The sequence below is a fragment of the Maylandia zebra genome, linkage group LG7 (assembly GCF_041146795.1).
Source record: "Maylandia zebra isolate NMK-2024a linkage group LG7, Mzebra_GT3a, whole genome shotgun sequence".
Lineage (NCBI taxonomy): Eukaryota > Metazoa > Chordata > Actinopteri > Cichliformes > Cichlidae > Maylandia > Maylandia zebra.
The window spans coordinates 42,694,540-42,816,435 of record NC_135173.1 but is presented as its reverse complement, the minus strand read 5'-3'; the positions used below and the strand labels follow the sequence as shown (position 1 = coordinate 42,816,435).

The following is a 121,896-nucleotide window of genomic DNA, read 5'->3' as shown; positions in this document are numbered from 1 at the left end:
TTTGCAACAAAATTTACCTTTTTCCCCTAGTTTTCCTGAATTGTTTTAAATTAATGCAAAAATCTAGAGAGCATTTTATACCAAATGCAGAGCAAGCAAGATCTGTTACAATAATATACAGTATGTACTGTGGAGACAGTGCAGGAAGCTCAATGATTTAAAGATAATGGCTATCAGATGCAAAACCACATTGACACAAAGGACGTGTAATGAGAGTGGCTTGGCTGTAGTGTCCTGGTAGCCATCACAGCCATCCTAAATATAATAGTCTTATTATGTTAGACCTCTAAATAAAATGTGCCCATCATTAAAGAGCCAAGGCCAGTTTATTTTACTAGGTCCAACTCTCCAGTACACCACAAGATGGTGCCACTAGGTCATAAAGCAGTTGAGGCAGAAACGACCAGGAACCGTGAATGTTATATTTAAAACTCGTGAAATAAAAGAAGGCAAAAGGGCATCGTAGCCTTCAGCGGAAGTAGCTTAGGTTGTTTGTTAGCATATAAAAGCGTTGCGTTAAATGCCTGCAGTTATCATTTCCTCCATGTGAAGCACGGGACCTGCGTGCTCAGCTGGATTGGTCCGTCAAAACATCGGTTCTCAGTCTGTTACAGTCTCCGTTTCTCAAACAGCTAGCTAGCTGTCGCAGGGCAGAAGCTACTCACACAGCAGACGAGGAAGGAGGGGGAGTCTTACATTTCTCACTTGTAGGCCTAAATAACACGCCAAGGTAAGGTTTTTGTTTGTTAAATCACACAGTATATATACAATTTTCTTTTTCTTTTTTTAAACGATTGCTTCCTGCATCTTTGCCAGCGGCTGTAGCATGAACGTTACTGGGACGTACTAGCATCACTGACTCCTTCATCCACAACATCTGTATCTTGCCAGATGAGGCAGCTGCTAACGTTAGCTGAGCTGGTTGGCTTAGAAGCTCAGAGCTAAGTTAGCTTAGACTTGAGACGGCGGTGACTTTGTGAACGCCCAAACAACACCGGAGCAGCTTAACCGCTTTGACATTTACAGTCGATGTAGCAGCTCTTATCTGTGGGTGTAAGTAACACGAAATCCGGTGGTGCCAGTTGCATGTGTTATTGTTTGTCGGTTATCTCAAAGATTGCTTGTGTGTTTGTGAAATTGCAGAGTCTCGGTTTAGTCTCAAATCTTCATGTTGGGCTCTGGTAACATCTAATGTTACCATTTTGGGAAGTTGCGCTGACATATTCTTGAGGAGAGAAAGCCTCTGATGGCACAGAGTCCCCGATGTTTTTTATTTTAGTTATCATTATGTTATTTTTTGTTTTGGAAAACCATTTAAAGTATATATATTTGACACATTTAACTCCTGGCATCACTCTACAGGAATAAATTGAACTTTAACTTTGATATAGTAGGTTTAGTGGTTATTTTATAAGGTTAGCCTTAACCTTTCAGTAGATACAGAGTAGAAATGTGTCGAAACACATTTAATGTGCTGGACCTTCATTCTGGAAAATGCCCTTTAAATTTACTTGTACCATATTATTTTTATAATTATAATTATAATAATAATAATTATTATTATTGAAATTCTTTGTTTTCATTCAGCAATTTATGTTTTGAAGCCTGGTAACAGAACTAGTACAATATGTGTACAAATTAAGTTTGTCCAATAGAGAGGTGAAGAGAGATAAGGTGCACACTTTAAATAATACACAAATAAATAAGTTAGAGTAAAAACAAAACAATAAGAAAATTAAAATCCAATTTAATAGGTTTAACATATTTTACCCATTAATTAATCCCATTAACCTGTTAATCCCAGTTTTCTTAATCCTTTAAATATCCCTTACTATCTCTGTCCCCTCTGTGGCGGGGGCCTCTTGTGTCATATCATTAAAACCGTTTAACACAGGGGTGGGCAACTCCAGGCCTCGAGGGCTGGTGTCCTGCAGGTTTTAGATGTGTCCTTGATCCAACACAGCTGATTCAAATGGCTGATATTTGATTTGTGCCATTGTAACGTAGGGCATGACTGATACATATTATCACAGAGTCTTTGTGGAGTTTGCATTGCTGCCCCTCCATGAATCCACTGGAGGGCTGTTAAAAGGTAGATCTTTTTCTCCACCATTGTCAAGTGCTTTCGTATCGAGGACCCTCAGATTGGTGGGTTTCTCTCTGTTGGATTGTCTTTATCTTGCAATAAAATGCAGCTTGCTATATAAATAAAATTGAAATAAATAAATTCAATTTAATGTCTGGGTCACCAAATGAGTTTTTCGGATTCTCCCTAAATTGTGCTGTGATTATGTGGCAACACTGCAGCTAAGTTGATCAAGGACAATAATTCCTCCATTTACAGGAGCTTATCTCTTGCACGGTGCCGGACATCGCTGACAGTGTAACCCTGTTGATCTTTTAATGAAGCTGGGGATCCTCCTCTGCTCCAGATGGCCCTGTGTTGTACTGGTATTTCCATAACACAGTGCCTGTGTTGTTATTAATGCTCTACATGGCTTGGACCCCCTGCAAGTTGTGATAAGTCCTCTCTTCCCCTCCCATCCTCTCCCGCTTAGATAGTGACAGGCAGGTCACATGATTTTTGTTATGATAAAAGGCACGGTATGGCATCTGGAGCTAGGCAGCATCTGTTGGTGTTTCTCGAGGCTCAAATCTGACTCCTTGTTCTTCGTCGTGCTGCTGTGATCCGCAGGGATCAGGGAAGTTTTGGGCTTTAGCCAGCAGTTCAGTCATTAATGATGCACAGTGTTTTTGTACAAAAATGAAATTGAAGTCTGTGCAGTTCTCTTGTGTCACAGAAACTTGGTGACCTTTGAGGTAGCGTATTTATCTTTAGTGCGAGGGAATTGGGAGTTTGCAGTTTCAAAAATGACTTTAGCAAATAGTGGATGCAAAATATTGTATCAAACCGAATCATCGTGATTTCAGCATTCAAGTACATCTCCTGCTGAAAACCCAGCCCTTCTAGGTAGGAAATGAGATTTGCAGTAATATTGTCTTGTCTGACTAACAGTTACAATGTCACGTTAGGAGTTTATGCCATCATCAACTGATGATACTGCATAAACACCCTTTTCTTTTTATGGAAACAGGCCTTGTTTTGTGTCATCTGTGTATCTGTAGGTCAAACTGGGTAAGTTAACACTCACTTCTAGTCGGAATACTTTTGTTTTAATGAATTAAAACCAACCAAAAAGTATCTGCTTTTAATAACATGTCAGAAGTTTTCAGAGGTCATGAAAGCCAGAGGTGTTAAATTGACTTGAGAAAGACGCAAATAAGCAACATTTATCCTCTACAGCAAAATTGAAATGAAAATGTTTCTGGTTTTGAAAATGTTTTAACATAACAGTTAAAAAAACATTTAAAAAAATCACAAGGGGGTAATTTAAGTGGCTAAATAGACTTGGCAGTTAAAACACCCAGCAATTTCAGTTCCTTCTTATTAAACTGTTATTCTGTAATGTGCAGCATTTCTTTTCCTCTTTTGTCAGTTTACATTACAATAGTACTGTATATATAGGTTGGCAGTGAAAGAAGAGAGCCCACCTGGAGTGGGTGTTTCTTCCCACACATGGTTCTCGCTCTTAGCTTGGCTGGATCTCCCACTGTCTTGCTTGCCTTATGGCTTCCCTTTGTTGTTTTTTTTCTCTGTATCTGTGAGGTTTACTCAGCTCCCACACACCGACAGTGCCACAATCCTGTCAAAACCATGACAGAAAATATAGGGGATCTGTCTGTTTCTTTTTCCTCTTCTCTTTTCTCCTGTCTCCATTTCTCTGTCACGTAATAGGCAAATAATAAACTGAGTGGATTTCAAGATGGAAATTAGCCTCTTTTAATTATGCAAGAAATGGTTTTGGTTAGATGCTTCACAGATAAAAATTAACCACCACGCTACTGTGTGCCCAACATCAAAAGCAGACTGCACCCATGCGTTTATAGATGCATTGTATCTGTAGTTTGCGATACTAGACGCGTTTGCCTGAATTAATTATCACCTAACAGAACGTGTGGGAAAATTTCTGCACCATGGATGTTTCTTATGGAAGCAGCCCTATCTGCTTATGTTTCAGAGCCAGTGAACAGCATCCCTGATTGTTTATCCCACACGTTTTCATTACACCCACAAGTTGGGTCGTGCTGCTCAGGCTCTGTGGATAATTGAACCTTACATGTAAATTTTACCATACTTTGTCACAGGATTTATGCCAGCCCTAAATTATTCTTGGCTGAAAAGAAACAGTCAACCTCTGTTTTTCTTAATTTCGGCTCCCAGTTCACAGTTTAAAGTTGTATGGCACCAGTTCAAAAACAGGGGAAGTATGCACCTTTTCAGTGAAGTTGGCTTACTGTGCATCAAGCTAAAATTATTAATAGTGGAACTGAAGTTTAGTAGTTTGTTTAATCTGGCTTCACCCAAATCACAGGTGAAGTGTAAGAGTAATGTCTAGTAGTCCAGGTGACTGTGCAGATGTTACTAGGAGAACTCTGGCAAAAGGGACTGTGTGAATAGGAAATTGCATCTTTTACAAACACATTATATTGCTATTGCTTTAATTAATATTTGCTGATGATGAGATAATGTGTAGATGTATTGCTTTGCACCTCAATAAAGATAATAAGGATATTTGTGTACTATGTGTTATTAGGTTGTATTCATTTTTTAATATATTTATTCCCCTAAATCCAAATCCAATTTATTGAATATATATATTTATTAGAGATGGACCGATCCGATATTACGTATCGGTATTGGTCCGATACTGATCTAAATTACTGGATGGGATATCGGAGAGAAATAAAAAATGTAATCTGATCCATTAAATATCACAAAGCACCTCACAAAACTAGTGACATAGTGTAACCTAGCTCATAACCTTAGCACGTTGGAGCAGTGTGCATCTCGTGATAGAGCGGCTGTGGCGTGCGAGACTTGTCCGGGGTCTGGTTGAGCATCTGGAGCCTCGCTACGTGCTCATAAACCAGCATTTCATCTCGGAGAAAGCTATCCTAGAGAAGTAAAGCAAGTGTGTAAGTTCATCTCTGAATGTTCGTAAAGCATTCCCACGTTAAGCTTAACAACCAATATATGGAGCGACTGCCTCTTCTCTCCCTCCCTCTCCTGTTGCTACTTCAATCATGAAACTGATCAATGATCAGCTGATCAGCTTTTCTGTCACGACTACCGTCTCTCTTGTTTGTTTATCGCCCACTTTGCGCCAGAAAGAGGAAACCAGCGGATAAACAACAGCAGCACGTTTAAGCTTGATAATCTGTTGTTAGAATTTATTTAATATTACTTTCTACACCAGGATCTTTTTCTATGTAGCTGACGGCTGGTAAGTGTGCAGGGGCGGATCTAGCAAAGCTTAGCCAGCGGGGCCGATAGGGCATGAACAGGGAAAAGGGGGCACAAAGACATACTTTTCCTTCTAATTGTCATTTCTAGCTTTTAATAAATAATTATCTGAATCTTACAGTCAAAGTTTTCGTCTGATGTAAAATGTATAGAAATCCATTATTGTATATAGTAACTATTAAGTCAAATTTATAACCTAGAAAGCTGCAGTACTTTTTTATTTGCAATTCTGTTGAATAAAGATGTTGAATCTATTTAATTATTGTAGAAAAATTATTGACTTATGTGCATTTTAAAAATTTTTTATTTTCTTTTACACGTGCTTTAAATTAAAGTCCATTACGTCAGTTAAGCATTATGAGGGTGGGGGGTGGTTCCCTATTTTTATTTTTTATTTTTTTGCTGGGAGTTGGCAACCCTATTAGTTAGGTTGTTTAATATTTCCACTAAGCACTCTTTAAAATACCAGAATAGGGAGGATGGTGTAGGTTTAACTTTATTAGATTGATCAGTATTGCTGAACTATGAAATATTTTGGGTGCAGTGTATTTTTTTGCATATAGGTAAAAAAAAAATAGCTTTAGTGTTTTGGGTTTTTTTTAAACTTGAGTATGAACTTATACAAAATGCAGCAAAATATTTAAAAAAACATTTTATTGATTATGAAATACCCTATATTGGATTTATATCGGTATCGGCAGATATCCAAATTTATGATATCAGTATTGGTATCAGACATAATAATACTAAGTGCAATAATCCTTTCTGTCATCGTTGTATTTTTACTCAGTTGTATATAGTATTTGTATTTGTATTCTATTTTTATCTTATTGTATATTTATTTTATTTTATTCTACTGTATATAGTATTTTATTTTATTCTATTCTGTACAGTTGTGTACTGTATTTATTCTTATTGTATTCTAATTTTTGCCTCATAACTTTTGCACTGTCCACTCCTGCTGTGACAAAACTAATTTCCCACGTGTGGGACTAATAAAGGTTATCTTATCTTATCTTATCTTACATAAAAAAGTGGTATCGTGCCATCTCTAATATTTATATAAATAAATATAAATATACTTGAACGTAGTGAAAATATCTTGAAAGTTGAGTGGTTTTGAATCTTAACAAGCAATCACCGTGAATCATTTGCATGATTGCAGACATAATTATAGATTAAAGGTTACAAGGTTCAGAGTACAACCTCTGGGATAGTGTAAGAACGGACTATCTGCAGCATACTCTAGGAGATGGTCATAATAAAAAAGAAAATAACACAGAAGTTGTAAGGGTGTGAAGTATTAATCACATGCACTTTCTCATTTTTTAGTTTGCTGTCATAGATTAAGAGACATTCCCCATACGTTCCCATCTGATGGAGCACTGGTTGGCAGTCTTTGTGAAGAGGCACCATGTTTCCTTGTCATGTAACCCCTTGGCCATCTGCTGAGCCTCCAGCCTCTTGCAGCAGTCATGCAAATCCAATGCAACCCTCTCAGCCCTTGCCTGATCTACTGTGCAGCTGTCCTGCCCCACCTTTAAACACCCACTCTGAGACACCCTCGCCGGATCCAATGGAGTCCCTAATTGTCGTAACAGAGTATGAACCCAGCCGACCGCCTGGAGAGGCTGGGGAGGAAGAGGTAAGAGCAACAAAGGCAAGGGTTCATGCTAGAGATGTTGATGTCTACTGTATGAAGTGTAAGGTTTAGCAGGATTTTACATATAACAATCTTTGTCTAGTAGAACCGTAAGTACATCAAGGTGCAGGTGAATAGAGGATATGAAGTGGATGATTAGTAAGTAAGAGAAGTATAAACCATTCAAATCCATCTCATGTCAGGTAGAAGAAATGGACAGTTCAGAGACGCCGGAGCCAGCTTCCTCTGTGGCAGCACCTTTCCGGACTCCATCCTGTGACCTTCTGTCTCATACAGTTGGTCGGCCAGAAGCTCTACTACCCGGAAGCCAAGAGCAAAGGGGAAGGTTAAACTTTTCAGACAGGAAACTCTCTCTGCAGGAGCGCTCACAAACAGCAACCTCACCCTGTAGCTCACCAGGACTTAATGGGCGCTATATTTATCCATCGTTACCGTACTCCCCCATCACGTCACCTCATTCTTCTCCACGCCTGCCCCGCCGGCCCACTGTGGAGTCCCACAGTGTTTCCATCACAGACCTCCAGGTATGATTAAGCATTAAAGCTAATTTAGTTTCAGTTTTAATGGTATAAGGATTTTGTAGCTTGCAATGTGTTTCAGCCTGCGTTAAATGGAGAAAATATAGCTAAATCAAATTAATCGTGCTATATAATAAGTGTTAGCCATATTGGTAGCAGTAGTTTAATATCTACCACAAGTGCTAAGTCAGTATGAGTTATAATGAGGTTGCAGCATATGCCATAATATTTTGGTTATTATGTAATTTTTGCACCATGTGACTCATTGTATTCCCTTCAGCATTGTGTATTGCATAAACCATTACACATGGATAACCTAACTAATGACACAGAGCGAGGCACTAAAGTGCCCCACACATGTTAGTGTGTCATAAGTAATACCACAGCTGTCTGACAGTAAGAACTACATGTGCATTTGTCTTAAAATCAGCAGCAAAGTGATAAAGAGCAAGCTTTGTGGACACAAAGGTAAGGTTTTATAGTCCAAGTAGATGTAGCTGTGTAGCTGTTACATGTAGTTGTAGTTAGGATTTTTCAGAGCAGCAGGCTGAAGAGACATTTTGCTTTCTCAGAATTACATATTGATAGTGATAAAGGTTAATTAGGTGAAATATTTAGAGATATCCTGCAGATATGTCTTGCAGTCTAGAGAGGAGCAGTCAAATAAATGACATTTAGAAATGTGTTTTAATGATGTGTGGGACAGCCTTTGGAATGGGAGCCAAGACTGTAATATCAATAAGCTCCAACTTTATTAGCTCTGCCCTTCATACTGAAGAAAATCTATTGAATTTTTCCCTATTCTTACTCCTTTTCTCTCTCTCACAGGCTTTGTACTGCTAAGCTGTCTTTTTGACGCTCTTCAAAATATCCTAGCACAAACACACACACCAAGCTCTTAATGACAATGGCGAAGAGAAGTATCAGGAAGAGTAGTACAACTGCCTAAATCTTGACGATATCTACATGAGATCTACATGATGTTAGATTAACCCTTTCACTTATCATTCTACTTTAACAATGCATTTGACTGAAAAGCCTTCACACATCTGTCAGCTCCTCTCTGTTGTTCAAAACAAAAAAATGGAAAAATGTTTAGATTAGCAGCTCTACCATAATTTACTGTGATTCTGTCATTGTGTACTGGTACTTTAAGGTGTCCTTGGGAGTTTTGAAAAGATAGTTTTCAAATATATATACATTTTTCTTTGTGATTTATCCATTCTTGTCTTTGATGAGTCCTGTTGATTACAGTTGAATTTATTATTGATTAGAAGTGAAATTTGATTTAAACTGGATTGCATAAAAAATGAGTAATTGTCCTGATTTAGAGGGCAGCAAATCAGTGGCTGGTATGAAGAAATGTATTAAAAAATGTTAATGGAGAGAAAGTGTTAAAGGCAAATTTGAGGTTCAAGACAACATTCAGGCAGATTTTGTAGGAATACTCATGATGATGTGACGATTGTTTTCTTTTTTCCCCTCTCTCGCTCCCTCTTAAAGGACTGTGTTCAACTCAACCAGTACAAGCTGAAAGATGAGATTGGAAAGGTACCATGAGAGACAGCTCACTGATTGCTCCCTTTCACTGACTCTTCCATTTTCTCCTCCCGTCCGCCTACTGCATGTCTGTCAAGTAGCACACATCATCAAGGACAGTCTCTGATATCCTCCTTCCCGGCTGTCCTCATTTCCCAAACTCTGTGTAAACCACGAGGCCATGGGAGAGTTGGAAGATGGATGAGAGGCTGGTAAAAATAGCACTCTCTAAGGGTTGTGCAAGGCTTGGAGAGTGTGTGTGTGTATGAGTGAGTGGGTGGGTGTGCCTATATGAATGTTTTAGATTGTGGGCATCGTTAAGGCAGAATGTGTGTGTATTTCCGTATGTAGGTAGACCTTTTAATGTGTGCGCTTTTGAGCACAGTGGAGACAGTTAAAGCCTCTTTGAATTGTTGGAGAAACTTGTGTTATCAGTTTATCTCCGGGACTGTAGGATGAGCTGTGTGCTGTCTCTCCAATCTGCAATCTGCTCCCCCAGCAGGAACCGACACTGCCCTCTCTCTCTCTCTCTGTTTGTTTTTGTTCGTACACACAGGCTTGTAATTAGGCCTACTTTTTATCCTGAATTTCCTGTGTGTGGGCGGGGAAGCTTGATAGCATAAACCAGATCCAGTTTCCTTAATTAGCCTGAAATCAAAAATGAAAGAGAGAGAGGAGCGATGATTTGAAATTTCTCTGTTCTCATTTTGAAGCAGCCCACTCAATTCCCTTGTGTGTTTGTGTATTTATTCCTGTGTGTATCTATGTATTCCTTTGCATTTGCGTTACACTTTTAGTGTCACATTAAGAACTAACTGCTTAATATATATATATTAGTGCTGTCAGCGTTAATCTCGTTAAAATGACGGGGCGATCCGCGCTAACTCGCTAATGGAGATTTGCCGCATTAATGTGGTTATGGGGTTAACGTCATTTTAACGAGAGTAACGCTGACAGCACATATATATATTTATTTATTCAGATTTTTCCCTCATGTTTTCTTTTTTGCTTGTTTCCGGACAGGGCTCCTATGGTGTTGTCAAGTTGGCTTACAATGAGGATGACAACACATACTATGTGAGTTTGTAATGCACATGCGAGTCCAGATGTGATTTATTTCCTTATCACAGGTCAGGCGACCGCTGGTTAACTTTGCAATAATCAACCCCTCTTGTAATATTTACTGGTGTGATTTGATGTGGAGCCTCTGCATGTGAACATGTCTCCAGATAATTGAGCTCATCGACTAATGTAATAACACATCATTTCAGGCTTTTGTGTTTTTGCCGTTCTTGATTATTGCTGCAGTTCACATTAAGCTGCATGATAGCGATTGACAACGACAAAGGGATTATTTTAATATTCCTCCCGAGTGACAAAGGCCCCGTGTCGCATTCAGTGATTATATCATTGACATAATAACTGAGGGCATTTAAGTTATTAAAGAATAGGGAAATATTCACCAAACAATGCCGCTGTTACACACCATGCTTTCTCTTCAAGTCTGATACAAATTCCTGTCAACCTTGGCAGTTTTTGAAGACATAATCTGGTGGAGAGAGAGACATTGGTCAGAAAGATCTGTCTAGACCAGGGATAGATACAGTTGTGTCAGTGTCTGCACAGTCAAGAACTGGCTCTCAAATAAAAGAAAAAGAAAGTACAATTCAACAGTATGTCAACAATGTTTACGCAAGGGAAATCACAAGAAACTGTTGGTCCACTTCCACACATCTTGGAATGCAGACATGGATAAGAGCTCCCAAAGCTCACAGGTGGGAGACTTGCGTGTATCCGCATCGCAGGGCATCTCTCAGCTGTTGTGCTCTTATCGTCTGCCCAACTTGTAGTCAGCTTTCTTCCTTTCCTCTGGGTCAGAGAGGTTGCGCTCTCAATCGCTATCGGGTCAGCTGAGGCACATGACTCCACCCTGCCACCCAGACTTCTCGTTAACCCCTGTCGGCACCTCCAGACGAAATTTGATGTTTGAAAACACTGTGTAGTGAATGGAGTTGGGCTTTCTTTATGACATGTAACCACTTAAATACCAAACTTGATAGACGGTGTAGTGCAGTTGAAATGCTGTTTAATGTAAATGTGCAGAAAATGTGTCTGTTACGGCTCAGATTTCAATCATTTCACACCACGATTGAGGAAAGCTGTCTACAGTGACAGCAGTGACAAACACACCAAGCATTTTCAAGCTACAGAATTTCTAGGTTTAGGGTGCAAGTGTAAGAAACCTGTAAGCATGCTGCTGTTTATCTTTTCTTTGGCTTTCTTGGCTGCTGGACTCTTTCTGTTTCTCTTAACCTGTTGCAACCCAACTAAGTTTCCCTCTCTGTGCTGTAGGCGATGAAGGTGCTTTCCAAGAAGAGGCTGATGAGGCAGGCAGGTTTCCCACGTAAGTAAGGGCCATATTTCTGTGTAAGGTCTCAGTCATCCAGTTCATGGTAATCTAAAGAGCTTGGAAAGAAAAGCGACTGGACTTCTTTAAGTTTCTTGAAGACACTTCTCATCTGAGGAGCTTCTTCAGTTCTCAAAACCAATGGTGGAGCGTCCCAGGTATTTAAACCCGAGTGGAAGTTCTCCCTTAAGAGGGTTGTTGACCTGCTGTTGATCATGTGTCTCATCACATGGCCAAGGTGTTAAAAAGCTTCTCGGATGAGAGATGAAACATCTTCAAAAAGTCAGCTTCTTTCCAAGTTTCTTAGATTCAGGGCCAGAGCAGAGCATCTGTAATGTCTGTAATGATAATGTTAATGTTAACAGAACATACCAATACTTAGGATTTGACTCTATCTTTATCCTGTCCCTCTACCCTTCCCATATTGTCCCCTGTTTCCTCCATCAGGGAGACCTCCTCCTCGTGGGGCAAGAGCCGCTCCCGAGGGGCCTGCCCAACCTAAAGGGCCGCTGGAGCGAGTCTATCAAGAGATTGCCATCCTTAAAAAGCTTGACCACCCTAATGTAGTCAAACTAGTAGAAGTGAGTAATCTTGTAAAACATGTGGATATTTTCATTTGATCTCTTAAGGATTACTTATTGGTATTACGCTAATTTTAAACAAGTTAAGAAAGGAAAGGAAACAGCAATGGCATTTTGAAGAACCTTAAAATGTACATAAATTGTGTTAGACTGTAAAGCTATCTTTCTACTCTATGTATTCTTATTAGAAATTCCACCGAAGGTATATTTAACTTTGCCTGGTACAAAAGATCAAAAGATGATCTGTTGTGTATCTGTGTTCACACATTTCCATTCCTCTTCAATGTGGTGCCAGGTTTTGGATGACCCCGGTGAGGACCATCTGTACATGGGTATGTTGTGGCCAGACAACAACACATCACAGCAAGCATAAAACAAAGTCAATTTTAACCTCATCTTTAAAAGATGTGTTTTGTTTTTTTTTAGTTTGCTTGTCCTCACTAACCTCCTTTGTTTTCTGTTACAGTGTTTGAGCTGGTGAAGCAAGGGTAAGCTAAGCCTCTTATATGATTGTGACACTGGAATGAGCCCAGTCTCATTAGTTATGATTGGTAATTGAGTGTGTTTGTGTGTGTACCTGTTGATGTTGTACCGTGTGTATCTAGGGCTGTGATGGAGGTGCCGACTGATAAGCCTTTCAGCGAGGACCAGGCACGTTTTTACTTCCAGGATCTTCTCAGGGGAATCGAGTACTGTGAGTTTTCAAAACCTCCTGCTACTCTTCCACCTACCCTGTGACTACATTAGTGTTTATTACGCATGTGTAGATAGATTTAATCTGACTTGCAAAGTGAATTAATTTTACTCAACAGATTTTATGTTGTTAACCCACCAAGATGGCCAGCACTGTGTACAACATCAAAATGGCTCATTAAACAAGTTTACCTTGGTCACGCCGACTGTGACAGTTGTTCTAGTCTTGAAATGTTGTTTTTTTCAGTTTGTACAAAATAAAGCACTCAGTGGACACTTTATTAGGTACACCTTACTAATACTTGGTTGGACCCCTTCATGCCTTCAGAACTAATCTTATTCTTCATGACATAGATTCAACAAGGCGATTAATAAAGGTGTGTGGAAGAAATCCAAGTAGATCATTGGTTTCTGAAATATTTAGACCAGCCCATCTGGCACCAACGACCAGGCCACGTTTAAACTCACTCAGATCACTTTTCGTCTCCGGACTCCATTCTTCGGTTGGACCTTCAGCGGGTCTTCTTGACCATGTCTACATTGCTAAACAGTACTGGGTTGCTGCCATCGGCTGATTAAATGTTTGTGTTAACGAGCAGGTTATCAGGTGTACCTAACAAAGTGGTTGGTGAGTGTATACTTGTCAGATTTAGAGGCACTAATTTCAAAAGCTGAATATCTTTTTCATTATTGTTTGGACAAAATTCTGAGATTCAGTTTTTCATTTTATTTTTTCCTTGCTCATATAACTTTGTATATATTCATATGACATCACCTTTGCATTCTGGTAGCCCAGGTTTTTCTGACCAGGTGAACTAATAATAGCACAAATACAGCTTAGACCATAGATCTGAAATTGTGTTGCGTCATTTCTTTAATTCAGTCTTCTCTTTGGAGAAAAATATCAGCCAGAGATGTTTTTCCCATACTAATAGTTTTGTTTAAAAATTAGCTCATTACAGTGATGTTGCATAGTATCAGCATGTCCTTATAGAGATAAAAGTCTGCTAATGCTTTCCATTAGAATTATGATTGTGGTAAGAAGATGAAGCTCTGATTGTACAATCAAGTGCTGTCCTCCTACAGCTCTTCCCTGCCATTTACACAAGGCCTTTGTCTGAGCTGCTCTTGACTCTAGCAACACTCCACAAAGTTCATTTCACATAATTTCAGCGGCTCTTAATGCATATCAGTGCAAGCAGGGATGGACACAAAAACAGTCTGGAGTCATTTGGAAAGGAAAGTAGGCTTGTTTTAGTCATGGTGCAGGTAGATTAGTTAAAAACAGTTTAAATAATTAAGGCACACTTAACTCTCATTTTCACATCTTAACCAGGTAGTGTGGACATAATTTATCATCATTTACCAAACGTCTTGCTGGCTGTCTAACTACACTACCAGAGATTTTTCTTCACGAGTCCAAGCCATTAAAAAAAATGGTCAAGCCGTTTTTCACCATTAGAACATCTTAATTCTGCCATAAAGTGAATACTACGAATGTGACCCGATTGCGATAATAAAGTTTGTTCGTTTTTTCTGTTAATAGTACATTACCAGAGGATCATCCACAGAGACGTCAAACCGTCGAATCTGCTGGTGGGAGAAGATGGACACATCAAGATTGCAGACTTTGGAGTTAGTAACCAGTTTGAGGGAGCTGACGCCCTGTTGACCAGCACAGTTGGAACTCCTGCTTTTCTTGCTCCTGAAACGCTCTCTGAGACCAGAAAGAACTTCTCTGGAAAGGTGAAGCAGTATTCGGCTAACTAGTGCCCTCTTGGGATGACTTTCAGAAATGCAAGAACTTTTGTTTTTGATTTTCTTTTTCCATTAAAATGTTCCTGCTTTCCAAACATTTATGAAATTTTGAATCTCAGCTACCCAACAATCATTTTCACATCAAATTAAACCTGTTTTGCTTTTCTGCTAAGGCTTTGGATGTTTGGGCCATGGGAGTGACACTGTATTGCTTTGTCTTTGGAGAGGTGAGTTGGGGAAAAAACATTAACATTTTTTTGGTACTAGTGATCTGCTAAAATCGACACACTTTTTTTGTATTCACAGTGTCCATTTATGGATGAGCGCATTCTCAGTCTTCATCAAAAAATCAAGACACAACCCGTGGTGTTACCAGAACAGTAAGTTCTGCCTTGCTCTTTTAACAGATGGCTGTTCCCAGTGTTTATTGTATAAATAGCATATTTATTAAATTAAATACACAATTTTGGCACTTTCTCAATAACATATTTACTCAGTTGTCTAATTAGTTTTTGTTACAACAGTGCCGACATATCAGATGATCTCAAGGATTTGTTATTGAAAATGCTGGACAAGAATCCAGAGACCAGGATAACGATCCCACAGATTAAGGTAAACACACGGGTAGCTGCCGGTGGCCGTGTGTCATGTTTAAATATCACACACACACAAAATGTCAAAAGGATTATTGTTCTTTTGTTTGGACATTACAGTCTTTTATGTCATTAAATTCATAAATCAACTGTTTGTGAAGTATAATCTATAGCAGTTTACATATATTTATAGATATGAATGAATAGCTTACGTTGATCTAACAAGTATAATTTTGCACTTAGATTCAGCCTGAGTAAATTTTTACTGTTGTGCCTCCAAAGACACTGTCTAAGTTTATATGTGTGGCACATAATCTGATTACTCAAAGAACTCCTTTGTTTGCCTTGTGCTTGTGTCCAGGTACACCCATGGGTGACAAGGCATGGTGCTGAGCCACTTCCCCCTGAGGACGATAACTGCTGTATGCTTATTGAAGTAACCGAGGAGGAAGTGGAGAATTCTGTTAAACACATCCCCAGCCTGGCAACAGTGGTGAGTTTGTGAACAATGTTTGTCTCACAAAAGCATTAAAAACATTACAGTCACTTCAGACCCTAATTTGCTTTTCTCTTGGTGTCATAACAGGAAATATCACATTTGGGTATCATTTATGGGCAACTCGGCTACAATGAAAGAGTAATAAAAAGTACCAGAGAGAACGAATGCTCCATCAGGAGCAAAAGATTATTTCTTAGCAAATTTGCATTAGTATAAATTAGCTTAATTACTTAGTACAACAGAGTGTTTTAGCAACTTATGAAATGGAACCCAGCAAAGTTGCAAAGAGTAGAGGTAGTGAAGGTAGATAAGTTTAAATACTTGGGGTCAACCATCTAAAGTGCAGGCGAAGAAGACCGTGCAGGCAGGGTGATGTGGGAGATAAATATCATGGGTGATTTGTGACAGAAGGATAGCAGCAGGAGGGAAAGGGCAGGTTTATAAGACGCTAGTGAGACCTGCTATGATGTATGGTTTGCAGAGTTAATTTCGAGATTTTCCCTAGGAGAGACCGGGAATAGGAATAAGCACATCAGAGGCAGAGCTCAGGTTGAGTGGTTTGGAGACAGAGTTAGAGAGGAAAGGCTGGGATGGTTTGGACACGTGCAGAGGGGGATAGTGAATATATTGGACGAAGGATGTTAAAGATGGAGCTGCCAGGCAGGAGGAAAAGCGGAAGACCTCAGGGAAGGTTTATGGATGTAATGTAGGAGGACATGTTGAGCGTTGGTGTGACAGAAGAGGAAGCTAGGGATAGGGTGAGATGGAGGCAGATGATCCGCTGTGGCGACCCCTAAGGGGAGCAGCCGAAAGACGAAAAAGAATTTCAGTCACATTGCACCATCCCACAGCTGAGGCACTGCACCTACTCAGTTCCTCTTTCAACACTTTGAGCTACAGCAGATGCATGACTCATTTTTTCAAAAAAAAGATTTTCTTTAGCTGCATTAATTAATGTTGTTTAACATTTTTGTTTGACTTTTAACTTAAAAAAAGTTAAAAGTCACAAATGGAAAATACATCTGACTTCCAAATTCATCAGATCTACCACGACATTGCCATCTGTTATCACAGCAGAAACATTTTCTTAAATATGAATTACATATTAATGATATAGTGGTTTTTGATGAGTACTGCATACTGTTTTGTAGGACAATAACATCTAGGAGAAATCAGTTCTTTAGCTGTGTTCTCATTGATAGGGCTCTAAAATGAAGGACATTTTTAAAATGTATAAAATTGAAGCTTTTCATCTTTACATTATTAAGTACTGTTTACTTTTTTGAAGATCCTGGTAAGAACTATGCTCAGGAAGCGATCCTTCGGAAACCCCTTTGACTGGGGCCGGAAGGAGGACCGCAGCAGTTTGTGTCCTCCAGGGCAAACCCTCACGTAAGCACTGTTTACAAAAACACTACAGTTTCTAAACTCTAAAGAAAAAGGCAGCAGCAGAGCCAGCCGAGGCTTGCCGAGTAGTTTGTCTGAAAGACTGTTGGTGTTATTTCTCTCCCCCTTCTCCTGCCCTGTAGGAAAGGCAGAGCAGGCAGTGTGAGATACTGCTACATTCATTGTAACCAAAAAAGGTAAATAATGCTGGCATAGTTCTTGCCTGCTGTAATGCTGTTTAAGTGGTCACGAGAATATTTTAAGACCCGCTGGCATGATATAAGCAGCTGTCTCCCAGTATGGTGGTGATGGTCAAATACTCCTGTGCATCACATTTGTTAACTAACCTCTGGTGGTTTGGGGATGTCTGGAGAAGCCTTGTTAGGGAATGTTGAGCTTCACTTAAGAACCTTCAGTACCTGCAATCCAATTTCCTGTCGTTATCTGTGTCTGAGGGTGCTTTTGGTGTAGTATGAACTGTGTAGCGGGGAAATACTGTAAATATGTCATTCAATTAGGCATTCATATAATGGAAGATAAATTAGGACGCACATAAGCTACTGAGTGTAAACAAAACTACGCGAACAGCGGGTGACCAGCTGATACACAGAACGATGTCCTTTATCACAGAGGGTTCATTAGGTTATTAGGTTTTTTTCTGGGTTGACCCACAAAACAAAACAAATTAAAGAAGCATTTTAAAAGTCAAGTCATAATAAAAAGCATTTTTGTCCACACTCAGTTCATCATGGGCCAAGAGCATCCATTTATCTTCATGTGTTTTTACTTTCCCTTGCATGAAGCAGTCTTGACATTTAATGAAAGGACATGTCTGTAAATTAATGCCATCTTTACTTTTTTAAGATATTGTTTCCCCGCTTTCACCAGTTTTTGTTTTTTCAACCTTTCCTGGGGCTCTCCTTCACCGTATCTGCTGTAGAAATGAACTCGGTGTACTCTGCCATGTAACAGCTAAATGGTTGCTTTGACTTAGTAAACAGGGCTTAATAGTATCTGATTATTTTCTCTGTTCAGTGAAATAGGAATGACAGCGAGCCTACAGCACTGCTATAACTAACGCTGCCTCTCTGCTGTGTTACTTAGGAAACAGGAAAGCGGTGACGGGATGAGAAGTATGAACCTGCCCTACGTGGGAGAGGATGAGACTCTTTCCTGATGCGGGAGGTTTAATATGCACGCTGGCATCTGGCTGCCTGCAATCACACAGCACAAAACCCCTTTACTCACAGTTTTATACTTGCAGCCCACACATCATTTCTTGGGAGGTGGTCGAGTGTGGCAGACACTAACAAAAGGGAGGAAATAATGCTCTAAGGCACTTTGATGATCACTTTCTAAGCTTTTATTCTGTCCTGTCCTCTTACACAGTTTAATTTAAGGTTATGGGACTTAAACTGTAACATGGAAACCATCCAAGGGTGGAGCATCCTCCTTTACTTTCAACCTTCGCCCCCTTCTGCCTGGCCCACTCCTTCTCCTACCCTGCATGCTCTTATAGTCCTAGCATGCTTTGTCTCAGGCTTCAGCTGTACAGTTTCGGGTTTTATCATAGTCTAGCCACTTGTGTTTCAGGTATACGGGACGAAGGAATATTTGGAGGGGGGTTTTGGGTGGGGGGCAGGATGGTTGTCTTCACCATCACCACCAACAATTAAATAAGCAGTTTTCTTAAAAACGATTGTCTGGTTCACTCTGCTTCGTGGTAGCAGTGCCCAGTTTGGTAACACATTTTAGAGTGAAGTATCTATAGAATTTACCCAAAATGGGGAAAAAAAGGAGAGTGAAAAAATGTTTACTTCACCGAATGCATGTGTTTACTTTCCCAATGCAAACACTGTATAAGCTATTTCTAAACAGTTACATTGTTGTACAGCCATTACTTTTGTTTTTTTTCTCATTTACTACAATCAATAGCTTTCAGAAAGCTTTAATACAGTTGATATAGTGCTTTGTGAATAATAACATTCATTGCTGCATACAAGAGGGCATAAAAAAGTCATCCTTCCTCTTTCCTTGTTTTAAAGATCTAGTGCTTCTGGTGAATCTTTTTAAGATGTACAATTATGTGATTTTTAGGTGTTTGCTATAAATCCTGCGTGAAGGTGAAGGTGAGCTACTACCTGATGTGTTTGGGGGAAAACACAACGTGTTAGTTCTAAATGATTCTGTAGGTTAAACGTGTTGTTGAAGCTGTAAATCGGTCTGTTTAGACAAAAACGGGCTTTGTGGTCGGATCCTGAGCGTCACATGATTTCACTGTGTTCACGTATTTGTTTCACTTCTCCAAGTTGAGGTCTGTATGCAGACAAATTAAACAGAAAATCACAATTGAACCTCAAGCTTAAAACAACAACAACAAAAAACTTGTGAATGTTTTTACTAGTTTTGTTTGTTTTTGTATTGTAGGAGGTACCGATATTATGTTAAAACTGCACATTTCAAAGTCATTTTGTAAACTATGATAAATTGAAATAAATAAATAAATAATGCTGATCTATTAGAGATGGCTGCTGAAGTGAGTCTAAAATGGAAGCATAGTGCAAGTGCAGACTTTTTGTACAAATCTATGCATGGCATATTGTCGAAGTGTTGAACTTAGAAACATTTCTCATGTTTGGTCTGGGCTGTAGACAACTCTGCAAATATTTCAACTTTTAAAGTAGGTTTGTTTTTGTTTTGTTTTTTTTATTAACGAGCTTCATTTTCAGTCCTAAAGCATTAAGTTATTTATGCCTCAGCAGTAAAAGGCTGATGGGGGTTGTCGTCACCCTGCCAGGACGCTCAAGTTTATTAATGCGATAACTTGAGAATGAAGCGACGTAGGAGTTTCAGATTGTAGCTACTAAAAATCTCTGACGGGTTTAAATCTCAGTGATCTTGACCTCAAGGTCAGAGGTCAAGTTTTCTGAAATGTAAATGTGATAACTCGAGAACAAGATGACGTAGGATTTTGAAATTCAGACCACAGGTGCATCTAGTAGGAGGCTGAGGGGTACCACTGGCCACTGCCAGTATTTCTTTTTCCTCCCACACTTTTGTACATTTTGTTGAGCCATCATTGTTTCCCTCATCAGTGTGTCTTTAGTTAACTTAGCGTATTAGCACGATATTGAAAGTAGTTATTACATTCAATGCTTCCACACACTAATTACTTCAGCACTAACGTGTTGAATGTATGAGAAAGGGACTGGAATCTTTTTGTATGTACTTCTTCTTGCATGTCACTCTGAACTGTACTGTATGTCTGTTTTTTAAGACGAGTACTATGCACATGGTGTAACTTTATGGTGCAACGGTACGCCCTGTCAGATACCTGTCATGTACACCGTCCACACCCACCGAGTTGAATCGAGAGGGCTGTATGTGGTTAATTAGTTTTGCTCATGTATCTTTTTTTTTCCCCCCAAAAAAGATATCCACCTTAGAGCGTAGGGACATGCACTTTGGTTTTAGACTTCCAATAAGGTTAAAATTAGTTTTGAAGTGTAATTTCGGTGAAGATATCCAACAAATAATAACGTTTATCTTCAGTTTGCTCTGGATTGTGGACTGTTACCACATAGTTGTAACATAGTGCACCTACTGTAAGTTGCTGTTAACTGTCAGATTAATTTGTTGTCATGAACATAAGAAGACAGATGCATTTCCTTTGGTGTGAATATTTTCCATAACCAACAAGAGTAAAGTGAGCTACTGTTTGAGTGTGAATGTGGGGTGCAAGTCACAAAAACAACTGTATGATAAATATTTTATACAGTATTTAAACTTGTAGCTGGTTTCATTAGACCTGCCCATTGTTGCCAGAATGGTCAGGCTAAGTGATTAACCTTTATTGTTCACACAATTTTGCATTCTGTAGTGTAATTAATTTTATTAAGAGCTTTTGGGGGGGGTGGGCTCTTTTCCTCCTAAATGCATGCTAACTACTGAACACATACCACTGTATTGTCATAGCATGAGAGGTCCTTTACATCAAATGGGACCTTTAAAGTAAATATTCTCTACATACCTGTACCTTGTTCATAATTTGAATAAAGTATAATTGCCTTTCTGTGATGTTGTGGATTGAGTTATTGATGCAGTTGCGGAGGTAGACCACTAGTCTGTGCTGTGCACCAGAACATACTGTGATTCTTGAGAGGCTTACGGTAATATCACATTGTGCTCTTTGTATGTGTGTAATGCACAGCGGGAGCAACATTTCTGCATCTACCATATCCTTACAAACACTTAAACACTGTCGTGCTTTAATTCAGCAATTCACGTATACACATTTCATGTGCTCAGCACGCTCGTGGACGGTTATTTTTCAAAAATGGGGTTTAGTTAATAGGAAATCTGCATGTGAATCCTGAAAGTAATTTGTCCTGCTTTATTTGTCAAAAAAAGACTAAAGATAAAACAACACAAATCTGACCTCGTAAAGAACATGTCAACAAGAAATGCTAAATGATCAAATGGCACTTCTTCAGGAATTCTATGCAGGATTTACGGTTTAAAAGTGTCCAAGACCGTTTACAAAACATTTTCATTGACCGTAATGCTAGATGACAGACGAAGAAGTCACTTTGATAAGTGATTTTCTCTGTACACCGCCACCAAAGCATATTTCAGATCAAAAAATCAAGATGTGAACGTTAATTTGAGGCATTAAATTAAAGATTAGATTAATGGCCTGGCGAAGCCAGCTGCCTTGATATTTCATGACAAATTAAGAGGATAAAAGACCTGCAGTTGATTCCAAGTATTGAACTTCCCTTTCTGTCTATGGTAACTCTTTATGTGAGGTCCGATTAGAGTCAGTGCACGTGAAGGGATTGTTTTCCACTAGTGTTTATTGATGATGTGAATGTTGATAGAAGTAACAGGATGAACTGTGAAGTGTACAGAGCTATACTCTCTGCTCAGATTCAGTCACTTGCTGCAAAACTGATCTGACAGTGGAATGGATAATGACCCAAAGCAAACTGCAAAAGAGTGTCTAAAGGCAAAGGAAATGGAACATTTTTCAACAGACAAATCAGTCACCTGATCGAGCCCACAAACAATCAGCAACCAAGTATATGTTAACCAACTATAACCAAGTAACCAACTATACTTATATTTAAAACGATGTTTGTTAGCCTCTAAAAATTGGGAGTCTTTGTATAGAAATGGATACAATTCCTCAACAGTGAATGCTTTTGTTCAGTCTGATTTACAATCCTCTGTAGTTGTTCACAGTGGTAAAATTAGCTGCTGGACTTAACCATGCTTGGAGACCAGCGTCCATTTAGAAAATGTCCAGTGATTTGATATCTTTTACAGAGTTAGAGATGCATCATTCATATGATTAATGAATAACTCTGATTTCAGAATTCATATATGCCCAAACCTGCAGTTTTTGTGAAACTTTTTTAGTTATGTTTCCATTACAGATCATAAACCTGACATCGACTTAGTTGTTGTTACTGACCCTTGTTTCACTATCGTGTAAACTCACCTTCAGAATCTAAACTCCAGTGGAGGCTTTAAAACATTTAGGGAAATAAAGTGTCACACTGACCTCTTGTGTGAATTTAATTGTATTGCAGTTGCCCACGTGAAAAGACAAACTTTATTTTGGAAAGTTGTTTGTCACGACTGAGGTGGTGGTGAAAATTCATTCACGAGGGAGGTTTCTATTTAAACGCTCATCTCTGATTTTGTTGATGTTTACACTCGGATCAATGTTAGCTAAAAGTCTCAATTTAACATTAAAAATACAAAATATTAAACTAGAACAACAGAAGAATCAATTGTTTCTGCTTATACTATGATTAGAAAACATTTTACTGTTGATATCAAAAGAAGAAAGAAATGTGAAACTTCGACCGTTCTACAAGCAGTCGTGAACTTCAAAACATAAATGCATAAGTATCCAAAGGGCAGTTTTGAAATGGATCACAAATTCGCTGCAGCACAGTATAATGCTTGCTGTATGACAAACTGTGTAAATGCAGCTTAGAGGCTTTTGCAGGTCTTGAACTGGTTGGTGTGTTGCACTCCCCACGGGGCACATAAGGAAGCCTAAAACGCCTATATCAGCAAATGAGAAGTGCTGAATGAGACAGAATCTGGGCCTTCGCTTTACTCTGAGTAGCACTCTATTAATTGTTAACATGCTGGAGGTAAAAGAAAAACACCAACGAACAAAACACTCAATACAATAAAGGCATTCATAAGAGACCTACTTCTCCATGAGAGATGTTTGTTCCCAACCTCTTTGTTCACTTTCTTTAGTTTCCTAAATTGAGGCTGGTTGCAATCTCTGCATCTCTGGCACACCAACTGAATTGAACTTGCAGCCAGAGCAACTCTTGGAAAGATTAAAGGACTGTTTGAATCGTGCCATAAAACACTGTTTCTCAAAGTGATGTCAGGGGTTCCCTAGGGTTCCACGACCCATATCTAAGTGGTCCAAAGAAAAATGTGCTATAAATTATAGAATTGTGCTGCAATATTAAAAGGTGCATGTCTGAAGATTACAACAACACAAAAATACTGTGCTACATTATCTTTGGGGCAATACAAATGTATATGATCATGAGACATCTGCGTTATGCTTTTTTGAATAAACTGACCGTAATTTTTGCATGAAACTTAAAGGTAAAAGGGAAATATGTGAAAGGCAGTGCTGGCCTGGGAAAGAAGTGGACTTTTAGACTGGTGCTACATAGGTTGTTGTTGAGTATTAGTTGTCTGTGATGTTTGCAAACCCTGTTTTGCATATCAAACTCAATGCAAATGCTCCACTCAAGCTCAAAGAGTGCGAAGAAAAAGAGAGATAGAAGTGGAAAAGCAGTGTACAGAAGGCAGATTGTGTTAAAGGCAAGATTAGGGACCCGAGGTGTTTCAGGAACAGGGAGATAAACTACCTTAAAACTTCTTTTTGAGAGTGAGGAATACCTTATCTGCAATTTTGTGCGTGTTGTGATAATGTGTAGGCAAAATAATTCAGCTTTTGCGGTATGTAACAAAATTTCTTTTTCCACTTCAAAGCACATACTAATCAGGCACTGACGCTGAAGTGATAGCAAGGCTTGTTTGGGAGCTACGGTTAGAACAGCAGGGCTTTTTTATGGCATACCTTTTGGACAGCAAACTTGATTGACTGAGTTTTAACTTTCAAAGCTACTCAGACTTTGACTTTTGTTTTCTCTTCCCCATTTGCCACCAATTAGTTTTCACTTTTGATGCCTTGATTTTGCTGTTGGATTCTTCTTTTGTAGTCTGAAGTGCAAAGACAAGAGCTACTGCTTTTACAGTTAGCCTTTAGTTCCTTATATATTTTGTACTTCGACAGTGGCTTGCTTTTTCAGGCCAGGAAACTCCTCCTGCTTCCCTCTAAGTACTCTGGTTCATTGATTTAATTGGTGGAAGTTAGTCGATGATACAGCGATAGACTGATGGTTCATCTAATCACCTGTCAGTGCTCTGTTTTTGCCAAGGAATTTCCAAATGGAGATTTCCTGGCACTCCCATGTAACAACCCATCTGCATGTCATGCAAGGCCGTATGTCATTTTTTTCTCTATTATACTTGGATTTTCCATTAATCAGTCTACAGCATAGAAAGAAAAGTGACTCCATTTGGGCTGAGTGTTGTATATTAATCTTGGTCTCGAGGCATTTCACTGAGACTTTTTCCCACATAATCCTACTTTATCTCCTATGAAGTTAACTTCTAATCTTCTTCTTTCAGCTACTTCCCTCAGGGTTCGTCGCAGCATCCCCTCATCTGTCTCCATCTCAGCCTATCCCTAGCATCCTCGCCCTGTCACAATAACAGCTCTGCATGTCTTCCTTCACTCCATCCATGAACCTCCTCTGTGATCTTTTTATCTTTAACATCTGTTGCCAGTATATCCACTATCCCTCCTCTGCACATGGTCAAACAATCTGAGCCTTGCCTCTCAACCTTTGTCTCGCTAAAACTAACCTGACCATTCATTCACACTCATTTCCAACCTGAAAATCTGATCATCTTCAACTCTGATAACTCCAGCCTCCTTTTGTTTTCAGAGCCATGATTTCCAAAACATACATCATTGCAAGTCTGTCATCTTTTAAACCTTCCTTTTCACTCTTACTGTCCCTCTGTCATAAATCACCCCCAACACTCATCTCCATCTCCTCCGCCATGCCTGCACTCTAATTTTCACCTCTCGTGCACTGTCCATTGCTTTAGATGATTGACCCCAGTTATATAAACTTGTCCACGAGCACTACTTCTGCTCCTTCTGTCCAGCTGTCCATGTCTCATTCACACTTTCATTCCTCTTCTTTCCAGAACATACCGCCACCTCTCCAGGCTCTCTTCCATTCGCCCCCTGCTCTCACTCATCACAATGTCTTCTGCAAATGTGATAGTCCAGTGACGTTGACACTGTGAAGTTTAAGGATTATAAATGGGAATGAAATGCTGGATTGTGTTTGTGAGACACCATCACAAGAAACATGGCTGTATTGTTTGTTTTAGGTTTAGGAGCCTTTAAATAACTATCGAATATCTTTCTGCCGAAGTATCTATCAAAAAAGGCAAACAGTGCATCACAAGTAGACACATTTGCATCTTTAATTAGATTTCTGGTGAAATGTTAGTTTTTGTTCATTTATTTATTTGTTTGAAAGCAGAGGAAAGTGCTCTCAAACTCCTGAGTCAGAGTTCAGTGAATTCAGAATATTTTAAATTATAGTGATATTTTTCTTTTTTGCTTTGGTGTTTTTGAATTCACCCATCAAATAATATTCCATTAAACCCTAGAGCTGTTTAGGACAACTTCTCCAAGAATTTGGCAGCGTAATGCTTTTGCTGGAATTAAAAATGGCTCAGGAAAATGACAGGTTGCATAAGTGTGGAATTTTATATCTGTAGTGAAAACATGTACTGCGTGACTCAGGCTGAGAGAGCACTTGTCTGTGCCAGACAAACTGTAGGCCAGCATTTCGAAGTCAGAGAGGGCAAATGCAAATAAAAACCAATGTTAAGCCTGTAAAAAGCACTCCAGTGAGATTGGTTGAGTTTAACACACACAAAAAAAAAAAAAAAAGTTCTGCTCACAATGCTCAAATATTAACGCAAATAAATGACAAATGGAAAAGTATTTACCACACACTGATGTAGAAAAGCTTTGCCTGGCGTGTGTTTATTTGCATGTGTCTGTGTTACGCAGGGCTAGGACCACTTGACCACTCTAAGCCGAAGGGTTTCACCGTGCTGACTGCAGTTTTTCTGCACCTACACTCAGCAACCAGTCTTGAAGTTCCACTGTTTGGATCACTTTGAATTCTCGCCGTACTGGAGCTGAACGACGACCTGTGACTTGACGGCACATCGTGTAGCACCTTCGAGATCGTGAACACATTCGCAACAATCGCTTCCTCTGATGCAGCACTCAGGAAGCACAAAACCTCAATATTCTGAGCCTTTTGCAAAATCTACCTGCTTTAAATGGCAAAAAATAAAAATAAAAATTGGGAATTGAGATTTTTGTGCTTTGCAAGAGTTGCTGCTTTTTATTATGTAAAGCTGCTATGGGAAACGTAGATTTTAGGGACTTGGGCACTTAACAGACTGAGATTAAATCAGCTGTTTTTAATACATTTTTAAAGTCTGTCAACCTTTGGAATGACCACGACTTCTGAACTGATTACTTCAAACATGTGTTTGATCTTCATTCATGCCCAAACACCCTGAATCCTACACTTCCCCTAATGCAGCTTTCCTCTCTATACAAACTCCCACAGCCCTCAAACACAGCAGCACCAGTTTGTAATGCAAGCTCTCTCATATAAGCTTCTTTCTAAAAATGTTCCCCCTGAGCCACAGAAGACATTATAAAATATTTTCACAGGAGCACTCCTCCTCATTACGAGCGAGCTGACCTTCAGATGTGGTACTGTATCTGTGAAATGGCTTTTTAACTTAGTCCTGATTTAATGGTTTCTTAAACTACTGTCCCAGCCCTAGCATTTGTGTGTGTGTGTGTGTGTGTGTGTACTGTATTTTTGTGTGAGTGCTTTGACCCTCCTTAATCTGTTTGAGACTGCTCAGGTCACTTGGGCCAGCCTTAGAAACTCACTGGCACCTGGAAGGAGAAGCAAATAGATGTTAACAATTTAAACTCCTGGCAAATTCGGGAAAGCTCCGGTCCTCGGACTGGATCACAGCCCAGCGAAGCGAGAGGCAGCGGAAGCCTGGTTGGCTGCCATTAAGAGAAGCCAAGTGTGTTTGGCAGATAGCGAGTGCAGCCAGCACTGTTGACAAGGGCCCGCTAAGTGGCCCGGACCTTCTGCAAATGAGCAGGAAGGATCAATAGGAAAACTCCTACACTACAGCGGTAGGAGCACTTGCATGGCTCTTACATCCCTCTTGACATCATGAAGGATACTAGACTGTCTTTGTGTTTGGATGTATGTGACAGAAAGATAATTGAGGGAATGATATTTTTTCCTTTACCGGATGAACAGTAAGAGAAAATACACACATCTGCATGTTTTTTTGTTTTGTTTTGTTGTTTTTTTTGTTTTACAAGGAAAACACCCACACACCCACACGATGTTCGAACATTGTACTTTCCCCCCAATGAGAATAGTTCCTCAAACCAAAGACGCATCTCTGGAGAGATAATACATTCATTCCAAGCAATGGCGATGAAGATTACAATATCTTGATAGACAAACAGGTTAATTACTTCATGGCTAAAACCTGAGTTATTCCAAAGTATTTCCATATGAAATTGCACAACAATGCACATCAAAAATAAATGATGCATTATTTCTCTTGTAATAGAGTAATTTGCATGACTGAAGCTATGCTAATATATTAATGTGATATATACACACATCAACGTATGGTTTATTTAGTATTTTACTCTGGGGTCTGAGATTATTTGGGAGGTCCAGTCAAAACACAGAACCACAGTATGACAGAATGAATTTCAGGAAGTTTTCTGACGCGCATCATCAGCTTCAAAAATGAAGTCCTTGCAACAGAGGAGTGTGACTCTAATGGTATTTCTTTTGTACACATTTGACATATGGATTTTGCTTTCAAACTCAAGAGGCAGACAGATTTGTTTGCCATGATGCAAACAAATCCAGCTCTCTCTCGCTCCCCCCCCCCCCCCTTTTATGTTGATTTGGCCTTTTTTTCCCTGTTAGTCGGTGACCTTTCTTTTTGAAAACGAGGAAGAGCGGAGGCACAGCATAATTTAATTCATCTTCAGCCCCTTGGTCTACTATTGCCTTCCCTCTTCTCCCAGCCTCTCAAGGGTGAACGCGGGTATGACTGTTTGTGTCGAGTCGGCGGGCCGAGCACTACAGCTGAGCAATGTTCAAATGCTGGATCAGTTTTAACAGGTTCCTCGTGGCACTGGAGGGCTCCGCTGCACCATTGATCCAGATGTCTTTGTCACAAAAAATCCTCATAGTCCAACAGCTTGGAGTGTTGCCTCGTCTTCCAAAGGCGGTAGAGGCGGAAGTCAAAGTACGCCTCGATCATCTCTTTGCCTGAGTAGATAGGATAGGATCATTAAAACAAAGACATGAAGTTTAACATACTATAAGAAAGATATCTGTTTTGGGGTTAGAAAACTGGGTGCCAGGTATCTTTATGGGGTCCATCTGGATAGAATAAGGTTTGGGTTTCCTATGAAAATAGGAAATAGGTGGATTGCGTGTTTCTCTAGCCAGGTATGCTTTGACAGTATCTGCAGTGTGTGCGGGGCCACGGTCATGCTGAGAAAGGAAGCTGCTGCCGTTCATACCCTTTCTACAAATGCTACCTTTTTCCATTCATAATTCTATCAATTATGACAAAATCCCCAACAGCAGTGGCTGAAAAGTCAGTTCAAACCATGACGGTGCCTCCACCGTGTTTTTATAGATAGCTGTAGACGCTCACTGTTGTACCTCGTCTAACCTCCTCTTTACTGTTAATGACAATCTGAAACAAAAATTTCACATTTGGATTCATCACTCCACTGACTTTTCGATCCAGTGCTTGTGTAATTTTGCATACTTCAATCTTTTGTATTGTTCCTCCTTCTTTAAGTATGGCTTCTTGGCAGTCTCACTTCCATTAAGCCACTTCTAATAAGGTTTTTGCAAATAGTAGGAATAACTGAAGAGCCAGAGATGTCTCTCGAGAATTATTGCTCAGGGCCACTTTAAAAATGACAAGAAAGTCTGGCTCCTTGGAAGTAAAATAGGAGGAAATGAGGGAAAGCTCACGACTTCTACACAGCATTATACTACCGGTACTATAAAAATGAACCTTAGTCAGAAAAGCAAATCCTGTTTGATAAATGAGAGGTGTGGATTTTCAGAGCAGTGGGCTTTAAGGAGGCAGGAGAAGTGTAATGACAGATGCTTTCATTGTTTTTGATTTGTTTAGATAAAGAGAATCTATATCTCAGCCTTTGTTTGTTGCTGATTTTCTTGCTATCAGTAATTGTGGTAAACAACAATCTGAAAAGAATTTGCTGCTCTTAGACATTAAAACTTGGAGTTTAAGAGTTTGCTAATAATCAAAATGCAATCAAGGACACAACTTTGATTTCTGCTGTAGAACCATTTCTTTGTCTTTGCTTTAGGGTACTCTACATTTGTATATGCCGATGCTGATGCCTTTTTAGAACAAATGTAAAGGAAATCTGGAACTGGGTGTAAGTAAAACGCTCTAAATGTTCCTGGAGATGAGAACAGGCTTGTTTTTAATACTGATTGTGATACTGAATACTGTACATCCGTACTCCCACATGAGGCTAGAAAGGAGATGTGCAGGTCTCCAAGTGCTCAGTAACAGCACTGGACTGGGTGCTGTGCAAAGTTTGGAATAGGAAATCTAAAAAAATGAGTTGCATTAAACATCACTTTAACACCAAAACATCAAGAAGCCACCCTAACAGAAGAGGAAGATTATAAATAAAACGCAAGTGATTATTAAAGAAGAAATTAAACAAAAAGGAGATGACTGTGAAAATAAATCAGATTTTTAAAATGAGGGAACAGCTGTTTGAGTAAATTCCTTGTGCAGTTGTTAAAGCAGGACAGATGGCACGTGTCCGTATCATTTCATATTTACCAGACGTATCGCACACTTCTGTGTGTGCGCAAGTCCCTCTACAGCACACGTTTGAGTGCGTTGGGATGTTTGTGTGGACCTACCCTGTGCAGACAGCTCCAGCGGTGACTCGAACTCAACAGAATAAGGCCTCATCAGATTCTTCAGCTTCTGGAACAGCTGTTGAGTTGAGATAAGAGAGCAAACACCAATTAATCGCATTTCACTTGACTACACTTGCAGAGGGGTCGTCTGCATCGCCTGACAAGCTCACAAACACAGAAAAACAACAGGAGGATTGCAATAAATTCAGCTTCATATGGCCAAAGACACAAATGCACACTCAGAAAGACAAACATCAATTCCCAGCTTTAAATTTACACGAGATTTTTGAATTTTTGATCACAACTGATGGATTACTGAACAAGAAAACAATCACTAGTCGCCACCTTAATTACCTTATAGCACCAATGTGCTGCTGTCTGTTTCAGAAAAAGAGAATCTCTCTTTTTCTAACACGGGAGATCCTTCATGACCAAATTCAGGCAAGAAACTTAAAGAGCAAGAAAAGCATTTCTTTTCCACTTTATGATGTGTTATCACTTTATCATGTGATTTTGTCGTGCAAATCCTGTGTTGTGGCTAACTGAAGCCATGCGGTGTATTTATGTGTTACAAATACTTCTGTTTTTTTCTAAGTGTTTGCGTTGTGCAGTCTGGAGTGAAGCATCTAGGAAAATATGTAGCTGTTTACAAAGGGACTGAAACGGGAGCCAAGATAATTCCATTAAAACTTTGGATAAACAGGCAGCATGGATGATGTGCTGTTCAGTGGCTACAGAACAGAAAACAGTAAATGAGATGTTAATTCTGATTTGCCAAACATATGAACAGTTTTGTGTGGAAAAACCTGACCACCTTCCCATCAACCATCATCACTGCCCAGCCTCATCAATGTTTTTGTGTCAGCAAATCCATGCTGCTAGGTTGGAGGCTCTCATAGCATCATAGAGCATAATGAATAAAAGTGTTCAACTGATGTTGGCAGTGTTTAAACAGAGAAACACTGAGACAGGAAGCAAATGCAGATCTCAAAACTATACCAAACCCCTGGAAAAAAGGACTTTGTGTTGTTTTGAATTCACACACTGGTGAAAGCAATGTTCATATTTGTCTGTTTGTTTGTCAGGGTGTATATTTCACCGCTGTGCAGACTGTCCAACACTGGAGAGATCCACTAAGCATTTTGGCAGACATGACTGGAACAGACAGTTAGGTCAGACTAACACCGCTGGTTAGAGTTTATATCTGTGTCTGCATCTGTGCATGCCATCATGTTTGTATTTGTGTATGTGTGTGTGTCTATTTGTGTGTGTGTGTGTGTAAATAATTATTTATGTGATTATTTATTAGGGAGGAGGAGATATGTGTGTATATGGCTGGCTTTGTGTCTTAGTTGTTCACATCAGCTAGAGGGGTGCGGTATCATTCAGCATTTGTGTTATTCAGCTCTATCCATTAACATTACTCAGAATGAGATAATAGCTGCACAGGTGGAAGAGGAGATGAGGAGAAAACAAGAAAGCCAGCGGGGCTGCACACTGATCAGACAAAGAGGCATATAAACAGACACAAGGAGCAGATATGAAAGCAGTGGGCGGCAAACAGAAAATGAGTACAGAGAGAGGGAGAAGAGAGAAGATTGGGCAGGAGTGACTGTAATGGTAAGAAACAAACCATCCCAAGTTATGAAATCAGTGCTATTTATATATAGAACTCATTTATATATATAACTATGATCGGTTCTACTTTAACACGATGTGCCTGGGATTTACTGATGAGCACTGCATCTTACGCATTTCTTTTCACCAAAATTCACACCAACAGAAGCGTTGTGCATTATCACATCATTCGTATATTGATAACATTAATAGCTTGATAGCTATATATAACAGAGCTGACTGATATATCGTCCGATATTTGCTGTTTGCCGATTTTTACTGATGTTGCAATCATGCGATGAGTGTCGTTGTTGCATAGTTTTTATCTTATACCTGAAGGAATTCTGCAACATCCTTGATGTCGACAAGTGGTGATTGGGCTGAACTAGTTCTTAGAACTTTCAATTTATCTTCACAGACTCCTTCAATACTCTTGGCATGTATTTAAATACACAAAAGGACTAGACCTCACATATTAGTGACTAAGTAATGTTATGTTTTTTAAGGTGCTTTTTGTACAACTAACTGTTTGATCACATTAGACATTAGTTACTAAGCTAACAACCCATGTGCTTTAAGGAGCAAGAATTTCACGTTATTTCAGTAAAACTTTAAGCTGACTAGTAAGACTACCGGTACTAACTACCTGCTACTAGCAAGACTATTCACTCAATAAGTAACAATGTGAAATATTAATTTATTCAACATTCTTATCTACTATCTACTGTCTGTAAATCATAAAGAAAACCACCTGACCAAAGTTCAATAAAAGTTAATGTTGCTGGAGAGCTGATGGACTTCCTCCAATAGCGTCTCCAATCCTCTGTTCTTCTAAAAATCAGCATTGTCAGTGGAGATTGCTATCGCTCAATAGTAAAATTTTACATATTCAAATAAATGTAATTTACATTTACATTCACATAAATTTAAATGATACATTTGTAAGAGCTGTTGTGATGGATTCCAATACAAATGATTAAAACTGTGACTGAGTATTAGATGAATATTTGGGCGTTTCTACAGTATTCTAGCCTATACGAGTAAACCTGCTAATTAGAAGTGAGGAAAGCATGGATAATATTGATTTGTTTCTACAATTACTGCACTCATTTTGCTGTGAGTTTGTGTAGTAGTGATCTAAATACCTTCTCGCCATTGGGGTTACCCAGGACATAGCATCCCATTATGTGGATCAGGTTTGGTTCTGGATTGACTTTACTCATGAAGCGACTGAGTCTCCTCCAGAATCTGAACAAATTCAAAGAGTACAGTTACATGGGATAATGCTTTAATAAAGAACACAGACAGGCTGAAAAATGCAAAGTAAAATGGGCAAGCATTTAAAATCAAATGCAACATTCAGACAAGCCAGATTCAAGACATGATTTGTATAACAAACAAATGTGATCAAGTCAAAATGTTCCCCTGTACAAGAAGAATAACAATAGATGGTGCACATAAATGCAAAAAATTGTAGAGATAGTGCTGCATGGTCCCAGAGGAACATCGCTGATTTGGTCAAGTGGGAGAGCATTCAAAGAAAGAGTATTAAAAGAGCATTTACATATACTTGTTATATGAACCTTAAACACACAATGAAAGTTATTAACTTATCATGAGCTCTATGTGCTTTTTTCATTTGCATTGCTTAAGAGCAATGGCAATGGTTAGCTGTTTGTCATGTTTTCTGTATTTATGTAAGTGCAGTTAGGCCCATCATTTGTTGGAACAGTCATTATAGTTTTGCCACTGTATTCAGTGGAGTACAATTTTAAATCAAACAGTCAATGTAATTGAAGTACAAACTTTACAGCTTTAATTTAAGGGTTTTTACAAATGTATTGCATTAACTATTTAGAAATTACAGTCATTTTTATACACAGTGCCTCCATTTTCAGAGGCTCAACATTAATTGGAAAATTAATTGACAACCAGTTTCATAGCCAGCACTTGTCACTGCCTTCATGAATGGAAATACAGAGGGTTTACAACAAGGTGTCAACTACTGGTTACATTCAAGAGCTGGTTTTGGCCAGAAACCTCTGGAAAGAGCTCGCACAGTGGTGAAAAAATTCTTTGGACGGATTAAAAACAAGATTAACTTCTAGCAGAATGATGGGAAGTGAAAAGTATGTAGAAGCAAGGAATAACTTATGATCCAGAGCATACCACATTATCTGTCAAACATGGAGGAGGCAATTATATGGCATATATGGCTGCCAGTGGAGCCGGGCCAATAGTGTTTATTGATGATGTGACTGCTGACAGAAGCAGCGGGATAAATTCTGAAGTATACAGGCCTATACTCTCTGCTCAGATTCAGCCAAATGCTGCAAAACTGATCAGATGGTGCTTCACATTGCAAATGGATAATGACCCAAAATATACTGCAAAGGCAACGCAAAAGTTTCCCAAAGCTATCAGATATTCTTCAATGGCCAAATCAGTCACCTGATCTCTACTCAATAGCAGGTTTTCAGTTATAAGATACAAACCTGAAGGCAAAGAGACCCACAAACATGCAACAAGTAACAGAACAAATCGAAGTGAGGAAACAGTATTTGGTGATGTCCTGTACACTGTCTGAGAGACAATCAATGACTTCCCGTCAAAGTACTGAAAACAATCCTTATATTAGAACTTATGTTGGTTTGTCCCGTTAATTTTGATCCTCTGAAAACGGAGAACAAATTCCTAAAAAATTTAATACGTTTTTTGGGTAAAAACTCCTGAATTAAAACTGATAGTCTGCACTTAATTGTTGTCGTGTACAGAGGCAAAACTAAAGAAACTGTTCCTTTGTTCAACAATTTATGGAGATAAAATGTATTTAACCATTAAATAAAGGTTAAAAGAAAAAAGCATGCACTGGCTTATGGCCATGCTTTATAAGATGTGGTAAATAAATAGGAATTGTTGCACTATTCTACATTACTGTGGCATAAACTAATATTCATTAAGGAGAGATGGACCCTAATGTCCAGAACTAGCTTACTGGCTCATGTCCTCCTCTTTTTCCACCTTAGCAAACGTTGCCACTTTATTCTTCAGTAAATACAGATGACCAGGGCCTCCCTGCAAAAAAAGTATACAGTATGTTATAGATCCTCAAACCGAAGCCAAGCTAAACCAAATACATGCATATTATTCATCGTCCCTTTACTATCCATGAAATTCATTTTCAGAAATAATTTCATTCAAAAAGGGATATCGTTGTGGAAAAATACACTATGTACAATACATAAATGCGTGCTTTAGGGTAGGACAGTTAATAAGTAAAATATTCAATTTTAATAGGAATAAAATTCTTGTTCCTCACTTGACAAAAGATGAGCATCCTCCAGAACTTGCTTCCTCTCCTGTAAGCTGTGAGCTTCTTGTCTATTTCCTCTGTGAGCAAGAGGGGGAAAGGGAGGGATTGATGTGAATGACAGGGACCGAGAGAGGGAGAGAAAAAAGAAAAGCGAAGCGACGTGTAAGAATGTAGGAAGAGAGGAAGAACACAAAGAAAATCCCAGGAGGGTGAGTTCAACTACAGGTGTAGTAATAGACAGCGGAGACACAAACAGAAGATGTAATTTAAATTGAACTCAACACTGTGTTCTTCAGGCGTCAGAAAGTGTCATCGTAAAATAAAACAGCTCGATGAATTTCAAATGAAAATCTGTATGTATCTGTAAAAACATCCATGGGCATCCTTGTACCTTCTATATGAGAGCTCTAATCAATGCAGAGATCATTATTACATTAGGAAACTCTGGAGAATGTGACTGTAAATGCCTCAGTGTTCAGAGGGGAGAAATCCATTGCAGCACTAAACAGTTTCTAAATAAATAAGCCACATTAGCCAAATCTAAGTTAATTTCTAGAGATTTGAAAGCAAGTAAGGTTTATCCACAAGATATTTGTGTGACCTTTAACTCCACAGGCAACACTATAAAGTAAAGATGCCTGTTTTCTATTTCACAGGAAGGAATTGACCTCATGTTTTATTCTGTTTATTCTGACAGGATGTTATGTAAGTCTTTTGTATCTATACAAATTTCATTATTCATCATGTCACTTGTTAAACATTTACTTTCAGGCTCAAAAATGTTTGGCAGTAGATGTATTTCATACACATAGTTTTATATTCCATTAGTGAAGTTTTGATTGTAGAAAGAAAGTGAGAATTAAAAAATAATAAAGAAGAAATAGTGAAGGTGAAAATGGCAGAGAAGAACACGCACCCCACAGAAATACTCACCCAAAATATCATCAAAAGTTGCATGTTCATGGTCCTGAAGAAAATGAAAATTACACAAAACATCTTAGCAAAGGCAGTTTGCATGGTTGATATATGTGTATATTTTAGTGTGACTTTCTGTAGTTCTTGTCTACTGTATGTTTCGGTGCATTCCACTCACATAGAGGATGGGAATGATGGAGGGGTCGTCCCTACGGATTATGGTGGGAATGTACTCGGCCTTGGGGACCTTAGAAGAGATCAGCTAAACATGAAGCAGAAACAGCAGAGGAGCGGAAACTTGTTAGTTTCGATGTAAGATGGAAAAGTACAAGAATTAATACAAAGAGAAAAGAGGAAAAGGCAGAATTTCTTATCGTACGCTTATATTTTATTACAACTATGCCCTAGGTAATATTCTACAGATGTAATAAAGATGTAGATTTTGTATATGTCTTAATTACTAGAGAATAAAAACAAAACAAGAATGATTATAATAATTTTAATGTACACTCACTGGCTACTTTGTATTCCTCTTCAATTGTTTCTAATCAGCCAATCACAAGGCAGGCCAATCAGCCTATCCGATTATTGTTGCTGACCATAGCCATCACTTTATGACCAAGGCGTACTCATGTTGATGATGGCTACAGCTCAAATCATCTCAAGCTGGTTTCTTGAACAGGGCAGTGACTTCATTTCACTCAAATGGCCTCCACAGCCAAAAATCATCAACCCAAATAAGCACATTTGGGATGTGGTGGCGATATGGGAGATTTGCATCAAAGATGTGCAGCCATTCAATCTACAGCAACATTGTGATGTGATCATGTCAACACTGATCAAGCTATCAAAGAAAAGTTTCAAACGGCTTGTTGTTTCAGTACCAATAAGCATGTAGGCAGTTACATGGTTAAAATAACTAATTCAGTTCCTTGTGAACAAAACCAACAGGACAGAAAACAATAACCAAGGATGATGCACCCATATAACGTTCCCTTATGGATCTCTTACCATGATTTTGGGAGGTATAAAGTCATCTCCCTCACATGCCAGCCTCTCCATCTCCCTTTCCTCCTCCCAGTCTATATTGTCGTCAAGACCTCCTTCATCCAGAGTGCCACAAGAGGTCTGCAGGTCTCCACCTGCAGAAAATGTAAGATAAAGAAGGTCTGAGATAATAGAGTGTAAGCAAGTTGTTGGAAGTTGGGTGAGAGGCAAGAAAGGTGACAGAGAAAGAGAAACTCGGGGAATGAAGGATGGATGTGTCCAGGAAGTGAAGCAAGGTGAGTGCGGGGGAGAGAGAAAGGATGGAGCTGTTAATGATGGCAATGGCATACAAAAATGACAGGTGGAATAGGAAAAAGCAGAGAGTAGCAAAAACAATGGGGAAAAAAAAGAAAATGACTGATGGGAAGCATAGCAGCAAGATTTCAGGTGTCAACTACAAAAAATGGGCTAGAAAAATCGAACTTAGTCTGGAGACCGGTTATTGTAAAGCAGGGACATGTTACAGGACACATATCGAGTACAATAATTATCCATATGTTTAATTAGTTCTAAAATTGTTGACTAAATATCCACGTACAAATGTTTGGTGGCCAGTGCTGTTACATGTCTCTTCTGATCAATGTCCAAAAATGGGCATATTAACCTTTCATTCTATTAAATTCTATATTGGACCTGTGTTACCACTGAAATGTGAAACACAGTATTGAATAATGCAATGCTGTAATGTTTGTTGGCCAAATAATTACCTGCCTGTTCACAAACAGAGGGATTTATTTATGTGATTTCAGATTATACTATAGTAACAAGGGGTTAATAGTTAATAACTGTAATGATGCTCACTCACATCTTTTCTCGGAAGGTTAAAATCTTCCATATTTATTAATACAGAAACACTTAGGCTCGTTCACACTGATCCACCCATGTTGTGGCTGAAACCTTTGTAGGTCCCAATATTTGGCTTGGTTTATTACATCTGAGATTTTTGTACCAGTGGACATTTGTTGGACATCAAGTCAGGCTTGTGTGTGTTTTGTCTATGTTGCTTGTTGTTTTGTTGACATGGTTTGATGTGAAATTTACGTTAACTGCACTAATGAGAGACACGAATATGCTCGCTCCTGAGCCGTGTTTCTTTGATGTGTGACCAGTTGGTATGGTATGAGACTATTGAAATGAAACAGCGTGAAAACTGAGGAAATGATAAACAAGACTGACATCAAAGTCTCCAGGAAACCGCCTGTGATTTAACACCACTCTTCCCCACAACAAAAAAAAAGCGAAAAATATGGGCTCAACCACACTTTTAAGCTGCAATAAACAACTCGTTAATCTTTCATTAGACTATGGAAGACAGAAAGACGATGAATGCAGTTTAGAATGATTCAAAGCCTTCCAGAAACACTGAGACACATACGCCTACAACAGTTGTAGGCGTATGACAGCTGACAGGGCTTGACTTAAGACACACACCATTTTTGAGGACGTACTCACAGAAAGAGAGAGCATCACAAAGTTGAAAAAGACCCACGGTCATACACAGACAGATGAACAGGGTCAGAGTCGACAGCAGAGACAGTCAGTTTGTACGTGTGAACGTGCGATTCTACGAGTGTCCACAGATTTGATTTTCCTGTGTTAGTTGGCCTTGAACTGCCAAAATCAGGAAGTGAGCTGTAAGACTGCAGCAACAAAATGTCATCTTATTTCAAGGGAGAGAGAGAGAGCGCGACAGCACTGTGACACGTACTGTCCATGAAATGTGACTTTCATTTTCAACTGACTACAAACAATGAAACAATGATAACCTTATGTGGATCTTATTAGGTCGCTTTTCAGTTCTGAATACTGGAAATCTTGAGATGATTGTGGTAAAAATGATTATTTGGGGATTTTTATAAAGACTTTAATACTGTAATATCATTTAGTAGGGTCTTATTTGTTTATTTCTCTACATTTTATTGCAAATGCAAAGTCTCTGACTGCATTCTTAAGGATTTGGTGGGTTGGCCATCACTGACCACTCAAAGAAAGCAGCGCTAGTTTATTTTCTGTTAAAGCTGTTTTAGTTCTATATCGGTGTGTCAAACATAAGGCAAAGGGCCTAGAATTGGCCCAGCAAAAGCTCCAATTTGGCCCATCGCATGGACTTACAATTGTATTTTCTTTGTTTTTACAGCTTTTACAACATTCATACTACATCAAAGTAACTGAGTAAAGGAAAAACTGTTTTTTTTTTTTACCTTTCTTTCTTCTGTTTTATAATTACACCCCTCAAATTTACACATTTATTTTCTTTACAACTTAAGCCCAAAGAGTAGTGCTGATGGATTACTTTGATTTATTCTGATTTACTCTTTCCTATACAGCACTTCTTTATCATGTAGAGAAACTGAGACATACTGTTGAAAATTCATTTTAATATCCAGGGATTAAATGTGTAGTCACACTCGACAGAAAGAGAACTTTCACTGCTATTAAATCGCAGCTACTCTCCTTTAGATGCTTGCTTTTTGATGAGATCTGGCAGATCTGGGAAAACAGCGTTTCGTTCCTATGCACCTTGTACAGGGAATACTTTACAGAAAGACCTCCATTTAACATGCCACTACCTATTGATGCATTCAAAAACATAATAAGGAAAGCAGTGAAGAAGACTTGTGGGCGTTTCTTTTGAGAAGCCATTTAATGTTTTATGTTATGGGTATTTTGACATTATGGACAATGTTGTGGATTTATATTTTATGTTTTATTTGTAGAATTATTATTTAGATGTTTTGGGTTGAGAGATTGTGATCTCAATGCGACTTCCTAATAAAATACAAGTAACACAAGGATACGTCTGATTTAGCCTCAGTCAACTCATACTCTTAAGTCAAAGTGTTGAATAGCAGACCTTTAGTGTTTCATGAGAAATGCTAAGTGGCTTTCAACTTCTTGTGAGTCACCTGAGTGTGGAAATTCATTAATGACAGGGCACGAAGCCAACTCAAGCTGTAATCAATCTGACAGTCAAAATGTGATTGCTCAAAGGGACGCATGGATGATTTCTGACCGCACACATAATGCACTGACCGAAATTTATTCTCACAATTTTCATTTCTGTTGTCCTGTCAGACTTAATTTGTGGTTAACATCTGTAATAGACACTCTTGCATATGGATGTCAGGTTGATATTTAATTTATGTTGTTGCCAGCTGATGGTGCTGGGAAGCAGCGTGACTTAATTTAAAATATGGACTCTTACAGAACCAGGTCAGGCTTTTTTTGTTTTGTTTTGTAAATGCTAGAAATAGAAACTGACAAAATTTATCAAGCAAAACATTCGCTGCTTGCAAGCATGTGCTAATAATATTTGTCTACGAGGTTTAAAACCTTTTTAAAAGGGAATGTTTTTGTGCTCATCTCACTTTGCTTAAATGCAAAGTTTTATGTCAACGTCCCAACATTCACGACTGCAAATTTTGCTACATACAAATTAAAAGTCACCTATTAGGTTTGTCCTTATTTTTCTTATCCAACTACAAGGTGGATGTCCATATTAAATGTTGCTTAAATGTAGTATATGCAGAAGTAATCTCTGTGACCCAAAGGGTCAGACTTGAAGCTACGCTGAAAGCTTGGTTTGCAAAGGTTCCCCCCCCCCCCCCCATTATCAAGGTGGGGTAAGTAATTTTAGCACAGATTTCCTTATATGTTAAAAAACTTGACTCTGGAAGCCCGATGAGAGAATGTTAAAACCTCCCTATTTAAGTGTTTGTAATCTGGTTAGCTTGAAAAACAACATTTTCTCTCTAACTATTTGCGTTTGCTCCCTGCAGCTGTCAGCAACTCTTTGTTGGTGTCTGTTTGTTTGTCGTTGTGTGCACATGTGTGAGACTGCGTAAACTCACTCTCTCTGGGTTCATGAGGAGAGTCATTCTTGACAGGGGTGGGATCACTCCAGGAACGGCTGAAACTCTTCGATCTACGTTCAGCGAATGCTAGTGCAGGCGGGGAGAGAGAAACCTGCAAACTGGCTGTTTCTGCTATACACTCACCATCTTCAACACATGAAAGCGCAAAGGTGGATGGAGGAAGTGCACAAATGTAGTGTAAATACGATGGCATCTCTCCTCTGCACAAACTGCCTACATGTACAAACGAACAAACACGTACTGTACAGTAGACAAACAGTCATCCTCTCCTCGCTCCAGTTTCTATATCCTACCAGCTTCACTGAGCTACTCTGCGATAAAATCTGTTCTGCTTTGAACAGTAATCACTGTGCTCTTAGAATATTTTTAGACTACTTGAAAGTGTTTGATACAGTTAATCAACAGTGGTCCTCAGGGCATCATATTTTTTGGCTTGTGTGGATTTTCAGGACGATGGGTCCTGACTAGGGATGGGTACCGGTATCGGTTCTGACATAAACGGTAGTAACCAGACCGAAAAGCAGCGCACATTTCAGTGCTTTATTTCGGTGCTTTTCTTTCCTGAGCTGTGATACACTTTAGATTCTCGCCAATCATTTTAGATTTCCGAGGATAGTAGGCGGGCCCAGGTACGTACGTTCTTGTAGAGCAGAGCTACAGATTAAAAATACCCAAGGCGAAGCGGTCAAAAGTCTGGCTGTACTTCACAGCAAAATATGCAAACTCAGCAGCCTGCAACAAGTGCTTTAAGCTGATACTGTGATACTGTGAAACTCTCAAAGGAGGTAACACCTCAAATCCGATGAAAAGCCGAGAAATGTGCCGTATTTGATAGCTTGCTGCAAGACCTCACGCTGTGCACATCTACTGCGGGTGTGGTGCCTCGGACCGGAGTTAGCAACATCCCCCAAAAACTGGAGGAGTAGAGTCCTGGCCCCTAGCCCTGCCAGTGTAGCAGAAATGATGACGGATGATGATGCAGCAGCAGCAGTTCTTCTCTGCGTGAGTAGCTAATTTACGTTGAGTAGGCTAACCACGTTATTACATTAATGCATGTAAGCTGAACTAGCAAACATCATCATAGCTACATGCGGCTGTCCTCTTGTTTGATGGCAGATACTCCCTTCACCCTGGCCAAAAAGGCTAAAATGACCAAAGAAAAAGTGGAAAACAGTTAAACATGAGAGGTGTTTGGCCAAAGTTTGTGGTTTTTCCATTGTTTAAGCACTGCTTCCAGCCAAGAATGATATCATATATGCCCCATAGCTGCAGAAAAGGCTGTGTGTGTTAGAAAAACACACACAGTGGAATAGTATCAGCCCGGATGTCAACGTTATTGAAGCAGTGTGGGATCAACTTGATAGAGAATGGAACAAAAGCAAACCAACATCCAAAGAAAAGCTTTGAATGTCCTTTACGAAAGCTGGAGAACTATTCCTGAAGACTACTTAAAGAAATTACAAGAAAGTTTTCCTAAGCAGCTCACTATGTGTTGAAGAATAAAGGTGGTCACACCAAATACTCTGTTTTTGCCTTATATATAAATGGAAACATATTTGCACATATTTCAATAAATCGTTGCGCCTTTTTCCTATTTTCTGAGCAAAATATAAAGAAATGAGGGATAGCTCAAGACTTTTGCACAGTACTGTAGGAATGTGAGATCACTTTCCCTTACAGACATCAGCATCAAGATTTGGGGATGTCATATATTTCTACAGTGAAAGAATCAGGAGATGGTGTCATGTTTAGGTTTTAGTAATGGCTTCAACAGAGACTTTAAAGATTCTTTGATTTTCATTTAAGAAAGATGGCTGTATTAATTTTGAACGTTCACATGGATTTATGAGTGCTGACAGAAATAAAAAGATCACCATTTTTAGCAGAGCACACTGTACGTGTTTTCTTTGTACTTCCATATTTTCTAAAATCATAAAAGACAATAAAACTCTGGATGAGTCAATCCAATCTATCAAGTTTCTTGAAAGGTTGCAGTCACAGGAGTCTAAGATCTCATTTGTCTCACAGACCCGTCTCAGTGATGCCCCGCTCACTATTTTTAAAAAGAAAAACACACACTTTTCAATCACCGCAACCCATTGCCTCATTTTTTGCCTTTTTAAAAGTATGTAATTTATTTTTGTGTGTGCTTTACGACAAAAACAACCAAAAAAAACAAACATTTAAAGTGCTGCAACTAGAAAGCACGTACTGTGCACAGAGACACACACACACACATAAATACACATGCACAGTCATATCGCTGACTTATCAAACACGCACTGATCAATATATAATCTTCAAAGAGAGACAATATGCTGATTTAAAAAAAAAAAAATCCCAGCAAAGCAGCAGCAGTGCTTGGTGCCACACACACAGGCGAGAACACGCCAAAATAAACAGGAAAACAAAACACTTGTGATGGCGGGGTGAAGAACATCACAGTCAATTTGAGCAAACATATCAACCACACACATCTGACTCACTCTGTGCTTTAAGCCTTCTGCTGCCCACCATCCGAAGATGCTTCCGGAAGTTCCTGTGGGTAGCAAAATCAAAGCGGAGGAGGGATAACAGAGGACAGAGGAAGGACCAAAATGTAAAGAAGAGAAAGGGGAAGCGGTGGGTGGGGAGAAAAAAAGTCAGGCAACACACAAAAACACACACATTAGTGTCACGCATCTATTTATAACAGAGGTTTGAAAAAAGAGCTAATTAGGTAAATATATATTCATTTACTTGTCAGCGTGAGTGGTCAAAACAGTGCTGTGGGAGTAATGTGGGCTACCACATGGTGACAATACCTCTTTTTATGCTTTTTTTTTTTTAGATTGTTGAAACGCACAAGATTATAATGCAACAGCAGCCAGAAGGGAAACCCTGCTCAGCTCTCATCTGAACAAGACATTAAAGCTTCAGAAGTAGCTTTTTTTGGTCAAGTTAGCATAGACCTAGTGAACAATTTATGGAATAATGTCCATGACATATATTGACCATGTCTAAAGTCTTTAGGAAATACTCCTCCTCTGCAACCAGTGTGTGATTGGTGCAAAAATGGTTTTTACTCAGTCCGGTTTATCAATATTAGTGGTGGAGTTTGTTAACAAGTTTAAAGCAAAAAATCAAATAAATAAAAACACAAATCAGACTAAAATTATAGCACATGAAAAGACAAGAAACTCAGATATTTCAGGTAATACTGAACTAAATGGGCAACACACTTGCATAGTACACACAGCAGGGACATTGCTAACCCTAACACTGAAAAGAAAGAAGGATGATAGTTATGCATCTATTTTAAAAGGTTCACCATAAAATGCTTAAAAAGGTACATACTTTCATGAAACTATAGATAAAGGACATAAACGCGTGCTTTATATATTATAAAAACTGTGGTATGAGTCAGAGTGTGGCTTTCAAAGAATTTGCCAAATGAGTTGTCAATCAAATGTCATATTAAATAACCAGAGATACACATATTTGATATTTAAACTGTCTTGTACACTGAAACATAATGTGTGACTGGTGTTGGTTTTGACCCATCTAAAACCAGATCATACACACATAAACGTTCATACTAGCCTATGAGTAAGTAAATATTGGAGATGTTGCATTACCATGCACTGTTTGGAAGCGTTTAATCTTCTTAATAGCAGCAAAGTATTATGGTTTGTGTAGACTTTGTGGGTGACTTGCTGCCTGATCCTGACATAATGTTCTATGCAAGAGTCCCAGATAAACATCCTTTTATCTTTCTGAGCTCCTCCCATGTCCCCTCTACACTCAGTGTTGATTCACTAAGCTACCAGTCAACACTCATTATTAATGGTCTCAGCGTGTGGTTGTGTGTGGGGAAATATATGCGTGATTGTCTGTTGGTAAAGCCTATAAATATAGAAGCAGCAGAAAGGGGAAAGAAGTCTTTAGAGTCTTCTTTCCCTTGATTTACTTCTTTAATAATGTCAGGAGAATAACTTATTCATGGTTTGATTTTGCATGTTTGTACAGCTAACTTCATCATCTAGATCTAGTGTAACATGGTCTAAATTAGAAATTAAATATAGTGCATATACTTATCACAGAAAAACTATTTTGTTTCCTTTAGTCCTAGATTATTAAAATGATATGTGGTTCATTATTGCAGTAGTAAACTGTAAAATTTGCAGACTAAATTGCTGATTAAATGAGCAGAAACATAATCACACCACCTAGTTAAATAAGTGGAAAATGAATAGATGCTATCACACCTGCAGTGTCTTAATTTTGCGCAGACAACAGGGATGAAAATCACAGATATAAAGTGAACACTTTTTTTAGTAATGATTATGGAAAGGACTTCCTGGCTTTGTTTTTCCCTGTGTTTTGGAAGTAACACTAGACTCTTATGGCATTTTTAACGTCTATATATTTTTGATATTTTTGCTATAACACATAATAATGATGCAGTTTTAGTTCAGTTAATAGTGAAAGTGAATGTGGAGAATTTCACGCAATAAAAATCAGATTCGCTGTCTCTTATAAAAAGAAGATGGGTCAGACTGCTCTGCTCAGACACCTGTGGCTGTGTGGCCATGTTATACACATATTCAGAGCTAGTAGTAGAAAGAAAACAGAGCGTTTAGAACCGTCTCAGATGTCTATCTATCGATCTGTCTGCTTAACGAAACAAAAAATATAGAGAAAATAAGGAACGGTATAAAAAAGCCCACGTAAACAAGCCACAAAGCAGCTGTAATAACTCAGAGAATTCAAGAGTGAAAGTAAAAATTGGAGTGATTAGGCATTGAAATGGTTCCTTCACTTTTCCTTGCTTTTGTTTATAGTTTTATCTTCATTATTATTATCTCATAATATAACAAACAAAGTGGAAAAATTTGCATTGAATCCACTGCTTTCACTGGTTTTTAACAGAAACCCTGCGTGAAAATTGCCTTGTTATACGAATAATTCTTTTGTGCTGTGGTAGAGACCAGATTTACCCTAATGTGAATACATTTTTAAATTCTGTTTATATCAGCAGACTGTGATATGGATGATTATTTAGAGTTCACCGTGGGCAAGAAAATACAATAAATCCCATTCTTAAGCCAGCACCACTGCAACATCTCCATACAGAAGCTTTCACTGAGCTGTTTCAGAGTTACAGAAAGGAAATGATGAAGAACAAAGTCAATCACAAAGAGTATTGTGTCATCAAGAGATTTCATGTCTCATTTATAAAATATATAATGTTCCCTGTCCACAAAGCAGGCATTTTCTAATGCATTCACTTTGAGGTTGGTTTTGTTTTTGATCTGTTTCTGTTGTTCAAATACCCAGTTAGAGTGGATAAAAAGCCACAATGGAGAAAGAAAAATAAACATGCATTTTAATATTTTGACAGCCTTAGGGTAAAGAAAGCCTCAATGTGCTAAAATCCATATTTTTAGAATAACACTTTGAGACAGACACAGGATGGATTTTTGTGTGTTTTAGAGGTAAACTGCCCCCAAAAGTTTGTTCTGCAGTTTATTTTCCCTTGTGCTCAAATCACACATTTCGATGAAACAACACGCAGCTTTAATGACATTGGCACTGCAGATGGATAACACTCAGATGTCAAAGGAATGTACTGCCTCGTGTCGCAGACGCCATCTGCCCCTGTGTGACAGAGTATCAGGGCCCGGGTGAAACAGGTTCTGAACTTGCAACTAAAGTCATTTCTCCATGTTGCAGAATCAAAATTTTTGAGGTAAATAAACACATATTTATAAAAACAATATCATCATATTTAAAATGTAGCTCTAATAAAGCAGCCTGTGGTGTACTACAGATTTAAATGCTTAGGTGCTTGCAACTATACAAAATATTTCTCAAATTAATTCAGACAAATTGCATACAACTTATCTACAAAAACAAAAATAAGTTGTCCATGTAGCATATCTTCAATTTTCCAGCCTTACACTGGAATAAAAGTTTGATTCATTCTGGCTTTGAAATTGGGGCATTGTGAGGCGATCCTTTTCTGGTTCTTTTAAAACCTGATGTCCTCACACCTCGTGTGCCATGTTCCAACTATTTGGCTTACACAGATTAGATATGGCTGTAAATAAGCAATAACAGAACCATAGCCAGAAATGAGCGCCAAAAACTGTGCCTGAGGAGGGGGGGGGGGGATGCTTCGTACCTCTGGATGACTTCTGCTGACTCCTGCTCCCTCTCTCTCCTTTTTCTCTGCACAAATCCCCGGAAAGCCCTGCCATGATGTGGCACAGTATTAAAGGGATGAGAGAGGGAGAGTGCTGGCATAGTGAGGGGTAGGACAGTGCAGGGAGGCTGATGCCACGGCTTTGAGCTGCAGGGGTTTTTGGGCTATAAAGAGGATGCTGTTGTAGGTAGACAGCAGATAGCTTTGACTAAAAAGACCAGCAAGGTAAATAACCCCATGTGCCAGTTTGCATCTATAATAATCCATCATCCCATAGAAATGAGTATCTTGTCACCTTAAGTGACTTTTCAAGTGTTACACTTTTCAATTCTTAAAGAAATAGTTTGTTTTGGGGGGAATTTTATACTTTTTTACTTTTTGTACCATCCCAGAATCAGTTCCGCTTTGCTTCTAGTGCACCCTTCTTTGCATTTTAATGTTATGTTGAGTTTGGAGTATACACTATACTTAAATCAGCTCTTGCAGGTATGTGAACTCAAAAAGCAGCTACACTCAAATACATGCACGTTCTTCAGTACTTTGGGTATTTATTCACAACATGAGGTACATCAATTTTTAATGGAAACATTTCTTGACATTAAAACTATCTTCCCCTAGCAAGACCTCTTAGAAAAGAAGGATTTTTCTTTTTGTGGAGGCATGCCATTCGTTCATATGAACTACTGAGAAACTTGAGTGTGTTCTGACTAGCAGAAAGTCATACCACTGGGCTCACACTGGACTTCCATGTGTCAAAGTACAAACGTGGTGTGAAATGTACCACTTTCAATGTGCGATTATGTCTTCAACAGTCTTAATTGTCATTTGAAAGTGTGACCCAACAATTCTGTGAAACTGATTAACATTTGTCCAAATCAGAGTTTTAGCTAGACTACCTTTAACCAGTGATACCCCACTGTGGGCACTTCACATTCTGCTCGAGTAAATAAAAATGAATGAGTAAAATCCCCCTCAAATAACATGCCCATTTAATGAAGAGGTGTGGCTTTACTTTCTATGTTTGGGAAAGAAATCCCATTTTAAGAAAACAAAAAAACAAACCCCAAAACAATATTGTGTTAATCCACTTCCACCAGACTGGCACTTCATGGCACCTCAGCCATAAAACTGGTCAGAAGTATCTCCAATTTTAGCTAGTTTACCTAGTCAAGTATTGATAATACAAAACAACAGAGTTGATCTTGGATATGTTATTTACAGGTTTTTAGAAATAGCACAGAGTCACATGAAAATGAAAGTTTTCAAAGGTCTCTATGCTGCCCTTTTAAAAGCTAAGTACACCCCAATGACTCAAAGGAGTTGTGGAGGAATTTTGGCCCATTCTTCTTTGCGAGGTTGCTTTAGTTCGTTATGGTTACCAGCCATTTGTTTTTGCACAGCTCTCTAAAGTGCTACCACAACATTGCTACTTACTTTGCCTGGGATGATTATCTTGTTGCATGAACTAAATTTGGCTAAGGTTTAGCTCTAGGACACGTGGCCTAACATCTAGAACACTGGTTTACTGATGAGTTCATGGTCAACTCAGTGAGTGCAAGATGCCCAGGTCCTGTTGCAAAAATCATCTTCCCTGCACCACCATGCTTGACAGTTGCTATGAGGTGTTTTTGCTGGTATGTTGTGTTTGGTTTTCACCAACATGTGCCACGTGCCACTGTGCATTATGGCAAAACATCTCAAGAGTCAAACCTAGGCCTGCTGCCATGGCAACTCTTCCAACAAGCCATACTAGTTCAATCTTTTTCTAATTGTACTTTCATGAACTTTGACATGTAACACGCTAACAAGTCTAATTAACTGATTAATCTAATTGTGATTAACAGCACTTTCCTGCTACTTACCTCCTTGATTTCTATGGAAACAGTAAGGGTGTACATAGATTTTCATAGACTACACAGATATCTTTGAAAACTTTCTCTCTCAAATGATGATATATTTAATCATACATACTGTTTAGTACAATCAGTTAATTTGGGGTTTTTATATTTTTATAACAAATACTGACATCAGGACTGAATACCTTTGTGCTTACAACTGAAGAGTGGACTGTTTAATAAAAACCTGACATGTTTTCAGTGTTAAGTAGCAGCTCGGATTAGCTGGGCTTAGTTAGTCACAGTGTGTTGCAGCAGGAAGGGGTATGTAGTATGAAATGTTAAGGTTCTGGCTTGGTTAAGCAGTGTTAATATGTTAGCATTTATCTTATCGCTGAAGCTAGTTAGGAAGCTTTTGCACACAGCACATTTCTTACAGGCTATTTATCTATCAAAGTTTTATGGAACTTACTGAATACAGCCAAAAGTTGCATTTTACTGGAAGACACTTGGATTGAATTTTTGCACTATAAATACTTGTTCTTGTACTTATGAAATCTCTCAGACACATTTAGTTCCAAACATGGCTGAAGTCAGCCAGCACAGATTTAGTGATAATTAGGAAGGCTGTGAAGAAGGATTAGAGCACCAACATAACTAACACAAATATCTTAAATGGCCAAAGTCCCTCTATTGCTGTGACCTAGACGAGTGTGTGCGTGCCAAACTGGTAAAACTGCAGGGCGCATGTGAGCTGCCAGGGTTTAGGTCAGCCAACGCACAGACATTTTCTGTACTTGAGCTTGGCAGGCTTACTCAGCAGCACTGGATTACACCGGACTTCCCTTCTGTCACATTTTTACATGAATTAACATTATTTGTGCTGACTGCGCTTTATAGTTGTTCAGAGAGCTAAACACGCAATATTAAATGTATTTCAGTTTTCATATTATTTGAGAGCACTGCGCTACATCCTGCTTGGTTCTCTCTTGTAATGATTTATTTTCTTTAACTCAGCGCAACAAGCAGCCCGATGATGAAGGTTAAATGATAGCATCTAAGTTAAGGAACAGCAGTTAAGGACGAGGGATTTAGATGAGGAAAAAAGAAATCAGGCAGGGAACAATACTCACGAGATCCTGTTTGATGGTCCCAAGATTAATTAGCATGCAAGAAGAGAAGCAAGAAAGAAGAAGAAACAGTTAAGGCACCAGAGAGCACTGAGTCTCAGAGAGGCAAAGAACAGAATCAGAATGAGACAGAGGAAGTTTATGTTTAATCTCCATGTGTAAAAACGAATAAAGTAAAGCCATATTAGTGCCGTAGGTTTGCATTTAATTATAGAATCAAACAGCTTTTGCGGGATATGTGGTTGAGTGTGACTTTGGGCTCAACAGATGGTGCAACAAGCATCTAATACAAGGTGAAAGGCGAAAACACAAAGTGAATGACTTAAAAAGAGGTAAAATGACAGTGAAGGGGAGAAACAGTTTGCTGGAAACGGTGGGAGATTCTGCATATTTTAATCAGAAGTTGTGACAGTAGAAATATTCTGCAACTGCAGGTGTTTTTGAGAGATAAATTCATGCACTTACACAAATAGGTGCACGCGTTTTTATTCAAACGTGCTGACTAATATTCCAGCTCGAATGCACATGCAGCATTGATTTTACGGCCCTCAAAAGGGGTGTTTTCAGGTTTTCGTGTAGACTAGTAATATGGACAACGATAAATATGATGATGCATATGAGATGAGAGTGATCAGTCTAAGCATTTCTTTTATTCTTCTTTGAAGAAAAACTTGCAGCTGATTACATTTTAACCAAAAGGAAATGTGAGAATTAACAAAATAGTCACTATGATGGATGTCCTCCTTAAGCAAAACTTATAATAGTTTGCAAGTTGATTTTTAAACTTGCTCACGGGGAAGTCAATGGCAGCCTAGAAGATAATAAATCAATTAGAAAATCCTTAATGTTAAGTATGCCAGTAATGGTCTGTTTCTAGGCAGTTGTATAAGACATTGCCACGGTACGTTTACTCTGACCTTTCAAACAGCAGATCTGGCATAATTGTGACTGTGCATGTTTGTGTACGTGTGTGCACAGGAACTGGACACTCACGCCTGCATGGTTGTTGTAGCAGTTTGAAAGGTGAACATATTTTCCTTGGGGAACCAGTTGGTGTCCTCTGCAATTAGAGAGAAAAATGAGGTTTCCGAGTTTAATAGACAGAGAAAAATAGACCATATTGGCAAATGTCGTAGTAAATTTATTGGAAATATGAAATCACAAAACCAGCACCAGCACTTCACAGTCCAGCACTCCACAAATGGAGAGAGGGAGACACAAAGGAAGAGACAGCAGAGGAAAGAGACGGGCAGACGAAGAGTCAAAAATACAGATCACCACGTTACAACATCAAACTCTCGATCCCCTCCAGACCTGAGAAGAAATAGATTTGAAGTAATAAATATAATATTAGCTTATTTTAATGCAGGCATCCGTTATTTTTGTTTTGTTTCCTTAGACTGATAAACACTGATAGCAATAAGTGTTATTTCTTGACATTTTATGAAGGGCTTATTTGTTACTTGTTTTATACTCAGGTATTATAAATAGAGTTTATATGGAATCTTAAGTTTAAAAAAAAGTAATCTGATGGAGAAGATTTTCGTGAAAACTACCAAAGGTGTGTTTTACTAGTGATTTTATAACCTACATTTGCACTATTTTTCATCACTATAACATCCTTCATTCACTCGTCCATTTTCTTAACTATTCATCAAACCACACACCAAGCTGGAATCACCAATTAACTTAACAAGCATGTCTTTGGACTTTGGATACAAACCCATGTAGGCACAGGGGGAACATCAAGTCTCTACATGAAAGGGAAGACAAGAAGCTTCTTACTGTGAGGCCACAGTGCTAACCGCTGCACCACTGTGCCGTCCTTTAAACGTCATGAATTAAAAAGATGAATTTTTGTGGAGAAGTCTCGAGCCAATCCTCATTTTCTTTATGTTTTGCTTCCAAGAATTCATTGTAATTTTTAGAGCGGTCTTGAACAATAGTTCTCTCTTGTTTCAGTCCAGTGCTTATACCTGATCATTTCAGAGGAATGCTTTATTGTTGTTTGTTAAGCCACTTAACATTGATCTATTTATCACCCCAACATTAAAAGGCACCTAAGTAATGAACCAGAGCTGCACATAACAGACAATTTTATTCAGATAACTTTAACTTCAATCTTTAGGCACTTTATTACAAGAAGCCTGCCAAAAAGACCATGTTGGTTTCCATTTCTTTCATTGGATCTACAAATAGTATTTTGTACACCGAGACAAGTGTAATTTGTTGAAAATTTGCAGCGTGTCATTGAAAATTTAAGAAACTGGACAAGTGGAGAACATCATAGGCAATAGGAGGCCTAAAAAAAAAAAAAAGAAAAGCCCTATCTAAATCAGATCAACAGTATTTTAAAGTCATGGAAACAGGCAGGGGAAAAAAGTTAAAATCAGACAGAAGAGGAGTGTCTACAGCCATCTGCAAAACACGGTGGGGGCTCTGTCATGGTTTGGGGCTTCATTTCAGCCAGTGTTGGAGATCTTATCAAAATTGATGGAATTCTGAAATCCAGTCCATTTTTAGCCACAGTGCAATACCATCTGGAAAGCTAATTGGCATTGGCCTCATTGTTCCGCATGACAGTGATCCCAAGCACACTGCCAACACCCTGCAAACTGTATACCTGAATGTCTGGATAGAAAAGCACACAATGAAACACTATCAGTCATGGATTGCCCCCCGGAGCCCGGACCTCAACATTACTGACACACAGTGGGATCATCTTGACAGAGAACGGAACAAAAGGCAGCCGACATCCAAAGAAGAGCTTTGAATGTCTTTCAAGAAACTTGGAGAACTATTCCTGAAGACTGCTTAAAGAATTCAAAGAAGGCTTTCCCAAGAGAGTTCAGGTTACGTTGAAGAATAAAGGCGGTCATATCAAGAATTGTACAAACATTTTTGCCTTATATACCATATTGCCATGTATGTTTGCACATGTTTCTATAACTTGTTGCACCAATTTTATATTTTCCCTAACAAAATATTAAGGAATGAGGAGTGGCTCAAGAGTTTTGCACTGTACTGTAGTTTCTTTTTGCCATTTTCTATTATTTTTTCTGCTTCTTTGTACTAATAAAGAGGCTTTAACTTTCAGCATAAAGTGCCTTGAAGCAACTGTTGTTGTGATTTGGTGCTATACAAATAAAACTGTATTGAATTGAAGTGAATGTTTAAGTAGCTATTCTTATTGGTTTATATACAAAACATCATCACTGTTAAAGTTTACTAAAAATGTAAAATATTAATAATTACCATTATAATTATTTGCTTCACAGAGAAAATATACTCTTCTATTGATTCTGTTAGTTTGACTTAATTATATACATCGTATGTCAAATTTAAAGTGTATTTAATTTATTTAGAAATAACTACATAAAACTGAAAAAAGATCAAAATCTATTTCATCTCTGGTCCCATACCCATTCCAGCCACAGGGCTTTATGGAGAACCTTACACTACCCTCCCCCCCACTTGTTTGTGCCTTTTGAGCCTCTACCTTCCTTTGTGTCCTGAACCCTCTCACCTCTCTCCAGCCCAGTCATCCGGTCCACACTCCACATCCGCTCTAGGCGTCGGTGCTGCTTGCCTGCCTCTCTCGATGCACTCTCCAGGTCCAGGGAACCCTGGCTTCGAGAGGGAGCAGTACTGCACGACTCACAAGCCAACCCGCTACACTCCGCCTCCCCTTTTCCACCTTCGCCCCAGCTACGAATGTTGTGGGCGCTGACCGAGGTCTGCAGTGGAGGCTGAGACAGGTGATGATGATGGTGGGTGTGGTGGTGTGATGCATGATGAGAGTGAGAGCCTGCAGCGGTTAGCTGCGGCTGCTGGTTGCTACTGCTGCTTCCACTTGCCGCGCTACTTCCTCCGCTGCTGGAAGGTGGATTCATGCTCGAGACATTGTGGTGGTGGTGGTTTCCATGATGGTGCATACTATGGTGATGGTTGCTGTGATGGTGGCTGCCACAGCTGCTGGTGCCACGGCCACTGCTTACGCGATGGTACTGGGTTGGAGACGATGAGGCGGAGGAAGGGGAATTGGAAGGCTGGATCGAGCCACCCCTAGATCCTACCCCACTGCTCCCCGACTTCTCCTTTAGGACGTCCAGTTCGAGGCTCTCCTTGCTGCCCTGGCCGGCGCTCATCAGCATACCGTGCTGGGTGGTGATGGTGTACACACGTGAAGGCTGCAGTGTACACTCCACACACTTCTGCTGGTCTTCCTCCACTGAGAAGCTGCGTTCGAGGGACAATCGTGCTGGTGCCTTGTTAGAAAGTGTGATAGAAGATGGGGTTGGCTGGAGTAAGCCCAGTGGCTGTGTCACTAGGCTGGTCTCCTGTTTGTCCTCACAGCCCTTAGTTTCAGAACAGGGATGGAGGTGGTTGTTGTTGTTGGGGCCAAATGTGTCACTTGGCGACTCCGGGTCAGGACCCACCAAGGTTTCACACAGAAGATGAGCTAGAATTTGAAAAACGAAGATGGTTATAAAGACAACTAAAAGTGCTAAAGAATGAGAAATATACCAAGGTGCTAAAGAGCAAGAAAACAGAAAGAGTGGGAAAAAAATGACAAGCTGGCACAGTGGATAATCATCTTTCTTCGGTTATCAGCTGTCATCGTGACACACCAATGAGTGCTTCCTGGCATTTCAGCAGAGGATGAGGTGAGAAAAGAACTAAAAGCATAAAGGAACACACACAGGGGAGATAGAGGGATGGACAAATGACAGGATGGCAGAGACGCTGACCTGATCCGTTTCGGTTTTCAGGGTGTGTGTGGGACAGGTACTCTCCAAATGCTCGCGCTGCTCTGTGGGGACACACACACACACACACACACACATACACGACACACATAAAGACATTAAATCATGGGTGGAAAGGAGGTATGAGTGGGAAAGAAGAGAAAGGGGAGAGAGAGGAGAGAAGGGCAAGGGAATTGTAAATTATAATCCTAATTGCCTTCTTTGTAGGCTTGTGCCACCCACAGATTAAGATGGAGCCGTTTTATCTCCTCGCTCCAGACAACCCCAGCCTGAGGGAGACAGAGTTTGAGACAACAGGAGGCGATAGAGTGAAGGATTGTTTTAGGGCGACTTAATTTCTCAGTGGGTCCTCAGTTTGCATTGATAGGTGTAATTGCAGATGGCAGACTGTGGGTGTGCTGGGATTTTTTTGTTTTGTGGCTGCACTTACTATATCTGTGAATACTTGACCTTGACAGCAACAGACCAAGATTGTTAATGTGCTGGTAGAAACAAAAATAGATGCTAACAGGTTAATCTTTTACTCACAACTCTTTGCAGGTTACAACACTTTACAGATACACATTTAGCCACATATAGCAAAAATTAAATACCAAGGAGGGCTTCTCCTTTAAAAATAATAGTCCCAGATCTCACGGTTGATTGACACTGACCTGCTAATGTTCCTCTAGTGATTCTGTGTAATGGAAAAGGGATGAGAGAGACAAAGATGTTCTTTCAGTGTCAGTATAGGTACTCTGGAGAAATGTACTGCAGTGATAGCTACAAGGAATGACAGAGGAGAGGACATGAGAAGTGAGTTAAACACTGTATGCTTACAATGAGTTACTGTGTAAGAAGAAAATACCACTGTAGTAGTTTTTACCATACAAGCAAACCACCGGCTAAGCTCTTGAAATATGCTGTTTATAGTTTCAACTTTCCAACAGCAAGCTCGATGAAAAAGAAACCACCTACTGCTCTATTAAGGGATCTATAATTCAGCCCATTTTAACACTTAATGTTTTTAATGTATTAATTTTACTTGAACACTGTCAGCTGACTGTATGCAGACTTTAAATGCTGAGTTTATCTCTAAAATGGAAGCATTATGCATATTATATTTATTTTTAATAATAATCTGATGTGTTCACAATATCAATATCAGTTATACTAACATACTAGTTACACTAGTACTAATTGAACACCGCAGCCCAAATGCTCCTAGTGGTTATGCTTTCCCAATACAGCTAACTGCTGACGTATCTGTGCTGAAGAATCCCTTGTATGCAGGAGAATCTGTGGGTGTACACCTCCGCCCGGCACCACCGTCAATTATTAAAGCCTGTCCAGCACAGTAAGCATACACACACATACACAAACTGACTCACACAATCTCCATCACAGAAAGAGCCGGAGTGCAGTGAAAACACTTCTCTCACACAGTTTCTTATTGAGACACAGCTCTGTATTCTTAGTGCACTCTGTGCTCTTTCACCCCTTTAACCCTCAAGGCTCCTCTTGAGACAATGCACAAAAACAAACCTGACTGACAAACCTGACTTTTCCATTTAATGATAAAACCTGACCTGTTTATAGCAGTCCATATAGGCATATTCTACAGCCTGTCATATGTGCCATACTGAAATGTAAGCAATGTAAGTGAAATAACTAGCAGTCCAGTAAGAGAAGTTAATATTCCTGTACATATTCTCACCTCTAGATATCTGTAAACCTTAAAAACTATAAAACAATTTTGTCCTTAAGTTTGACCCGAGCATAGAACCATATAATTGTGATAATATGTGTTCTGATCCACGTCCCTTCAGCCTCCTTCCATTGCTGTGATGTACAAATACTGGAATAAATAAAGAAATATAAAGCGTGGTTGTACAAATTAATGCACATTTTCCACATACAGTGGGTTTTGATAGTACTCTATTATATTGCTAATAGAACCATGCAAAAGAAGAAGATTGTGTCATTAAATGGCCAAACTTCACATGATAGAAGGGAAATACAACATTTGTGTTCATTACCTCATTACTCATTGATCAGCACAAGATTGGGAGCCTCAATTAAAAAACTGGGAGCAGAAAACAACATATAATCCCATCTTTAACCAAAGTGACATAAGTTATCTTCCTAATGGTTATGTTTAGCCCAATCCCCTGTACTGGGATATTGTCTTTCAAATAGATCACTTATCTCCTTGGTCCTTGGGTGCTACGAACTAAATCCTCTTCTGTGTGACATTCAGCCACTAAAGGTGAGCATGGACCAAAAGTAAATGTAAGTAAATTTAATTGAAGTTAATTCAATTCAATTTAATTCAACATCAAGGCACTTTATACTGTTTAGGTCTAACAATCAGACAACCCTCTATGAACAAGCACTTGGTGACAGTTGGAAGGAAAAACTCCCCTTCAACAGGAACAAACCTCGGGCTTCCACACACTGTGGAAGAGAGTCAGAGATTAATAATAACTAACAATTTTAAAATAAAATCAGTTCAGTTTTATTTAAATAATGTCAAATCACAACAGTTGCCTCAAGGTGTCGTATATTGTAAGGTAAAGACCCTACAATAATACAAAGACAACAGAGAAAAGCCCAACAATCATATGACCCCCTGTGACCAAGCACTTTGGCGACAGTGGGAAGGAAAAACTCCCTTTTAACAGGAAGAAACCTCCAGCAGAACCAGGCTCAGGGATGGTGAGGGGAGGAAGACAGGACTAGGTCATGCTGTGGAAGAGAGCCAGAGATGAATAAGAACTCGTTTTAATTTAATGCAGAGTGGTGTATAAACACACAGAGACTGAAAAGAGTTAAGTGAAGAAGAAACAGTCAGCGCATCATGGGTAACCTCCAGCAGCCTAGGCCTATTGCAGCATAACTGAGGGCTGTCTCAGGGTCAGGTAATTTATATGATAAGAGTTTGCAGATGCTGTAGTGCTGATCTTTATCTCAATTAAATTCACACTAGATGTTTTTGTATTGTTCACTGCTAAAAACATTTTGAAGCGTGAACTTTTTCTCAGCTCAATGAGGGCTCAGTAGTATGTGTATGCCTCTGACCCAACCTTTCCACGCTGGGGATTTGCAGAAAGGTGGTGCGGTTGTTAGCACTGTATTTGAATCCAGCTGTTTGTAGTTTCTGTGTTCTCCCTGTGCCACGTGCTGGTCTGCACTATGACAGCTGGGATAAGCTCTAGCACAAACCAAAACCCTGAATTGCATAAATGGAAGAAAATGAATGGATAGATGAACAGACCTCAGTTCAACAAGTTTTTACTGCAAAACAAAAACCTCACACAGAACAAATTAACCGGTAATTTTAAATGTTTCTTGTGTGACCGCAGAGTCTTTTGGCTTCTACACTGTTCACTGTCAATGGTTAAGACTGCAGCTAATGTAAACCAAACCTTTGAGAGTTTGGGGGTGTTGTTGAGGACTAAGGCTCTGCACGTGCTGTGTCACCAACCAGCTCCTTTCACCACATTTCTAAAAATAGCTCACCATGCCGCTGCAGTTCTGCTACAGCAACTTCTTCTCAGAAACCCCCGACTTCTTCAGTTGTAATGGGCATAAAGCTGCGTGTGCATGTGCTTGCATACGGACATGTGAGTCTAATGGTACTTAAGGGCATTAAGAAAAAGAAATGTTTTAGTTTGTGTGTGCCTGCAGTAACAATAATCACAATTAAGGACACTTGTGATAAATGTAGTCTATACTTTAATCAGCAGGTGTCCCTCAGAACCTCTGATACATTTTCATTTGGCCCACCTGTTTTATAATTCAACAGGCTGGGCACTCTGATTAGAATCAGCAAACAATGGTGCAAGAGGCACGCATCCTCCATTATACATGAGAGGAAACAGAGCTGGAAATGGATAGAGCAGAACGTCTCTCAATCATCCACTACACAAAACCTTTCTCTCTACAGTGCCGTCTTATATTCACAGTTTTGCACCAGCTTCATATGTGATACGTGAGCACAGCACGGGGGCAGTGAGGTAGCAACTGATAAATAGTCTCCGGTGAAAAATGATGAAGGGAAGGGAAAGGAAGAGCTTGACAGTTAGATATGAAATTCGTCCTGCGTGCTCTCAGCCATGTGACCGGGGTTTGGGGAAAGAGACAAGTTAGGGAGGGGAGATTCTGAGGAGCAGGGAAGTGATTACAGCTGAGAGGAAGAGCAGTGTAGAAAAATTTGACCATATTAAAAATGAAAGAAGACTAAACCTGAGGAAAGACAGGTGGATAGAAAAAGGACATCAGTGTTTTTTTTAATTTACAATAAAACTCTTTAAATTTCAACAATTGTCATACTAACTAATGTAGTACGCTACTGTTTATTAGTACAGATGCTTAAGGTAAGCGTCAGAGCATCTGTTTTCATTGACTCTGCAGCTTAGGAGACAACAACATGAAAACGGTTGACATCCTGCTATGTTGTTGCCTACTTGGTGAGCTGCAATGCTGAAAAGTAAGCAAAAAGCATCACTTGTGTCCGTTTTCCCTGTTGCATCAACCATGTCTTGCATATTTATGATTGTGCACATCACCGTTTGGTACCTTAAGCTGTGATTATGGTTGATGCACTTGCAATTGTTTGTCCGAATTATCACACCAAGACAACCCTGTAACCATTGACTGGCAACTCAGAGAAAGAAATCATTACTTGGGTGGGAATAGCAAAAATTGAAACAGAAATCAAAGTGATTGCAGAGATTTTCTTCAAAGTTTTCTACTGAATCTCTTATATCTTCAGCCTGTTGCAGTATTCCTCTCAGTACCACCTGCAAATCTCTGTGCTCCTGCACTATTGTATCACCGAAACAGCTACAAAGACTGACCCACTCATACAATCATGTCACCAATCAGGCCGTGTGGCTGCCCCCTCACACCAGGCTAGAGAAATCAAGGGGCACACTGCAAGCCGAAATGACACCAGAAAGCAGCACCCGTCAGTCAGCTATGACTGACTGTCATACACTGAATCTAGATACGTGAAAATGCAGCATCGCCTGGACTAATGGGCCATTCTTTTGTGTCTGTTCAATATTTTCAGCTCTTTAAGTACTTGTTGTCCATGTTGTTTGAAAGATGATGTTGGAAACAGCATTTTCAAAGGTCAAATTATGTTTAATAAGATGATGATGCATCCTTGAACACGACACCAACTCCTGTCTTCAGCTGTCCTCAATTGTAAATGACTAAATCGCCTTGTTTGCACCCCACCAGTACTCTGATCTCATTATTCAATTCTTCTGTTCAGTAGAACAATAAATCTTTTTCATAATGCAACCGCACTAAAAATAAATACTTAGCTTGGATTGTTTAAACATGTTGGTTTGGGTTAAAATTACTACTATGGTGAGAAAAGGGGACATTTGTTGTCATGGTTCCTGTAACATTACGTAGGGAATGAGAGGCAAACAGTAATCTCCTTTGTTAAGGTCTGACTGACATTTTGGTGATCCATTCATCAAAATCTCTTTCATATGCACCCTTAATGACTTAGGGAGGCTGTTGTAAGGACTTTTTGGGGCCATTTTCTGAATTAAAAAAGACACAATTCCAAGAGCAGCTTTATTCCTGTTATGTAAACTTCTGTGGGTACAACATGAAACCTTAAGGTGCTCCATATTATCTGGTCATCTTTTCAATTTCTTCTGAGTGAGCAGGTCAGAGTGAATCTGAGCATTTTTTTTTGTACTTTGTGTCTAGAACTAAGCAGGTCGTGTGTAGTGTACTTATTACACCAGATGAATGAGTCAGACACCACTTACACACACTCCACTTCTTGAATACATTTTGTCAGAAACTCCACTAACCACTTCAGGCACATAAAAGGACTCTCAACAACAGGAAGATACACCTCAGCACTTTTCATGGATCTAGAGAGAACAATGTGTAATCACTTACTAATGGGTGCAGCTGGAGGAGCAGTACTGCCTATATTAGTCCTACGTTATCCACTTGTTGTTTGACTTTTCTTTTCTCGGCTTGTTTCTTTTTGTTCAGGGTGCACTTACACCTACGTGATGAAGGCTGTCAGTCAAATGTTTTCCTGCTTCGGTTCCTCCTGTCAATAGTTAAAATGTCCACTCACTCTTGGATAGGCGCCAAACAAGCAATCCACACTCTTCCAAGTAACTGGCTGTATTTCAGTAATATAATTAAATAAACAGATTGTGTGGAACAGAGAGTTTTTGTCATCTCTAATGTAACACTTGCAAAAACAGTGTTACATTAGAGTGCGGTGCAAAACTCTTGAGTCACCCCTATTTTTCTATATTTTACTAGGAAAATGGGAAAAAGGTGCAGAAATTTGTTAAAACGTGTGCAAGCATACATGGATATACAGTATAGAAGAGACAAATTGAGTCTGTACAGCGCTAATGAGCTTGAAAGTCAATATTTCGTATGACCACCTTTATTCTTCAACACAGCATGAATTTTCTAAGGCAACCTTTCTTCTAATTTCTTCAAGCAATCTTGAAGAATAGTTCTGCAGGCTTCTTGAAGGACATTCCAAACACTTCTTTGGATGTTGGCTGCCTCTTGCTTCGTTATCTTTGAAAATGACGCTACACTGCTTCAATAACGTTCAGGTCTGGGCTCTGGGGAGGCCAATCCATGACTGATAGTGTGTCAATGTGATCATACTGGGTTGGCAGTGTGTCTGGGATCACCGGCATGCAGAAAAAAGTAGCCTTTGGCAATCAGATGCTTTCTAGGAGGTAATTCATGGTGGATCACTTCTTAATTTTGACAATATCCCCGGTATCACTGACTGTTGTACCTCTCTCCTGACGTCCTCTGTACATTTCGATGATAATTTGAATCAGAAATCCCAAATTTGGATTCACTATAACATCTGTTGCCACTGATTTAGTCCAGTTTTTGTGTAACCCAGCATACCTAAGCCTTTCCTCCCTGTTTCCCTTCCTTAAGAATAGCTTCTGGAGAGAGGTATCCTTGCATCTAGACCATTTCTGATGAGGCTTCAATGAACAATATCTGGATTAGCTACAGCGACAGATGTATTACTCAGGTCCAGTGTCAGGTGTTTGGTGGATTGTTTTCTACTTCTTGAGGACATGACTCTCAGATGCTATCACTCGATACAGATGAACAGTGGGTTTTTTTTTTTTTTAGGCCTATCACTTTTTCTTTTATCCAACATTGTTCCAGCTTCCTCAGTTTTGTTGCAGGACACACTGCACACCATGCTGAGAAACACCAAGTTTTCAGCTAAGAGCTCATTGGGAATCACCTTGCTGATTCAAACATATTATTTTATGCCTGTCACATGTGTTATCCTTGCCATTTTTGTGGATTCAGAAAAAGTCTGGCTCCCTGGAAACAAAATATAAAAAAATGAGGGGTGGCCCAGACTTTTGGATATTACTACCATCCTTAGGGAGTTTTTTCCAAATACATGTTCTCAATCAGCCAATTACTCACCTGTGTATACTATCTACACCACAGCTTTGGCCTTACTGTAGTAACTAAGTGTTCTCCAGTTAGCATTCCTCTTGTTTCCGCTTGTTTCTATTTTTTTATTTTTTGCTGACAATTTTTTGTGATCTCAGCTTATATTAAATATTTGGATTTCGACTTTTGGACTTTTACTGTGCGTACTTTGTCATGTGTTTGGGTCCTCTACTTCTGAGTCTTCATATATTTGTTACAAACTGTTTTCAAATGGTCCAATTAATCGTTTAGAAACATAATGCTAGCTTTTTAATGAGATTCATTTAATGCTTTGAAGGATAGAATGAATATTGAGAGATATCTCTAACCTTCTTACACTTCTTATGTGCTTTGTTCTTTAATAAAATGGCTTTTCTCATTTTTCCATCTCGAAATGACATCGATATGAAGGGTTAAATTAATACAACCAACAAAAATCCAAAACAAAGATGATAAATAGAAGAAAATAAATCTATGATCATTAACCGAAACAATTTCCTTCAATTGTGTTCTTTCTCATATTTAAGCTATAAACCTGACCTTTATCTGCAGGGCTATAAAATGGATCCCTAAGGACCTACAAGATTAAAGAACTTGCTTACTGTTCTTTACAGCAATGATGCAGCATTTCATTCATATTATTGACCCATATCTAATGTGCCTCGTTCCTCTGTGGACTCTGATATAATTTAACACAGTGACCATATCCCCTGCCATGGCTGAAAGGTCTCCTCTGGCAGTGTTCCCACTGGTCTGAATATCATCAGAGCTGATGTCTCCTCTGGGTGTCTCTCCATCCACCGTAAGCAATCGGCTGCCAAGGAAACAGATTCCTTAATGCCTCTTAATCATATCCTCCTCTCAGATGCACTAATTGAATTGTTTCACAGAACACACATGCAGGTTAGCGCACACACACACACACACACACACACGCAAACGCACACACACGCACACACACACACACACACACACACACGCACACACACACACACACGAGGTGATGAGAACCTGTTGAGGAACTTGTTGCACATTCCCATGTCCCTATTGAAGGGACATGGGAATGTTAATTGCAGTCTTAAAGGTGCAATGCTTTATGGGACATGTGGGAACCAAGCATTGAGGAGGGATCTGATTAAAATGTCAGTACACTAGAGGCTGAAGCACCACAACCACATACGGTGTTGAATGATGACACTGATTCCCACACAGCAGTGTTTTTCTGCAGCAGCTAACACATATTTAACGCTGATCTTTTTTATAGAGCGGGCACAGAGAGCTTATTCCCACTGTATATTTTCACTTGTGACAGTAGAAAAACCAAGTATAATAATAAAAAGACAAAAAACATCACCAGAAGCTTATGTTATGTTTCGGTATCTCATTTAGCCATGACATTAAAAGGAAACTTGAACGGAAATGGGAAAAAAAACAAGTAAATAAATAATCACAATTCAACTAAAATCATCTTCTGCTAAGCGAAAAAGACAAAATCAGAAGTCTCTTATAAAATAGTCCCAGGATTATCACGTGAACATCAATCATATGATTACCTCCAACAGTGTATTTACATCTTATTCATAACAGACATCGAGCACAGAAAAACCCTTGCTCACGCACGTTCCATTTGTATCTCGTTTATCTGCAATCTATCGATCATAAATAGTTTAATTTGACGGCACCTCTCTTCCAACTTCCACTTACATGAATACATCCAACACCAAACAAGGATTGATCAAGAATAGCTGTGAACCAAAATAAAAATATAAATGTTTTCAAAGAAAGGTTCACCACAGCATGGGATGGATAAGACCGGAGTTCCTCACTCAGTAGTAGTGAAGTAGAGGACCCAAACACATGACAAAGTATGCACAGTAAAAGCTTGAAATCCAAATCTTTAACATAAGCTGCTCTGGAACAGGCAGAGCATTGAGAATGGGGCAAATTTTTCAAAATAAAACTGCATTTTCTTTCACAAAATTTCTGGAAATTCTGTTGAAATCTGTGCTAGATTGCATGACATTAAGCAGGCATACTCAAACACAATTCCCTACTACAATCTATTGGCATACTGAACAATTTTCACTTGAGGTCCATTTACAGTACAAACTTGTTCTGGTGCTATTCCCCTGTAACCTGTAACTTTCATAATAAGCAAATTAAGCTTCCTAATTCATTAAGAAACATTAAATACAGAATGGCAGTCACAGACCAACAATCACACAGCATTGCTGGAGTGTGTATGATTATTCAGACTGTAATGAATAAAATGTGAATCATTTAGCATTTTAAATGAACAAATTACACAAATTGAACAAAGCAGGAGGGAAAGGAGGTTAAGATACAGTAGATATTATAGCGATTTCTTTCACTCAAATGAGAATGAATAAAGTAGTAAGAATACATTTAAAACACGGAGTGCATAATTTATAGCGGATGAGAAAAACATAAGCAAAAGCACGACGAAGCATGATTTTGCCCAAAACACAATCAGATTTATAAAATTTAGGAGGCAGTCTTTCCATGGCGTTTGAATAAATCGAAATTACAAAAAAAAAAAAATTCTAACAGTTATGTAACATCGCTGGCCCCCAATAACAGAGTGACTGCAGGCCACCTGACTGTCCTCCACAAACTAAAACACAATGTTTCATTTGCATCAGTCTGGAAAAAAAAAAAAAGAAAAAAAGTCTTTCATCTTTCAGTCCATTTTCCACACTCTCAGAGCTCTGTGAAAGCTGTTGTCCACTGCCCTTCAGCCGAACCACAGCACAGCCTTCCTCTTAGGCTGATCGACAGATCAAAGCATTTCCTTCCTCGCTCAGTGTCGCAGAATTCTGGTGTATACATAGGAGGTAATCTGTCCCCCTCTCTCTTTCCCTCCTCACTCTCTGTCACTAGCTACCTCACCGAAGCTGCTGGAGAGGAGAGTGTGACCTGTTTCATAACAGAAATCCATAAGCATGCACAAGATGACACAGGCACTGTCGAGCATCGGGTACAAGAAGCCAGTGTCTCTTCAGTAGCATTCAGACCTCTAACGCCTCCTCATATCTCAAGACAAAAGTGATCACTTGAGGAAAATATCTTTGTGCATGCTTTCCAATCAGGCACACCTATTAACAGATTAAAAACTCACCACATTTTTCTTCTTTTTAGCTATGCTAATGGCATGGCTGTGAGGACACGGATGCCAGTCTGTCCACCACTTTGGTACAGACTAAAATGTCTTAACAGCTGTTGCACTGACTGCCAAGAAACACACTGCAAACATCTATTGTTTGTTAAGGATAACTGTAACTGATTTCTGGTGCTATGAGTTTGAAATTTGTAGGTTTTTATCACAATGTGATTCTCCAAAAATCACGAATGAGTTCATAAGTCATAAGGAATGAATAACATGAAAATAACATATGACCTTTAAGCATTACAGCTTTCGCCATAGTTACACATTATCAGCTCCACTTAGGTATCACTGCCAATGGATTCTTTTGTTTTTTATTTTGGATATTGTACATGATTTGTATTGTGGTTCCTTGCAACATTTGTCATCACTCTTTTGTCCTTCTGTTATCACCACGTCACCTTTTAATTTGGCCAGTCCTTTGGAAGGCATTCCTAGTTAAAGGGAACAATGTAAAGCACTAGCAGAGTGACAGGTTTTGCCAAGAAGAAATAATTAAGTTAGAGAAAGATCCTTTTCTTGGTTTTAATAAATGGGGCCGTGGGGAATTGTTTTACTGTCAACCAAGCTCACACTTGTTATTAGTTAACAAGTGTGAGCTTAAAGTTAAAGTCCAGAACTTTCGCTGCTTGTGGCATTTCATATTCTTCCATCACGCTGATGCTGTATGCAAGGAAGGATAAAAAACAATAAATAATTATGTGTATTACAAAAAGTGTGTGAGTTTGCTAGATGTTTAAGTAAGCTTGACATTTATACCTGGCTCTTAAAAGGCCCCTGGAAGTTTCATTTAATGAAGTCAAAATAGACTGACTGGCATCTGGGATGGTTTGGAAATAGTAAAAGGAAAAGTGGGGGATATTTATAATTCAGAAAGATGTGTGGGGGAGTGTATAAGAGTTGGAGAAAGAGTTAAAAATAAGCATATTTAAAGTTACTTTTTCCAATGACTCAGACTTTAGTTTAGATGTATTGCCATTTGCCTATAAGTTTCTGAAAACCATAAAGGATCAGCATCACTTGATTTAAGGTAAAAATAAGAACAGTTAGTGCACCTAGCCCAGGGGTGAGCAACTCCAGGCCTCGAGGGCCGGTGTCCTGCAGGTTTTAGATGTGTCCTTGATCCAACACAGCTGATTTAAAGGGCTAAATGACACCTCAACATGTCTTGAAGTTCTCCAGAGGCCTGGTAATGAACTAATCATTTGATTCAGGTGTGTTGACTCAGGGTGAGATCTAAAACCTGCAGGACACCGGCACTCGAGGCCTGGAGTTGCCCACCCCTGACCTAGCCTCACTACTAGCATCATTTCCAGCATGTAGGAACATAAAGGCATGCCATATGGTTGACTCCAACTCCAGGTTACCGTGTCTGATTTGCTGTAACTTAAAATGTATAAGCAAAGTCTCCTTCCTTCACGTTGCTATAAATTAATAATAAACAGATTTTAGTGGGAGAAAGTATTAAATCCCACTCACGGTTACAAATCTGCATCTCGCTGCTTAACTTTCCCTTATTCTGGCATGGCACATGATACAAGATCAGCACAAAATGCACAAAAGATAACCTTAAAAACAGACAAGCAAACAAACAAAAAAAAAAGAAAAGCTGTATGAAGAGACACACATGGGATCCATGCAACCGTGTGCATGTGCAAGTAGAGAGATGGAAATGGGGCGCTTTTATTAAATTCTTTTAAATTCTCACTTCCTCATGCATGAGGTTATGTGCAGGTGAAAGGCTGATAAATATTGGATGTGAATCAACTCTGTTTCCCATATACTGGAGGCGAGGTGGATTCTTCTATTAGTCAAAATAAATAAATAAGCTCTGAAATTGAGTGTTTGTGCTTATGTGAGTGAAGGAGGAGGGGAGCATGTGTGGTGTGTGTGTGTGTGTGGGGGGGGGGGGGGCTACCAGTTGAGTCAGACATGTAACAGTTTGTGCAGTCCCTTTGTAGATGCAAAGGGGGGAAAGAAAAAGAGTGGCAGCCCTGCGGTGGGCACACAGGGTCTCACAGTGGAACACCTGCTCAGGATCTCCTCTGGGTCCATTTTCTAATCGTGCAGGAGGATCACATTCTCATCTTCGTTTTAGGGCAGCACACAGACACAAAAACACACTGCGCTAAAAGCAACATCGCTAAAAGCATGGTTGTGTAATGTAAAGAAGGCACACACACCCTGAGAGAATGACGTAACAACACATCAGCCCACATCTGTGAACGCTATAGTCTGAACAAGTCAAGGTCATTCACGGACTGAATTAAAAACACTGGGCCCTGCTGTGAGGCACCCTCTGAAGCAGAGAGCTGCTTTGTATTCCGAGCTCATGTGGGACTGTAGCGTCCTGTCTGCGCTTGATGCCTGGACACATGAAACACACAGGCACACGTGCTTTCCAGCGAACTGCAGCCTCGCAGATGTGAGGACGAAGGCAGCATCGTTGATACAGCCTCCTTACTCCCTCTGCGTAGTGCTGCAACAGCTGGATGCGGTTCTGGCTGTTTAAAACACGCACGGCTCTCAGACTGAGTCCCTAATAGGTTTTAACGGGCTGGACTCGTGCCAAACAGTCTGAGTCTTGTTTTTCCAGCCTGCAAAAATTAACGGACGTTTCCCGTGCTGCCCTCTGTGATTGACCCAATGACTGGTCGTGATAGGTGATTAGTGCAACGACAGAATCGATTGCCGTGACTGATTAATCGACAGCTGGCTCATTTGCCCACCCCGGAGTGAAGGCTGCCGTCTCATCGCTGTACTGTTTTCTCGATTCTCTGCGGCCAGACAGAAAAGCAGCTTTTGGTTAAACTGAAATAACAATCAAATAGCAGGATTTTTTATTTTATTTTTTATTTTTTAAATAGCGGCTAATAAGAGGTGGCAAACTGGGAAAATGTATCAGGGACACTCTGAGTCACGGCAGTCCCATTTTGCCTCTGCATGACTTTGGTTATACAATGATGCTTCATTCACAACATCCAGAAACACTCCGACGCGCCAGGAGCAAACATCTTGCAGCAGGTTTACATTACATAAAACACAGATATGGGGAAATTGCATGAAGCCATCCTAATCACGTAATCAATTTCTGATAACAGGTTCAGTTTTGGGAGATCTTTAATCGATATTTGCCCCAGTGCACGTTCCGAGCTAGACGCGGGACAATCAGCAACCACCAAAAGCGCAAAGAGCCTCTCTGCGCATTACAAGGCAGACTGGCTATATCCAGGATAGCGCAGTGGTAATCCATCAAAACGCAAAACTGTCACACATGGGAACTTCGTGTCGCTCGCACCTGAAGGCTAAAACACCTGCCAAGACTTCCTAAGGGTACTATAACACTGAGATATAAGCCGAGAGCTCCGAGTGTCACTCACCTAACTTTTGCTGCCACAGAAGAAATCGCATCGTTTCTTAAATTCTTCCTCTTGGACACAGCAGTTCCCATGCTGGCATGGAAACGATGCAGGCAGGAAAACAGTTCATTCCAAAGGAAGGAGGAATGCGACGATGAAAACAGTATAAAAATCGCAAGAAAAAATAAAAAAGTTGCAGGGAAATCCGGGAGCAGATAGGTCACGCACGCGTCTGCAGAGCAAAAAAGAAGGAAGTCAGTCTTCTCTCTCTCTCTTTCTCTCTCTTACTCTGTCTGTCTCTCTCCGGATATGAGCATGTACGTGGGGTAGCTGCACAGCTGCCAGAGTGAGGCTGAAAATACCCCCCCCCCCCCTCTCTCCCTCCCCCTTTCTCTCTCTCTCTCTCTCTCTCATTGATCAAAAAAATGCAATGGGAGGATTGTTGGGTTGGCGATATCACCATCGTCCTCATCGTGCTCGCAAAGGTGGAGGCGGGGAGCCGTGTATCTGCAACAGTGGTGTCATCCACCTCCACCTCTGCCATTCATCTAATGCTCCTTTTTGGGGACTGTGATCTCTGTATCTTTACTTATTTATTTCCTGGTGTTACATAAACGGTCATTTTGGTGAAAGCCCCATCCACCCCCTCTAACACACACATACACAAACGCTGTAACTGGCTCCTACTCAACCAAAGACAGGATGAGGCACTGCAGCGCTCTGTAAATATTTCTTCAATTAATAATACCACTGGAGCTTTAGCGTGTGCTTTGTTCTATTTCTTCTTATTCTGTTTTTACATTTAGATGATTTTGAAATTCAGCAGTTGAATTGTGTTGACCATTGGACTCGTATATACCCCAAATACTTTATTTATCCCATTTTCGGGAAATTCTTTTGTTACACCAGTTGAAATAATAATAATAGTAAAAATAATAATGATAATATTATCTGCTCCCACGGCAGACAACAGCAAAGTACACTGCACTTGCTACAAGTCCTGAAGTCCTGGGTGACTGAAAATCTCCATCATTTACTGTAGACATTGATGGATGTCAGCTTGCTTTTTTTGCATACACTTCACTTACTGTGTTGGTCTTCCAGTTCAACGTGGATGCCATACTACCTCACCATATCAACATGCTTTCCCAGGATAGCCGTTGTCTTCCTTCTGAAGATGATCACCATGTCTCTGGTCTCGTCTCTGGTCTCATTCACATTCAGAAGCAGATGATTCCTTCCAGACCACCATCCATCACTAATACTGCAGAATATTATCATATTTCTGACCTGGAGTTACACTGAAAGTCTGAGGTGTACAGGGTGTAGCTTCTCTCATGATGAATGGAAATATTAGATATAGAATGTATAGATTTGATAATATACCAGCAATTAAGAATCTTACTTTGTTCATATATACTATTGGCCTTTTTGTCATGGTTCTGGGTCAGTTTGACCCAGCATTTTGAGTTTTTTATGTCTTGGTTTAGTTTTGAATGATAGATTGTTCTTTATGTTTCTCTGGTGCTTTGTTGGGTTTTATGATAAATCTGTGTTTCAGTTATTTTGGTGTGTTTTTGCATTATGGATTGTTTTCTTATTCTCTTGTAGTGCTTGTGGTGATGATGATGATAGATTATTATTAGTTTCTTGTTTCTGTTTATCCGTGTTTAAGGATTTGTTGTTTCATGTATTGTTTGAGTTGCATGTGTTATATTCTGTCTGCCTCTCTGTCTGCGTCTTTGTTTAGTGGTTTCTTATTTCCTGTTTTATTGTGAAGGTCTGTGTCTCATGTGAGTGTGTTCAGTTCTACTGCTCCCCTGTCTCGTTAGTCCAATTTCTCCCAGCTGTGTCTCCCTCCTGTTTCTCATTCCCCGATTACCTCCCTGTGTATATAAGCCCTGTGTGTTCCTGTGCTCTCTGTTGTGTTGTACCATCAGATTGTGCCTGTGTGTTTCTGGTTCTCAGTGTTTGTTGGTCTGTTCATGTTTTGTGCTTTGCCAGCAATAAAGCTGTGGTTTTCTGTTGAAATTTGGCTTCACGAGTCCTGCGTTTGGATCCTCACCTCCGCCTGCCACACACAGAGCCCTGAGACTTTTTGCCCATCTTTAAGAGCTGTCTAAAAAACACAATATTCTACTATTAAATGTTAACCTGTGATATAATGACATGGCAATGAAGTCAAGGTTTAAGATGCAAAGAGAGAGAAACATACAAAAATCTGTGTCTCACTGATATGCAGATCAACTGAAAATAGACTTGAACTTAGTCTAATTTGTAAAGCACATAGACATAGAGTAAGGGTCTCTGGACAACAACCTTTGTGGAAAACAATTGCACAATCCTGATTCCTTTCTGTGAGATGATTGTAGGATGGCAACAGTTCAGTGCAACATAAATAGGATGACAAACAATATAAGACCAACAAGCTGGCATCTCCTCCTGAATGCAATTCTTTTCACAGTAGGTTGCAATATTATATGGGAACCAGGAAATATTTAACAGAGTAGAAAATACCTATCTCACACTATGGCACTGTGAGAGTATTTCTTACAGCAGTTTGTCACAGTGTATGCACACATGCATGCATAGTGTGGCACATGCATACTGTAAATTACGTAAACAGGCAGAGGCACAGGCACAGGCAGCAGATGAATCACCAAGCAGCCTAACAGCCGATTAGCCTTCAAACATCAACTCAATCAATCTTTCAATCCACGGGCCATTTCGCCAGTAGCTCAGATGTACAGGACGTCCTTGGGCTTTTTATCTATTTGTTGTGGACTTGTCCTGCACACAGCACACGCAACCACTCTCGGGAACAGCACACAGTAAGACAAAAGGAATGAAAATCGATAAATAAAGGAAAGCACCTCTGGGCTTGTGTGAGCTGCTGTAGGCCATTAAGCAGTAAATAATTCCAGGCAGCTCTGACTCTTGGAGCTTATGTGGGAAGACTGCAAATGACCATGAGAGAAAGAGGAGTGAATGAATGAAAAAAGAACAAACGTATGAGAAACTCATTTGTTCTTTTGCTCCCTTTTCATTCATTGAGGCATTAAGCAGCAAATAATTCCAGGTAGCTCTAATGACAGGCTTGGAGCTCATGTGGGACGACTGCAAATGACCATGAGAGAAAGATGAGTGGACGAATGAATGAAAAGAGAACAAAGGAACAAAGGAGTTTCTCATACCAATTTGTATGAGAAACTCTTTTTTTTTTCATTCATTCACTCCTCTGTCTCTCATGGTCATTTGCAGTCGTCCCACATAAGCGCCAAGAGTCAGCGCTGCCTGGGATTATTTACTACTTAATGGCCTACAGCACCTCAAGAGGTGCTTTTCTTTATGGTGGCAATCGTGGCTCAAGAGTTGGGCGTTCGCCTTGTAATCGGAAGGTTGCCAGTTCGAGCCCTGGCTTGGGCAGTCTCGGTCGTTGTGTCCTTGGGCAAGACACTTCACCCGTTGCCTACTGGTAGTGGTCAGAGGGCCCGGTGGCGCCTGTGTCCGGCAGCCTCGCCTCTGTCAGTGCGCCCCATGGTGGCTGTGGCTACAATGTAGCTTGCCATCATGAATGGATGGATGACTGGATGTGTAAAGCGCTTTGGGGTCCTTAGGGACCAGTAAAGCGCTATACAAATACAGGCCATTTATTTATCGAAGGAGTGAATGAATGAAAAAAGAACAAACCAGAAAAAAGATGGCAAAGGTGGTAAGAAGACGATGGGAAATGGATGCAGGGATTTTCCAAGGGGTGCAGCTATGAGTCTAACACAGCGGGATACCAAATATGTTGAAAAACAAAAAAGAGAGGGGCGACAAATCAATGATGGGAGGGACACGCAAACCATAAATCCACATCTGTGCAAGATATTAGTGTCTCCTCTGACCCTGACAAGCACTCGCCGTTTGATTGATTGTAAAGCAGATCGATATTTGAGTCTGCAATGTTTACAACAGCAATCAGCCAAGTGGTCCGATAGTCCCTTTGTGTGGGCTGAACGTACGCTCCAGTCTCAAATTAGATTTTTCACAAGTGCACATTTTGTTAAATAGAACAGCCTGGCAATATCAGCCGTTCAGTTCAGTTGACTGAAATAGATCAATGACTATTATATTGATTGACAAGAAATTTTGCACAGGGTCACAGAAGTTGAATCTTAATGACTTTGCTGATTCTCTCCAGCACTTTCATAAAGTTGATAACTGTGATTGATGGTAAAATATATATAACTACATGGTGTGTACCCATGAAAAACAGCACATACAATTCCACAGCCACAATATTAAAAGAATCTCTCTAATATTGTGAATTTCCTCTCGTTGCTTCGAAAACACCTCTAACTCCTCAAGACATCAACCTCATAAGGTGTCCTGTGTGCCTAAAGCTCCTTTAGGTTTGTGTTCTTCTTTTAGATAGGGTGGGGAGTCCATCGATCAAGCTTGTTTTGTTCCACGTACATCCCAAAGATGCTTGATCTTGTCAAGTGAATGTTAACCACCACAGTATGGAGCTGCTAGGATTAGATAGGTGGTAATGTCAAAGGAAAGTCAACAAAGTGTTCCCAAGAAGAACTGCCAAGAGCGTCAAGCTGTTGTCCTTCTCCACCCTTCAAGTGCATTTTGCTGCCATCAGCTAATGATGCACATGCACCTGGCCATGAGATACAAGAAAAAGTGATGCATGTATTTTATGATGAGTCACACTTTGAGGCCATATTTTCCATTTCTTCACAGGCCAGCTCTGACACATGCAACACTGAGTTATAGTAGCTGTGGTGCAACCCATAGGTCAAAAAATACATTTTTAGAATACCTTGTTTTATATTTAAATACCTCCTATATGATGAAATCCCAGTCAGCTTCAGCTGCTCAACTAGCATTGTCAGCTGGATATACTTATGCCCGCTAAAAGTGCTGGGAGTGGCCTCAGAGGGCCATCAGCATTACTGTACGCTCGTTGTCTTGTTACATTCTGGTGGATCACAGAAGCTTTCAAAGGCAATAAAATTCGGTTTCGCTTCATTTTATCATGATCAAAGTTACACAGTCCAAGCGCATTAAACTGTCACATGCTATTAGTCCTTTAACTGAAACTTTATCAGTCCATCTGACAGTGAGGAAATGTGTGGAAAACAGATGATAAAAACACCAACAGGGAAAGCAGTTGGATCATTTACAAAGACTATAGAGCAAGTCTGAATAGTGATAATGAACCGAACTCTGCAGTTTGTTATGCTATACAATGTTCTGTATACTTTGGTGCAAATTTCAAATCAGTATTGTGAAGCATACACCATTTTTGGAGACACTGGGGACATTTTGATGTGAAGGTGGAGGCATGTGTAGACAGCATAGCGTGATGTAGTAAAGCTTAAGAGTGAACTAAAACTCTAAAAGCTAAATGTGCTTTAACCGTCTAAGACCCAGGGGGAAAAAGTGTGTTGATATTTTGACCCTTTTAGATAACTGTAGGTACTGTGGATGAAAGAAACATCCTACAGCAATTTCTTTTATCAAAGCTCTTACTTTTATTTTTTTTTATCTTCTTTCCCTTGCAGTGGATGTCGGGTCTACCTTGATGATGTGATCTAATGTGTTGGTTATCACCTTAAGCTAAGTTGATAGGTCACACCATCCATTTCACACACACGTGACCATGTGTGGTATGACAGAAGGCTGAGTGAGAAAGGATTTTGCTCAGTAATGTGTACAGGGAGTCATACTTTTTTTAGGATGGCCAGGTGAAAGGTCAACATACCAGCTTTCTAGGAGCCTAAGGAGCCTGGAGCAGCTTTCGTAGGGCAAGAGGTGGGGCACACCCTGGACAGGTCTATCGCAGGGAGACAGAAAACCATTTGCACCCACATTCACACTTCCTCTGCCTGTTTACATAGTTAGAATCATCAGTTAACCTAACCTAGAGACACACAAACACAGGGAAAACATGCAAACTCCAGACAGAAAGGCCCCGGCCAGTTGGTGGAATCGAACTCTTGCTGGGTGGCAACAGAGTAACCACCGCAGTTTGTTACAAAATGTTCTTTACATTTTTGTCCTTGACAGATTAAGCAACAATAAATGGCAAAAGCATATAGGTGGTGTATGTATGCTTTTCTGCCTTTATAACCCCAGTGGTTTAAAATCTCACGTGATCTTGTGATATCGCCCACCACCACCCAATTAAACTTTTTTGAGTCCAAGTCTTGGCAGATTGGGGCAGCCTGGTCGCACACTGTTTAAGAGAGATCTCACCATACCTATCTTCAAGAATCTTATTGAACTAGTGATAAGGTTCTACGAGGACCCAGTATCCACGGGTATCTGGGTCATGCTATGAGCAGATAGCTGAAAAATGTCCTCAGATCTGGTAGGGTTTCAGTTTTAGGGTTGCCTTCAGAGTGGAGCACCTGCCTCTGGTTAATGTGCTCTGACATCTTTAAAAACCCGGTTACCTATTTTATGTTTGATGTAATCAGAGCACCTGCAACCCCGCTGGTTGTGGGACGCACTAGCCTGTTTTCATGTTTCATGTTCAAAACAGCTTCAGCCAAGTTCAGCAGGTGGGGCTAAAGTTAATTCACAAAGACAAAGAGAGGCACGATTTAATGCAATTTTGGCAAATCTAATGTTAATTATAAATAAAACTGCGTTAAAAGTTTAAGAAATTAAACTCTTACTTATTATGTTTTCTATATATTTATATATTTGTGTGTGTGTGTGTGTGTGTGTGTGTGTGTGTGTGTGTGTGTGTGTGTGTGTGTGTGTGTGTGTGATTTCAGCTGAAAATGCTCTTAATTCCTCTTCTACACATTAAAAAAAATTCAGCTAGCTTATACATTGAAAGTTGGTGCTGTCACTTTGTACCTGTTTAGTTTCCTCAGAAGCTGATATGTCCTCCTGTGAGTTATTCACCTTCGAACTCAAATGTCTGGCCTTCTTCCATCCCATTCCATGACATGGAAATACCAGGATGTCCCCTTGACAGTACAGTAGGACTCAAATCAAATACACGGAATAGACTTGGCTTGCAGACTTATGTCTGATACAAATATATATTGCTTGGTGCAGGCTAATCTGCACTCAGAGGAAAATTAATAACTTGTAAAATTCATATATCTTCACATACATTGTTTCATTTATTCAATTCACTTCTATTCTATTTATGATGCACCAAATCACCATAATAGTCATGCCAAGGTAATGTATATTGTAAGCTAAAGATCCTGCAAAAATACAGAGAAATTCCGTACAATCAGACAAATTCCAGTGAGAAAACACTTGGTGACAGTGGGAAGGAAAAACTCCCTTTTAACAAGAAGAAAGCGCTGACAGAATCAGATTTGGGCAGGGGCCAGCCATCTACGGTGACTGGTTGGGGGTGAGGAGAGGGAGAAAGGAGGGTAAAGTTCACATTAAAGGACAGTATTGCCCAGTCATAATGAACTTTGATAGTGTATTTTGGTTACAGTATTCAATTATGTCATGTGCTCATTAGAGTGGACAGGTGCACAAACCCTTATGACAAAGTAGTCCACAGCTTGTGTCACCCACCATTTCCTGTCCTAAGTAAGTTGAATTACATCTGATTGTTTATAAATGTTAAATTGTAAAAACACAGCTGTCTGTGCACTAGAATACAACTGTGAAAGCTAAAATTTAGACTTTTCCTTCACACTTGACAAATTAATAATTTGTATTGAGCATTACATTATTTAAAACCCAAGCTGGATAAACAGTTAAAAAGATGGAAATGATTTTTCAACTCTTAAAATGGCAATATTACTTTTTGTTTCCTTTCTGAGACTTTATGAGGCGATGAGGAAAGGTTTGAACACTGAGCCACCATCTTAGTCAGAACATGTTAAACCTGTTGCTAACGCTATGTGTTAATCTTTTTTGTTCAGTTTCAGTTTTCTATACTATATATCCAGATATTTAAACACAGGCATTTTAGTTATACTTTCAAGACATTTTTAATTACAAAGAAGAAAGGAAGGAAGGAAATACTGATCACCAACAAAGCTAATCCTATTTCTTTTGCAAGCTAACCCTACCATTATCCTATCATTAGAATCACTTCTGTATTTGCTTGCTTTTTTGCTACATTAAGCTCTAGGTATGGGGAAGTTGGTTTGTCACCTACTTTGGTTCAGACTGAAATATCTACAGTTATGAAGATTACCCATATGGAAAAGATACATATAAATCTTACAAAGTTTGTATCTGTCTTGTGTGAAACTTGTATGAAAAGCATATAAGAGTGAAAACAGATATAAGATCCCTTGAAAATTTATATAATGAAACTTGTATGTTTTGGATACTTACTAAAACAATCTATGAAAGTAATGAGAAAGTGGCCACTTTCATGAGTAAATCCCATATAAGTTTTTACTATTTCTTTTCCATATGGGTACAGACATCGATTAGTACAAACATATATGGTCTGTGCTTCAGAGCAGCTTATCTATGAGCACTTCTTTAAGAAAAATAAGCATATCAATAGAAAAAAAATATTTTGGACTAGTTAGGTCCATCTATCCATCCATTCGGCCATCTAGCCCCGATATTTTTTAGATTATTACCGGAATAGTTATATTGGTAGGCACGCTACTTTGCTCCTGTTTATTACTAGAATCAGAGATTAAAGGGATCCTCTATTCTATTTCCTCTAGCACTGTGAGGTTTGCATTTCCTTTTTATATCACCACCAAATATCCAACAACATATGTGAAGACAGACAGAAATGAAAAACCATCTAGCTCCTTCTAGCATTTCTACCATCTAGCATTTTCATCTAGCTCCTTGCATACCAGCACTTTGGAGGTATAATCAAAAGTACTGCCGTTTCCATCCACCTAATCAGTTGTCAGTTATTGCTGATGTTAGCATCAATTTTAACATGCAGAGTATGTCGAAAACCAGCTAAATGTAGCATGCTAGCATTGTGATTCTGAGCGTGTAAGCATGCTGATGTAAGCTTGTACTTCAAAGGGACACTAGTTACAGTATTCCAGAGCAGCTAGCATGAATGTAAGGTGTTTAACTCCTTTGAAGAATAATTGGTAAACAGGTGAATTATGGGACATTAAAAAGATGTAAATGATGATACTGCTAAAACCACCATTATCGCTGCTACCGCTCAGTTTAGCATAGACTGAGCTGCCTTGGGTTTCTTTGTTAGGGGAAGGTGCAGATGCCTTTGAAAACTCTTTAGGCTAATAGGCTCGCCCATAAATCTTGCCAATGCTTCTATGAAGACAAACTTTGTATCTTTCGGCATAATAACCCCAAAAGCTTTTACAGTAAGCCCTGTCTCTTGAGGAAGGCAGGATGGCTGTCTGGAGTCAAGGAAAAATAAAGATGGTGCTTAGGTAACAGCACACTGGAATGCAAAGGGAGAAAATGATGCCTCAATGCTTACAATGATTTGCATGAACGATACTAATAAGACAAAACAAAAGGGTTAATAAATACATGTGTGTCGGATATTTTTTTCTTTCTCTCTAGTCTACACATTTCCTAGTCTAGGGCATTGGAGAAGCTGCTGCATATATCTGTGATAGTGAGGACCTTGCTCACCTGATAAAGGGAGGGGATAAGGAGAGATGGATGGCAGCAGTAAAATGACAGGAAGTGTGGCACAGAAATGAAGTGTGCCGTGGAGGAGAAGAGATTTTCATGGGCAGATGATGGATAGTGCAATCCGTGGGCAGGGACTTTGCTCTTTGTATGTGTGTGTGTGTGTGTGTGTGTGTGTGTGTGTGTGTATCAAGTTAAACTGAGAGCTCAGGTCTCAGTTCAGTCTGACTATTATTATTAAAATTAAGTGCTGTTGTATTTAAAATCAGTTACATTTTATCCTGAAGCCTCCACATATATAAAAAATGCTCTTGTAGCATGGAGTAACTATTTGTCACCCAAGTCTGATATATTGTTCCACCACACAACAGGCATCACAGCCTTTCTGGAAAAACTCTGAATCACACATTTTGTCTGGTAGAGTATCTCATTTTTGTACCCGTTTTCATCTAACAGTCTACAACTAACATAGACAAATAAACTGCCTAAATTTCCCCCCTCTGTGTCTGCCACAGAAGCACATGTGAGAACATCATAATGGCAAACATTAAAGCACTATGAGCACTTTCTCAGCTTCGCACAGTGTAAGCAGAAGAATTTTCACTTTTTCTGTGCGTTATCCTTGCATGCTAGACAGAAAAAACTGCCAGTAGCAGTAATTGAAGTATGTAAATTATCTTAATGGCTTAAAAAAAAAAGTTGTTCAATTTAAAGTGAGGATGTGGGACACTGTTTATATTAAATCATCTAGCAGAATAGGTATAAAGTATCTGATTTTTACATTCTGTATTGCACAGTCATGAAACACAGTCTGACATCACTTTTGTGTGGACCTGACAGGTCAGACAATCTCTGCACTTTGAGGCTGGCTGAAACTGCAAACACAAAAGGAAATGAAAATAAGAAAATGCATCTTTTTTGGCTGACCAAGTCAGAGATACCATGTAACCAATAGGGGTGGGGGAAAAAATCGATACTGTGTAGTATCGTGATATTTTGTTTGCTAATAATGTATCGATACAGGGACAGCAGAAATTGATATTTTGTTACAAAAAAAGTTTTTGTGGACTGGAACATGCTCTGACTTCAGAGCATGTTGATCCTTTTTCTGAGCAAGAATCCTGACATTCCTTCACTGTCCAAATGTGTTTAACTTTTTTTATTGCAGCAATAAACATGACAGTTTGCTTATTTTCATTTAAGACATGTTTTATTTTAATTAAGTTTAAAACTTTTTTATTTAATGTAAAATTATATTTTGTTTTAATTTACTTTCAAATTCTTCAGTTGCTGAAGGGGCTGCATCACTGAAAAAAATGCAATAGGGTGGTTGTTGAATCTGCATAGAATTACTTCATATATCCAGCATGACTAATTTAAATTTCACATCTAAACATATTTTTGTCTTTTAATTTTCACATATTCTTTAAGAATATTCATTCTTTTAGAACAAATCATGTTGAAAAGAAACAAGTTAGTCGTGTTTTATCCTCAAGCTCCGCCCCCTGGAAAGGAAAAATCGGCTGCACTGTCCGCCATTTTTGTCTCTCGCTTTGGAAAATCTACTACCATCTGGAGTTTTACACTTGAAGGTAAATAGGATTTTAAAGCTAACACACCAGTGAGAAAGAGTGTAGACCCTTTATATATGTGGACTTTTACTGGGGTGTTGTTATTTTACAGGTATGTGGGCTGTTTATCGAAAACCATGAAAGGCCAATGTTAGGCTGTTCTGCGAGGGAAAATTCACTGTGGCGGTCCGCCATTTTTTGTCGTTGCTTCGTTTACGTTTGGTGCTGAGCTTTACTTTGTCGAGGTAAACTGAAAACTACATGTTTGAGAGGAAACGAAGAGAACATCCATTATATGGGGAAGTTTTTCTCATGAATTCCTGTTGAGCAACATAATGGAAAAAACAAGTCATTCCTTAAGTTAACTAACGATAATGCTAGCTTAAGCTGCAGGACAATATTATGTGCATTAGCTTTTTTTCAGTGTGTGCCCAGTCACATTCGCTTGTTTTTTCTCAGTAAATACAGACTAACAAACTCGTGTCCATTTAGTTAACTGGTTGTACCTAAAATGTTTTAGTTAAACAGTTAAATAAGCTAGTTTGCCATGGGGTGGGCTCTGTTGGGGGGGGGTGAAGATTTGCATATCGTTAGCTTGATAGCATAATTTCCTAAGTCATTTTTTTGTGTTTTCGGAAAACAAGAAAAAACTAATTTTCTAAATATCACATGCATATTTTTAATTGATATTTTCACAGAACATTTAAGTATATGTGAGGAAAAGTATGGAAAAAGAACAAAACCCAACATCATTTCTTTTGTCTAATAAAAGTGACTTAGGCAGATTATGCCTATGACTTAGGCAGTTTTTCTTCAAACTATAAAATGAACATGACATACTATAATGTAACCATAACACACTGTAACTTTTCAATTTTAATCACAAAATGGCAGCTAGAGTAAGGAGACTTACTCACTTCACCTCACCCACCCATTAATTTGCAGAGGAGGCCTGTAGGCTCATAAAAGAGGTGTGCGTGTGTCTATGTGTGTTTGTATCTGTCTGTGTGTGTTTGTCTCTCTCTTCTCTCTCTTTCTCTTCGTGTGCGGGTGTGTGTGTGTGTGTGTGTGTGTGCGTGCGTGCGTGCGTGCGTGCGTGCGTGTGTGTGTGTGTACTATTTGGTAGGCTATGTATACTACTGATGAGGAAGATCATCATAGTACTTGTGGGCCACTCTTGGTAGTACATTTTTCATTGACTGTAAGTCACTGTATTTCCTCAGGGTGATGGCAACTGAGCAGGAAAGAGTGGGATCCACTTGAATGGCTTGTTGTCGGGTATGCTGATGCGCCGAGGCAGGTCTTCCCAGTCAGATTCAAAATCCAGCTTGTACCTGATCCGTCCATCAGTCAAGTACTGCAAAGCCCGGAGGTCATGGACTGTGGGGTCCCCAACTTTTTTGCCGGGTCGAATATTGGTGACATAGGTGCCAGATAACTTCATGAAGTCATTGTGGTATAGTTGAGTCACCCTGTATGGGGATGGATTAATGCGTGCAGCCTCAAAGATGACAACGTAATCTCGTGGAGTGTAAACGTCTTGCACAATGCGCCGTTCAATTAGACTGTGCATGGAGTCACACTCCATCTGTGTGTGGCCTGCAACTAGAAATTTCTGCTCAATGCTGACACCATGCTTCATGGCCAGGTAAAGGTAGGCGTTGCTGATGGTAGCACACCGGTTCTGATACCCGCAGCCATCACTCCAGACAATGACTTTCTCAATGTTTCTGTTGGCCTGTAGGACAGACTCAAAGTGGTTGGACTGCAGATGTGCAAAAACCTCACTGCTGAGGGAGCCTTCATGTTCTTCCCAAGCATAACAGTACCCATCTCTGTTGTTCATGTTGAAGCAGGTAAAGTTGTGCATCTGTAATTTAGTTTTGTAGTACATTGTACTTGCTTTTGTCTGGGGGCAAAGAAGAACGCGTTGAAGGTCCATTGTCCACACTGAAAGTGTGTCACTGGATTCATTTTTGTCTGCAGCCTTTTCAGCTTGAGCCTGACTCTTCAATCTCAAGTGTGTAGCAAGAGCATCCTCATCTGTATTTCCTACCTTGGCGCTTACACAGATGTCACATTGGTCTTTTTTTGGAATGAACACAGAGTAATCCTGCTCTCCAAAAACCTTCCGAAAGTATGTCTCACTCACAGCACGCTTTCCATTCTCATTGGCAGCATTCTGGTATTCCTTGTGAAGCTCTCTCAAAACTGTTCCTGGCTCCAGGAACTTCTTGTTCTGATAAGAGGGAACCTGGCGGCAGTAATGGGATGGGACTGTAGGTATTCCAGAGAGCCACTCTTTCAGGAAGGCCTGGTCTCCATCTGATATTGGCATATGAGGACCAGTCTTGTTGATCTTGGGGTTGGGCTGGGTATGAGTGTTGGGTTTCATGCCTGCAGTTAACCATGATCCAATGGTTCTCAGGGCAATACCAAGTGTGGAACAGAAAAGATTTTTGCACACAGGTATTTTGCATCTATCTGAGAGTTGCAGGTGGTATAGCAGAGATGTTGTTCTCCTTGAATCAACACCACCTTTCTTCTGTTTTATGGGCACATTTTCAACAACAGTCTGGATATACACCTTGCGTGTCTCCCAGGAAGGCATGGACCAGAAATTGTTGAAGATTCCTCTTCTCTCAACTTCAGTCAGTAGCTCACAACTTCTTTTCGTTGACTTGAAGCAGTGCTGTGATGTGCATGGTGGGCCCATGGCCTTTGGTGGTCTCTCCTGTCCCATTGTATTCTTGTAATTCTCTCCCTTCAGACGCTTTTCTTTGATGACATTTTTCTTCCACGTATGGGGCAGTGGACGCTTGTGACGAACAGCAGAAGTGCTGGGGGTTGGACTGGCTTCCTCTTCCTCTGCTTCCACCTCCCCTCCTTCCTCTTCCTCCCCTTCATCTTCGTCTCCTTCCCCTTTCTTTTCCTCTCCTTCATCTTCCTCTCCTTCTCCTTCCTTTTCCTCTCCTTCCCCTTCCTTTTCTTCTCCTTCATCTTCGTCTCCTTCCCCTTTCTTTTCCTCCCCTTCATCTTCCTCTCCTTCTCCTTCCTTTTCCTCTCCTTCCCCTTCCTTTTCTTCTCCTTCATCTTCCTCTCCTTCCCCTTTCTTTTCCTCTCCTTCATCTTCCTCTCCTTCCTCTGGCTGCTTATCAGTCTGTTGCCCCATATCAACATAATTTCCTCCTTCTCCCTCATCTATATCCACCAACTCCTCTAAGTTCACATCAACTTCCTTTCCTGATGATACAACAGAAAATAAAATGCTGTTGGAGTATCTTAAAATGGTAAATCAAGATGACATCTAAATCTACTTGTGTAGTCAAAATGTCTGCTATGTAAAAAAAAAAAAAAAAATCAATTTGTACTATTAATATCAAATCAAATCAATTTATTTTTGTATAGCCCAAAATCACAACAACAGTCGCCTCAAAGGGCTACATGAATATTACTGGCAATAGAGTTCAACAAGTATCAGTCATTTGAACACAGTCAATATAAAGTCCAATTTAACAATTAACAATGAACCCAGGGCGTCCCCCGTCCTTAGACTCTCCTCCTAATAAAAAGCAAATGTTTGAAACATAATATAATTTGCAAACTTGCTGAAAATGCTCAAATTGCCTTTGAAATTGCCAAAGATTTACTCTGGTAGCATGCTGCTGTTAGCTAGCTGCTAGCTTGTACTACATTACTATGCTAATGCTACACTACTAACGCTAATGTTAGCTAGCCATCATACTTTGTTTGCAACAAAAAAGTAATCTTTTAACATGGTCATAACCTCTTTGATTGAATGAAAATACATTTAGTGACCAAAAAACTAAAAAAATATGAACTTTTACCAGATGTAAACGAATCAAAAAGAAGAGCAAGGGCTTCACTTGCGGTCAACCTCTTCTTCTTATCAGCCATTTTGCATACATCAAAACTGCCTAAGTCAAATTGATTGTAGCAAAACTGCCTAAGTCCAATGGTAAAACTGCCTAAGTCAAATGAATGACTTAGGCAAGTATGTTTTTTGACTCTTATGAGTGTTGTGATTGGCCAATGACATAGGCAGACGGACAGGATGATGCAGCAGTGGTAGGGGAGTAAAGTTAGGCAAAAATCTCAATTTGACCAAAAAATGACTTAGGCACTTATGCTATGAAGCTAACGATATGTTATCTCACATTCTGTAAGGTAAATTTTCTGGAAAGGTCAAATTAACTAATTTAACTAAGTATTAATGAAAGACCTTGATGTGTATATGACAATAATAGATGTAGTTTCTGGGTCATTTGGCAGAACTGCAAAATGGCCAGAAGGAGGCAACTGCTGTGATTGCAAACAGGCTTTGGGTGGTATGGAAGTAAGGGCAACTATGGAACTGCTCAGCAACATGGGACCCATAGCTAATAAATAGTAACATGACAAAAAATAACAACTTTGTGTGGATGTAACCTTGTGAGATTTGAGATTTTGACAGCATTTTTATGTGACTGTTGCGACTTTCATCCGTAAATAAAGCCGCGGCCGGCTGAGTTGGTTGTGTCCCTGTGACGCGCCTCCAATAATCCATAATGAGTTGAACTTGTACTTTGCGCATTTATTTTAAGAACAAAACAAGAACAAACATTTGCGCTTTCAATCAATTTCCAACTAGCGCATGGATTAACTGGTGTGCCAAAAAATGACGGTCAACAGAAAAGTTTGCCCACAAACCACTCACCCAACACACCTGCTGCGAACACCGACCTCAGGTAAATAGACTGTGACCACACCCACATACCATCACCTGAGACGCAGGTAAAGCTATACACCTGTGCCACCAAAACAAAAAGGAAAAACATAAACATTGACTTTGGCTCTTACAATACCGGCCCCTAATTATTATCTTTTAAATAATAATTATAAAATAATCAAGTCTTACATCATTTGCTTGTTCATAAAACATGTCAATCGCCCTTTAGTGCAACATGCATCAGTACTACTACTTGTGGTTCACCATCTGTGAAGTTAATAACCCATAAATAAAAGGAGTAGGTCACTTAAAGATTATCCAGTCAGTCCAATATGTTAAATAGTCTCTGTTTCCTGCAAAAGACAGACTTTATTTATAGGTCTGTTTAGGAATCCAGTCTTTGTCTTGATCCGAAGATGACGAACAAATCCCCTTTTGTCCTGGATTGTCTCTTCTATTTTTCCAGTTATCCAGGAATTCCGTGGTGCGGAATCATCAACAATGATCACAATGTCTCCTGGCATGAAGTTTCGTTTTGGGTTGCACCATTTCTGTCTTTGTTGCAGTTGTGGAAGATATTCTTTAATCCACCTTTTCCAGAATAAATCTGACATATATTGGACTTGTTTCCATCTGCGACGAGCATATATGTCATCTTTTTGAAAACATCCTGGTGGTAATGATGGTGCAGTCTTAAGAAGCAACAGGTGGTTTGGAGTAAGTGCTTCAAGGTCATTTGGATCTGTAGAAGCCTTTGTAATAGGACGGCCATTCAAAATAGCTTCAGCCTCACATAACACAGTCCTGAGGCTCTCTTCATCAAGACTTTGTACATTTAAGGTGGAATTAAGAATCTTTCTCACAGATCTTATAAGTCTTTCCCATACACCTCCATGATGTGAGCCAGCTGGGGGATGGAAAGTCCATTTAATGCCCTTTTGAAGAAGGGTATTGTGTATACGGCATTGATTCCAATCTGCTATCATTTCCTTCAGCTCACGATGGGATCCCACAAAGTTGGTACCATTGTCAGATCGCAGTTCTTTTACTTGACCACGTCTAGCAATAAAGCGACGAAGGGCATTGATAAAAGAGTCTGTGTCCAGTGATGATGCCATTTCAATATGAATGGCTCTTGACGCTAAACATGTGAATATCACACCATAGCATTTTACAGTAGTCCTTCCACGTTTCACTAGAAACGGTCCGAAATAGTCCACTCCGACATACGTGAATGGTGGTTCATCAGGAGTTACTCTGTGTAGGGGCAGGTCTGCCATTTGTTGTTGTCCTGGTGGGGCATTTACGCGCCGACACACAATGCATTTAGCCACAATTTTTCTTATAGGTACTGTGACACCTGAAATCCAGTATTTTTGACGCAGTTTAGATAACATGTGGTTACGACCTCCATGACCCACCGCTTCATGGACATGTTGAAGGATTAGGTTAGAAATGTGGAAGTCTTTGGCCAGAATAACAGGATGTTTTCTCTCTTCTGGCATTGCAGTTCTACTGAGTCGTCCACCAACTCTCAACACACCTTCTTCCAGGATGGGAGTAAGTTTATAAATGTGACTGGTTCTCTTAACATTCGATCCTTTTGTTAAACAGGAGATTTCATCAGCAAACCGCTTCCTTTGACAAAAGGAGATTATAGCCATTTCAGCGCTAATCAGCTCCTCAACTTTGAGACTGCTCGTGTCCAGACAGTGTTTCTTCATTTGAAGTTCAAGATTTTGTTCAGGATCATGTTTAATCTGTAGTTTTCTTTTACTGTAATGTAGAAGCAGTTTTTTAACTCTCAGAATCCATGCTACTGCACGCTTCAGCCGAGTCCAGGATGAAAAATACTGAATGAAGAGAGAAACCGGATCCATTTCTTGTGACGTCTGAACAGCATTCACTGTTGTTTTAATTTCTGCATCGCTTGATGAGAGTTGTTTCACTTCATCAGGATTCTGAGGCCACTCCTCTTGTGGTAGTAGAAGAAATGGAGGTCCAGAGAGCCAAGTTTGTTTATTTTTCAAAAAGGATTGTACTGTTAAACCTCGAGAAGCCAAATCTGCTGGATTGTTATCCGTGTCCACATATCTCCATTGTTGAGGATTTGAAACTTTGACAATCTCAGAAACTCTGTTGGCGACGAAAGTGCGGAACCTTGTTGTTTTATTGTTGATATATTTCAGTACAGAGGTGCTGTCAGTCCAAAACACTGAGTCCTTCAGTTCCATCTGCAGCTCCTTCTTCCACATTACATCCATTCTGCTTGCTAAGGTGGCAGCAGTTAACTCCATTCGAGGGATTGTAACTGGTTTTAAAGGAGCAACACGTGCCTTTCCCATAATGAATGCACAGCGTGCCTGGTCTCGTTCGTTCTTTAGTAACAAATAAGTCAATGTTCCATAGCTGTCCTCAGATGCATCTGCGAAATGATGCAACTGAGCAGTTTTTACAGTTCCAAAACTGTTGGTTTTAAAACAACGATCAACCTTGAACTCCTCCAGCTTGTAGAGCTCTTGCATCCAAATAGTCCATTCCTGTATAACCGCATCAGGTAATGCATCATCCCATCCAATCTTTTTTCGACACAGATTTTGCAGAATCTTTTTAGCAGTTAAGATTACTGGTGCCAACATTCCTAAAGGGTCATAAACAGAGCTGACTACAGAAAGGATGCCACGTCTTGTCAAAGGTCGATCTCTTAGAGTGATTCTGAACTTGAAAACGTCAGACTCCACACACCATTGAACGCCCAAAACTCTTTCCACCGGAAGTTCATCACTGATCAAGTCTAGATCCTTTATTTTGCTTGCTCTGTTACTTTCAGGTATTACAGCCAACACATTACGACTGTTACTTATCCATTTGTTCAGTGGAAAGCCTCCTTTCAAGCATATGGCACAGAGTTCATGATAAAGATCGATCGCATCCTCTTCTGTGGCTGCTGAGACGAGACAATCGTCGACGTAAAAGTTGTTCAACATTGCATCCACGGCTTGAAGGCTAAACTGTTGTTTATGATCTTCAGCACATTTCCTTAGTGCAAAATTTGCACAACTTGGAGATGAAGTTGCTCCAAACACATGTACTGTCATCCTGTATTCAACCATGGCTTGAGTGTAATCTCCGTTGGGCCACCAAAGGAATCTCAACATATCTCGATCCTCCTCTGGTATTTTAACCTGGTGAAACATGGCCTTAATGTCTGCAGCAATGACAACAGGTTCTTTACGAAATCTTGTCAGAACTCCAATTAACGTGCTGGTCAAGTCTGGACCTTGTAAGAGCTTGCTATTTAGCGACACTCCTTGATACTTGACTCCACAGTCAAACACCACTCTAAGGGTTTTCTTTTGCGGATGCAGAACACCATGGTGCGGCAAATACCATTTCCTGCCATCCGTCCGTTCTAAGTTGTCTTCTGGTACCTTTTCTGCATAACCTTCAGAGATCATATCTGATATAAAGCTGTTATAGTCCTGCAGAAAAGTGGAGTTCTTCATAAGTCTTTTCTTCAGATTCTGAAGGCGTTGTTCAGCAACACTTTTATTATCTGGCATGCAGACCTTTAAGTCTTTCAATGGGAGTCCAATATAATAATGACCATTATGTATCTTAGCAGTATTGGAAACTTTATCCAAAAACTGTTGGTCTTCCTTAGAAGGTTCCTTCTCATCTCTGGCACACTCTGGAAAATCAGTTTTAAACTGCTGATTCCACAGCTCATCAAGTTTCACCACTGAAACTCTATTGACACTTATCTGTGGCTGATTGTGAACTTCAGTTTGAGTCTCACCCAAAGGTCCGTTCACTGTCCAGCCAAGGACAGTTTTAACAGCATACGGTCCATCTCCAACACTTCTAATGACATCCAGTGGTTCCAGAGCCTTTGGCACATTTGAGCCAATTAGCAAATCAATTTCAGAGTCAATTTCTGGCAGATGTACAGACTTCAAATATGGCCACCGGAGTATATCGTTGTGGTGAGGAATGTTTCCTATATGGACAGGCATAATGAACTGAGTATAAAGAATGGGAAGATCACAAAACTCATTTCCGTCTAGTCCAGCAACTTCTAAATCTGCAATAATATCCGTTTCAACAACTTTATTTTGTCCCATAGTTCTCAACAGAATGTTGGATCTTCTTCCATGCATTTTCAGCTTATTCATCAGCTTTACTGTACAAAATGATGCAGTGCTGCCTGGGTCAAGAAATGCATAGGTGTACAATGTTACATTTCCTTTCTTGGCCTTAACTTTCACAGGCACGATTGAAAGTTTGAATTCATCTTTACCGGCCCCAGTAAGAGCACTGGTCTGAATAGAGACTATGGCACGATTTTGAGTTTGTTCCTTTGATTCTTGTTCTTTACTCATTGTCTTTTGATAGATGTGTAACATTTGAGGATGCTTTAAACCACACGTCTTGCACCTGAGGCGCTTTTTGCAGTCTCTACTAATGTGACCTTTAGAAAGACATCCGAAACAGACTCCATTCTCTTTTAGAAAAGTGATTTTGTCTTTTTGCGTTTTTCTTTCCAGCTCTTGACAATTTTCTAAGGTATGTTCACCTTTGCAAAACAAGCAACTCCTCATTTGTGTTATTCTTTCCTTTTCCTTAACTTTATTTTCTTTTTCAGATGCCATCACAGAGGTAGCAAAAGAACTTTCTTTGAATCTTGTGTGAGTTTGGGACTTAAGTTTTCTTGTGTCTCTGTTTGTCGTGCAGATATCCTTGATGTCCCCAAACACTGGGTCAGATGCGATCTTCACTTGTTTTTCTAAAAACTCCACAAGATCCTTAAATGTAGCTTGTCGATTACACTTCTCATGGAAATCACAGACTGCAGTTCTCCACTTATCTCTTTGCCTGTAGGGAAGTTTCTTTGTTATAGCTAACATGTTGGCAGGCATGTCAAGCTCCTGTATATAACTGAGATCTTCCATAGCATTGCAACAGCCTCTTAGGAATATTGTGTAAGCTTGAAGAGCTTTCGTGTCCTCTGCTTTTATTGAAGACCAAGCAAGTGCTTTGCTCATGTAAGCCGTGGCAAGTTTATGTTCATTCCCAAAATGCTGCCGTAATAAACACTTCGCCTTTCTGAATCCTGCTTCTGAAGTCATGTGTAGGCAACTTCTTACAAGTTCTCTTGGTTGACCCTTTGTGTGTTGTTCCAAATAATAAAGACAATCTCCAGGGTTTTTATTTCTGCTTTCAATGTTGTGTTCAAACGATTTAATAAAAGTCTGGTACTGAAGTGGATCTCCATCAAAAACTGGGATCTCCTTTTTAGGCAATGAAGAAAGACTATGTTGTTGGATTATTAAAGCAGTGAGTTCGTTCTGCTTACTCATGACAGATAAGATGTTACAGTCTTCTTCATGACTAGAAATTTGAGAAGATACATGTTTATTTTCACGTGAATTTCTAATGTCTGAGTGATATGTCAAGGGATCTTCAGAAAGAGTCTGAGGTTGTATTGGAACTCTGCCTGTGGTTAAGAGGGATTGTGAGTCTGCAACATTATGCTCCCTAAAGATATGCACATGTTGCCTTTCATGTACAGGAGTATCCGGACTAGTATTCAACACTTGAGTTACCTTCTGTCCCTTTTCAAAATATGACTCCATACCATCTGATATTTTTGATAGTTTACTTTTAATACTGGATCCTTTTGAGCCTTTCAGTACTTTCATTTTTGCAACCGTGGCAGCTATATTTGTTTCCAGCTCCAGTTGCTCCCGCTGTCTCCTTAACTGTGCTTCATGTTCCTCCAAGGCATGTTTATCCTTAAGCACTTTTTGCCTTACCATCAGAGCAGCTGCTTCAGCTTCAGCCATTATTCGTGCTGATGTTGTACTTGATGCTCTGGAGTTTGAGCTTGAAGAACTGATTTTACTCTTTTTGCTTCCTACGTTTGAAACACTGTCACCTGGCTGTATTTCATCTTGTATGTCAGAATTTGTTTTAACCTGCTTTGGGGATGTTAAGATGTTATTTTTATCATTTGTGGAAGAAACCGTCTCCTTTGATAAAACCGTCTCAGCAGAAACGGGCACATCCAAAGTAACAGCAGTAGGCACTTTCTCAGCTTCATTGTCTTTTTCCATAAAAGGTCTTCCAGCTTCAAGAAGCCACTGTTTCACATCTTCAACAAAATCATCATTACATTTTGTTATGCGTCCAAACCAGTCAATATGAGCATCTTGTTCATCTTTAGGAATCAATAAAATGAATGCATCATGAACTGCTTTGGCATTTTTATACAAATCATTCAGTTTTTCCAAGTTAAGCAGCACAGCTTTTGCATTGTCATCCTTGTTCATCAATTCTTTAATATCACGAGTTAACCCTTTAATCTTGTTAACATGAGCTTTTCGCTCTTTCTGCAAAGTTTCCATTTTAAAAGCAAGCGCTTTAGCCGTCAGTTTTGCAGATCTTTTTTCTTCCAGTTCATGTTCGGCTTCTTTTATTTCACTCATCGTCACTTTTTCACATGCATCAAAACAACATTATATTCCACAGCTTCAAAGATAGACCACAGCCAATACTTTTCTTCCGTGTAACCATTGCGCAGCAGCGTCACAGGCTGTCAAAACCAGAGCAGAGTCCTCCAGCTTGCCAAATCAAGCACACGCACGCACACAACGCAGATCAAACCAATGTCCCCAATGGACAAGCGATGACACTTACAAACTGTGTTCAAAACATCCAATAATACACAGAGTGAATCCGCGTGTCCTACCGCTTCTGAAGTGTCTGTTGCGCTGCGTTCCACCATGCCAGTGTGACGGTGCCGTTTCCAATTACTCATTTGAGAACTGCGTCCACTCATCTGACATCTCCGTGACTCCAAAACGTATGTCCAAAAATCCTCTTCATTGTTTCGATGCGTGCAATAAAAGACAAGGGTTTTCTGTTGACTAAATGTTGCGACTTTCATCCGTAAATAAAGCCGCGGCCGGCTGAGTTGGTTGTGTCCCTGTGACGCGCCTCCAATAATCCATAATGAGTTGAACTTGTACTTTGCGCATTTATTTTAAGAACAAAACAAGAACAAACATTTGCGCTTTCAATCAATTTCCAACTAGCGCATGGATTAACTGGTGTGCCAAAAAATGACGGTCAACAGAAAAGTTTGCCCACAAACCACTCACCCAACACACCTGCTGCGAACACCGACCTCAGGTAAATAGACTGTGACCACACCCACATACCATCACCTGAGACGCAGGTAAAGCTATACACCCACCTGTGCCACCAAAACAAAAAGGAAAAACATAAACATTGACTTTGGCTCTTACAGTGACAACTTGTCTTTTTAGATAAATGCAGAGTTTAAGCGCATTACCACCATGCCACTGCAGTCCAGATTACTCTCGCAGATAGATGTGCTATCTGACAAACTCATAAAGGTCTTCAAAAGGCGAGGAGGACAAATAGGAAGAAGACTGCAGAACATTCTGGAGCCCACGGCCCAGGTAAGAAAAAATAATTTGTGTATACACTTTAGGGAAAATAATAATTTTAACAAAATGCTGCTTGTCACTCTATGCCAGGAGTATGTTGAAAATCACCTGGGATTTTCACAATTTACCATGGGTGCGTTTTTTGTTTTTGTTTTTTCTTTTACCTGCATCAGAACGATGTGTGGAGTTCATAGTTGAACACCTCTCTATGCTCTGACAGTATTCTGCTTCTTTGCATGGAGATTTCACTTCATGCATTACCTTTTTAAGCATTCTGAGGACTCAAATCACATGCTGTAATGAATCCATTTTTGTTCACCTAATGTGTTAATGTTAACATTTTTTGGAATAGTGACACAGATTAAAATAAGATTTGGTATAATGTTCTTTGACCAGTGTTCTGTTTAATTAAATTTTGGAATTCTGCATTTTCTAGGCCACAGATGAAGCCATTATCCAACGATCTAATAAGGAAACAACCATGGGAATTTACATCATAAAGTCAAGAGATGCCAATGGCAGCCCTGAGGACATCGGGATAGTCCTTGAAGGCTAGAGAGTCTGGCAGGATTTGGATAACTATACCCTAGCAGCTGCAATGCTGTTTGGACTAATGTACACTTTGAACCTCACCTACCCACTGGAAAAGTATACCTTCGAGGTATTATAGAAACTGGTTATGGAGCTCAAAAGGAACAGCCTTTCAAAGAAGGCCCAGGTTCTCAGGACCAGACTGTACGATTGAACAGTTTTCCAGTTATGATGTGGGAACAACATGTTTACCTCTTCGAATATGTACCATCCTTTCTTTTAAGCCAGCACTGGTAAAGTTGCAGTACATAGTGAAACTTATTTTTCTGGCACTTTTCAACTTGGGGCCTTTATTACTGCAGTTTTCACTTTTCAAGCCATGGTTTTTTGTTTTTTTTTTAAATTCAAACTTTGATTGTCCATTTTTCTCAATGGAAATGGCGCCTTGCACCAATTTCACCAATTTGCAATTTTTTTCCCAAGGTGCACCACTACAAACAGATTGCATCGTGTAGTATTAGTGATTGCGATGTTTAGTGATAGAAGCAAGCCAATACTAATCAGTTTAGGTCTCTTGGTTGTGTGTCTGTGGGTTATAATGTTATTTTAAGTCTCTTCTTTGTGTCATTTTAATAATTACACCCCTGTTGCCATATTACCTTACCTTATGGTTCTTACATTTAAAAAACTATTTTTTACATAAGTGCGATGTCACAAGGCCCCACAATGTTGAATTCAGGTTCCAGCAGATAACTTTGAGGAATGTTGTGGAATGTTTTTCAAGAGATGCATTGTACAAATATGACTCATGTATATTTTGGAAGCCTGAATTGAAAGTCCATTTTTACAACTGTGTAGTATTTTCAAAAATACAGGTCATTGTTCAAAAATGTTTTGCTTATTTCTTTGATTGAGAGAAAGTGTACAGTACATACAGTAAGATCAGCCTTAATTTAGTTTTATTTATTGAACACTCAATTATATATTAGATTATATATTATATATTAGAAATTTGTTATAAAATAAAATAAGCTTACCATAAAATAATCTTGTCAATATAACACATAGTAGTCCAATACAATTAACACAAAAAGTTCATGTCTGATAAACAAGTGGTTTCTATAAATATTTGACCGGAATGAAAAACATAACAACAACATAAAAAAGTCATGTTCGTGTTACCAGAAAAATGTGTGCAGGTATAACATAAAAAACTAAGGTTAACCAAACATAACTTAATTTCGTGCAACCGCTTACAATAATTTTTTTATGTTTATCCCACTGATTATTTTTTTCAGTGTAGTTTTCACAAATTGCATAGTTCAGAATAGCTATAATTGTACCAGATGGTTGCATTCAGTTAAGTTGGACTAGACTGTAATACAAACCGTTCAGTTTGTCAACAATAAAACTGACTGAAATGAGAGAAAGACTGAGTGTGAGACTTTGATATTAGATAAAATGAATATTGATAAAGTTTACCTTTATGTACAGAATCTGAATATCGCAAAATATTTTAAAAAATTGCAATAATATTGTATCGTGCGTTAAATATTGTGATAATATCGTATCATGGGATGTATGGTGATTCCCACCTCTAGTAACCAAGTTAAAATGCTGTGATTGCATCTCCTTTAAAAAGTTGAATCTCAAAATTCCAGAAACACACATGACTTCTTACTAAAAACTTACATGAATGATCACCAAAACTGCAAAAAAATAAAGTTACATAAGATTTCTGGATATTAATGTTCTCATATAGTGAATAATTTTCTTTTCCTGAATTTAGAAAATAAGTCTGTGCAGCTCTTCATACTGCTTACAGCAGACACTATCCAGACTTGAAGGAGAACTAACTGAGGAAAATGACTGCTGTGAATACTAATGTTCAGAATGACCTAGACAGAGCATTTGGCAGAGTCTGGGAAAAAGATGGCTGACCCTAAATGAGCCCAAGGAGAAAAACAGACAAAAGAGAACAGGCTTTAAAATAGAGGACAGTAAGTGGGCAGATGAGAGACGGGAATTTAATAGATGGAGGTAGATAGGACCAGTGGGGGAAATGAAACTGACTGATGAAATAAGACATTAAATAAAAAGATAGAGAGACTCTTACTAGCTTTGACAAAGGGGATCTGTATATCAGGTTCTTACATGTGTACACAGCATCTCAAAAAGCGAGCTTGCGTCACACACAGAGGCCCCCCTCCACTTCCTCCTCAGGGAGTCAGGGCAAGCCCTTATTATCTATCACCAGTAGACATGAGCTTCATTAGAGGGCCGAACTGTGGTCTCTTTCCAAGTGACTCACCCACCATTTCTCAATGTCCTTTCTCTTCCATCACAGGATGGTAATTGCATTCACCATGCATAACGGGAATCCCGTGGACACATCATCCACCCACTCCCCTGTGACATTCACACTGCTGCAATAAATGAGCTATGGAATCCCGGATATGATGGGGAGGATTAAAGGCCTTTATTCAATCATATGACGTGAGGAACCACAACACAGGGAATGCCAAAATTTAAAACATCATGCTCCACCCGTCAGTTATGGTCTCGATGTGTTTTGTCAGTAGGCTACTCATCACCCGCACCTACTAATGAGACAGGATTGAGAATTTTGCACCAGTCATAGCTGCCATTCCTACAGGCAAGTCATGATTTTAAGTGTTTCAGAGATGCTGTGGACACTACACTTGCTGCATACAAAGATTTTCTTCCTTTCTTCTTTCTTGGTACAGTGAATCACTTTAGCAGCAGTGTGAGCACTGCATAGCGCAGCTCTAGATGGTGTTGACAGTGATGGCGCGGCTCTTTATCTTACTAAGGCTGCTATTACTATCAACCCTCTGATTTGTGTGTTCCAGAACTAAAACAGGCACTCTCTTTTTTTCAGACTGCAAAGCTCAGAAGTGTCAGAGCATTGCTCCGTCAGCTAGAAGGTCAAAGTGTCACACCTTCCTCTGCAGTGGTCTTTGACAGCCTGTTAATTCATACATTTTGACTGGCAGTCGTGTACCACTTTGCCAGTCCTACTGACCACACTACAGTACAAGCCACATGCACTCATTCATAAAACGCTTTCAATCGAATTTAAAATTCTGCTCCTCCATACAAGGTCTTAAATAATCAGATAACCTTATCTTTAGGACCTCATAGTACTGTATCACCCCAATAGAGCACTTCATGCTGTCTTAGCTCTGGTTTCTGGGGTATTTAAAAGTAGAATGGGAGGCAGAGCCTTCAGCTTTCAGGACCCTCTTCTGTGGAACCAGTTTACAGTTTAGATTTGGTAGGCAGACACCCTCTCTACTTTTAAAATTAGGCTTAAAACGTTCCTTTTGATAAAGCTTATACTTAGGGCTGGATCAGGTGACCCTGAATCCTCCCTTAGCTATACTGCAATAGGTTTAGGCTGCTTGGGGCTCCCCACGATGCACTGTTTCCTTTTCACTCACCATGCTTTATACACCGCTCTGCATTTAATCATAACTTATTATTGTGTGGATGCCTTAATAGGCATCCACACTATTGAGTTCCTGTTTCTCTTTATTCTTTATTATTCCGGGTGTTTCCGTACACTTTTCGCCGTGGATCTACTTCCACAATTTTTGTGCTATTTTCACCGTTCAAACTCTAAACTGTTCTGCTCTTTCTGCTTATGCCGGCTATGACTTTTGGTGTTTATTACTATTATACTTTTTAAAATATTACACTTTTTTCCTTTAATTTGTCCCATTGAAATGAATGGGAAACTTCCACAATTCTGCTAAAACTTTCTTGTCTTTGAAACTTAACTACTGCCTCATACTTTCACCTAGAAACTCCATTCAAACTTTAAAACGTTCTCAAATGATTGGGCTATTCCTGTATGATTCAGCTTTTTCAGATCTTCTACTGTTTTCATCTTATCTCTCTTTAAGTCTTCAGTTGCAAAATTGTGATTTTTCAGAAAATACATGCGTTGCTATGGTTGCTATGCAATTAACTCAGAGGGGACAGTGAAACTGTTTGAATTTTCTCTTCATGTCCAAACAACTTCTTGCTACTCGCTCAATTTCCACTCAAGCCCCACAGATTATACACCAAAACGTAGGTATTTTTGCTGGCTTTCAGAAAATGTCCCTATCATTGTTGTGGGACTCATAGTTATTTTGCAAATCTCCTCAGAGTAACACAAAGTCAGAAAACTCTCCATATAAACTCAATGGAGAGTTTGTTCAAAATCACCGCTGGATTTCTCTAATGAGAGGCATTTTCAAATTGTCATATCTCCTTAACGAAGCGAAGTTAAGACATGAGGCTTGTCCCGGTATATCTTCAGACACTCCTGATGCTCACAATTCAAGAATTATTTTCTCACCTATTACCGTTCTGAGATGAGTTAGACTTGTTTGAGGGTAGGAAATTTGTCCCTCGCTCAGATTTCATCAGATTTCAAATTCTGGAAATGAGTCACTTTTTTCTCTCATCATATCTTTTTGATGGATTTCCACAGAGCCCTGAAAATTTCCATGACTGTTCACCAAAGCCTGCTGTTTCTTACGGTGAAAGAATGATTTTGATGCTCCATATAGATTTAGAGTTACCAAAGGTTGTTTGAGAGCAAGTCAAGGCAGTTTTTGCTTCGCCTCTACTCAGTTACAGTGTATTACAAGTCATATATCTTTAATAATTTATATTTTATCTCTGAATTATGAAGACCTGAAGATTCCCCCATCTCTTCTGAACAAAACAATGTCTGAATGACCGTTCTAGCCTCTACGGTTAGGAAATTATGGCCATTTGTTCGAGGGGAATCCTGAATGTCAGAAATACACTGAAGAAAACTCACACCTCTCTCTGTGTCTGCGTGTGTAAGGGCTGACTACAGCAGGTGCAGCTAATTTAACTGACCTACATATACCAAGCCCAGACTCTCAACAGCTCCTGTTCCCTTTACTGTCTGTGTATGTGTGTCTGTGTATCAATATTTCTCCTATGTTTAGGTATTACTCCTCAATCATAGTATTTCTGCTAAAGCAAAGTACTTCTACTACATCTTAGTACTTCTGCTAAATCATAGTATTTTTTGAAAAATCATAGTATATTTGCCAAATCATGGTATTTGTGCAAAATCATGGTTTTGGGGCCAAATCATAATATTTCTGTTATGTTATAGTATATGTGCTGAATATATTATATGTGCCAAATCACAGTAGAAAGCAGAAATAGTCCTTTTTAGCAGGAATTTCTGCCAAAAGATAGTATTTATGTTAAAACATAGTATTTCTGCTAAATCAGAGTATTCCTGCCAAATCATAGTATTTGTACTGAAACATAGTACTTCTGCCCAATCACATTATTTGTACTAAATGATAGTACTTGTGCCAAATCATAGTATTTGTGCCAAAGCATCGTATTTGTATGGAGTCATAGTATTTCTTCTAAATCATAGTATTTCAATCAAATCTCAGTAGTTGTTGTTAAAACGCAGTATTATTGCAAAATCATAGTATTTGTACCCATTCATAGTATTTCTGCTAAATCATAGCATTTGTGCCAAATCATGGTATTTGTGCAAAAACATAGTATGTCTGCAAAACCATAGTATATCCCTTATGTTATAGTATTACTACTAAGGCATAGTATTTCTGCCAAATCATAGTATTTGTACTAAATCATAGTACTTGTGCCAAATCATAGTATTTTTGCCATGTCATTGTATTTGTGCCAAATCATAGTATTTTTGCCAAATTGTGGTATTTGTGCCCAATTAATAATTCTGTTATGTTATAGTATTACTACTAAGTTGTAGAATATCTGTTATGTTATAGTGTATCTGCGGAATATAGTATTTGTGCCAAATCGTAGTATTTATACCAAATCACAGTATTTGTGCTAAAACATAGTATTTCTGCCATATTGTGGCATTTGTGCAAGAACATTGAACTGTTATGTTATAGTATTACTACTAAGTCATAGTATTTCTGCATTGTTATAGTATTTGTACTAAAACGTAGTATCTCTGCCAAGTCATAGAATTACTGCAATTTCATAGTTTTTTTTAGGAAATCTGTTATGTTATAGTATTACTACTAAGTCATAGTATTTCTGCCAAATCATAGTATTTGTGCCAAAGCATCGTATTTGTATGGAGTCATAGTATTTCAATCAAATCTCAGTAGTTGTTGTTAAAACGCAGTATTATTGCCAAATCATAGTATTTGTACCCAATCTTAGTATTTCTGCTAAATCATAGCATTTGTTCCAAATCATGGTATTTGTGCAGAAAACTTGGTTTGTCTGCAAAACCATAGTATATCTCTTATGTTATAGTATTACTACTAAGGCATAGTATTTCTGCCAAATCATAGTATTTGTACTAAATCATAGTACTTGTGCCAAATCATAGTATTTGTTGCACATCATAGTATTGGAACCCAAACATAGTATTTGTCCCAAAGCATCGTATTTGTATGGAGTAATAGTATTTCTTCAAAATCATAGTATTTCAATCAAATCTCAGTAGTTGTGTTAAAATGCAGTATTATTGCCAAATCATAGTATTTGTACCCAATCATAGTATTTTTGCCAAATTGTGGTATTTGTGCCCAATTAATAATTCTGTTATGTTATAGTATTACTACTAAGTCGTAGAATATCTGTTATGTTATAGTGTATCTGCGGAATATAGTATGTGTGCCAAATCGTAGTATTTATACCAAATCACAGTATTTATGCTAAAACATAGTATTTCTGCCATATTGTGGTATTTGTGCAAGAACATTGAACTGTTATGTTATAGTATTACTACTAAGTCATAGTATTTCTGCCAAATCATAGTATTTGTGTGAATTTGTATACTGTAATATCACTGTAGTATGTAGTGGCTAAGTAGGGGGTGTTTACAGTGTAAATAGGTCATCTCTTGTGTTGGAGTGCCCTCTTGTGGCGCCTTTTGGGTAGTGCCTTAGTAAACGTGAACCCTGTAAGAAGTGGTATCAGACTGATTTGTAGTGGAGGAATTTGTTGCCAGTGTTCTTAATCATAGAAACCACACCATATCACCTCTCCACATCCTCCTACTGTATGCCATGCCTCCCTGTACCATCCATCTGACCGCCAATAAACTCCACCTGTGGTAATCTAATCCCTGGATGTCAGCCTCTCCTTCTGACCGAGGATAGTTACTATTGCAGCACCACCCAGCATTAAACTGACGTACACCATTCTGTACAATAGTATTTGTGCTAAAAAGTAGTATTTCTGCCAAATCATAGTATTACTGCTATTTCATACTATTTAAGCGAAATTACAGTGTTTCTGCAAAAACATGTTTGAGGGGTGGAAATCTGTCCTCCTCTCATTTTTCAAACTCCGAAAATTAAGCCATTTCTTCTCTCGTCATGTCTCCGCGACGGAGATACAAAGAGCTATGTAAATCGTAGTCAAAGTACACCAAAGTCCGCTGATTCACCCAGTGCAAGAATTATGCTTCTATCCCACCTAGTTTTTGAGTACAAATTTATACACTATCACAGACCGGTAATTCATATTGATAATTTATTACAATTCTGCAAAGTTTTATGATTTTAGCAGCTTTTCTAATATGGACCTCACATTCTTGTTAACAGTCTATGGCAGAAATACATACAAGTACACAGCCTGATGAAGCAGACAGAAGCAGTACCTCTGATTGGTTCAGCATTTTCACCTCTTATCAGCACAAATCTCAGCCTCTTCTGCTGTTTTCATTAGAATTGTAAGCTTTTCCACCTTTTTTCAGTTACGTGAGAACCAGTTTGGCTCAATGAGTAGCTGAAAAATGTCAGCCTCTTCTGCTGTTTTAGCAGGATTTCAGAGTTCAGCTTTTTCACTTGTTTTAAGCACAAATTTCAGTTTCTTTACCTCATTTCACAACAAAGTTCTTCCTCTTCACCTCTTTTCTGCTAATTTGAGCTTCTGCTCCACAGTGCACATTGTCCCTCTCATCATATCTTTGCTTGTGACCAGAACTCATTTGGCTCAGAGGGTAGGGCATCTGCCGTGAGACCCGGTGGCAGAGGTTTGAATCCTACCTGTGACAGTTGCTACACATGTTCCCTGCTTGCATGCGCTCTGCTTTCTTGTGTGTCACTGCTCTCCAGTGTGTCATTACACATACAGCCATCTTCAGCAAGTACTTCTGCTTCTACACCTCTTTTCAGCTCATCTTTTTGCTTCTTTGCCTCTTTTCAGCAGAAATTCTTCTGATTCACCTCTTTTCTGCCAAATGTTTAGCTTTTTCACCTCTTATCAGCACAATTCTAAGCAGCTTCTGCTAATTTCACCACAATTGTCACTCTCTCCACCTCTTCTTTGTGTGAATGAGTTTGGTGCAGTGAGGTGAATTGCCGCCTTTAGACCAGAAGGGCCAGGTTCGAATCCTGCTCAGGGCAATGTTTTTTTTTTGTTTTTTTTCTTTCAACTTTTTCAGCTTTTTTCAGCAGACATCTTCAGCGTTAAGGCATCCACACAGCATTTTCGCAGGAAATGCAAATTTTTCTAGTTAATCTCTGTCTTTCTCCTACAGCATTACTTTTGTCTTGCCTTCGTCCCCTCCCTGATTTGGCGCTATATAAATAAAACTGAATTGAATCTCAGAAGCTGAGAAGGCCACTAAAACCAACATGTAGCAACAATAAAGGTATGCATTTTATTTGCCAGTTTATCGCCTCCAACAACTCTGCATGGCTATGGTTTCATCAGAAAGATCAGCATTTTCCTGTGAATAATCAGCAACCCCACAACTCTCATCCGATGGCGATTTAGATGTTGTTAAATCCCGTGCACAGAATTGCAGGATTTTCAGTGGACAAGTCAGTTGAAAAATAAATGGATCACTTTTATTCAGTCTGACTGTTGCAGTGTAAGCAGGGGGATTTACGGTGTTGTAAGGGGTGATATAACTCTAACAGGGCAGTCCTACAATCTCATTACTGGTCCAGAATCACCCCTGAGAATAATGGCATTCGTGTCGACTCTTAAGATTCAACTACACTTTGTGTGGTTGTATATGTGGTGTAGATACAAGAGAGAGAGAAGTGGGAAGTCCTTCTCCCTACGTGACACCCATGCCTATTTCCACCTTGTCTCACCTTGGAACTGCAGCACACCTTACTCATCCATTTCTCCTCTTCTCCACCCTTTCCTCTCTACTAAATCACTTCTAACACTGGTTCTCCGGTGACATATTTCCCATATGGAGCTTAATAGATTCCTGTGCTCTCCAGTTGGCTGAGGAGAGAGTGGTTTGATTCTCTGAGAGGTAAAGGAGAAGCAGGTTGAAGAAACGGTGTGGAGTAGACCTGTGGATATGACTGCAAAACATGGGAAAACTGAAATATTTTAGGGTAATCACAAAAGACAACAGGTTGATGTATCATCTGTAGGAGCGGGTATGGGTTTTTTTTTCCCTTTAAAAATCAGCGGATCACCCAACTCCAACCATCCATTTATCCATGCACTTTTATCCATCCATGTGTTAAGTCCAGTTTTTAGAGCACTAACCCCAGGGAGACTTACTTACCGTAACTGCAGAGTTTGCAAGAGTTATGTAAATAAGTTCCAGTAGCATAGGGGTATACGTGAATGAATGTATGTCGTTCTGTTGTTGTGGACTTTACGGCAGTTAAATGAATGATTTGGCCGGCTTACACATTATCCTTCTAGAGGCTCAGCGATGAATGATAGAAGCCTGTTCATCTCTGTTTACCCAGACAAATTTCAGCATTTATTTGCAAAGAGAAAAGGAGAGAGAAATATTGAGGTTGTCAGTTTCAAGGTCAAGATATAACTACCTATCTGCTGACAACAGATTTCCTTTTCATATTTGCAAACGCACTATGGTTTATTCTATAAACTATGAACGTCAGGAACAATTGTCCTTTGCAGGAACAACAGAACAGTGTCACAGAACAGAACAGTGATTTACTGCAGCTTGGTGAAACTGAATGTGAAGCCAAAGTGCCAGACAGAGTCCGTCTGTCCCATAGACAGCACGGTCTGCCCTGTGCTGCAGCTTTCCATCATTTAATGCCTGTAACAGAGACAGATGGAGAGACAACATGAGAGAAAAGCAGATACAGAGGAATTTAAAATGACACAGAGAACACTCACAAGATGACACGTTAACATACATATCACATTACACTGCATGTAGACGGCTTGTTGTTGAAAAAGAAATGAAAAACGCTTCTTGCATAATTGGATATATTTGTAGTAGACAAAGCATGCACTAACCACAGCAGTGTTTTTACTGTGTTAAAAAAAATCTTTTAAAAAACAGAGTCTTTTATCATGTTACATCAGTGTATCCAACCATCATTTCCTCATTGAATCCATTTATTCATTCATCCAGTTCGCGGTCACAGGGGAGCTGGAGCCCTTCCCACCTGACATAGGACAAGAGGCAGGGTACCCCCTGGGGTCTGAAGTCTTTCAACTTAGTTTTAAAAAAGTTTTCAGTGGTGCCACCATGGGGTTGACATTTTTTAATTTAAGCAAACTAATGAGAGATGGACTCATCTCACTAGCAAGGTGCCTCAACTCTTTGTGGCACAGATTCAGATGGAAACATTCCTCAGAGATTTTGGTCCATGCTGACATGATGGCATCACATAGTTTCTGCAGATATGTTGACATTCATGATGTGACTCTCCAGTTGTTACGTTAAAGGCAACGGTTTGAAATGATTTGAGCTTTGTGACATGTGGTGTTATCCTTCTGTAAGCAGGGTAGTCAGGCAGGCTCTGGTTTGGTACCGAGGGGCCCAAACTGTGCCAAATAAATATCCCACATTGCCTCCAGGAGCCTCAATCACAGATATGAGGCAGAATGGATTCATATTGTTATGTTAATTATATAAAATTCTGACTCTACCATGCGAGTGTTGAAGTAGAAAAGAAGATTCTTTTCAGGTTTCAATTGTCCAATTTTGGTGGAGCCTCAGTTTTCTGTACTTAGCTCATAGGAGAGGCACCCAGTGGGGTCTTATGCTGCTGCAGCCCATCTCCTTAAAGGTTCAACATGAACATTAAGTTCCCATTGCATTCCTATCAGCTTGAAGCAGTCTGGCCACTTTCCTCAGACCTCTGGAATCAACAAGTTGTTTTCTTTCGGGGAACACCCACCCTTTGGATATTTTCTCTTTTTCAGACCATTTTCTGTAAAGATTGGAAATGGTTGTAGGAAAATCACAGCTGATCAGCTGAAACACTTAAACTAGTCACTCGGACACAAACAGCCACATGCAGAGCCACTGAAAGCACCTTTCTTCCCTATTCCGATGCTCAGTTTGAAATTTCATCACATCATCTTGACCACATCTACACGCCTAAATGTACTGAGTTGCTGACATGTGATTGGCTGATGAGATATTTGCATTAACAAGCAGCTAATGAAGAGGGTAGCCAGTGTAAATAAGCATCCCCTTAGCCTGAACTGCAATAGCTGAGCCTCTGATTTTTATTAATCGAGCACCATTATCAGGCTAAATTAAACATTTGCGTCTTAATTAGCAAACATTAGATGTTTCATTGTGATTCTGAGCATGCTGACAGTAGTATAAGGTCAAAGCAGCTTCACAGAGTTGCTACTCTTGTTGTAGACACTTCACATAAACTGCAGTTAAGATTTTACTGAAAACTGGAAATCAAATCAGTACTCTGTGAGTTTACCCTGTGCCTTTAAAACAGCAACAGTTCTGTTAGATAAAGGGCCACACCATCTGTTGCTGGACTCTATGTACAGGGTCGTTATCACATTGCAGAATAAATTTGAAATTAACATCTCCCTGGTGGCATTATGTGATGGATGTGACTCTAACCATTTAAAATCCTTAAAACCTTTGCACAATGCTGTATGTTGGCTGACTCATTTCAGAGCAGAGATACAAAAAACATTTTAAGATACCGTAGAAATGGGGCTGCTTTGATAGTTCTGGTTTCACAAGCAAAACAGATCAAGCAAAATGAAAGATGGGCAGACAGACAGCCAGCAGATAGGCAGATGGATCATGCAGAGTAAATATAAACACTCAGCCAACAAACAACAAACGGGTAGACAGACATACAGACTGACAGGGCAGACAGTGAGATGACAAAGGGCACATTGATCCGATTAAACCCCTTTGCTTCCCAGCTCTCTGCTCTTTCCCGTTGCTCAGTGGAGAAAAGGTCATTACTTCCTGACTGGGTTTCTCACTCACTGTGGCCTAATGCCTCAGAGGGCAGACCTGGCAAAATGTCTCAGATCTTTCTGAGATGGCAAACAACAGATGACAGACTATTGCATGAAGGAAGGTTCTCCTGTGTCAAACCTATGATGGCATTTCAGGTTTGACACAGGTACAAATATAAAAGGGAAGAGCTGGGGTACTTAGTGAATGAGATTAAAACATCTTATATGGCAGCTTCCAGTGATGAAAACAGGAAGCAGTGTAAAATCCAATGAGAAAGAGCTTTGCAAGTTCATAACTAAAAGAAAGAGGAGAGTTAGCTCATGATGAGAGCCCCGTCTGGAGCTTCAATGAACCTGCAAGCTATCAGAGAAAGAGGGAAGTGATAAATGAGTGGTCGTGGGTAAGCTGGGTCTTTGAGCTATAGGAGACCCTGGTGTTGACAGACGATGCACTGCTGCAGACCCCGACACTGATGCGCACACCAGGCTTGTGGAGAAGGACAGTGATGTGGTACCTGTGCTTGCTTTGTTCATTAAAGCCACATTCAATGATAGTGAGCATGTAGGAAATAATGGATGTAATACTAGACGTGACATTTTGAATCTGGGAGTTAATAACTTTTCTTCCTAATGGAGCAAAAACCCTTAAATTTTTTTTTTTTTTTTTGCATTAGTCACTTCCTGCTTTTTTCATATATCGTTTCCAGTCTATAATGTACGCCTCCCGATTTCTGTGCCTTTACTTGTTGAATTCACAGTTCGTGGTTAGTTTGGTGGCCTGATTAATTCACAGAAAGAACAGAGGATGGGCTGATGAGTGTATGATGCTTTTAGATGTGTTTCTTATGATTTCTGTTCAGACAGTATAAATTATGTGGATTAGCTCTTAAAATCTGAGTGAAAGCAATGGACTACAGATCTGCCTGGGATTCTTTGCCATCAATCCAAGATTAGTACAGAAAATCTGGTCCCACTGTAAAAACAAATCCTCATGGGAAAAAAAGAGAACATAATATCCTCTCTTTTAAACTTCTCCATGGTGGTCATGACGTCAGAGTGCATGTCTCAAGATCTAAGTATTTTCAACTTACAGCAGTAAGCAGCTATGGTATAAAAAACGCTGTAAAAATACATTATTAACGTCACTGCTTTCTGCATTTGCTTTTTCGACTTTAGCAAATGCGTGGGAGTTTTTTTTTTTATTGTGCCGAGAATACTTAAAACCCATGGCTGTGTTTCTATCTGGGGAAAAGTTCTTCTACTTTTAGAATCTGCAAACCTCGCTGACGTGCGTGGACAGTGAGGTACTCTCACCTCGTGTTCCTAATCAGCAGCTTCAGCAGGATATTATTAGCCTGGCAGAACTGAGAGAAGCAGCAGCTCTGCTCAGACCTTATGCTACATCAACCAACAGCTGTGACTGTGTATCTTTGTTTTCATCCTGACCTCGGATGCTTTGTGCTTGTTAACATATTGCACATATACAACACACAGGACCTGCGTTCACACACAGTTTGCCAAAAGTGGATATTATTTGTGCTTGCACTTTCCTTTCTGCAAGCTGATTTTGATTGTCTCATGTTAGTTTTGGTGAGACTTAAATGGGCATATTAATGTCTATTGATCTATGATTAAAGATCTTTGATTACTGGTGACAAATTTTGCATGAAAGTAATTAGAAATAATGGCTTAATGGCCCGTCACTTGTTCGGTGCTTGTTCATTTTTAATAAACATAGTTCTCCTGCTTGTGGGTTCGTTTCAATGCCAAACAAATCGCGTGGCCAAAAAAATAAATAAACAAATGAACAAAGCTTTGTGTCAAAGTTGTTTTTTTGTTGTTATTTGCAAAAACAGATCAAATTTGTGCATGAATAAAAGATCATTTTTGACTCATTTGATCGTTCCAGCTTTGTATTTTCCATGATTATGAAGCAATTAATTCCATTGGTTAGTTTAATCTATTTGGCAGGAGTTAATCCTGGTCACTACCATTCAGAGTTTAATCAAAGTGTTGTATTAATTGGTGGCATCTTGATTAGAAATGTTGCCTCACAGCAAGAAGGAGTGGGATCAGGTTAACTGGGATCAGGTTAACTAGTAATTGGTGATTCTACATTGCCCATAGAATGGACGTCTACCTCTCTGTGTGAGCCCTGCGTCAGATTGGTCACCTGTCCAGGGTGTACTCCGCCTCTCGCCCTATCCTGGTAAGGATAACCAGAAGAGAACGGATGGATGGAAGTTTTATGTAGTCTAATTTTTAATTAGTAGTTTAGTTTTTTAATCTTGTATTAATTTCAGTCAGTGATAAAACAAAAGCTTTCAGGATCTTTATTTTAAAAGCTCTGTGTTGTTTAATTTGTTTAATAAACATAACTTTAGTTACTGTAATCGGGCTAATGTTTTCTTCTTCTTTGTATTCATTTGACAAAAATAACCAGACACACTGTTATTTATTTATTTATAATTTGGTGGCACCTCATAATGCAGACTTATGGTATAATTTTCCAATATTTACCATGTAATTCTTCTGAATAATAGTGTACTTTTCAGTGGTTAGCAGTTTTTAATGAAGCTTAAATATTAAATGCAATAGAACAATGAGGTAACATTTGGAAGTTTTAAAGGAAAGGAAAAACGAGTCATATAGCGAGTAGTTTTGTAAGCAGTAACCCAGTGGGTATTTCTTTAACCTCCTAGGACCTGGCGTCCACATATGTAGACATCACGTTTTGGGTTATTTAGACCAAAATACTAAATTTTGCTCTACAAAGGCCTGATATCCACTTACGAGGACATTATGCTGCTACTGTTCTATCAAAATTTTAAACGAATATCCTCATATGTGGCTCTCATTTTTCTTAAAAACAAAAATAAGGTAAAAAAAAAAAATCTGGTAATTCTTTGTTTTTACATTCATCGGGCCCCAATATGCCCAAATATCAAAGACAAATCAAAAATGCATGCCGTGGAAGAGTTCGGGTCTTAGGAGGTTAAAGTGCCACCGAGTCTTTGGATTCTCATGAAAAGAAAAGAAAAGAAAAGAAAAGAAAAGAAAAGAAAAAACGTCCGTCTCACATTATTATTCATGCATGCTGTGTTAGAGTAGTCTAAGCTCGCTTCTTATGTTGTAATTACACATTGTACTGGGGTGCAGGCTGGACATTTCAGTTGTACTCTGATGAAACACTTTGCTTCATGCCTCCTTGATCCCAGTCTGAAGTAATTATCACTTCAATGATTTTGCAGTCTCAAGTTGTTTTCTCCATTTTGTACATTTCTTTAACAGCTTTGATGGGGAGTCCTTTTAACTCTTTGAGACTTTGTATTCTCTTTTTTTTTTTTTTTTTTTTTTTTTTTTTTTAAATGACATCAGAAACAGCAGTATGCGACATTACGTGATGGCAGAGCTTCAGTTCATCCTTTGTCATTTTTTTTTTTTTTTTTTTTTTTAATAAATAGGACAGGGGGAATGAATGAGAGAAAGAGGGGGAGAGAAAGAAAGAAAACCAAAGGGGAGAAGAGATGGTGAGAAGGGGGGGGAAGAGAGAAAAAAAAAAAAAGAACTCCTGGGTCACCTGTATGGAGAAAAAAAAAAACAAGCAAAAAAAACAAACAGAGGAGACAGCAAACAACAAAGAGCAACATAATAATAGAGAAAACAAAGCACCATCACAATAAACTAGCTAGTCATAGATATCAATATTTACTAAATAATAAATGATATTGTGCAGCACGCAAGATAGACAGCGCACAGTGTGCTTTGAGGTAGCAGCCAAGAAAGCTTTAGTCCGCGTCTGTGAATACCCATGTGTGCATACCTGTGTGGATCAGCATGCTTGCATTCCAAAGGTTTCTCCATGTAATGATCTGCTAGGGAGTGTGGGGGGGCCACAGCCCCGTCCTCCAGGGTGTGAAGCGGGTATGGAGGAGATCAAAACTCCAGACATCCAGAGGCCCCCAGAACACAAGAGACCAAGGAAGACCAACAGAGGGGCAGCCGCGCCACTGTCCCAGAAAGAGCTGAGGAGAGTCCCAGATGAGGGCTCGCCCAGCAGCCGCGGAGCAGAAGTCAGGGGGAGTTGCAGTGACGCGCCCGTGAGCTCCGCCGGCCCCCAGCTGCGCCTGAGTGACCGAGCCCCAGGCCGAGAGGCCGGGGGCACCCCACCTCCAAAGGGGCCCGAGCGAGCCCCAGGCCCCAGGCCCCGACAAGCGGCCGCCAAGGAGTGAGCCGGTGTGTACCCGGACGCCCACCCCCAGACACAAAGAACCACCAACACACCGACACCTGAGGGAGTCCGCCACCGGCAGGGGAAGTGGTGGTGGGTGGAGACTTTGTATTCTCATATGAGGCCAATTTGTTAAATTCTGTATCTTATGCTTTTGCTCAGAAATGTTTAATACTTTATTAAACAATGTTGACTTTAAATAAGACAAATCAATTGTTGCCACAGGAGGACATAAATAAATAAACAAACAGACAAATAAATACAATTTCTATTCAGCAATGATGCTTAGTTTCTGTTCTTATCAGGTTGAGCCTATCCTTATTCTTTGTCATTGCTTTTCCATTGCAGTAAGGTACAGTGATGTTTTCTTGTTTTTGCCAAATTTTTTGCATCCTTTTTCACCACTTGCAACTAATCTCACTTTCTCTGTAAGAGAAATATTTCAGACATGCTAACTAACAATTAAATTCTTACAAGTGGGCTGCAAATTTCACACACATTTTGTCTCTGGAAATCAACTAATCTGTGGCAGGTGACAGAATGTGTGAGTGCTTCAATCATCAGCGTGTGTGTGTGTGTGTGTGTGTGTGTGTGTGTGTGTGTGTGTGTGTGTGTGTGTGTGTGTGTGTGTGTGTGTGTGTGTGTGTGTGAGAGAGAGAAAGGCAGTTTCCAATTTTGCCGCATTGTGAAGGCATCTAAGAGGTATAATGGACTGCATATGAGAGTGGTTCATGGTGACACAGTTAGAATCACGAGTGCTTCAGTAACATTTCACCATGTTTTCTGTGAATATTTAAAATAAAATTGCATATTAAGCTTCTCATATCTGAATATTTACACACTTTGTCCAGACTTCAATAGGAAAGCAAATTACATTATATGGACAAAGGTACTGGGCACTACTCATTATACCTATAGTAGCTGCTCAGCCATGTAAACCTGAGGCATAAAGCACCTGGTTAACAGTTTTTGTGCGGATGTTAATGCCAGAGGAGATTTGAAACTCTGCAGTTACTGAGTCAGCAGAGCATTAGCACTTTGCATATTGTGTCTAAGCACTCAGAAAGCCTGCTATGTAACCTTATCAGATCTGAGGTGCTGTTGTTTCTAAACATTTCCACTTTGCAACAATACAACTTAGAAGCAATCATAGAATAAAGCCTTTCAAGTGAAATCATTCTACTGTAATCAGCTCTCTTCACCACCCTCCAGTTCACAGCTCTGTCAGCCTGCAGCAACCGCTTGTATCAGCCTTTCCCAAGCAGTATATCTAAGTCATCTACAACATGAGAGGTGGAGGGAAGAAGCAGAAGTAATGACCATATGATCACATTTTACTAAAACATTCAGTAGCACTTCATATTATAATACACTTATCATGAAATCCCAACATTTACCATGAAATTTTGAGTTGTGGTTTAATTAGGGTTTCATTTTCAGCACATAAAAGTTATTACCCTTAGGTACAGCAGAACAAAGGGGATTAAAACAAGCAGAACAAGTGGAGAACAAGTGGAGGTTTTAAAACAAACTAACTATACTAGAATTTCATAAATAACAACTAATTACTAACTAACCTGGAATTACAATGTGATGTAAAATCATCAGTTGTTACACTACTTTGTTTTACCAGCAAGCATTTTTAGACACTGAAAATTAAAACCTAAATTCAATAAAAAAAACAATGCCATATTCATGATTCGATCCCCTCAGTGAGCCATCCAATCTGACACATACCCTCAACATATTCCACAGTCATGAAGAACTTACTTCAGCCACAAGAAGAACAAGGAGTCTCGCAGTAGATGGCGCGTGCCTTGATGTCACATCTGGGGTTACATGAGAGGCATGAACTGTGATGAGTTCTCCAAGAGCTTCAGAAGGAACTGCCAAGAGTCTTGAAAAACTGTATGCAAGTATACTTAGTAGAATTGGTGTATTTACCAAAGCTAATAGTGGTTACATAAATATAAACTGTATTGGACTCTGTGCAATCAACAGGTTCATTCATTGGTGGTGTGGGCTTTGGAAGAGCCCAGAAATTAACATACTTCATTAACTGTTTTATAGCTCAGTAAATATAGTTGGAACTTAAACTGAAATTAAATAATTGATTAATCAGCACAACATTCATGAATAATACAGTTAATAGCTGATTACTCATTTATCAAACATCCTGTCACTGACATTAAAACCTTCGTCTTTTGTACATGCCATGACCTTAGAATCCAGAAACGAGTGACATGTTCACTGCTTATTTTACAAAGTCTCCTTCTCAGTAATGAGAATTTTAGTTATGGTTTGTGGAAGTTAAACCTTTTAAAGTCAGGTCTATTGATCTGTCCATTTCTTCATGTCTTTCATTTGCACATATTTTAGTAATAAATTTTAAAAAGGCTCACAACTAATGACTATACAGATTACCAAGTTATCATCTTATTTTGCATGAATTTTTGCACTTTTATAACAAATACCCTTGTGCTGTGTTATGTAAGTTAATACTTACATATATTCCTGACCTAAAGCTTGGTCCATCGGCTTGGAGTTCAGATGAGTCCAGCAATTTAGAAGTTGTTTGTTATCACTTTGCCTTTTTTTGGTCTACTTTTTAATCTGCCAGAATCAGCGGACCGCTGCTGCAGGCAAGTACACGACAGAGCGGTAAGAAGAAAATGAGATGTATGTACTAATACCAAATACACACTGCAGCTCCAGAGGGTTGGCTGTTTAGTTAATGATTTCACTTCTCAGAAAAAAAAAAAAGGATAGTTAAATTTCTATTATTCCACTGGTTATTTTAGGGATTCTATTAACTGTGTGAGACTTTATTTCTGTCTCAGAAGGCCTGCTGATACACTTCTGTGTATGTAGGGAACCTTTCTGTTTGTTGGCAGTCTATTTTTGCATTAACACGTCACAGATGTACTTTCACTACTGCAACAAAAGGTGTGACCCACTTACCTGTTTAGGTCCTTTTTGTCCCCGTTTTCTAAAACTGTGCAGGACGGGGAAGAAGACGGGGAGTCAATGAAGCTAGAGGGAGAAAATAGATGGCTGGAGCGGCAATCTGAGAGATGAAGAGTATGTCAGTGTTTGACCTTCTATTAATCAACCTCTCCCTCTGTTTAACGTTATAAATGTCCCATTTTTTCCATAAATGGTTCTTCAAATCTCTCACTACCTGTCACAGTAATCTGCTCAGGACGAGGTCAATGTCCACCAACACACCAGTGCTGTGACTCTTCTTGTTCTCTGTCAACCTTGCCTTTCTGTCAAGAGACTGTAATTTTCAGGAAGCTTGTACTCATTCACCCCATCTTTTGGCCTTTCACTTTCTTCCCTGTGATGTATTGATTGAGGTAAGGGCCACTTATTACCCCCTTGTTCTCTTCTCTCAGATCGTCTTGTGACCTAAATTCCCCCTTCTGTCCTCATTAATTAGCATTAATTAGCTGATGTGAGTCTCTCTTCCCGGGGGTGATGGGAATGTGTGCCAAATAAGGGCACAAGTGGTCATTCCCACCCCCCCCAACGTGGGTCATCGAAGGTTGCATTAAATTCATGGCACAGTTCCACACATTACATCAGCACTTCATCCATGAGACGTTCACTCTGCCAGAAAAGATTGATTCCCTGTGCAGAGGGTTAGGTACAAAGAATATCAGAGCGAACTCCATCACCTCATTGGTAAACAGCAAACGTTTTCTTGTCTCGAGCTGTTGTACAGACCACATTTAACCAAACATCATATGAGAGCCCATAGTGTTTATCACAAGGTTTCTCTCGCCGTGTACACATAATGTAAGGCTGCAGGCAGTGTAGCATCAGAGTTTATAAGGAAATGAAAGACGAAGAAAGCAAAGCTGCATTGGTAAAGTTCTGATTAGATTTACGCCCAAGGGGGCCGCCGTTAGATATTGTTATATTGATGTAGGGTGCAGCTAATAAACAATGGGTCAATTTTAAGTAAAGAGATTCTTAAGATGGGTTTGTGGTAGTGTAGAAAGTCTTTTACGTTCAGAAAAGGTATCACTGAAAGGGCTTGTTTTCATCCCCCCCCAACTTTAAACCATCACACAATCTATGTTTGTATCTGCTGCAAACAAAAGCAAGAAGAGAAAACTGTCTTGGTGGAGTTCTGGTTTCATACTGAAAATGCTCCCGAAACAATTAGAAGTTCAACAACAGCAATTTAATGATATAACTGGGCTTTTTCTTATATTAAAGAAATTCAAATAATCTAATAAGAAAGCTTGATTTTGGGAGACAAACACCATCTCCACTTTTCAAATTAGGCTTGAAATGTTCCTCTCTGATAAAGCTTATAATTGAGGCTGGATCAGGTGACCCCGAATCCTCCCTTAGTTACGCTGCAATTGTCCTAGGCTGTATAGTCATAGGAATCCATGATCCATTGGGTGTTTCTTTTTCACTCACTTTGTCTTTATACACCTCTCTGCACTGAATCAGTAGTTATTATTAATCTGCGGCCCCCTCCCGCAGTACATGGCTGCCCCACCCTGAGCCTGGTTCTGTTGGAGGTTTCTTCCTGTTAAAAGGAAGTTTTTCCCCTTTAGGTGGTTTTCTTTCTATTATTGTAGGGTCTTACAATATAAAGCGCCCTGAAGCAACTGTTGTGATTTGACACTATATAAATAAAATTGAATTGAATTGAATTTTTCTGATGCGAATTATGACTTTTTTGCATTATTTCAGTTAGACCACTGATGAACCGGCATGTCAGACAATTATTCTGGGCTCCAGCCTGTTACAAGTAAGTGAGGACGTACAATCTTTATCCATTTCCCTTTAAAACGACCAATAACCAATTAGGTTAGTCACTTGTTAAACTGAGCTGAGCTGTCTACACTGTCAGCCTATCACATGTTGTTTCACAGCCATAATAATCAATGCTAGTGCTAATCAATACACTTTATGCAGCATAGTATTTACGTGTAGTTATATTTTGGGAAAGCTGCATGCTAAAGCTATGCTATAACTACAGCACAGACTTAACACAGCACAGGATGGCAACATACAGTATATTATTGACTTAAATAGGTATGCATATTTATTACTCCTTAAATACTAAATACAACAAATCTGTATGACCGGAATATCTTTAATTAAAAAGACCAACAAACAACCAAACCTCCATATCACTTGAGGAAAAAAAGGTGAAACTAGGGCAAGCACATGTTCCTGTCATAGCTGCTGTGCATAAACTTTATAGAGACAAGTTGAGCTTCAGAGTTCATTTGACAGATCCACACTGTCTGCTGCTCAGTCTGTGTCCAATAGACTCAAGCCAGAAAACAGATGGGGGGAGGCTCTCTCACCAGCCGAGGGGGAAACTAGTGCTTTGAAGTGGATTGCAATCATTAAATCCATCCATGTCCCTGGCACACAGGGTACGACAAAACTGTGCTGACAGCCATGGATGCAGAGTATGCTGCTTGTTTTGGTCTCTTTCTATTTTTAAATTAGTGTTGTTTGGCAAGCTGCTCCTGGTGATGATCATTACACAGGCATGAGTGTGCAATACTTTCAAGCAGTGCTGCTTAACCTTTTTAGGTCAAGAGTCAACCTGACCTTTTAAGGATGAAAATATTTTAAGCTCCAAACCGACATGACCAGGGCATAAAGTTTCAGACACAATAACACCACTGTCAGCCATTTACAGATAGCAATTTAAAAAGGCTGGACACTTTTGCATTACACTGGCTAACAGTCTAGATAACGGCTACTTAAAATAGCTTTTTATATAATTCAGATTTTGTTTTAAAAAAAAGTAGACATAAGTCAAACAATGCAGGTATGCCATAAAACCTCTCAGTGTAGTGGAAATGGAAATGAGATGACTGCATGAAGGGTGACTGAAGGGTGTTCTGCAGTGTTTGAGAAATTACTTGTCAATCCTATGTTGCCCAGCTTTCTGCTCTGCACATGTTACTCATACTTTGTGGATATTTATGAAGCCAGAACCAGATTCTTTGAGAAGTTTTCAGGTTGTGATTTCAGTTCACATCAACAGCCAGGTGAACAACATTTTCCACATCCTTAATACCCCATTATAATTCTTGCATGCCAGTTTCTGGGCTGCTCCAAATATAAGTGATGTGAGTAAAATAGTATTCGTGGTGCTCATAATAAAAGAATTTTAAAAAGTGACCAGTTTTGGATTGTGTCTACGTAGTTCCACATAAAATGAGGTCATTTCTACTTGTGATTCCTCATTTCAGGTATCAGCAATACTGTTAAGACTAGCTGCAAGTAATTCAATCAAATCATTTAATAAAGAATTGAAGTTCAAAGAACAGAGGTAAATATTGAAATTCCAAAGGAAAACAACAGAATTTGTGAAAATTGAGTGTGCTGATTTGTTTAGGTCATCTGTTAAAAAAAAAACTTTGTCAGGCAAAGATCTCAGAAATTGACATTCAAATTTGTGAACAACATCCCCAAACTGTTTGTGTGTCAAGAGAGAGGATGGAAAAAGATATGTTGTAATTTGGTCCCTTCGGCTGTATAAAATCAAGCTGAAATTTCACAAATAAAAATAAAAGCAAATATGCAGTTTTCACCTTTGGTCCAAGGGATGTTCCACTGATGATGACTCAAATTCAATTTCAATTCAATTCAATTCAATTTTATTTATATAGCGCCAAATCACAACAAAAGTCGCCTCAAGGCGCTTCATAGATACAGAGAAAAACCCAACAATCATATGACCCCCTATGAGCAAGCACTTTGGCGACAGTGGGAAGGAAAAACTCCCTTTTAACAGGAAGAAACCTCCGGCAGAACCAGGCTCAGGGAGGGGCGGCCATCTGCTGCGACCGGTTGGGGTGAGAGAAGGAAGACAGGATAAAGACATGCTGTGGAAGAGAGACAGAGGTTAATAACAGATATGATTCAATGCAGAGAGGTCTGTTAATACATAGTGAGTGAGAAAGGTGACTGGAAAGGAAAAACTCAATGCATCATGGGAATCCCCCGGCAGCCTACATCTATTGCAGCATAACTAAGGGAGGATTCAGGGTCACCTGGTCCAGCCCTAACTATATGCTTTAGAAAAAAGGAAAGTTTTAAGCCTAATCTTAAAAGTAGAGATAGTGTCTGTCTCCCGAATCCAAACTGGAAGTTGGTTCCACAGAAGAGGGGCCTGAAAACTGAAGGCTCTCCCTCCCATTCTACTTTTAAATACTCTAGGAACAACAAGTAGGCCTGCAGAGTGAGAGCGAAGTGCTCTAATAGGGTGATATGGTACTACAAGGTCATTAAGATAAGATGGGGCCTGATTATTTAAGACCTTGTATGTGAGGAGCAGGATTTTGAATTCAAATGAAGCTATAAGAAATAATCCATATCAATATGTGAAATGATTGGGCATGCAGCTGCTCTATTAACAACATGTAGGTTTGAAATTCATACTACAGATTTTTTTTTCTAAAGGTCTGATCATTTGATGTCACAGAAGACAAAATGACTAGTTTTGCAGGTAGAGTCTGGTCTTTCACACTGGAGGGTAAAATGTATTAAAGACAGAATGTTTCCATTGTGCTAACCTGTTTAAGAAACTTTAAGTACGCCACCATTCACAAAAGTATACAATGTTCTCAAGCCCCAACTTCTAAATGATATCACTTTAGTTGAACTAGGTGCCCCTGCAATGGCTTCCAATTAATTTCAAAATTTTAATGATATTAATCACTTTTAAAGCATGAACTGGCCAGACTCCAGTATGAACCTCAATCTGACTTTGAATAGTAGCCAGCAGGATGGTCTGATTTCCCAAGAAGTGATTTATGAAAATCCTTTTACCGAGAGGACTGATCAAGTGTGTTGTCATTGTAAGCCAGACAAACCTTTGCAATAATGGAAATTTGTGTTGCAAAACAATACAATTAATTATAATGGATCCTGAAAAGCCTGTTTTAGACACGAGTAAAAAACAAATTCCTCACTGTGGTTGCTTGCTCTTCTTCTCTTTAAAGAGAGCCCACAGTTTCTAATCTTACTACCACAAGTTCGCACCGTGTCAGCCGTCTCCTCCCCTTCGGTGTGCTCTCCATAGCGACTATACGTCTCCATGTCAGAGAGAGCACTCTCCAGTGCATCCTCTTCATAGTCAGTGTGGTAGTCGGATTCTTCTGATGCAAGGAAAGAGTGGGGGACAGGAAGCACACTGTGGGTGAATAAACTGGAATATTTGGAGTGTAGAATGGTGACAAATACACGTGGGTGTGCAGGTGCATAAGTCAGAACATTAGAAATGTCATGCAGGGTGGACTTTGATGACAAATGCATTATAAATAGAGAGAACAGGAATAAAAACAAGTTTGAAGCTATTTGAGAAATCTACAACTGTTCTTATGCTTAAAAAATTATTGTCTTTGAATACGCTTCCAAACTGTGTGCAAAGCATGCCGGCTGCAAGAAACACTATAATGGAGTTGTCCTGATCTAGATTGCTGTGTGTTGGAAATTACAGCAAAGTATAATGGAAACTAACTGCATGAAAAAAAAATCTGCTGCAGACTTTTGTGCAATTTCAGCTTTTCAGTGAAGCACATCTGGTTTTGCCTTTTTTAAAAGCTCGGCTAGTCCCAAAACCTTGGTTATGTTTTTAAGTCTTGATCTGCATTTTGTGCATCCACACAAATAAATAGTATCAAATGTATCACAGAAGGAGAAGCATTGCATCCCCTGGTTGTTGTACTCTCCAGTAGCATCTGAAAATAGAAATGCATTCATTAACTGTGTGGGATGCCTATTGTTTAAAAGAATGAGAACAGAAGCCATTTAGTCTTAAACATTACGGTCTCAGATCTGCAATCATAAAAGTGGCTCCATCCTGTTTTCAGCAATTGTTCTGTTGCCTTTGTTGTTTGTTATCAGGGAGGGGGAGGTTGCCAGTGTGAGTCCTGCTGTTTTACCCTTCATCCTTGTGTTGTTGCTCAATCTGGGAGTAAATAACTCATCTGTCTCCATCGTTCTCGTCATCTCTTGGTTAGGAGGCGTTTTGTCTTTCTGTGACATTGCTTGGAACAAATCTGGTACACAAAAATCTATTTTTGTGTACGTTAAGAGCAAACAATTTCATCCTTTTTATTTTTATTGTTATTACTTTATCAGCAAAAGGGGCTGAAGGCCTGAGGTTCAGCTAAAAATACTCTATTATCTATATATTATATTATATTGTTTTTAAGGGATTTGTAATATGAGCAATTATAAATTCATTTTTTGTCAATACAGTAGATTTCAGGCATGTGAGACTTGAATGTGGCTACTTACTAATATTTCAGTAATTCCACAGTAGGTTTTTCCCTCCATTGTTATTACTGAGTTACACTCATCAGCCTTAAATTTACAGCATTTAATATTTTGCTTATTAATTAAATGTCCAACTTGATTATTTTTGGCACAGAAGACACTACTGCAATTTTCTTCAGCATATATACGTCCAAACAGGAACTGAACTACTGTGAAAATGTCGTTAAATGTCTGGGGCTTTTTAAAGCTCTGACTTGTGTAAAGCTCTGCAGTAATAAATATTGCGTGTACTTTGAACTTAGAGCAGCATGACTACCTGGTATACCAATAAGTGGTACAAATTACTTGCTATCGAAGGCCGGAGGCCAGTACGAGGTTGCAGACCCAAAAGCAGACTCAATGCGAAATTGGTTCTTAACAAGACTTTATTTAAACAGACTGAACGAGATATGTATGTATATACAGAAGGTGGAGAGAGGAGCGGAGCGGGATCTCTGAAGGAGAGCTCTGAAACAGAGGAAAGGGCAGTTAATATCAGAATGGTGATGCAGAGAACTATAGGTGAGTAAAGATATGGCGGATGTTTCCCTACCTGCAAAAAAAGAGGTGAGAAGCTTCGTGGAGAGTATCAGAGTGAGTGTCCAGGCTGGATTGAGGAGCGAGTGAGTGTGTTGAAGATCAGACCTTGAATTCCAAGGGAGTCCAGCACAGTGTTGGTCAAGTTACTTGAAAAAAGTAATCAGTAACTAATTACTGATTACTTCCCCCATAAAGTAATCCTGTTACTTTACTGATTACTTATTTTCAAAAGTAATTAATTACTTAGTTACTTTTTAAAAACACGATTTACAACCTGTATAGGTGATAAAGCGATAGATCTTTCAGCCCAATTCCACTTTTTCTGCATAATCCATCATACAAAATGTAATCAAATGGAAAAGTCTCTTTTTAAAACTTTTATAGTTTTATTAATTTTAATCTTTTAACTTTATGCATCAAGCAAAAATTTAATTATATGCAACATTCTCTGACTGGAAGAAATTTGTTTAATATTTAAACCTATTTTCTGCACATTCCAGCACATAAAATATTTTTTTTTGTGTTTACACTCAGTCTTTCAAATAGATGCAAGTAAAACACAGCAGAAAATAAATAACATCAAAGACTCAGCCGTCCTTTTGCTCTATTTTCACCTGTAAAGCAGGAGTTGGGTAGGCGGAGGTTTACCCTGGTGCAGGTGTGCCGCGGCGGTCAGTGGAAGGATACGGCAGTTTCTCTGTGAATTTCCCATTATGTCGTAGCGCACTCAGTGCTTACTTGGAAGTTTAGGGTTTTTTTTCGCTGTAAAAAGATGTTTTCTTCCCACGCACAATGCTAATGGACGCTAATGTTTTTGTCACTTTTTATGGAATCAAACTTAAAGTAAGGCCACACTTTAATATTAGATATTAAGATATTAATAATATCTCATGGTTAAATGCAGAGAGGTCTATTAACACATATTGAGTGAAAAAAGGTGACTAAAGAAGAAACACTGAGTGCATCATGGGAATCCCCCAGCAGCCTAGACCTATTGCAGGATAACTAAGAGAGTATTCAGGGTCACCTGCTCCAACCCTAACTATATGCTTTATCAAAAAGTACAATTTTAAGCCTACTCTGTTAGGGGCCTGGATCGTTGACCCAGTGGTTTTGTGTTTTTGGTTTTTTGATTTGGTTTATTATATTTTTAGCTTTCTTTGTCTATTGGGTTGTAGGGTTATTCTGAGTTTGGGTTCTCTGTGTGGTTTATGTTACAGTTTTAGTCTTTTGGCTTCTGTCTGTGTTCCTTAGTTGCTGTCTCCCCTGTCTGCTGTATCCCCTTGTCAAGTTCGCATCTGCTTCCTGTTTTACTTTGAAGTCTGTGTCTCAGGCTACTGTGTCGGTTTATGCCCTCTCTCATTAGCCCTGATTTGCCCCAGCAGTGTTTTCCCTTCTGTCTCTCATTCACTAATTGCTCCCTCTGTGTATTTAAGCCCTGTGTTTAAAAAAGGCCTTTCAGGTGTTTTTAGGACATCCTGATAATAACGAATTATAGTAGTCCAGCCTAGAAGTAATAAACACATTAACTCGTTTTTCAGCATCATGCAGATTCTTCAGTGTTACTGAAAACCAAAGTAATGCCATCCCGAGTAAGCATGTAATTAGATTTTCAGGGCCGAGTACAATAAACTCTATCTGCATGTGTGTTATCTTGGTTTATGGATAGATAAATGTGGGTGTCATCTGCATATCAGTGAAAATGTATTCTATGCCTTCTAATGATGCTGCCTAAGGGAAGCATGCATAATATAAACAGAATTGGTCGTAGCACTGAACCCTGTCAACTCCATAATTAACCTTAGTGTGTGACTCCCCATTTACATGAACAAATTGGAGTCTGTTAGAAAGATATTACACAGTACATTTAATACCTATAGCATGCTCTAATTGCTGTAATGAAATATTATAGATAACAGCACCAAACTCTGCACTGAGGTCTAGCAGGACACTCACAGAAATGAGTCCACTGTCAGAGGCCATAAGAAGATCATTTGTGGCCTTCACTAAAGCTGTTTCTGTACTCCGATGAGCTCTGAAACCTGACTGAAACATTTGAAATAAACCACTCCTCTGCAGGTGATCCATTAGCTGTTTTACAATTACTCTTTTAAGAATTTTTGGGATAAAAAGGAAGGTTGGAGATTGGCCTACAATTAGCTAATACACCTAGAGATCGCTTTTTAATAATGTTTTAGCTACTGCCACCTGTGGAAATTAACTTATAAATCACTGAAATGATTTCCAAAAATATCCTGATTTATATTGATAGAATTAAAAACATTGCTGCACAGCATGGTGTGTCTTTACTCCTAATCAATCCATCACCTTAACCTTCTCAGCAAGGGGGTTAAGGCGTTTCCATAGCAGCCACCAGCCCGAGAGTGAGTCGCTGTAATTAGTGAGATTGGTTTCATCCCGGCTGCCCACATCAATAGCTATTGCCACTTTGGCCCCCATGGAGCGCGCAACATCAGCTGGGAGAATCAGGGGAAGAAGACATCAAGACAAACAGCATACAGTACTGGTAAAATTAAAAATATATTGCTATAAGCAAACAGCTGAGCAACTACATCAAAGTGCGGCTACTTTTAATACTTAATAAGGGAAGGTACAAACTGAATGTAACAAACCAGGCAGGTTGTTGATATAGCCTCCATCCATCAGCAGGTGTCCATCTTTTGGGTGACACAGACGAAGGTGAAATCCATGTTGCATGACCCAGTTTCAGGCAAGTGTTAGCTGTCACATAAGGGGCCTCAGTACATGTTTGACCAATCCATGGACTGTAGGGTGCCCAGGGT

At 39.4% G+C, this 121,896-nt stretch overlaps 3 protein-coding genes and 1 long non-coding RNA gene across 11 annotated transcripts in view; 2 read left to right on the top strand and 2 right to left on the bottom strand.

Moving 5' to 3' along the window:
• Positions 1-403: 403 nt before the first annotated feature.
• On the top strand, positions 404-21,074 carry camkk2 (calcium/calmodulin-dependent protein kinase kinase 2). 4 transcript variants are annotated; one of them, XM_004538262.5, is made up of 18 exons: positions 404-730; positions 6,698-7,010; positions 7,211-7,552; positions 9,050-9,097; positions 10,109-10,162; positions 11,438-11,489; positions 11,940-12,073; positions 12,369-12,405; positions 12,540-12,561; positions 12,679-12,767; positions 14,313-14,512; positions 14,698-14,751; positions 14,831-14,904; positions 15,049-15,136; positions 15,479-15,610; positions 16,905-17,008; positions 17,146-17,199; positions 18,107-21,074. In XM_004538262.5, the coding sequence occupies exons 2-18, from the start codon at positions 6,780-6,782 to the stop codon at positions 18,177-18,179; spliced, it is 1,788 nt and encodes a 595-aa protein (XP_004538319.1). In that variant the 5' UTR covers positions 404-730; positions 6,698-6,779; the 3' UTR covers positions 18,180-21,074. The 4 variants fall into 4 exon arrangements, with proteins under 4 accessions (XP_004538319.1, XP_004538321.1, XP_004538320.1 ...); XM_004538263.6 differs by lacking the exon at positions 404-730 and adding an exon at positions 804-1,053; XM_004538264.5 differs by lacking the exon at positions 17,146-17,199 and having other exon boundaries at positions 405-730.
• Positions 21,075-26,330: 5,256 nt separating this feature from the next.
• Positions 26,331-69,262, bottom strand: nsmfa (NMDA receptor synaptonuclear signaling and neuronal migration factor a). Of its 3 annotated transcripts, XM_076886406.1 has the most exons (14): positions 68,933-69,262; positions 54,884-54,945; positions 53,659-54,594; positions 51,126-51,192; positions 43,467-43,519; positions 40,957-41,046; positions 37,070-37,200; positions 36,237-36,320; positions 36,077-36,110; positions 35,150-35,220; positions 34,826-34,905; positions 32,976-33,078; positions 30,214-30,289; positions 26,331-28,554 (listed from the first exon to the last, which is right to left on the bottom strand). In XM_076886406.1, the coding sequence occupies exons 1-14, from the start codon at positions 69,001-69,003 to the stop codon at positions 28,457-28,459; spliced, it is 1,956 nt and encodes a 651-aa protein (XP_076742521.1). In that variant the 5' UTR covers positions 69,004-69,262; the 3' UTR covers positions 26,331-28,456. The 3 variants fall into 3 exon arrangements, with proteins under 3 accessions (XP_076742521.1, XP_012772694.1, XP_076742522.1); XM_012917240.4 differs by lacking the exon at positions 40,957-41,046 and having other exon boundaries at positions 68,933-69,260; XM_076886407.1 differs by lacking the exon at positions 40,957-41,046 and having other exon boundaries at positions 53,722-54,594; positions 68,933-69,260.
• A 10,583-nt stretch (positions 69,263-79,845) lies between these two features.
• LOC143419702 (uncharacterized) lies at positions 79,846-93,175 on the top strand. The gene is made up of 3 exons (XR_013099715.1): positions 79,846-80,085; positions 92,125-92,280; positions 92,705-93,175. It is a non-coding gene; the product is annotated as an uncharacterized LOC143419702 (long non-coding RNA).
• Positions 93,176-115,967: 22,792 nt separating this feature from the next.
• LOC143419498 (patatin-like phospholipase domain-containing protein 7) overlaps positions 115,968-121,896 on the bottom strand; it is a 9,302-nt gene continuing 3,373 nt past the window's right edge. The window contains exons 2-5 of one of the 3 annotated variants that reach the window (XR_013099493.1): positions 121,726-121,896; positions 121,421-121,569; positions 119,106-119,197; positions 115,968-119,020 (exon numbers count right to left, since the gene is read on the bottom strand). The exon at positions 121,726-121,896 is cut by the window's right edge and continues 7 nt beyond it. Coding sequence is in view for 1 of the 3 variants with exons in the window: in XM_076886405.1 (XP_076742520.1) it covers positions 117,229-117,390; positions 121,421-121,569; positions 121,726-121,810 (396 nt within the window). In the remaining 2 variants the exon portion in view is untranslated. Of the gene's footprint in view, positions 119,021-119,105; positions 121,570-121,725 lie in introns of all 3 variants that reach the window. The other 2 variants (XR_013099492.1, XM_076886405.1) reach the window with 2 other exon arrangements.

Bases quoted from the DNA above. Each gene is read 5' to 3' on its own strand.
- camkk2 (XM_004538262.5), top strand. From the start codon at position 6,780: ATGTTTCCTTGTCATGTAACCCCTTGGCCATCTGCTGAGCCTCCAGCC. The intron at 10,163-11,437 runs GTGAGTTTGTAA...TCTGTGCTGTAG, and splicing joins AGGATGACAACACATACTAT to GCGATGAAGGTGCTTTCCAA. The intron at 15,137-15,478 runs GTAAACACACGG...GCTTGTGTCCAG, and splicing joins TAACGATCCCACAGATTAAG to GTACACCCATGGGTGACAAG.
- nsmfa (XM_076886406.1), bottom strand. From the start codon at position 69,003: ATGGGAACTGCTGTGTCCAAGAGGAAGAATTTAAGAAACGATGCGATT. The intron at 36,321-37,069 runs GTAAGAGATCCA...CTTCATGTTTAG, and splicing joins TTATACCTCCCAAAATCATG to CTGATCTCTTCTAAGGTCCC. The intron at 30,290-32,975 runs GTATTTAGATCA...TCAACTCAACAG, and splicing joins GTAACCCCAATGGCGAGAAG to CTGTTCCAGAAGCTGAAGAA.